This window comes from Oncorhynchus masou, chromosome 16 (genome assembly GCF_036934945.1).
Source record: "Oncorhynchus masou masou isolate Uvic2021 chromosome 16, UVic_Omas_1.1, whole genome shotgun sequence".
Classification (NCBI taxonomy): Eukaryota; Metazoa; Chordata; class Actinopteri; order Salmoniformes; family Salmonidae; genus Oncorhynchus; species Oncorhynchus masou.
In genome coordinates, this window is record NC_088227.1 from 30,495,042 (window position 1) to 30,623,584 (window position 128,543).

Consider the following 128,543-nt stretch of genomic DNA (forward strand, 5'->3'; position numbering starts at 1 on the left):
GGAGTATGGAATTTAATTGGACCCCTGCACCCAAAGAGCACCAGAAATATCCTCCCTGTTTACAAAGTGCACGCAAGCGAGAGAGAGAGAGAGAGAGAGACAGAGAGACACAGAGAGACACAGAGAGACACAGAGACAGAGACAGAGACACGCGGCATAGCGTATCATCATCACCCCCCTTTTGTGTTAGTGGGAGTTTCTTATTTCTGCCCAGCCTTGCATGACAATGTAATACAAATCCAGCTTAAATTTATGACAGTGAAATGGAATTTGAAGTGCTTTGTGTTGTCAGCGCAAATCGCAAACACTAAAGTCTACACAAATGTCTCACAGCAGCTGAATCTTTCCAAATGTAGTTCACTGTGAGCCTCTCAGAATTCCTACAAAACAACTAAAAATCTATTTCTGTTATTTTTCAGAAAGGGGAATAGTGAATGACTGAGCCATTGGAGACATGGGGTGAATCTCAGTAGTCAGAAGAGGCTTACCCTTTCCAAGTGAAGCAGTTCTCATGTGACAGACTGGGTTGTCTGTGTACCACAACACTGTGTTAGCCAGCTGAGAAAAAGCCTAAAGTAGGCATTTACCCTGGTCAGCTAACATGAGTGATCATGTCTCAAGTTAAGTTTACCTTGTATGATACAAGTCTGGTTCATCGTACCATCACCGTTACACTGAAATGGATGACCTCTGTCTGTGTGTACATGTACATGACCTAGTATTTACAGTTCCTCCTTATTGATTGGCCCTGGAGGCAGCATTGGCTCCAGTCTCACTCCAACAGCCCAATCTATATCTCCTCTCCTCATTACCCCAGGGACTCAGCAACACAACATAACAGAGCCCAGCACACAATTAAACATTTACACTCGACTGTGTTTAGCAGACAGCCAATATTAAGACAAGGAAATAGAGAAAGTTGGAGGGAATTAATTGCAGAAGAGTTGGTGGTGGTCTATAGGTCTGACAGATGCAGAGGAGTTGGTGGTATTCTATAGGTCTGACAGATGTAGAGGAGGTGGTGGTGTTCTATAGGTCTGACAGATGTAGAGGAGTTGGTGGTGTTCTATAGGTCTGACAGATGTAGAGGAGTTGGTGGTGGTCTATAGGTCTGACAGATGTAGAGGAGTTGGTGGTGTTCTATAGGTCTGACAGATGTAGAGGAGTTGGTGGTGGTCTATAGGTCTGACAGATGTAGAGGAGTTGGTGGTGTTCTATAGGTCTGACAGATGTAGAGGAGTTGGTGGTGTTCTATAGGTCTGACAGATGTAGAGGAGTTGGTGGTGTTCTATAGGTCTGACAGATGTAGAGGAGTTGGTGGTGGTCTATAGGTCTGACAGATGTAGAGGAGTTGGTGGTGGTCTATAGGTCTGACAGATGTAGAGGAGTTGGTGGTGTTCTATAGGTCTGACAGATGTAGAGGAGTTGGTGGTGGTCTATAGGTCTGACAGATGTAGAGGAGTTGGTGGTGGTCTATAGGTCTGACAGATGTAGAGGAGTTGGTGGTGGTCTATAGGTCTGACAGATGTAGAGGAGTTGGTGGTGTTCTATAGGTCTGACAGATGTAGAGGAGTTGGTGGTGGTCTATAGGTCTGACAGATGTAGAGGAGTTGGTGGTGGTCTATAGGTCTGACAGATGTAGAGGAGTTGGTGGTGGTCTATAGGTCTGACAGATGTAGAGGAGTTGGTGGTGGTCTATAGGTCTGACAGATGTAGAGGAGTTGGTGGTGGTCTATAGGTCTGACAGATGTAGAGGAGTTGGTGGTGTTCTATAGGTCTGACAGATGTAGAGGAGTTGGTGGTGTTCTATAGGTCTGACAGATGTAGAGGACAACACTCTAGTCCCACAACACAACAACACAACATAACACGTCTACATTTCAACACAACGCGTCAACACAACACGTCAACACAACACGTCAACACAACACATCAACACAATACGTCAACACAACACGTCAACACAATACGTCAACACAATACATCAACACAACACGTCAACACTTCAAAACAAGACGTCAACACGTCAACACAACGCGTCAACACAACACGTCAACACAATACATCAACACATCAACACAACAAGTCAACACAACACGTCAACACAACAAAACACGCCAACAACACATCAACACAACAAAACAAGACGTCAACACAACACATCAACAAGTCAACACAACACATCAACACAACACATCAACACAACACATCAACACAACAAAACAAGACGTCAACACAACACATCAACAAGTCAACACAACACATCAACACAACACATCAACACAACAAAACAAGACGTCAACACAATACATCAACAAGTCAACATAACACATCAACACAACACGTCAACACAACAAAACAAGACGTCAACACAACAAAACACGTCAACACAAAACTCGTCAACACAACAAAACGTCAACACAACACATCAACACAACACGTCAACACAATACATCAACACGTCAACACAACACGTCAGCACAACACGTCAACACTTCAAAACAAGACGTCAACACAACACATCAACACAACACATCAACACTTCAAAACAAGACGTCAACACAACACATCAACACAACACGTCAACACAACACATCAACACAACACATCAACACAACACAACACATCAACACGTCAACACACCACATCAACACAACACGTCAACACAACACGTCAACACAACAAAACACGCCAAAACAAAACGTCAACACAACACATCAACACAACAAAACACGCCAACACAAAACGTCAACACAACAAAACACAACACATAAGAATGTTTACCTGTACTGACACCTAGTAAAATAAGAGTAGGGCTCTTATGTTGTGGATACATTGGAGATTTGCAGCGATATGCCATCCCATCTGGTTTGTACTTAGTGGGATTAAAATTAGTTTTTCAACAGGACAATGACCCAAAACACACCTCCAGGCTGTGTAAGGGCTATTTGACCGAGAAGGAGAGTGATGGAGTGCTGCTTCAGATGACCTGGCCTCCACAATCACCAGACATCAACCCAATTGAGATGGTTTGGGGTGAGTTTGACCTCAGAGTGAAGGAAAAACAGCCAACAAGTGCTCAACATATGTGTGAACTACTTCAAGACTTTTGGAAAAGCATTCCAGGTGAAGCTGGTTGAGAGAATGGCAAGAGTGTGCAAAGCTTTCATCAAGGCAAAGCATGGCCACTTTGAAGAATCTCAAATATAAAATAAATGTAGATTTTTAAAGACTTTTTTAGTTACTACATGATTCCATATGTGTTATTTCATAATTGTAATGTCTTCACTATTATTCTACAATGTAGAATAGAGTAAAATAAAGAAAAACCCTTGAATGAGTAGGTGTGTCCAAACGTTTGACTGGTACTGTATATTTCTTTACTATTACCAAGATGATAAGACGATAGAATATTCTGTGTAGGAAAATTGTCAAATTCTTTGACCAACATTCTACCCAAAATGTGTAGAATTGCACAAAATGTACTCTAAAAAGTAAAATATTTCACGTGGGTGCACAGACCCACAATTGGCCCCTCATGATGAGTTCAGATATTTTGTGGCCCCAACCGCTATCAAAGTGTCCCATCCCTGCTGTAGAAGATCGAAGAAAGAAGCAGCAAAACAGCAAAACCTAACCAGGGAAAATCAGAATTTTTCTGGGAACTAACACTGGGACATTTCTCAAATTATTACCAGCCAGCTCACATCGCATCGTGTGAGGATGTGGTGAAATGATATGTGGACACTGACAAACAAAGTTGATTCAGATAGAGGGGCCTTCCCTTAAAACCTCTTTGGGATAGGGGGCAGCATTTTCACTTTTGGATGAATAGGGTGCTCAATTTCAACTTCCTGCTACTCATGCCAAGAATAGAAATGCATATTATAGATATGCATATTATTCGTAGATTTGGATAGAAAACTCTGAAGTTTCTAAAACTGTTTGAATCATGTCTGTGAGTATAACAGAAGTTATGTAGCAGGCAAAACCCCGAGGACTATCCATTCAGAATTATTTATTTTTGAGGTCACTGTCTGTTCAATGATTTCTTATGGGGAAACGATATTTCTTAGGCACTTCTTTGCAGTTCCCACCGCTTCCACTGGATGTCACCAGTCTTTGGAATTTGGTTGAGGTTATTCCTTTGTGCAATGAAGAAGTACGGCCATCTTGGAAGAGAGTAAAGCTGTTGAGAGTTGGGCAAGACGAGCGTTAGTTTCCACTCGTCCTCTACTGAAAACAGATAGACCCGTCTTCAATTTGATCGATTATTAACGTATAAAAATACCTAAAGTTGTATTACAAAAGTATTTTGAAAAGTTTACAGGTAACTTTTGAGATATTTTGTAGTGACTTTGACAAAATTGGAAGCTGTTTTTTTCTGCGTCAAATAAATTGACATTTTGGATATATATAGACGGAATTAATCGATCAAAAAGACCATTTGTGATGTTATGAGACATATTGGAGTGCCAACAAAAGTAAGGTATGATATATATTTTATTTCTGCGTTTTGTGTAGCGCCTGCAGGGTTGAAATATGCTACTCTCATTGTTTACTGTTGTGCTATCATCAGATAGTAGTATCTTATGCTTTCGCAGAAAAGCCTTTTTGGCTGGATTCACAACGAGTGTAGCTTTAATTTAGTATCTTACATTTGTGATTTAATGAAAGTTAGATTTTTATATAATTTAATTTGAATCGGGCGCTCTGCATTCTCCCTGGCTTTTGGCCAAGTGAGACGCGACTGTCCCCCTATCCTAGAGAGGTTTTAACACAGCGCGCATCCAACCCGGAAGCCAGGCGCACCAATGTGTCGGAGGAAAAACTGTGCACCTGGCGACCTGGTTAGCGTGCACTGCGCCCGGCCCGCCACATGAGTCGCTAGTGCGCAATGAGACAAGGATATCCCTACCGGCCAAACCCTCCCTAACCCGGATGACGCCCTAGACCACTGCACCACCCGGGAGGCCCCAACAGTAGGTATTACAGTGAAAAATACCATGCTATTGTTTGAGAGTGCACAACTGCAAAAACTCTATCACAGCAACTGGTTTGATACATTAATCTCTGAAGGTAAATAATGTACTTACATTAGTAATCTTGCTCTCATTTGCCATCCTGAGGGTCCCAGAAATAAAAATGTAGCATAGTTTTGTTTGATGAAATATTTATTTTTATGCTCAAATGTCGGAACTGGGGTTCAAAGTTTGACACCACTGCTGTCTCTGGCTCCACACACACCCTGCCCGGCCATCTAGATGTGTGAAAGTTAGTGTATAAGCTAATGATCCATCGTGTATGACAATCCTGGGAGTGTGTAAATTTTAATTTTGTATTACCATAGCATTTTTGTATATTCTCTACAGTTATGCACTTGAACATGTATCAATTCCCCAATTCAGCACATTTGGGCAATCTCCTGGCAGGCTTGATAGAAATATTGTGCAGTAATGTAATTCTTCACTGGATCAGCCTGAAACTTTGCACACACACTGCTGCCACCAGGTGGCCAAAATCTAAAGTACACCTAGACTCCTGAAAGTATGGCCTTTCTCTTGCATTTCAAAGATGATGGCAACAAAAATTATTTTACCAGATCTAATGTGTTATATTCTCCTAAATTAATTTCACATTTCCACAAACTTCAAAGTTTTTATTTCATATGGTATCAAGAATATGCATATCCTTAGGAGTGTCATTTTAGGCTACAATTGAAGAAAAAGGTACGATCTTTAGGAGGTTTTACGTAACAGGTTTATGAATCTATTCTGATGCTGATACTCTTCTAAAGGAAGCATGTGTGCTTTCCTGCAGAACTCTTCCCCATGTTTCTCCCTTCTGGTTCTAACTGACTCATCTTTGAAGTGAGGAGAGTATGCTGTGCTGTATCCAGTATGCTGTGCTGTATCCATTATGCTGTGCTGTATCCAGTATGCTGTGCTGTATCCATTATGCTGTGCTGTATCCAGTATGCTGTGCTATATCCAGTATGCTGTGCTATATCCAGTATGCTGTGCTATATCCAGTATGCTGTGCTGTATCCAGTATGCTATGCTGTATCCAGTATGCTGTGCTGTATCCAGTATGCTGTGCTGTATCCAGTATGCTGTGCTGTATCCAGTATGCTATGCTGTATCCAGTATGCTGTGCTGTATCCAGTATGCTGTGCTGTATCCAGTATATTTCCTCAAGCGACTCTTTCATCGTTAGATGGAAGTTGCAAGGAAAGTTGAAGTAGTCATTGCTATGATAATTGCGGGGAATTTAAACGCTTCCTTCTCCCCTGCTCTTCTTCCTCAAACAGACAAGAATCCTTTGATTGTTGCGTCAGCTTCAAAGGACACTTGTGTGACAGAGAACAATGAGAGAAGAGAGGAGAAGATTGTCAGAGAGGAGGATGAGAAGGAAATTACCGACTAGTAAATCAGTTTAAGACATCTGTTACCATGGAGTCATGGAGCTAGAAAACAAACAAAGAAAAGCAAAGTCACGTTGATTTGACTAAATCTGAATCCACAGCTCCCTTAATCCCCCCCCTTTCTCCACCCCTCCCTCTCTCCCCCACCCTCTCTCCAGGGTCGGTACAAATTGTATTTTTCAGAGCTCCAACACAATGTTCTAAACTGCTACCAACCTGCAAAGATATATTGAGTCGTTATTTAATGTTTTCATATCTTATAGTTCATGTCCTACCTTAATCTCTTGAAAAGTCAGGAACATACTTTTGGTACACCTTTGGTGTAACAATCACACATACAGTTAAGTGGCCATTCCGACTCTCTGGTAATGGAGCAAGAGTTGCTCACCACCAATGAGATGCTTCATCAAGGGCATTTAAAGTCACTTGTATCCGTCATTACTCAATAAGCGGTGTCACCATCGTCAATAAGACAGGATGGAGAGGAACATGTGAGTGGTTCTTTACAATGTGTAATTAGGACAGGGCTGATCAGAAAAGGTCCTTCAACACTGTGGTGTGAAAGACGAACACTTTAGACATGATATCCGGTGTCATCGCTGTGGGAGCGACCAAGATACTATCCAACTGCCCACAGAACACACACTACTGTATTATCGAGATTAATTTGACAATAAGTTAACCACAGATTCAAGATCAAATTAACAAACTTTCAATTGTAACTTTGTTCATTAAACTGTAGAATACTGTAGAATATGGGTGTAGACTACTCTACCACCAACCACATGAGTCTTCCCTAGTGCTTTTAGGGTTGAACCATAAGAAGCACCTAACTACAGATGTAGGATCAGGTTTCTCTACCACCAATCCTACCCATAACAATTTGATACATCAAACAATATCTGGGACCAAAGTTAGCCTTGCCATCAAGATGTTTGTGGATTGTCTGTGCTACTTTGGCATTGTTGTTTTGCACACTGTTCTAGTGGATGATTTGAAAGTAGGTATGCCTTTTTGACAACTTTTTCTAACCCATTTTAAAACACACATCAGGTGACAGACCAAAACAAATGTCCTGAGGCAACGTGAGCACTAACTCGCCTCAACTAACTCGCCTCAAAGACATTGATGTGTCTAACCTCATCCTTAATCTCCTCAAACCACTCCCAACAGAATATACATGACAAAACCAAACACAAGCTGATTGCTGATGGAAAATAGATCAAAATTGCCCAATAACGAGGTTGCATCAGACAAGATCATCTGGCTGCTGGGCTTGACTGACTTTGACAGACAGCTGGTATGCTGGTACGGCTAAAGATATTGGTTTGACAGATGCAACTAGCCTCCTTCAAAGGGGCATTAGTGGTCCATTAACATTCCATGACATTTTCCCATCCGCCCAGGAAGACAATGGAAGTCATGTAAACAAAGCACTGTCGCGGTGCACGGCAAGGAGAGAGGGGAATGTAATGTAATGTAAAATTGTATGGTTCACTGGGTTGAGATTCCAGGTTTCAATTCTAATGTGGATCTATGGGGGCAGTCTGTCGGCTGGGCTGAAATAGAGGAGAGAGGGAAAGCGGACAGTGAGAAAGAGAAATAAGAGAAAAGGTAATTGAAAGTGCTTAAGGTTTTAAAGGGCAAATGCTAACAGAGGTTATCAGCAGCAGAAACCATCTGAATGTTTTATGGGAATAACTTATCATCTGGACAAAAAAGGGAGTTTGTCATGCTTTATTTAGGGTTAGTGCACACAGGGGATTAAGAAAACATCATAAAGAAGACAACCAAAAACTTTAGAGTAACTTGAAACACTGTGTAAAAGAAAATCGTTTTTTTCTACTTTGAGTGTGCACTGATTGTCACGCCCCGGTCGAAGTATTTTGTGTTTGTCTTAATTTATTTGATCAGGCCAGGGTGTGGCATGGGTTTTTGTATGTGGTGTGTTTGTATTGGGATTGTAGCTTAGTGGGGTGTTCTAGTTAAGTCTATGGCTGTCTGAAGTGGTTCTCAATCAGAGGCAGGTGTTTATCGTTGTCTCTGATTGGGAACCATATTTAGGCAGCCATATTCTTTGAGTGTTTCGTGGGCGATTGTCCTTAGTGTCCTGATGTCCTTGTTCTGTGTTTATTTACACCAGTATAGGCTGTTTCGGTTGTCGTTACGTTCTTTGTTTTGTAGTGTTTGTAATTGATTCGTGTTTTACGTTTGTTTATTAAACATGGATCGCAATCTACACTAGAAAATAATGCTAACCCATAAATGGTGGTAGTATTCAACTGAATTGGATCAACAATGCAAGGCCTTTGCTGGGGCCAGAACCTGCTGGGTTGTTTATACAGATTTGATAGTTATTTATTTATTTAACCTTTATTTAACCAGGAAAAGCCCCCTGAGACCCAGATTCTCTTTTTCAAGGGAGACCTGGCTAAGAGAGCAGCAACAATCAATACATTACAGAATTAAACATACAACAATGCAATTACAATTCAAAAGAACAGCAATCATGGTAGGGATATACAGGTTATTTCTCTCAAGTCTATAATAATAAGGATTTATTAAAACATATAAATGATACAGGAATATAGTTAACTAGTTATATCTAGTTAACTGTGAATCTGGCCAAACATTCATTCTCTCACACACACACACACACACACACGTCCATAGCGGTCTGTATCTTTTGGGGCAGCTCGAGGTTAGCCTGGAGGCAGACGGATGACAATCCCCTGAATCTCATAAAAACAATAAAACACTCTCCCACTGTTTCCCCAGGGCATCACACACAACAACAAAACAATAGACAGGAAGCAATAGCTCTCACAAACAATCTGCCTTATGGGGACATGGCCCAAACCTGCCTTATGGGGACACGGACAATACATATCTTATGGGGACACGGACAATACATAGCTTATGGGGACACGTCCAATACATATATCTTATGGGGACACGGCCAATACATATCTTATGGGGACACGACCAATACATATCTTATGGGGACACGGCCAATACATATCTTATGAGGACACGGCCAATACATATCTTATGAGGACACGGCCAACACATATCTTATGGGGACACGTCCAATACATATCTTATGAGGACACGGCCAATATATATCATATCTTATGGGGACACGTCCATTACATATCTTATGAGGACACGGCCAATACATATCATATCTTATGGGGACACGGAAAATACATATCAAATCTTATGGGGACACGGCCAATACATATCTTATGGGGACACGACCAATATATATCTTATGGGGACACGGCCAATACATATCTTATGGGGACACGACCAATACATATCTTATGGGGACACGGCAAATACATATCTTATGGGGACACGTCCAATACATATCTTATGGGGACACGTCCAATACATATCATATCTTATGGGGACACGGCAAATACATATCAGATCTTATGGGGACACGGCAAATACATATCTTATGGGGACACGGCAAATACATATTTTATGGGGACACGGCCAATACATATCTTATGAGGACACGACCAATACATATCATATCTTATGGGGACACGGCAAATACATATCTTATCGGGACAAGTCCAATACATATCTTATGAGGACACGGCCAATTCATATCATATCTTATGGGGACACGGAAAATACATATCTTATGGGGACACGGCCAATACATATCTTATGGGGACACGGCCAATACATATCATATCTTATGGGGACACGTCAAATACATATCTTATGGGGACACGACCAATACATATCTTATGGGGACACGACCAATACATATCTTATGGGAACACGGCCAATACATATCATATCTTATGGGGACACGGAAAATACATATCATATCTTATGGGGACACGGAAAATACATATCTTATGGGGACACGTCCAATACATATCTTATGGGGACACGGACAATACATATCTTATGGGGACACGGCAAATACATATCTTATGGGGACACGTCCAATACATATCTTATGAGGACACGGCCAATACATATCTTATCGGGACAAGTCCAATACATATCTTATGAGGACACGGCCAATTCATATCATATCTTATGGGGACACGGCAAATACATATCAGATCTTATGGGGACACGGCAAATACATATCTTATGGGGACACGGCAAATACATATTTTATGGGGACACGGCCAATACATATCTTATGAGGACACGACCAATACATATCATATCTTATGGGAACACGGCAAATACATATCTTATGGGGACATGGCCAATACATAACTTATGAGGACACGGCAAATACATATCTTATGGGGACATGGCAAATACATATCTTATGGGGACACGGCAAATACATATCTTATGGGGACACGGCCAATACATATCTTATGGGGACACGGCCAATACATATCTTATGGGGACACGGCCAATACATATCTTATGGGGACACGACCAATACATATCTTATGGGAACACGGCCAATACATATCATATCTTATGGGGACACGGCAAATACATATCTTATGGGGACACGTCCAATACATATCTTATGGGGACACGGCCAATACATATCTTATGGGGACACGGCAAATACATATCTTATCGGGACAAGTCCAATACATATCTTATGAGGACACGGCCAATTCATATCATATCTTATGGGGACACGGAAAATACATATCTTATGGGGACACGGCCAATACATAACTTATGGGGACACGTCCAATACATATCATATCTTATGGGGACACGTCAAATACATATCTTATGGGGACACGACCAATACATATCTTATGGGGACACGACCAATACATATCTTATGGGAACACGGCCAATACATATCATATCTTATGGGGACACGGAAAATACATATCATATCTTATGGGGACACGGAAAATACATATCTTATGGGGACACGTCCAATACATATCTTATGGGGACACGGACAATACATATCTTATGGGGACACGGCAAATACATATCTTATGGGGACACGACCAATACATATCTTATGGGAACACGGCCAATACATATCATATCTTATGGGGACACGGCAAATACATATCTTATGGGGACACGTCCAATACATATCTTATGAGGACACGGCCAATACATATCTTATCGGGACAAGTCCAATACATATCTTATGAGGACACGGCCAATTCATATCATATCTTATGGGGACACGGAAAATACATATCTTATGGGGACACGGCCAATACATATCTTATGGGGACACGGCCAGTACATATCATATCTTATGGGGACATGTCAAATACATATCATATCTTATGGGGACACGTCAAATACATATCTTATGGGGACACGGCCAATACATATCTTATGGGGACACGGCCAATACATATCTTATGGGGACATGGCCAATACATATCTTATGGGGACACGGCAAATACATATCTTATGGGGACACGGCCAATACATATCTTATGGTGTAACGTCCAATACATATCATATGGGGACACGTCCAATACATATCATATCTTATGGGGACACGGCAAATACATATCATATCTTATGGGGACACGGAAAATACATATCTTATGGGGACACGGACAATACATATCTTATGGGGACACGGCCAATACATATCTTATGAGGACACGGCCAATACATATCATATCTTATGGGAACACGGCAAATATATATCTTATGGGGACATGGCCAATACATATCTTATGAGGACACGGCAAATACATATCTTATGAGGACACGACCAATACTAATCTCATGAGGACACGGCCAATACATATCTTATGGGGACACGCCAATACATATCTCATGAGGACACGGCCAATACATATCATATCTTATGGGAACACGGCAAATACATATCTTATGGGGACATGGCCAATACATATCTTATGAGGACACGGCAAATACATATCTTATGGGGACACGGCAAATACATATCTTATGGGGACACGGCAAATACATATCTTATGGGGACACGGACAATACATATCTTATGGGGACACGGCCAATACATATCTTATGGGGACATGGCCAATACATATCTTATGGGGACACGGCCAATACATATCTTATGGGGACACGGCCAATACATATCTTATGAGGACACGGCCAATACATATCTTATGGGGACAAGGCCAATACATATCTTATGAGGAAACGGCAAATACTTATCTTATGGGGACACGGAAAATACATATCTTATGAGGACACGGCCAATACATATCTCATGAGGACACGGCCAATACATATCTTATAAGGACACGGCCAATACATATCATATCTTATGGGAACACGGCAAATACATATCTTATGGGGACATGGCCAATACATATCTTATGGGGACACGGCCAATACATATCTTATGGGGACACGGCAAATACATATCTTATGGGGACACGTCCAATACATATATTATGGGGTAACGTCCAATACATATCATATGGGGACACGTCCAATACATATCATATCTTATGGGGACACGGCAAATACATATCTTATGAGGACACGACCAATACATATCATATCTTATGGGAACACGGCAAATACATATCTTATGAGGACACGGCCAATACATATCTCATGAGGACACGGCCAATACATATCTTATGAGGACACGGCGAATACATATCATATCTTATGGGAACACGGCAAATACATATCATATCTTATGGGGACACGGAAAATACATATCTTATGGGGACATGGCCAATACATATCTTATGAGGACACGGACAATACATATCATATCTTATGGGAACACGGCAAATACATATCTCATGAGGACACGGCCAATACATATCTCATGAGGACACTGCCAATACATATCTTATGAGGACACGGCCAATACATATCATATCTTATGGGAACACGGCAAATACATATCTTATGGGGACATGGCCAATACATATCTTATGAGGACACGGCAAATACATATCTTATGAGGACACGGCCAATACATATCTCATGAGGACACGGCCAATACATATCTTATGAGGACACGGCCAATACATATCATATCTTATGGGAACACGGCAAATACATATCTTATGGGGACATGGCCAATACATATCTTATGAGGACACGGCCAATACATATCATATCTTATGGGAACACGGCAAATACATATCTTATGGGGACATGGCCAATACATATCTTATGAGGACACGGCAAATACATATCTTATGGGGACACGGCAAATACATATCTTATGGGGACACGGCAAATACATATCTTATGGGGACACGGCCAATACATATCTTATGGGGACACGGCCAATACATATCTTATGGGGACACGGCCAATACATATCTTATGAGGACACGGCAAATACATATCTTATGGGGACACGTCCAATACATATCTTATGGGGACACGTCCAATACATATCTTATGGGGACACGTCCAATACATATCTTATGGGGACACGACCAATACATATCTTATGGGGACACGGCCAATACATATCTTATGGGGACATGGCCAATACATATCTTATGAGGACACGGCAAATACATATCTTATGGGGACACGGCCAATACATATCTTATGGGGACACGACCAATACATATCTTATGGGAACACGGCCAATATATATCATATCTTATGGGGACACGGAAAATACATATCTTATGGGGACACGTCCAATACATATCTTATGAGGACACGGCCAATTCATATCATATCTTATGGGGACACGGAAAATAGATATCTTATGAGGACACGGCCAATACATATCTTATGGGGACACGGCCAATACATATCATATCTTATGGGGACACGTCAAATACATATCTTATGGGGACACGGCCAATACATATCTTATGGGGATTCGGCCAATACATATCTTATTGGAACACGGCCAATACATATCTTATGGGGACATGGCCAATACATATCTTATGGGGACACGGCAAATACATATCTTATGGGGACACGTCCAATACATATCGTATGGGGTAACGTCCAATACATATCATATGGGGACACGTCCAATACATATCATACCTTAAGGGAACTTTTTGACAATCACCGTATGGTTAGTGAGAAAGTCCATATTGGAAATGTACGGTCCCTTACTAGACGTCCGAAAACATTTTTAAAATTCGGGGACGGCGTCGGGCCGAGCGGCAGGGCCAGACCTACCGAGAAGTCATCAAATGAACTTTGTCGGACATTCGGTTTTCGTTTTATAAAATAATCAAATTTTGGTCCATTTTTCCGCTATGCCGGAAGATCCCACAAAAGGGCATAAGCAATCATATTGCAATTGGACAAAACATCCCGAATCACGACGGGCCATATCTCGAAAACTGAAAATATTTCAAAGCCGAAACTTGGTGAGCGTAGGTTTGGCATAATGGGCAGATGGCCCCGAACAAGATCGCGTCTAGGCCTCAACGGTTTTTGAGTTATGGCCATTTTTCTGGGATTAAAGGTCCAAAATGAAAATAGAGAAATGATTTTTCACTTCACGTCAAAGTCAAGGAGCCTCCGGTGTCAATAAAAAAAAAATCTGCCATTTATCTATCGTCATTTAAGAGAAATCGTACGATGACCAGATTGTGATGTTCTGATATAGGTGTTTTTTTTCAACGGTTACAGTTCCAGTTGCAGGGTGTTCATACGAATATTTTTAAAGTGTGCTGCGGAGCTCTGCGACATTTCTGTGATTTTCTATGATTTTCTGAAATAACACACACTCACTAAACCCTCCGTAAATAACTCAGTTCTTAACGTAAAGACTTAAAACTCAGGATTCTGTAAAGGCATACCCCAATGAGGATATGAGTTTATTTATAGCTTCCTGTGCCAACAGCAAGTGCCTTAAATGGTGTCATAGTGGCTGTATCCAAGGGTTAAAAAGGTCAGATCTTTTCAAAACTTCATATGTGATTAGGCAACCCTCCTGAACTGTAAAATCACTCATTTCTCCCAACAGATGTCAAAGAAAAGCTCTCACACACACACACACAGCAAGGATGGAGTGACAAAGCGCAGTGTTTAAAGACACAGAGAGCAGGCAATGGCATAAACATAATCCCAAGGCCGTGCCGAGTCCAACGACGCTCGGTCTGAGCGCAGCGACCATGAGAAAAATAGGCCCACAATGTAGCCTGCACCACAATGTCATTTGATTTTGGGTGACAGCGGCGGAACCGTTAGTTTTAGAAGGACAATTCAAACACAGGACTGTTCCTAAGGTCCTCCCGATCTGTGCAAGCCTAACCTTGACCGTGTGACATTAACCCTTCACAGTTAAAGGAAGGTGTTTACATAAAAACAGTGTGCATTGACTTCTCTCCCCATAGGAATACATTGGCTGCTCCACTAAATACAACCTGGAGTCTATATGGGTTATGAATGCTGTATGAACCTGTCTTCTATGACATTCCATCAGACCACTATGAGGTCTACCTGTGTCGATTCTAAGCTTCCTGGAGCAACCGGAAGTGGTTAAATTGACCCAAAAGGTATTTGGATGTACATCACCTCCAAAGGTGGAAATGACTCTGCATTATTCAACCCTGTGTAGATCAGTCAATTCTCAACTTAAAGACTTAAAACTCAGGATTCCGTAGGTTTCTATGTCAGTCAAGACATGTGTGTATTTATAGCTTCCTGTGCCAACCGGAAGTGCCATAATTGGTGTCTCAGGAGCTGTTTGGAAGGGTTAAAAAAATCAGATCTGTCCAAAACTTCATATGTGTGATTAGGCAACCCCCATGAACTGTAAATCAGTCATTTCTCCCAACAGATTTCAAAGAAAAGCTCTCACACACACACACAGCAAGGATGGAGTGACAAAGCGCTGTGTTTAAAGACACAGAGAGCAGGCAATGGCATAAACATAATCCCAAGGCCGTGCCGAGTTCAACGAGATATCCCGCTTGACCGTAGCTCGCTCGGTCTAAGCGCAGCGACCATGAGAAAAATAGGCCCAATATGAAGCCTGCACCACAATGTAATTTGATTTTGGGTGACAGCGGCGGAACCGTTAGGTTTAGAAAGACAATTCAACCACAGGAATGTTCCTAAGGTCCTCCCGATCTGTGCAAGCCTAACCTTGACTGTGTGGCATTAACCTTTCACAGTTAAAAGAAGGTGTTTACATAAAAACAGTGTGCATTGACTTCTCTCCCCATAGGAATACATTGCCTGCTCCCCTAAATACAACCTGGAGTCTATATGGGTTATGAATGCTGTATGAACCTGTCTTCTATGACATTCCATCAGACCACTATGAGGTCTACCTGTGTCGATTCTAAGCTTCCTGGAGCAACCGGAAGTGGTTAAATTGACCCAAAAGGTATTTGGATGTACATCACCTCGAAAGGTGAAAATGACTCTGCATTATTCTACCCTGTGTAGATCAGTCAATTCTCAACTTAACCTCTTGAAACTCCCCATCCCGGATCCGGGATTGTGAATTGACCCAAAAGGTATTTGGATGTACATCACCTCGAAAGGTGAAAATGACTCTGCATTATTCTACCCTGTGTAGATCAGTCAATTCTCAACTTAACCTCTTGAAACTCCCCATCCCGGATCCGGGATTGTGACTAAGCCTCAGGCTCATTAGCATAACGCAACGTTAACGATTTCTGAAAATCGCAAATAAAATTAAAATAATGCGTTTGCTCTCAAGCTTAGCCTTTTCTTAACAACACTGTCATCTCAGATTTTCAAAATATGCTTTTGAACCATAGAAATTGACTAATTTGTGTAAGAGTATGCAAAGCTAGCATAGCATTTTGTGTAGCATGTAGCACGCAACATTTTCACAAAAGCCAGATAACCAAATAAATAAAATCATTTACCTTTGAAGAGCTTCTGATGTTTTCAATGAGGAGACTCCCAGCCACATACCAGATGCGCAGTGTTTCCTGAAAGCGTCTGTGTGTAGGAGAAATCGTTCCGTTTTCTACATTGCGCCTGGCTACCGAAACGAACCGAAAATGCAGTCACCTACAACGTGAAACTTTTTCCGGATTAACTACATAATATCGACCGAAACATGGCAAACGTTGTTTGGAATCAATCCTCAAGGTGTTTTTTCACATATCTCTTCATTGACATGCAGTTCGTGGAAGCTTGCTTTCTCTCTGTGCCCCATGGAAAAATACTGGCAGGTGACTTTTGCGCACCAATTTCGGCGCAGGACACCGGGCGGACACGTGGTAAATGTGGTCTCTTATGGTCAATCTTCCAACGATCTGCCTTCAAATACGTCACAATGCTGCAGACACCTTGGGGAAACGACAGAAAGGGCAGACTCATTCCTCTTGCGTTCACAGCCATATAAGGAGATCATGAAAGACAGAGCCTCAAAAATCCTTGTCATTTCCTGGATGCCAAGTCATCTTGGTTTTGCCTGAAGCTCACGTTAAAGGGCACGCACAGAGAAGATATTTGTATTTCTGGACACATAGTCGAGCATCTTTTTGTGACAAAATATCTTGTTTAAAACGGGAACGTTTTTCTTCCAAAAATGAAATAGCGCCACCATAAGTGTAAGAGGTTAAAGACTTAAAACTCAGGATTCCGTAGGTTTCTATGTCAGTCAAGACGTGTGTATTTATAGCTTCCTGTGCCAACCGGAAGTGCCATAATTGGTGTCTCAGGGGCTGTTTGGAAGGGTTAAAAAAAATCAGATCTGTCCAAAACTTTATATGTGTGATTAGACAACCCCCATGAACTGTAAATCAGTCATTTTTCCCATAAAAATTCAAAGGAAAAATAAATCACACAGATACACAACTTGGATGGAGGGACGTATTGGGGTGTGTAGAGACTGACAGTGCCTCCAATAGTTAGCTTTGTTCGAGCTAAAAAAGAACCGTCAGACCTAGAGTTCCGAAACTTTAGAATCCTGTTCTAGACCTCAGGTCGATAGTGCGTGGTGAGTTACGGCGCTCTAGAAGGTTCTCGGACCGAGAAACAGCCTCGAACATTTGCAATGACTTCAATTCATTTTGACCATTACGAAAATGGCGACATTTAGAAATGTCCCAGAGACACAAGACTAGGTGCATTGTGACCGTCTCGGCCCATAGAGACAGAACCCAACATCTCTGTCCGATAGCTCATTCAAGGACCCCGTAGCAAGGCATGGAAAAAAGTGGATTTTCAGCACCAATTAGGCTTTTACTCGGACACCAAATGACCTATCGAGCCGAAACTCGGGATTCGGGGTCGCCTCACATAGGACTACACATAATGTCCGAACTGGCCCCGTAGCTAGAAAGTAACTATGTGTTTTATGGTTTTTTTGTTTTGTACCGAAGGCCTTGTGAATTTTGGGCCAGCTCTGAAGTATGTGATACTTGGCTCCTAAACGAGTTGGGAAAAGTGGGTTTGGTGTCAGTTTGTATCAGTTTGGTGTCAAAATGATATCAAATTGACTGATGGACGGTGACTTGCAGGTGACTCTTGTCCATTAGCAATATGTTTAAGCGGTGAGGTACCATCACCAAAAGCGACGTTCTGAAATCAACCATAACGAGCAATGGAGAGGTACCAGTATCACTGCCCAGCCATCCGGAGGTCATCGGGCCAGTCAATTTGGCATTCCTGCATGATTTTTATGGCATGACAAATTGGTGATGGTGAATGCCCAGTTAACCATATGGCAAATGCACAGTGACTTTGAAAGAGTGAGAAAACATTACCAAATGGACATTCTGAAATCAACCCTAATGAGCGATGGAGAGGTACCAGAATCACTGCCGAGCCATCCCGAGTTCATCGGGCCAGTCAATTTGGCATTCCTGCACGAATTTTCAGTGACTTTGCAAAAGTGAGAAAACATTTGCAATATGTTTTAACAGTGAGGTACCATCACCAAAGGCGACATTCTGAAATCAACCCAAACGAGCGATGGAGAGGTACCAGAATCACTGCCCAGCCATCCCGAGGTCATCGGGCCAGTCAATTTGGCATTCCTGCATGATTTTTATGGCATGACAAATTGGTGATGGTGAATGCCCAGTTAACCATATGGCAAATGCACAGTGACTTTGAAAGAGTGAGAAAACATTACCAAATGGACATTCTGAAATCAACACAAACAATAGCATCACCATAGTGTCCAGACTGTGCCGAGTCCAACGAGGCGCCCCGCTTGACCGTAGCTCGCTCGGTCTGAGCGCAGCGACCATGAGAAAAATAGGCCCAATATGAAGCCTGCACCAGTACGTCATTTGATTTTGAGTGACAGCGGCGGAACCGTTAGGTTTAGAAGGACAATTCAACCACAGGACTGTTCCTAAGGTCCTCCTGATCTGTCCAAGCCTATCCTTGACCGTGTGACATTAACCCTTCACAGTCAAAAGAAGGTGTTTACATAAAAACAGTGTGCATTGACTTCTCTCCCCATAGGAATACATTGGCTGCTCCACTAAATACAACCTGGAGTCTATATGGGTTATGAATGCTGTATGAACCTGTCTTTGGTACCAGTCCATCAGGCCACTATAAGGTCTACCTGTGTTGATTCTAAGCTTCCTGGACCAACCGGAAGTGGTTCAAATCGCCCTAAAATGTATACCCATAACCTGCCTGCAGTTTGATAGACATAGTGCATTCAACCCTGTGTAAATCAGTCAGTTTTAATGGTAAAGACTTAAAACTCAGGATTCTGTAATGGAATACCCCAATGAGAATGTATGTTGAGTTACAGCTTCCTGTACCAACCGGAAGTGCCATAATTGGTGTCTCATGGGCTGTTTGGAGGGGTTAAAAAAAATCAGATCTTTCCAAAACTTCATATATATGATTAGGCAACCCCCATGAACTGTAAATCAGTCATTTTTCCCATAAAAATTCAAAGGAAAACTAAATCACACAGATACACAACTTGGATGGAGGGACGTATTATTGGGGTGCGTAGAGACTGACAGTGCCTCCAATGGTTAGCTTTGAATGATATCAAATTGACTGATGGACGGTGACTTGCAGGTGACTCTTGTCCATTTGCAATATGTTTAAGTGGTGAGGTACCATCACCAAAAGCGACATTCTGAATTCAACCCAAACGAGCGATGGAGAGGTACCAGTATCACTGCCCAGCCATCCCGAGGTCATCGGGCCAGTCAATTTGGCATTCCTGCATGATTTTTATGGCATGACAAATTGGTGATGGTGACTGCCCAGTTAACCATATGGCAAATGCACAGTGACTTTGCAAAAGTGAGACAACATTTGCAATATGTTTTAACAGTGAGGTACCATCACCAAAAGTGACATTCTGAAATCAACCCAAACGAGCGATGGAGAGGTACCAGAATCACTGCCCAGCCATCCCGAGTTCATCGGGCCAGTCAATTTGGCATTCCTGCATGATTTTTATAGCATGACAAATTGGTGATGGTGAATGCCCAGTTAACCATATTGCAAATGCACAGTGACTTTGCAAAAGTGAGAAAACATAAACAAATGGACATGATGAAATCAACACCACGAGTGATTGAAAGGAACAACAATCACTGCCCGGCCATCCCGAGTTCATCAGGCCAGTCAATTTTGCATTTCTGAAGGATTTTTGAGCATGTCAAATTTCTTATGACATTTGGCCCCCACAAAACATATGCCTTATGCATAAGTAAAAAAAAACAAAACATTATGATAATAAAATATGACTAAAGTATGTTGATACAGTTCTTATACGTGTGTAACTGACACAAAATTCGAAAGAATTTCGAAAAACGGTCCAGAAAGCACTTTTTTAAGGGGTGATAAGTTTTTGACAAAAAATCCATTTTTTCAAAATTTGGCTTTTGGATGTTGACTTGGAGTCCAATATCAATATGAAAAACCATGGTGGAGCGCACACGCCACCTGTTGGATTTTTGAAGTGTTACAACTGGCAATAGCCATATGGCATTTGAAGTAAACTTTGCATGAATCAACGCCGATTTGGGTGGTATTGACCAATGTGTACATGGTTTGTACTATGCCAATAATTTGCCATTCATTTTTGTCCACTACGGGGGTGAATTCCCTTACATATCTTATGGGGACCTGGCAAATACATATCATATCTAATGGGGACACGGCAAATATAATATCTTATGGGGACACGGCCAATACATATCTTATGGGGACACGGCCAATACATATCTTATGAGGACACGACCAATACATATCATATCTTATGGGAACACGGCAAATACATATCTTATGAGGACACGGCCAATACATATCTCATGAGGACACGGCCAATACATATCTTATGAGGACACGGCCAATACATATCATATCTTATGGGAACACGGCAAATACATATCTTATGGGGACATGGCCAATACATATCTTATGAGGACACGACCAATACATATCTCATGAGGACACGGCCAATACATATCTTATGAGGACACGGCCAATACATATCATATCTTATGGGAACACGGCAAATACATATCTTTTGGGGACATGGCCAATACATATCTTATGAGGACATGGCAAATACATATCTTATGGGGACACGGCAAATACATATCTTATGGGGACACGGCCAATACATATCTTATGGGGACATGGCCAATACATATCTCATGAGGACACGGCCAATACATATTATATCTTATGGGAACACGGGAAATACATATCTTATGGGGACATGGCCAATACATATCTCATGAGGACACGGCCAATACATATCTCATGAGGACACGGCCAATACATATCTTATGGGGACATGGCCAATACATATCTTATGAGGACACGGCCAATACATATCTCATGAGGACACGGCCAATACATATCTTATGAGGACACGGCCAATACATATCATATCTTATGGGAACACGGCAAATACATACCTTATGGGGACACGGCAAATACATATCTTATGGGGACATGGCCAATACATATCTTATGAGGACACGGCAAATACATATCTTATGGGGACACGGCAAATACATATCTTATGGGGACACGGCAAATACATATCTTATGGGGACACGGCCAATACATATCTTATGGGGACACGGCCAATACATATCTTATGGGGACATGGCCAATACATATCTTATGGGGACACGGCCAATACATATCTTATGAGGACACGGCCAATACATATCTTATGGGGACACGGCCAATACATATCTTATGAGGACACGGCAAATACATATCTTATGGGGACACGGCCAATACATATCTTATGAGGACACGACCAATACATATCTTATGGGGACACGGCCAATACATATCTTATGAGGACACGGCCAATACATATCTTATGGGGACACGGCCAATACATATCTTATGAGGACACGGCCAATACATATCTTATGGGGACACGGCCAATACATATCTTATGGGGACATGGCCAATACATATCTTATGGGGACACGTCCAATACATATGTTATGGGAACACCTAGGTCTGCCTAGGTATCTACAATTTATTATGGCATCACATTCTATGTTTCACATTATGTACGTACCATGATGTTAACCTGACCCTTTTGGGGACACAACCAGAGACTTTTTTATTAGGACATATACTGTATTCATGATAAGGGTAGTTTCTCTACCCAACAGCAATGCACTATTTTTGCATTCAACCCCCAAACACATCAGTGTAAACTATCTGACAGGAGATGCCTAAAAGGGATTTCTGCAATTATAGAAACATTTTTTTCCCCCTTGCATTAAACGTTAATTAGTTTTTCTGCAAACACAACATTGCGGTGGAGGGTTATACACTGAATACCAAATTCAGGATGTGTGGTATTTTCAACAGTTACTTAATGAAGGACTTAGGATTCCCTTGGGGCACTGTGGCCTAAAAACCTCTGGCTCTCATCCAAGTTCTCAGTTGACAGTAGACTTGTTGTTATTCCTCCATCTATATCTCTCAACTGTCCTTTTTGCCATTATCACTCACTTTCTCCTGTCCCTGAGGGCTGGAGGAAGAGCCGTCTGACTAAACCCCTAACAGCCAGCCACGCTACCCCCAAGCTTATAACTCAACTCAGTGATATGCAGCTCCATAAACACAGCAGGGACATTCGGTGAAACTAACAATTTGCACAGATCACAAAAGCTTTTCGCTTCCATTCCTTTGAGTTGAATACAGGTGATCACAGGATGAACCGCTGGGACATGGTGTCAAGAACAAAACTGTGAATTGTCAAGAGGAGATGAGGTAAAGGGTATAATGGCAACACAAATTGTGCTAATTTAGGAAGTTACATATGTAGCAAATACAAAGGCGTACAAAGAGGCGTGCCCATCTCCCATACCCAGAACAGGACTAATTCAACAACACAAACATAAAATATCTTTTGTCTTTATTTTAGCATTAGTTGCAGGTATGGCACACAAAATGGGTGATAAATCCAAAGAAATACAGTGAAAAAGAAGCCTAATTATATTTAGAGCACAGAACAGAGAATAGTTATTACAAGGTGTTGGCACAGTACAACATAGGCAATGTAATCGTTACACAGCTCTCAGAAACATCCCTACAGAATTTCATCTCTTCGGTACCCTTATGTAGCAATTCAAAAGGGTACCTCTCAGTAGTCTAAAATGGCCTCCTCTCCTTGTCTCTTCTCTTACACCATTCTGCACTGAAATTACAACATGGTAAAATTCCCAAATATCCACCATGTCGCTTCGACTTATCCAAGGGTGTTTTTTAGATCAGAGCAGTTGAAGGAGAGAAGACACAAGAGGAAGAAACAACTTCAGCGTACTGAGATACACCCCAATGTCATAAACCGAGTGTGACAGGGAGTGATGCGGGTAGTAAGGGTTACCACTTCCTGTGATATGTTATATCATTGGGAGATAATATTAAAACCTGGTGAAGAATGGCACAATGTGGTCAAAGCCCTTCTGTTATGATGGACAATAGTGATTTCAGTGAAGTACAGTATGTGTTGAGTTTGCCAAGTATAGTTGTAGGTCTGTGTCCAAGTCAGAAATAATCAATAAACAGGTCTAAATTTGACCTTTTGACAAATATTTTTGTAACAACATGATGCATGGCAAAATTATACGGATCATTTCACAGATAACAGTGTAATATGTGTGAATGTGTCTTTTAAAAAGGGCTTAGGTAAGCTTCAAAGCCTAAATCAATACTCAATTATTATGGCACGCTCATTTTTGATTTACATTCAATATGATCTGGGCATCTTTGTGAAACCAAACAGACTCTACAACATAAACAGTACATGTAAACGTGATAATGTCCTAGGAACTATAACATACGCCTTATGAGAGGATGTTATTAATGCTTTCTAACGACTGCCAATCATTCTGCTCTGTTTAGTTTTATGTATGGTGTGTTTTTCTTTTCCATGTATCTGTTTCTTATCACACTTATTGTACACTGCATATGCTCACACGTGTACACGACCCGCTCGGACCAAACCAGGCATATTTTTCTAGTACTTTGTCTTTGCATCACATAAATGTTTTCTGCGTCAAAAGTCACAATACCAACCAAATTACAACTCAATAACAGCCAAATTCCTTGGCTACAATTGTCTGGTAAGTTTCATTCTTGATGATCTATGACTGTTAGTTTTTCACATAATTTGCATTCGTGTCTTTGGATGGATAAGACTGTATGAATGTCAACGTAACGAGTAAAAATAATACAAGTTATTTATTATCGATGATTGTGTAATATGTTTCTCGGGGTCTATATGCCTGACTTTGTGTGAGCAGGTCACATATAGGTGCATATATACTGCATTTTATATGTTGAGACCTTATATGTTGTGCTTCCAGTTCTCCAACAAAAAACATTGATCATAAAACATTGATCATAAACCTTTATAATAGAGCTTCATCCACATTTACAAGTTATACAATTACCAAATAGGTTTAACGTCTTATGTTTCCACCATCGGTTTTTGATACTTCAGCAATGCAAGGGAGACAACAAGAAGATAAAAAGAAGTTAAAAGTCAGATCATTTTCCCAACAGAAAAATATAAGAAACAAGACCAACAAGTCCTCAAAACGTTTTTGTTTTCTCTTCATAACCAACAATGTACGGAATTTCTCTAATTCTTTTAGTCTTTTTTTTTTACAATATCTTTTTAAAAACCAGCTGGTTAAGGTAATGGAGGGTCTCATGTAGATCTTCCACAGGCAATCTTCACAGTTTGTGTAAAAGCAGAGAAACATTCTCGCTAGAGTAATAAAATATCATTATTATGATCATTATTCCTATTTTTCTCTCCCATTGTTTGATATAAATGGTGGAGGTTTGTGGGGCAGCGAGGCTTACAGTATTCCATCTACCGGCATCTTCAACTCCCTGTACAACACAACATTATATTCATTAATAGTTCGGTTCTTTTCTTTTAAAAAGTCAGTTCGGCTGGAATGGAGACTCTTTCGGAAACAGCGAGGCAATCAATCGACTGTCTTTGTCCTCATACAGTATGTGTTCTCTGACTGTCTTTCTGAGAAACTCCACAGCCCTTCCTCTCTTAGTAGTCCATCGCTTTCAACCCTCCTGCCCATTTATACTAACTCCTTTATTGAAACGGCCACAACTGCCTGGTTTGTGACATCTTGCAATAGTCCTGGGACCTAGCCCCCCCGGTCTGCCTGACTATCCCCCAGCTTGCCCTAAAACACACACACACACACTCACACACAATTTCAACTGAATCCCTTTGAGGAAGCGTGCTTTCCACCAGCACTTGTGGGGCAAAATAAACATGTAGAAAATAGCCCATCAGCGGAAACATCACCATCACTATCATCATCATAGGTGTGTTTGGTCTTACCATCCAGGCTAACAGTTCGGTCTGTTCTGTTGTTTGTGATCTGAAGGCACTTTGTTTCATGGCAGGAAGTGGCTTCTGTTCCTCAGCTGCAGGGTTCGACCGACTGGGGGAGACCAGAGACACCTCTCTTCTCATCTGTCTTCCACCCTTCCTTTTTGCTCTCTGTCCTCTACCCCTACCCTCCACTCCTTTCCCCTCTGCCATCCACCTAGCCCTCAACTGTCTGTTTGTCAGTCTGTCTGTCCATCTCCACCCACCTCTTTCTGACTGCTACAGACCTCCACCTCCCTATACACATCATCTGTCCTAACCCCAAAGCCCTTCCTCCACCTCTCTCCTACCCCACTCCACCCTCTAACCCTCCTCTTCAACTCTCTCTCCTACCCCACCCCTCTCCAACTCTATGCCACACATCTCTCCACCTCTATGCCTCACCCACCTCCACCTCTATGCCCCACCCCTCTCCACCTCTATACCCCACACCTCTCCACCTCTATGGCACACCCCTCTCCACCTCTATGGCACACCCCTCTCCACCTCTATACCCCACACCTCTCCACCTCTATGGCACACCCCTCTTCAACTATCTCTCCTACTCCTCTCGATCTAACCTACAGACCCTGAGTCTGGAGCCTGCCTGGGGTTTGCCTGGAGTCTGCCTGGGGCCTGCTTACTTGGCCTCACATACCCTCTGTTGGCCACTTGGACTGGTAAGGACAGTGTTGTGAAATACTTAGGCAGCTATTGGGCAAGAGGGGAGAGAGAGCTGGAATAGATAACTAAATGTCCAAGTTTCTATTTTCTACTGCACAGCATCAAGTCGAGAGAGAGAGAGAGACATGTCAAGGTGTGAAGGTCAGGGTGGCTGGGCAGAGTGAAAATTGTCCTTGATGTGTATCAGGTGCAACTCCAAAAAGATAAGACAGACAGAGAAAAGCTTCAATTCCATGTGTTTTTTTTAAGCCGGGGAAAAGTCATTTTGTTCTTCGAAAAGTCCCCAATGTCTCAATTCCCACTTACCTTTCAATTTAAGTTTCCTGACTGGCAAAATTGTTCTTGTGCTTTACAAATAGTTTTCCCGCTGCGCTTGTGAACACTCTCACTAAAGTCCAGGCGTCTCAACACCTGGCTTTGCTCCGCTCCCGTAAAAGTGCTCACAATCCTGCGCTTGGGGAGCAATTTTCTGGAAAAGTTGTCTCTTTAAAAAAAATTGCGAATCTTATTTTATTACGTTTTATGTGGTATTTTTTTCCTTTTTTTCGTCTGTTTTAAAGATTTTCGTCCCTCTTGGTGGTCTGTGTTTGGATTCCCTCGATGCCGCCTTCTGAATGCATGAATCTTTGGTGATTGGATGCTGAGGGTACAATAACACAGACACCAGGGCCGAGGTCGGGCCCGAGACCGGTTCGGCCCGTTTGCCTCCGCCAGATGGCGCAGGGCAGGGTCACCTATGACCCCACCGGAAGGTCATCGCCAAGGTGACACTCAGCAGCCATATATGGGCAGATGTAGATGGGGCAGCGGATCTGAGATCTAAAGGGGGCGGAGACAGAGTTAAACATTTGTTCAATAACATTTGGCATCATCATGACCCTGAAATCTGTTTCTTCACAAAAATATCTCCAGTAATAATATCCAGTAATTCTTAGTTAAAATGAGACATTAGAAGAACTTTCATTAAAACACATGCTGTTTCCATGGTGGCAGTCAGGATCATGTAATATTCATGGTGAGAGATGGTAAATCCATAATGCATGGAGAGAGTCTGTCCTCGACCTGGGAGACTAACTCCTTAACTACTAATGAAGTGATTAAACTGATCTGAATGATAATGGAGCCAGATGCACTGCAGACAAACAGTGTCTGAAACCACTGCCAGTAGATTGCTTGGACTTGACATTGTTTAGTTTACTAGTTTACTTTATTAAGATATTACTCCTGGACATTGTAACTGGAAATATTTTGTTTTACATATTTTGTTTTACAAAGTAGATGTTGAAATAGTGACCAGTTATACTCAAAATCTTATTCATAGCGACAGCTCAGTCTGATTGTGTAATTCATTTCTCAGTTTTGATTTTCCAGTTAAGTAACACAGGTATTGTGAGAACAAATAAGTAGGAATGTATTCATTTGACAAAAAAGCAATATCACAATTTGTTCGTTACAATTGTTCACAAGTGATTCCCTTTATTCAATTCCCAGAAAAATCTATCAACACTCCTTCAATCTGTTAACTTAAAATCAAATTCAAACTAAGAAGTTTATTTCCCAGGAGTGTGTGGTGTGTTTGTGTGTGAGAGAGAGTGTGTGTCCATTTAGAAGCTGACTTTAATCAGATTTCCTCTCCCTCCTGCAGTGAGCAACACAGTCCTACTTCTCCTCCTCCTATCTTGTCAATATGGCCGCCTCGTCAATTGCAAGCCATTACCTGTCATGCTTTTCTATTTTTGCTCTCTCTCTCTGTTTGTTCCTCCTTGTCTGCAATTACAGTGATCCCCTCCCCGCGGACTGTCGCTCGTTCCGTCGCTCCGTTTGGTCGAGACGGCTATCATTCATGTGATTACTGCCCTGTTGCTATGGCAACCCCACCCCTCTCTTTCTAGAGAGACACTATAGCTGCCTGTTAGAATTGGCCCTCCTGATACAGCGAGAGCGAACAAGAGAGAGAGAGAGAAAGCACCTCTGCAAGACCCCCTCCTGAAGGACCTGCACCCACACCACAGCATCACCAGCCACACCCCAACCAGCTAAGACGACCCCAAAAAACCTGACCACACCCTATGTAGGCCCCCCCATAAAAAACCTACAGCATTCCCTCCCCCATATGCCCCCCTAGACACAACTACGACAACATAACCAACAAAAACGGGCCACAACTCCTGCAGCTCTGTCGGATGCTGGGTATGTAAAGAGTCAATGGTAGGCTTTGAGAGGAGTCCTATGGTAGGTACACCTATAGCTCATCTCTTGACAGTAGTACTGTAGACTACTGACCTAAACCCAGATTCCCTTAGAGTGTTCACAGTCAGTCCACTGACACCACTATCAGATCACAGCAAATTCACGCTCTACTTGAACGGTGCTATGCTCAATCATAAGGCACTCAACGTCAACAAAACACTCAACGTCAACAAAACTAAGGAGATGATTGTGGACTTCAGGAAACAGCAGAGGGAACACCCCCCTATCCACATCGATGGAACAGTAGTAGAGAGGGTAGCAAGTTTTAAGTTCCTCGGCATACACATCACAGACAAACTGAATTGGTCCACTCACACAGACAGCATCGTGAAGAAGGCGCAGCAGCGCCTCTTCAACCTCAGGAGGCTGAAGAAATTTGGCTTGTCACCAAAAGCACTCACAAACTTCTACAGATGCACAATCGAGAGCATCCTGGCGGGCTGTATCACCGCCTGGTACGGCAACTGCTCCGCCCTCAACCATAAGGCTCTCCAGAGGGTAGTGAGGTCTGCACAACGCATCACCGGGGGCAAACTACCTGCCCTCCAGGACACCTACACCACCCGATGTTACAGGAAGGCCATAAAGATCATCAAGGACATCAACCACCCGAGCCACTGCCTGTTCACCCCGCTATCATCCAGAAGGCGAGGTCAGTACAGGTGCATCAAAGCTGGGACTGAGAGACTGAAAAACAGCTTCTATCTCAAGGCCATCAGACTGTTAAACAGCCACCACTAACATTGAGTGGCTGCTGCCAACACACTGACTCAACTCCAGCCACTTTAATAATGGGAATTGATGGGAAATGATGTAAATATATCACTAGCCACTTTAAACAATGCTACCTTATATAATGTTACTTACCCTACATTATTCATCTCATATGCATACGGATATACTGTACTCTATATCATCGACTGCATCCTTATGTAATACATGTATCACTAGTCACTTTAACTATGCCACTTTGTTTACATACTAATCTCATATGTATATACTGTACTCGATACCATCTACTGTATCTTGCCTATGCTGCTCTGTACCATCACTCATTCATATATCCTTTTGTACATATTCTTTATCCCCTTACACTGTGTATAAGACAGTAGTTTAGGAATTGTTAGTTAGATTACTTGTTGGTTATTACTGCATTGTCGGAACTGGAAGCACAAGCATTTCGCTACACTCGCATTAACATCTGCTAACCATGTGTATGTGACAAATAAATTTGATTTGATTTGAAAGCCAAAGGAACTGAATAATATCAACAAATGGTATAGATGGAAGGAAAATAGTGTGGAAATCTACCAAAAAAAAACAATTAGGATACAACAAATTCTATCCCTTCTCGACAATTTCCCGGACAAAAGGTTTCACTGTAATAGTGAAGGTATAAACTTGGCAGTAGAAAACCTAAACAGTATTTTTGACCTCTCAGCTTCCCTATCAAATAAAAAAAGTTCAAGCTGACAACCTAAGAAAATGAACAACATTGACAAATGTTTTGATAAAGAATGCAAAAACCTAAGAAAGAAACTGAGAAACCTATCCAACCAAAAACATAGAGACCCAGAAAACCTGAGTCTACGCCTTCACTATGGTGAATCACTAAAACAATACAGAAATACACTACGGAAAAAGAAGGAACAGCACATCAGAAATCAGCTCAATGTAATTGAAGAATTGAAGAATCCATAGAATCGAACCAATTCTTGGAAAATTGGAAACAAACAACAACACGAAGAGTTCTCTATCCAAAATGGAGATGTATGGATAAATCACTTCTCCAATCTTTTTGGCTCTATAACAAACAGCAAAAACATATACAAGATCAAATACAAATCTTAAAATAAACTATTAAAGATTACCAGAACCCACTGAATTCTCCAATTACATTACAGGACAAAATATAAACCCTCCAACCCAAAAAGGCCTGTGGGGTTGATGGTATCCTCAATTAAATTATAAAATATACAGACCACAAATTCCAATTGGCCGTACTTAAAACTTCTTAAGGTATAGGGGGCAGCATTTTCACTTTTGGATAAATAGCGTGCCGAATTTCAACTTCCTGCTACTCATGCCAAGAATATGAGATATGCATATTATTAATAGATTTGGATAGAAAACATTCTGAAGTTTCTAAAACGGTTTGAAACATGTTTGAGTATAACAGAACTTATGGAGCAGACAAAACCCCGAAGACTAACCGTTCAGAATTGTTTTTTTTAGGTCTCTGTTGGCAAATTATATTTCTTGTTTTCAGTTCCTACCACGTCCACTGGATATCACCAGTCTTTGGAATTTGGTTGAGGTTATTCATTTGTGCAATGAAGAAGTATGCCATCTAGGAACTGCGTAACACTGTTGAGAGTTGGCCAAGACATGAAACGTAGTGTTAGTTTCCTCTCGTCCTCTATTGAAAACAGATAGACCCGTATTCAATTTTATCGATTATTAACGTTTAAAAATACTTAAAGTTGTATTACAAAAGTAGTTTGAAATATTTTGGCAAAGTTTATAGGCAACTTTTAAAATATTTTGTAGTGACGTTGCGTATTTTTGAAGCTGTTTTTTTCTGGATCAAACGCGTCAAATAAATTGACATTTTGGATATATATGGACGGAATTAATCAAACAAAAGGACCAATTGTGATGTTTATGGGACATATTGGAGTGCCAACAAAAGAAGCTCGTCAAAGGTAAGGCATGTTTTATATTTTATTTCTGTGTTTTGTGTAGCGCCTGCAGAGTTGAAATATGCTACCCTCTTTGTTTACTATTGTGATATCATCAGATAATAGCTTCTTATGCTTTCGCCGAAAAGCCTTTTTAAAATCTGACATGTTGGCTGGATTCACAACGAGTGTAGCTTTAATTGAGTATCTTACATGTGTGATTTAATGAATTTATTTGAATGGCCAAGTAGCCAGGTGGGACGCGAGCGTCCCCTATCCTAGAGAGGTTCAACTCTTTAACATCATCCTCAGCTCTAGAGTATTCTCCAATATTTGGAACCAAGGTTTGATCATCCCAATCCACAAAAGTGACCCCAATAACTACCGGGGGATATGCGTCAACAGCAACCCTGGGAAAATCCTCTGCATTATCATTAACAGTAGAATCGTACATTTCCTCAGCTAAAACAATGTACTGAGCAAATGTCAAATTGGCTTTTACCAAATTATCGTATGACAGACCACATATTCACAAACAAACTAAAATAAAGGCAAAGTCTTCTTATTCTTTGTTGATTTCAAAAAACGTTCGACTCAATTTGGCATGAGGGTCGCTATAGAACTTGATGGAAAGTTGCAAAATCCATGTACACAAACAACAAGTGTGTAGTTAAAATTGTCAAAAAACACACACATTTCTTTCCACAGGGCTGGGGGTGAGACAAGGATGCATCTTAAGCCCAAACCTCTTCACCACACTGTATATATCAATGAATTGGCGAGGGCACGAGAACAGTTTGCAGTACCCGTTTTCACCATACTAGAATCTGAAGTCAAATGTTTACTGTTTGCTGATGATCTGGTGCTTCTGTCACCAACCAAGTAGGGCCTACAGCAGCATCTAGATATACAAATTCCATCTAGCCACCATTGCCCTAGAGCATACAAAAAACTATACATACCTCGGCCTAAACATCAGTGCCACATGTAACTTCCACAAAGCTGTGAACGATGTGAGGGACAAGGCAAGAAGGGTCTACTATGCCATCAAAAGGAAAATAAAATTCAACGTTCAATTATGATCTGGCTAAAAATAATTGAATCAGTTAAAGATCCCATTGCCCTTTATGGTTGTGAGGTCTGGGGTCCACTCACCAACCAAGAATTCACAAAATGGGACAAACACCAAATTGAGACTCCGTATGTAGAATTCCGCAAAAATGTTCTCTGTGTACAACGTAAAAGACCAAATAATGTATGCAGAGCAGAATTCGGCCGATACCCTCTAATGATCAAAATCATGAAAAGAGCCGTTAAATTCTACAACCCCCTAGGAAGAGATTCCCAGACCTTCCATAACAAAGCCATCACCTACAGAGAGGTGAACCTGGAGAAGAGAAAGCTGGTCCTGGGGCTCTGTTCACAAACACAAACAGACCCCACAGAGCCCCAGGACAGCAACAAAATTAAACTCAACCAGTTCATGATAAAACAAAAAGATAATTACTTGACACATTGGAAAGAATTTACAAAAAAACAGAGTAAACTAGAATTATATTTGGCCCAGAACAGAGAATACATTGTGGCAGAATACTTGATCACTGTGACTGACCCAAAATTAAGAACATTTTTGACTATGTACAGACTATAGTGAAATACCACAGTGTGCAATGACAGGAGAAGATTTGTGATCTGCTGCCACAAGAAAATGGCAACCAGTGAAGAACAAACACCATTGTAAATACAATCTATATTTATGATTATTTATTCCCCTTTTGTACTATTGGCACATCATTACAACATTACAACATATAGACATAATAATCTTTTGGAACTTTTGTGAGTGTAATGTTTACTGTTGTTTTCTTCACTTTTGTTTATTATCTATTTTGCTTGCTTTAGCAATGTAAGCATATGTTCCCGTGCAAATAAAGCCTCTTAAAATGAATTGAGAGACAGAAAAGATCTACAACCAGCTTACTATGTCTTCCCCAAAATCTTAACTGACTTGAGAACTGACCTTAGATAATCATCTGAAATCAAATCAAAGTATACTGGTCGAATACACCGTTTTGCTATTGTTATCGCAGGTGCAGCCAAAAGCAGCTCTAGGCACACTTGTAAGATGATCTTACCCTCTCTCAAAGCCTTATCTTATCCATCAGGGTGTTAAACATACAACCATCTTCAGATGAGCAACTAGGGATAAACTCCTCTTATGCTTCTGTACTCACTAACGGCCGGTAGATCTCTACACTCCCCCTCCTCCAGGGTGACATCATCAATTGCGATATCCCCCTCAATACCAGGACCTCGGATACCCTCCAGCACCACCTGAGGTGGGAGAAAAATAGAGAGATGTAGAGAGATAGCTGTTATAGACATAGACTTTAAGTTGGGATTCTTCCCGAATCATCACACAAGGTTTTACTCACCTGGAAAGAGGCAATTGGGTGGATGCTAACTTTGGCCTGTTTCCAGTGGTCGCCTTGGTTACCGCTCAGTGACCAGGTGGGCCCCTCTGTCGCTGCCTGACCCTTCTGTCTCAGGAGCGCATTCAGGGTCCCTGCAGATAAGAGAGACCACACGGTCACACACGGTCAAACTCAGCCAGAGACTGTGACACGCAGTCAGAGCCGCCTCAAGTGTTGCCAATAATCATCTCCATAATGTGATATTGCAGCAAGCTTTTCAGGGTCCCTGCAGAGGAAAGATACCACACGGTTAGATATGGCCAGACACGGTCAGAGAGGTTCAGAAAGTCAAATGCTTAAGGGCTTTGAGTGATTCCATATCACAGTATGAATCAGGATATGTATTTTTCAACAAATTCTTAGGCCAGGAGTTCCCAAACTATTTTGGCCTGCGACCCCATTTTTATATAACTTTTTTTTGTGACCCCACCATGTAAAGAAAATTATGCAATCAACAGCCAATGTTAACTTTTTAATTTGGGATATGACAGTCTATTTGAAATCGGTCTGACAGTACTTTGGACAGCATTTAAATCTGAAGATGGTTTGAAGTGACTGAAATGCATCAGAAAGGTATTGGGTTCAGAAGATCACCAGGCAATAAAGTTGTATGATCTTCTGTGTAGAAAATAATTTAATCCCCCCCCATGTGATTTAGTGCTTGGTCTTGTCCACTCGGTTCTAATGGCTTGTGGACATAATAGAGGGAAACAGTACTTACGTACAGTTGAAGTCGGGAGTTGACATACACTTAGGTTAGAGTCATAAAAACTTTTTTTTCAACCACTTCACACATTTCTTGTTAACAAACTATAGTTTTGGCAAATAGGTTAGGACATCTACTTTGTGCATGACAGAAGACATTTTTCCAACAATTGTTAACAAATTATTTCACAAATAACTCACTGTATCACATTTGTAGTGGGTCAGAAGTTTAAATACACTAAGTTGACTGTGCCTTTAAACATCTTGGAACATTCCAGAAAATGATGTCATGGCTTTAGAAGCTTCTGATAGGCTGATTGACATAATCTGAGTCAATTGGAGGTGTACCTGTGGATGTATTTCAAGGCCAACCTTCAAACTCAGTGCCTCTTTGCTTGACATCATGAGAAGATCTAAAGAAATCAGCCAAGATCTCAGAAAAAAAACATGGTAGACCTCCACAAGTCTGGTTCATCCTTGGGAGTAATTTCCAAACACTTGAAAGTACCACGTTCATCTGAACAAACAATATTACACAAGTTTAAACACCATGGGACCACTCAGACATCATACCACTCAGGAAGGATACGTGTTCTGTTTCCTAGAGATGAACATATTTTGGTGCGAAAAGTGAAATAAATCCCAGAACAACAGCAAAGGACTTGGGAATATGCTGGATGAAACAGGTACAAAAGTATCTATATCCACAGTAAAACGAGTCCTATATTGATATAACCCGAAAGGCCGCTCACCAAGGAAGAAGCCACTGTTCCAAAACAGCCATAAAAAAGCCAGCCTACGTTTTGCAACTGCACATGGGGACAAAGATCATACTTTTTGGAGCAATGTCCTCTGGTCTGATGAAACAAAAATAGAATTGTTTGGCCATAATGACCATTGTTATGTTTGGAGGAAAAAGGGGGAGGCTTGCAAGCTGAAAAACACCATCTCAACCATGAAGCACGGGGTAGGCAGCATCATGCTGTGGGGGTGCTTTGCTGCAGGATGGACAGGTGCACTTCACGAAATTGATGGCATCATAAGAAAGGAAAATGATGAAGCAACATCTCAAGACATCAGTCAGGAAGTTAAAGCTTTGTCACAATGGGTCTTTCAAATTGACAATGACCTTAAGCATACTTCCAAAGGTGTGGCAAAATGGCTTCAGGACAACAAAGTCAAGGTATTGGAGTGGCCATCACAAATCCCTGACTCCAATCCTATAGAAAATGTGTGGGCAGAACGGAAAAAGCGTGTGCGAGCAAAGAGGCCTACAAACCTGACTCAATTTCACCAGCTCTGTCAGGAGGAATAGGCCAAAATTCACCCAACTTATTGTGGGAAGCTTGTGGTAGGCTACCCAAAACATTTGACCCAATTTAAACAATTTAAAGGCAGTGCTACCAAATACTTATTGAGTGTATGTAAACTTCTGACCCACTGGGAATGTGATGAAAGAAATACAAGCAGAAATAAATAATTCTCTCTGCTATTATTCTGACATTTTACATTCTTAAAAAAAAGTGGTGATCCTAACTTACCTAAGACAGGGAATTTTTACTAGGATTAAATGTCAGGAATTGTGAAAAACTGAGTTTACATGTATTTGGCTAAGGTGTATGTAAACTTCCGACTTCAACTGTACGTGTTCCTGAGAGTCTTATATTTCAGTGATGGGGTCATAATATTTTGTAGCTTAAAGCATTCAAAAGATTGAGCCACATCTGTAGGAATAAAACAGAATCTGCTTTGATTAGAACAACCACATCTAGTGGCTACTGGAGGTCACTGACTTAACCCCGGGTTCTATGAACCAACCGCAAATCAAATCAGGCGACCCTGCGTGGAGTTTCGTCCCCTAGTTTGGAATACCCTGCCTTAGGCCAACTCTTAACAAAAGCAGCTTCTACCGCCTGATATTCAATATAATATGGTCATTTAGCAGATAGTTTTATCTGTGACTTACAGCTAACACATGAAGGCACACAAAGGAATCGAACCCACAACCCTTTTGTGATTGGAGACATTGCCCTGTGTAAGGTGCCGTCTTTCTGAAGGGATGTTAAACAGGTGCCCTGACTCTCTGTGGTCACGAAAGATCCCATGGCACTTATCATAAGAGTAGTGGTTTTAACCTCAGTGTCCTGGCTAAATTCCCAATCTGACCCTCATACCATCATGGCCACCTAATCATTCCTGCTCCAAATGGCTCATTCTGTAAATTAGAATGTGTTCTCAGTCAACTTAGCTGGTAAAATAAGGATAAAATAAAATATCGCTAGTTCCATGCTTCAACCAATTGAGACATAATCTACGCCACAATTTAACCTACATCATGAGTTGCTAGGGGCAGAATTTTCACTTTTGGATAAATAGCATGCCCAATTTCAACTTCCTGCTACTCATGCCAAGAATATAAGATATGCATAGCATTCATAGATTTGGATGGAAAACACTCTGACGTTTCTAAAACTGTTTGAATCATGTCTGTGAGTATAACAGAACTTATGTAGCAGGCAAAACCCCGAGGACTAACTGTTCAGAATTTTTAATTTTTTCCCCCTCTCTGTTCCCTGCATTGTCTTTGCCGAGGGATATTTCATAGGAACCTGTTTTCAGTTCCTACCGCTTCCACTGGATGTCACCAGTCTTTGGAATTTGGATGAGGTTATTCCTTTGTGCAATGAAGAAGTAGGCCAACTCGGGAACTGGGGACACTTTTGTGAGTTGCGCAAGACGTGAAAAGCAGCGCTGGTTTGTTTTCTTTCCTGTATTGAATACAGATTTCCCCGTCTACAATTTGATCAATTATTAACGTTTAAAAATATGTAAAGTTGTTTTGCAAAAGTAGTTTGAAATATTTTGGCAAATTTCATAGGCAAGTTTTGAAATATTTTGTAAGCTGTTTTTTTCTGGATCAAACGCGCTTTATAAATGGACATTTTAGATATATATGGACGGAATTAATCGAACAAAAGGACCAATTGTGATGTTTATGGGACATATTGGAGTGCCAACAAAAGAAGCTCGTCAAAGGTAATGCATGTTTAATATTTTATTTCAGCGTTTTGTGTAGCGCCTGCAGGGTTGAAATATGCTAACTCCTTTGTTCACTGCTGGTGCAGATGGTGCAGGCTATCAGATTATAGCTTCTTATGCTTTCGCCGAAAAGCATTTTTAAAACCTGACATGTTGGCTGGATTCACAACGAGTGTAGCTTTAATTGAGTATCTTACATGTGTGATTTAATGAAAGTTTGAATTTTATAGCATTTTATTTGAATCTGGTGCTCTGCATTTTCCCTGGCAATTGGTCAGTTGAGACATTTGCGTCCCACCTATCCCTAAGAGGTTTTAAAAGGCCAAATGCAGATGTTTTTATCTCAATATCAAATAATTTCTGGGTAACAATTTGGTATATTCCTTTAATTACTGTAATAGCAAGAAGCAGCAAGCTGCACTGGATAGGATACAGAAAAAGGGCAAGCAAGAAACAGACATCAAATCAAATTGTATTAGTCACATGTTCCGAATGCAACAGGTGTAGTAGACCTTACAGTGAAATTCTTATTTACGAGCACCTAACCAACAACGCAGTAAAAAAATAATGAATAATAATAAAAGTAACAAGTAATTAAGGAGCAGCGGTAAAATAACAATAGCAAGGCTATATACATGGGGGTACCAGTACAGAGTCAATGTGCGGGGGCACCGGTTAGTCGAGGTAATTGAGGTAATATGTACATGTTGGTTGAGTTATTAAAATGACTATGCATAGATGATAACAACAGAGAGTAGCAGCAGTGTAAAAGAGGGGGGGAGGGGAAATGCATATAGTCTGGGTAGCCATTTGATTAGAAATCCAAGAGTCTTTTGGCTTGGTGGTGGAAGCCCTCTTCGACCTAGACTTGGCGCTCCGGTACAGTCTATGACTAGGGTGGCTGGAGTCTTTGACAATTTTTAGGGCCTTCCTCTGGCACCGCCTGGTATAGAGGTCCTGGATGGCAGGAATCTTGGCCCCAGTGATGTACTGGGCCGTACGCACTATCCTAGTAGTGCCTTGCATTCGGAGGCCGAGAAGTTGCCATACCAGGCAGTGATGCAACCAGTCAGGATGCTCTCAATGGTGCAGCTGTATCCATGCCAAATCTTTTCAGTCTCCTGAAGGGGAATAGGTTTTGTTGTGCCCTCTTCACGACTGTCTTGGTGTGCTTGGACCATGTTAGTTTGTTGGTGATGTGGACACCAAGGAACTTGAAGCTCTCAACCTGCTCTACTGCAGCCCGGTCGATGAGAATGGGGGCGTGCTCGGTCCTCTTTTTTCTGTAGTCCACAATCATCTCCTTTGTCTTGATCACTTTGAGGGAGAGGTTGTTGTCCTGGCACAACATGGCCAGGACTCTGACCTCCTCCCTATTGGCTGCCTCTTCGTTGTCAAACTTAATGATGGTGTTGGAGTCGTGCCTGGCCGTGCAGTCATGAGTAAACAGGGAGTACAGGAGGGGACTGAGCACACACCCCAAGAGGGGCCACTGTATTGAGGATCAGCGTGGCGGATGTGTTGTTGTTGTTACCGGCCCTCACCACCTGGGGGCGGCCCGTCAGGAAGTCCAGGAACCAGTTGCAGAGGGAGGTGTTTAGTCCCAGGTTCCTTGGTTTATTGATGAGCTTTGAGGGCACTATGGTGTTGATCACTGAGCTGTAGTCAATTAAATAGCATTCTCACATAGGTGTTCTTTTTGTCCAGGTGGGAAAGGGCAGTTTGGAGTGCAATAGAGATTACATCATCTGTGGATTTGTCGTGGCGGTATGAAATCCTAGTGGTTCTAGAGTTTCAGGGATAATGATAATCCCACTGACCCTTCCACCACTACCGTCACGAAGGGAAAGGGAAAGGAAAGTCAGTTGTACAACTGAATGCATTCATTGTATTCCGCCTTTAACCCAACCCCTCTGAATCAGAGAGGTGCGGGGGGGCTGCCATTATCAATATCCCCGATCACGACATGACGCACCAAACTCAACCGATTGTCTGTGAGTGGTCTGAGTGATGAACCTAATTTGATGGGCCTAATGGGAGGGATGTAAGCTGAAAACTAGCTGCTATTGGCAGAGAGGTTTGGAACTCTCTTTGTTATTGGTCTATTAACTTTTACCACCTGGTGATTACACCAGGCAAGCTCCACCCATGCAAAAACATCTATCAGCATCTATCAGGAAATAACACTGATCACATTTTTCACACTTTTACAGTGTTAGTTTCATCAGCTGTTGTACAATATGATTCAAAACACAGGAAAAATAGTATTTTGACTTCAATGGGTATTTAAATGGGTAACACTTTATTTGGATAGTCCATCTGTAGATGTTCTATAGACTAGTAACATTTCAACTAACTATATACTAACCCTAACCCTAACCCCAACCTTAATCCTTATCCTAAACCTAGCCCTAACCCCAACCTTAATCCTTATCTTAAACCTAGCCCTAACCATTATACTAAACCTAGCCCTAACCCTTATTCTAAATCTAGCCCTAATCCTTATACTAAACCTAGCCCTAGCCCTAACCCCAACCTTAATCCTTATCCTAAACCTAGCCCTAATCCTTATACTAAACCTAGACCTAACCCCTATTCTAAACCTAGCACTAACCCTTATACTAAACTTTGCCCTAACCCCAACCTTAATCCTTATCCTAAACCTAGCTCTAACCCTTATACTAAACCGATATCAACAGATAGTTTGTTAATAGTATGACCATCTGTAGAGCATCTACAGATGGTCTATCTGGACGATCCAAATAAAGTGTGACCTTTAAATGCTGCATAAACTCCCAACGTCAATATTGAGCACTTAACGGAACACATTACTTGATCTTAATGTCAGTTTAACAGTGGAGGTTCTAACTGGTGTCTTGAGGGGGATTTTATTGGAGAATTTTAAAAATTCACTTAAAATTCATCTCTGCCTTCTGCATTTTAAATTCCAAATCCACCTCAGCATTCTGAGCAGAAGCTTGGCGGTGAGTGGTGGCAAAGGTTAACTGGGGGTCGTATGAATTGATACATGTATTAATTCCAAAGTTCTGCCAAGTGACAATGAATTATTCTCAAAACGTAATAATAAAGTTGAATTATAACTAAAGGCCGATAAGTGAAGAGATCTTGTTTAACAAACCAACAACTTTAAGTCAATACTTTTCAATGACTCATATGCATTGAGAACGGTTTGGAATTCAAATGAGCAGCACCAGCTGAAAGTTGACATATTCCTAACTTACAATTCAAATGAACATTCCAGCTCCTCTGCAGACTATTCCCTCCTATATGGTGTAAAACGCCTGCCATTCACAGGTCCAATGTGTAGGATCAGTTACACTACTATTCTGGACGAGCAACTTTGATGGTCCGTGATATGGTGAGATAATGACACTGAATGCAACAGAAACTTGTGTGTTGAAGTGATTGTGTGTTGAAGTGATTTACATTGGAGGAGAGCGAGAAAGATCTTTCTGAGGATGGACGGGGAGGAGGGAGGGAGGGAGGGAAGGTGGAGGGAGAGGAGAGGAGAGTGTGCTGAATTATTTTACATGACAGAGTCTAGGGATCTGGCTGAGCAAGCCATACATAGTCCGGGCTGACAATTTCTTTGAACTTATTGGACTGTACTGTACAGTAGATAGTGTAGTGATGTCTAGTGTACTGTAGATAGTGGAGTGATGTCTAGTGTACTGTAGATAGTGGAGTGATGTCTACTGTACTGTAGATAGTGGAGTGATGTCTACTGTACTGTAGATAGTGTAGTGGTGTCTACTCTAGATAGTGTGGTGGTGTCTACTGTAGATAGTGTAGTGGTGTCTACTGTAGATAGTGTAGTGATGTCCACTGTACTGTAGATAGTGTAGAGATGTCTACTGTAGATAGTGTAGTGATGTCTACTGTAGACGGTGTGGAGACGTGTAGATGTCTAATGTAGATATAAAATATATATATATAAATATATATATAAAATAACGGATCAATTAAAAAATAAATAAATATATTGTAGAGGTGTCTACTGTACTGTATGACAGATGGTGAAGCAATGTGTACAGTAATACTGTACCGTAGAGATGTCTACTGTTCTGTAGATAGTGTAGAGATGTCTACTGTGCTGTAAACAGTGTAGTGATGTGTACTGTAGATAATGTAGTGATGTCAACTGTACTGTAGATAGCGTAGTGATGTCTACTGTACTGTATATAGTGTAGCAATATGTACTGTAGAGAGTGTAGAGATGTCTACTGTACTGTAGAGAGTGTAGAGATGTCTACTGTACTGTAGACAGTGTAGTGATGTGTACTGTAGATAATGTAGTGATGTCTACTGTACTGTAGATAGTGTAGAGATGTCTACTGTACTGTAGATAGTGTAGAGATGTCTACTGTACTGTAGACAGTGTAGCGATGTGTACTGTAGATAATGTAGTGATGTCTACTGTACTGTAGATAGTGTAGAGATGTCTACTGTACTGTAGATAGTGTAGAGATGTCTACTGTAGTGTAGATAGTGTAGTGATGTCTACTGTACTGCAGATAGTGTAGTGATGTCTACTGTAGATAGTTTAGAGATGTTCATTGAACTGTAGACAGTGTAGCGATGTTCACTGAACTGTAGACATTGTAGGGATGTCTACTTTACTTTAGGTAGTGTAGAGATGCCAAGTGTACTGTAGGTAGTGGAGTAATGTCTACTGTACTGTAGATCATTTAGATAGTGTAGAGATGTCTACTGTAGTGTAGATAGTGTAGAGATGTCTACTGTAGTGTAGATAGTGTAGAGATGTCAACTGTACTGTAGATAGTGTAGAGATGTCTACTTTAGTGTAGATAGTGTAGAGATGTCTACTGTAGTGTAGATAGTGTAATGATGTCTACTGTACTGCAGGTAGTGTTGAGTTGTCTACTGCACTGTGGGTAGCATAATGATGTGTACTGCACTGTAGATAGTGTAGAGATGTCTACTGTACTGTAAATAGTGTAGAGATGTCTACTGTAGATAGTGTAGTGATGTCTACTGTACTGTAGACAGTGTAGATATGTCTACTGTACTGTAGATAGTGTAGATATGTATACTGTAGACAGTGTAGTGAAGTCTACAGTACTGTAGATAGTGTAGATATGTCTACTGTACTGTAAATAGTGTAGAGATGTGTAATGTACTGTACTCTAGATAGTGTAGAGTTGTCTACTGTACTGCAGATAGTGTAGTGATGTCTACCGTACTGTAGATAGTGTAGATATGTCTAATGTACTGTAGACAATGTAGTGATGTCTACTGTAGATAGTGTAGATATGTCTACCGTACTGTAGATAGTGTCGTGATGTCTACTGTATTGTAGATGTGGTCGTAATGACGACTGTACTAAAGATAGGTTAGTGATGTCTACTGTACTGTAGGCAGTGTAGAGATGTCTACTGTACTGTAGATAGGGATGTCAGTGTCATAGTGCTCAAACAGGGGTTTTGATGGTGTCGAGTCCAGTTGTACATTTTTATTGGGCTACTCACAGCGATAGGATGTGGGAATGAATGTGTGTGTGTGTGTGTGTGTTTTTTGATTATTAATGAATATCTCCAGCCAACTCCTGCATTCGCTACAGGCATGCTTTGTAATATGTGTATGTGGAGCTATTGCAGACTAATCTTGAAGAAACTTTGAAGTAACATTTGTATCCTATTTCTTTAAGTGGAGCCTATATAAAACAGATGAGCAATGTGCCGCAATATTCCTTACTGATGTCACAGAGCTGAATGTAGTGTAGAAGGCTTTTAATTAGTTATTCTGAAGCAGAGGAGGAAAATGTTCCATCCCTCCACTCCTAATAATTTTATTTGGGAGAATCCCTTTTCCATAGTCTCACAAGAGTAAACCCCAAAGGGATAATCAGTTTAATACAGGATAGGATTATTTCCCCTATAACCACCAGACACTTCCCATTTTATTTGCCTAGAAAGAGGAATTACAGCGCTTTAGAGAGCTAGACAGAGCACAAATAGCATTAGCACTCCTAGCTAATGAAATAGGCCTGATCCTCTGGCCACTTCGCAGAGCTCTAAATAAAACATACTCTTTGGTGTGTGTGTGTTTGTCTGCTCTGACTTCATCCTGTAAACAAACGTGACACCAGCTCCAAAGGCAATCTTTGTAGTGTGCTTCAGAAAACTTGTTTAGACCCTGGCCCAGGTAGCTAACGCCGCCCGCTAGATACATTTGGAAAGTCTCTCTCTCTCTCTCTCTCAGTGCATGCTGGGAGTTTTTTGGAGTTTGAGTGTTTGGTGTGGAGGGCTCTTTCCTAACTCATTTTCTTGATTCTTTCCTTTCTTTTCTTAAAATGTTTATTTTCTAAGATGGAGGGTTGATGCACTGTTTGTTTTAGCGGTACCCACTGTTTTTTTTAGGTTAGGGAGGAAAAGGACAGAGTTTTAGTTTCCTGGGGTTTGAAAGGCTTGGTGTGCGTGATGGCTTCGCAGCCTAGTGCGGAGAAGACACTGCCGTTATGGCATGGATTCAGGTGTGTTCCTTAAGGTGGAGGAGGTTCTGCTAGTGGAATATTTGTAAGGGGTGTGTTGGTGCCAATTTCTCCTCTTTCTAACCCCTCGACCAGGGTCGTAGTTGCAAATTTGCCTCTGCTTATTACGGATGATCAAATCAGGAAAGAGCTGAGTCGTTTTGGTAAGTTTGCTCGTGGTTTTCGTGTACTGCTGCAGGTTTTCAGGCAGATGCTGTCAAGCATGTTGTTTCATTCCGGAGGCAAGTATTCATGTTTCTGAATAACAATGAGCAACAGCTGAACGTGCATTTTAAAGTGAGGCATGGGGAGGGGCTCTACGCAGGGTTTGCCAGCACAAATAGTCTACGGTGCTTTGAGTGTGGGGATTTGGGGCATAAGAGCTTTGTGTGCCCACATAAAGGCTATAGACAAGATGAGGGTACAAGCGCTAGTGGGGGAAATCGAGGTCAACGTGCCAGGGGCCATGAGACGCAGGCAGCAGAGGCTGGGCCTAGTCATTCTGCAGAGAGTGGGGTAGATGAGGCTGGGTCTTGTCAGGCTATAGATGGTGGGGTAGTTGAGGCTGGGTCTAGTCATGTTATAGATGATGGGGTAGATGAGGCTGGGCCTAGTCAGGTTATGCTAGTGGATGAGTAGTGTATTGTGGGGAAGGGGAAGCAACAAGGGGGGTTGGAGGACTGTGTCATGTGGAAGAGGAAAAAGGGGGAGAAGAAAGGAACCTTTGCCTGGTGCTGGTGGGGAGGCCCCGACTAGAGAGAAAGGGCAGGTGGTCAGGATGGGAGATGGAGATGAGGAGGAGGAAGGTGAGTCTGAGGAAGAGGACGATGAGGAGGATTTATTTTAAGACTCTTCCTCAATGGGTTCAGAGCTGACAGCCAGTCAGGCAGAGGGGTCAAAGTATACGGTGAGGGAACTGTCAAGGTTCCTGAATGAGAAGAAGGGGGAAAAAGTTAATCTTGAGGATTTTCTTTGCGATCTGGTAAAGTTTTTGATAGAAAAATTACATACTTACCTGATTTGTTGGATATTTAACAATTACTGTATTTACTTAACAAGCAGTAAGATATTAATGTGCTGGTAATGCTGTGTTTTATGGTCTCCACTCTAGCATGCTGCAGCTAATCCGGGCGTATGGTTTTACTAGAGGTAGCTTGAGATGGATATCTTAGTGATAAAAACCAATAGCCACCTTCCATTCTATAATTAGTGGTGCATGTGAGACATACGTCTCCGGTCTGATTGAGCCTGCATTCCATAGACAAGATAAGGTGTATGTTTAGCCGGGGAAGAGAGAGCCTGGAGGAGCAGAACAAAGGCCTCAGTATTCCTAATTATCCTGCCATGTGGGAAAACAACACCAGAGGCAGATGACCAGGAGATGAACCCAGAGTGTCTTATGATGGACCTTAGTCTGCATGGGAAGGGTGGAGACAGCCACGACAGAATTTTTAGGTCTACTATATATACACACAAATCTGCATTTCTGTAAAAGTTAAGCACTCGGTTCGACAGTCAAGACTGTTGGATTGACGGCTTCATTATTGCAATTATTAATCAATATTAAATAAAGATGATTGTTTGAAGAAATGACCAAGTCTCTCTCAGTACTGAATTTCCACGACAGTTTGTAAGGGCATGGTGTCCTCTCACCCAGGAAACGGTTTAGGTTGAGTAAGTGGGTCACAAAAGTGCGTAAAGGTCTACCTTCAGACACTGTTTAGATGTATAGTTTCTTTCTGGCACTGGGGCTTCTTGAGCTTTGCTATTGGTCTCTTTCTTTGATGGCTTTTCTCCCACTTCTTATGGAGACTCTGTGGGTAGGATCTCTCAATATAAATGGTGCCAGAGATGCGGGGAAGAGGAGTGTGTTGGGTGAATAATGTAAAACAAAAGAAAGTACAGGTGCTGTTTCTGCAGGAGACGCATAGTGATGTGGTGAATTAAGTCAATTGGAGGCTCTGGTGGAAAGGGGCAAGTGTGCTGAGCCATGGGACAACTGTTAGTGAAGGGGTGGTAGTCCTTTTTGTATCTGGTCTGTCTGTAAAAATGTGCTCCTCAAAGGAGGTGTGTAGGGGTTGTCGTGGCAGAATCAGAATTATTTAGGCAACATTGATAAATAAGATGTTTTATCAATTTTCATAAGTATGCTTATGTAGGAAAGTTACTTGGGCCCCAGAGAGGGGTGAGGTCAGGCTTGTCTTCTTATTGGAATGTATCTGTAACTATTGTCCTCTCTGAGGTTGCCCTTATCTTGATTTAGTATGTGGCCTAGGAGGCTCACTGTCTTTTCTGATCTTGTCCAGGAGGGAGTGTATTTGAGATGGGGGTATCTAGAATTGACAATTGATATATGCCATTGGATGAGGTAATGTTTTCGTCCTAAGTGGTACCAAGAACGAGATAAGAACTTCGTTTAGGAGACCAAACTGAACAATAATTTATAGCTAACGCTATCTAGCTATGGGATACTCCTCTTTCAAGTAAAAGGTTATTTGTGTAATGTTCCTAAGATCTGTTATTCGTCATGTGAGTTGAGATGGGTGTGTCTTGGATATAAATGATACTAAGAACTGTTTTGTAAGCACTCTGAGAGAATTCATTATAGACACTGAATTGATCTGAGAGTCACTGGGTTATGGTGAAGCTCATAAATAATTAAATATGGACTTTATAATATACTCTGACTTGTCTGTGGTTTGCTCTCTCAATATTTGGTAATACATTACATTTCCACAACAGGGGAGACTGCTTATAGTACCGCTTGCCATGTGGTAGTAGAGAGAACAGTCTATGACTGGGGTGGCTGTGGTCTTTTACAATTTTTAGGGCCTTCCTCTGACACCGCCTGGTGTAGAGGTCCTGGATAGCAGGCAGCTTAGCCCCAGTGATGTACTGGGCCGTACACACTACCCTCTGTAGTGCCTTGCAGTCGGAGGCCGAGCAATTGCCGTATCAGGCAGTGATGCTCTCAATGTTGCAGCTGTAGAACCTTTGAGGATCTGAAGACCCATGCCAAATCTTTTTAGTTTCCTGAGGGGGGAAAGGCTTTGTCGTGCTCTCTTCACGACTGTCTTGGTGTGTTTGGACCATTCTAGTTTGTTGGTGATGTGGACCAAGGAACATGAAGATCTCAACCTTCTTCACTACAGCCCCATCAATGAGAATGGGGGTGTGCTCAGGTCCTCCTTTCCTGTAGTCCACAATCATCACCTTAGTCTTGCTTATGTTGAGGGATAGGTTGTTATTCTGGCACCGCCAGGTCTCTGACCTCCTCCCTATAGGCTGTCTCGTCGTTGTAGGTGATCAGGCTTACCACTGTTGTGTCATCTGAAAACTTAATGATGGTGTTGGAGTTGTGCCTGGGTGAACAGGGAGTACAGGAGGGGATGGAGCACTCACCCCTGGGGGGATCCAGTTTTGAGAATCAGCGTGGCAGATGTGTTGCAGCCTACCCTCACCACCTGGTGGCGGCCAGTCAGGAAGTCCAGGATCCAGTTGCAGAGGGAGGTGTTTAGTCCCAGGATCCTTAGCTTAGTGATGAGCTTTGAGGGCACTATGGTGTTGAACGCTGAGCTGTAGTCAATGAATAGCATTCTCACACAGGTGTTCCTTTTGTCCAGGTGGGATAGGACCGTGTGGAGTGCAATAGAAATGGCATCATCTGTGGATCTGTTTGGGCAGTATGCAAATTGGAGTGGGTCTAGGGTTTCTGGGATAATAGTATTGATGTGATTCATTACCAGCCTTTCAAAGCACTTCATGGCTACAGACGTGAGTGCTACGGGTCTGTAGTCATTTAAGCAGGTTGCCTTCGTGTTCTTGGGCACAGGGACAGTGGGGGTCTGTTTGAAACTTGTTGGTATTACAGACTCAATCAGGGACATGTTGAAAATGTCAGTGAAGACACGTGCCAGTTGGTCAGCACATGCCCGGAGCACACCTCCTGGTAATCCGTCTGGCCCCGAAGCCTTGTGAATGTTGACCTGTTTAAAGGTCTTACTCACGTCAGCTACGGAGAGCGTGATCACACAGTTGTCCGGAACAGCTAATGCTCTCATGCATGCCTCAGTGTTGCTTGCCTCGAAGCAAGCATAGAAGTGATTTAGCTTGTCTGGTAGGCTCGTGTCACTGGGCAGCTTGCGGCTGTGCTTCCCTTTGTAGTCTGTAATAGTTTACAAGTCCTTCCACAGAAGATGAGCATCAGAGCTGGTGTGGTACAATTCGATCTTAGCCCTGTATTGACGCTTTGCCTATTTGATGGTTCTTTGCAAGGCATAGCAGGATTTCTTATTAGCTTCAAGGTTAGAGTCCCGCACTTGAAAGTGTCAGTTCTACCCTTTAGCTCAGTGCGAATGTTGCCTGTAATCCACGGCTTCTGGTTGGGGTATGTACGTACAGTCACTGTGGGGATGACGTCCTCGATGCACTTATTGATAAAGCCAGTGACTGATGTGGTGTACTCCTCAATGCCATCGGAAGATTCCCGGAACAGTATACAGCGCTCTCATCCTCAGAGGCTAGGAGAGTTTTAGGGGAACTATAACGTAGTATTAGTGAGATGGAGGTAGAGCTGATGGGGCAAGGCAATGTAGGCCTCCAGGCTAATTTAGCTGAATTACGTAGAGACCTGGGCAGTTTTTTTCAGGTTAAAGCAAAAGGAGCACTTGTAAGAGCTAGGTTTTCCATGCTCAAGGAGATGGATGCTCCTAGCTACTTGTTCTTTGGTTTGGAAAGAGAGTGGGGAAGCCAAGGGTATGCATTGTCTACGTCTTTCGGATGGGTGGGTGACCTCTGTGGTGGGGTAGATGCGGGAGCGGACTGTGGGGAGTTCTATACGGAGTTGTATAGGGCAGAACTGTGTGATCCTATGTGTGCTCAGGTTTTGTTTGCAGAACTCCCTAAGCTCTCTCTGGCACAGAGGGATGAAATGGGCATTCCCTGTTGTCCCATGAACTGGCAGAGGCCTTAACCCAGATGCCCCCTGGCTGTGCACCGGGGGTTGATGGTCTCACAGTGGAGTTTTGTAAAACAATCAGGGGAATAATTGGACTGGATATCTTTTGCGTGTTGTGTGAGTGCATCGGGGTAGGAGATGTCAGCTGGAGGGAACCAACATGCGCCCTGCTGAGGAGAGCTGGTGGATTAGGGTTGGACCGGCAGCCGTTCCTCATGAAGCTGCAGAGTCTGAGTACAGCAGGTCTCTCAGACTTTTACTCTGCAGGGCTGAGGCCCTGGCAGCTGCTAAGGCCCACACGAGAAGGGGATGTGGAGCCTGGGCTGTGGGTGTGGGAGGAGCCTATCTTCCTCAACCCAGCCATCCCTTTGAAATCGGTTCAGTGGCTACGCTGCAGAGGCAACTGATGGCAATGGGTTTACTAAGGCCGGGTGACCTACAACTGCTGGGAGAAGAGGGGTGGAAAACCCTGGAAATCCTGGCACAACAAACAGGACTACATCTCTTCCTGGAGAGATTCCTGGAGGAGGTCCAGGAGGCACTGTCTGGGGGATGGAGGGAGGCAGGGAGGTAAGGAGGGAGGGGGGGGGGTGCAGGGAGAGAAGGAGGGATGAAGGGGATGGAGGGAGAGGGGGACTCGGCTGGCGATCAATCTGAGCAAATTGGAAATGTCAAGGCCTGCTCAACCTCAGCTGAGCTCTGGAACTGCTCCAATCTCCCCACTGACCCCCCTCACCCACGTCCTTTCCTTCCTCAGTCCCCCTTCCTCCCTCTCTCCCCCCTTCACACATTCCAGATGTTCGGAACCAACCGCACCTGGCAACTCCCACATTCCACTAGGGTAGGCTAAGCATACTAGTCTCCACAGTGTAGGTGTGTGTGTATGTGAGCATGAATGTCTGCTTGTGTGTGTGTGTATATGCACACGTGTGCGTAGCTAACTCAACAATATCCCTCATCTTGATGCTAACTCTAGCTCAGCGCTTTGTCAAGATGGATGATACAGTAGCTAGCTCCCTCCGTGTCAGTTCGCTCTCTTGTTTGGTGCAGGACAATGATGTTTCAATAGCAGTTGTCTCATACAGCAAAGGGACTCACTTTAGAGCTCTTCACAGCAAACCCTTTCTCTGCAGGCTTCATTGGGGACACTAAGAGACAATGAGAAGGTAATGTAAGAGGTGAAGTAATACCCCATTATCAGTAGAGAGGAGACCAGAGACCACACAATTATCAGTAGAGAGGAGACCAGACTATTATCAGTAAAAAGGAGACCAGACTATTATCAGTAAAGAGGAGACCAAACTATTATCAGTAAAGAGGAGACCAAACTATTATCAGTAGAGAGTAGACCAGACTATAATCAGTAAAGAGACCAAACTATTATCAGTAAAGAGGAGACCAGACTATTATCAGTAAAGAGGAGACCAGACTATAATCAGTAAAGAGACCAGACTATAATCAGTAAAGAGACCAGACTATTATCAGTAAAGAGACCAGACTATTATCAGTAAAGAGACCAGACTAGTATCAGTAAAGAGACCAGGCTATTATCAGTAAAGAGACCAGGCTATTATCAGTAAAGAGGAGGCCAGGCTATTATCAGTAGAGAGTAGACCAGACTATAATCAGTAAAGAGACCAAACTATTATCAGTAAAGAGGAGACCAGACTATTATCAGTAAAGAGGAGACCAGACTATAATCAGTAAAGAGACCAGACTATAATCAGTAAAGAGACCAGACTATAATCAGTAAAGAGACCAGACTATTATCAGTAAAGAGACCAGACTATTATCAGTAAAGAGACCAGACTATTATCAGTAAAGAGACCAGGCTATTATCAGTAAAGAGACCAGGCTATTATCAGTAAAGAGACCAGGCTATTATCAGTAAAGAGGAGGCCAGGCTATTATCAGTAAAGAGACCAGACTAGTATCAGTAAAGAGACCAGACTAGTATCAGTAAAGAGACCAGACTATTATCAGTAAAGAGACCAGGCTATTATCAGTAAAGAGGAGGCCAGACTATTATCAGTAAAGAGGAGGCCAGACTATTATCAGTAAAGATGAGACCAGAGACTATTACGTCCTACTCCCTCCCTCTCTACCCTGATGTAGTCTACTACTACCCCCCTGTTAGACTGATAGGCTTCACTGTGGAGACTTGAGTTGTATATACACACACACACACACGTGGACACACGCACACACACACTGGAGAGTACAAGCCCAGTAGAGGACATAGCTGGTACTGCTTCACTGCCAGAGGTCCAATCTTACTTCCCCCTTGCACACGCACACACACACACACACACACACACACACACACACACACACACACACACACACACACACACACACACACACACACACACACACACACACACACACACACACACACACACACACACACACACAGAGAGAGAGAGTCTGGGAGCAGAGCATTAGTAGCAGAGTACCTCTTCACTGGGAGACAGGAAATGGTTGTAGACGTGGATATGTTCAGATAAACTTCTCCTCTCTGAAACTACATCAAAAAGATGTCATCAAGGCAAATGGTGGCTACTTTGAAGAATCTCAAATATAACATCTATTTTGATTTGTTTAACACTTTTTTGGTTACTATATGATTCCATATGTGTTATTTCATAGTTTTGATGTCTTCACTATAATTCTACAATGTAGAAAATAGTAAAAATAAAGAAAAAACATTGAATGAGTTTGACTGGTACTGTGCACTGGACAAAATAAAGGTTCTTAAATGGTTCCTCGTTAGCTCTTAAGGTGCCTTGGAGATCTCTTGCCTGATAAAGAACCTTTGAGTCTACGGTTCTTCCGAATTCTATAAGGTTCTTGAAGTGTATGGATGCCTGCAAATAAGTCCCTTTCATAGCACACAGGACATTGGTCAGTGTTTTAACTAGTGTTGATTTTTCAGTGTAACATTTCTATTGTTGATTCAATAGTTAAATTCATACTGTAAAGAGTTATATTATCACTCAGTGGTGTAAAAGAACCCCAGTGTTAATAACCAGAGTTGAACCAAAACCATGCATATCAGTAGCATATTTCCCAGCATGCTCTATTGCAGGTTGATTTTTAGAATTGTTTGTTTCAACGCCTATGTTTTGCATGTACATTGATTGATTAATTAATCTTATGCACCTCAAATTTAAATAACATACAGTTTTCTAAACTAATCTAATCTGTTACTTGGACTTGAAACCCATTACTGTATGGGTTGTTTAAGTTTAGATGTTTAAGGTACTCTAATATCTTAGTCTTCTCAACCCTGGCAGTCATTTTGAGTGCAGGTTGTGGGAGAATAACATTTCTAAATATCCACAATAGGAAATAAACATCACTTTGCAAACCAGCATAATGTGACTTGCAGGCAAATTATGAGTTGCATGTCATTGTATTAGGGTAAAACTAGGCCTTATAAAATATGTATTGTATTGTCTTAAATAATACAAGTGTTATGACAACATTCACTTTGGATCTCACTTGGTGAAGGCCACAGGACTGCAACAACTGTGTCTCTGTCACTAGCAAACACAGTCATGGGTGACAATAGTAACTCACTTCAAGGGCACCCTGCGAACTATGCAAATGAGGCTTAAATCCCTACAGAAGGGCTATTCAATTTCGGTCTTGGAGGGACCAAACATTTCTGATTTTGGATTTTTGTATGGTTTTTCAAAGAACAATCCCATTTATGGCTCTTTCAGGTTATGTAGATATAGGACTCCTTTTACTGTGGATATAGATACTTTTGTACCTGTTTCCCCCAGCATCTTCTACATTTTAGAATAATAGCGAATACATCACAACTATGAAATAAAACATATTGAATCAGTTGACAAATTCTTATTTACAAGGACAGTCTACTCCTTCCTCCCTGTTGGGGAATTGAGCCGAGGTCTGCCACGTGTCCGCACGACACAGGGATTCTTTAGCTAAATAGTCCAGCACTGTAGCCTATTCTCGACCATCACGTTGTACAGAGCCATATTTTCCGTTCCATCCATACCGTTTTTCTTGAAATAGAAACATCATAATATTAATCAAATTAATTAAGTGACATTTCTTAAAATCAGTCCCATATACTTACAAAAAAAGGTTTTCAATTCTCTAGTACAGCCACTAATGAAAGCTATCAAATGCTCCTCAAAGATGTCCTCTGGTGGTCAAACTAGCACTAACTGGCATTAATGGTACCAGTGGTTGGCACTTAAATAAGTGCCATAGAATTCTGCGGCACCACGCAAGCAGTGCTGCAGTACACTGCAACTTTTAAAGGATGAACCACTGTAGATGCCCAATGAGCTCTTTGTGTTTTTGGCGCCCCCTTGAGTACAAAGTCAGAAATACTGTATATCCCGGGATGAAAGGAGGATGGTATGATGATATGAAAATCTGAATAACACCAAACCCTATTTGTGAATCACAACCTGGATTCAGGTCTTATGTAGCAAAATGTGAAATGGTGCTTTTTTGCAGATGTTTACCGACACCAGCCATATTGTTGTACACACGTTACGTAATGTTAGCTAACGAGACATCCAGCTAACATGAGCTAATTAAACAACAATGAACAAAGTGCCAACAATGCCTAACATTAAGCTCTAACTAGTAAAGCAAACAGCTCTGGGAAATGAACAATAACCTCTGCTAGAGAGCCAGCCAGCTAACATTAGCTAGCTAGCTAACAGTACACTTTAGCTTAAGACATATAGCTAGCTAGCTAGGTAAACAATCAACCTAGCTAGGTAAACAACATTTAAGATCACACATGTCACGTAACGTTAGCTAACGAGTCAGCCATCTAATGTTAGCTAGTTAAACAACAATGAACAGCTTGCCAACAATGCCACAGTGCTGGGAACTAACCAACCAGGTCCAATGTTAGCGAGCTAAAATTAGGCTCTAAATAGAAAAGCAAATGTCTCTGGGAAACAAATAATAACGTTAGCTAGAGAGCCAGACAGCTAACGTTAGCTAGCTAGCTAACAGTACAGTTTAGTTTGAAATGAAACCACTTTCAGTCAAAATTAGAAATGTGTAATATCTGAAAATGTAGCTAGCTAATGCTAGACTATTTGTCCTGTATACATCATCATGTATGATGCTGGACGCATCTCCCTGTCAGGAATGCCATACCACGGTTGCCCTTAGCTTGAAGATGCAATCTGGAGACAGGTGTTTTCACCATCTCTTTAGCTATTATACTCTAGTTCCACTGATATCAAAACTTGATCCTCCAGAAAATGGGGAGCAACACTTTTGCAGTTGCACAACACATACATATACATAAAAAATGCCGCGTTCAACACGATTACCGACATAGACTGACGAGCTCAAATAGACAGAAGCCTTGAATATTGCAGACCAATCCTAACTCCTCTCTCGGCATGTCCAGCCCACTCATTATCTCAGCCAATCATGGCTAGTGGGAAGGTTGTTCCCTTTTTCTGTGGCTTAACCAACAATTGAATTCGTATTTACAGATGGCATACAAGTTTGCTATTAAGGCACATGAAAGTTCACATGTTCGAGAAGGCATTCCTGTCAATTCATTTTATTTTGATCCCCAAAATATTTTTTACATTCAAACAGCTCTCCTGTGAAGTCGTGACTTGCGACATACGCCCAGTTTCCTGAATCAGGTCACATTTGGTTCCAACTTGTGCTTTGATTTTTAAGAGTGTACATCTTCTTAAGGGAAAAACGTAAAGCCATCAATCAAAAATTATGGATCTTATAATGGATCCAATGTACAGAATAATGGATCTAATATGGATGATTACGACATGAAGCTATGAGATTAGAAAAATAGTCACTGGAGAGAAGCCTCTGACTCAATCATGTATTGATGAGAGAATACAGAGAATACAAGGAACATGTCCTTTGTTTGTGACTTGCTGTTATGTGTTGGAGGGAAAAAGACTGACATGTTCTTCTTACCGATGTGTTTTCCGTACATGTGGAAGAAGAAGCCGAAGCAGTATGCCGGGGGATTTGTGATGCCGTACGGGTTCTTGGGCGCCACGTTGAAGAAAGGACTGACCAGCCTTGCTACCTCACCCTCCTTCCGAGGCCGGGATGTCTCGATGTACATGTAGAAACCTGTAGGGTAGGGAGAACACAACACCAAATAACAAGGTTATACCTGTGGGTAGAGAGATCAACACCAGAGGGCCAGGCTGTATTTAGGACCCAATGAGAGCTCTGTTGTTTGTAGACATGACTCTTAACAAAACCTTTTGGGGCTAGGGGGGCACAAGAAGTTCCCTGAAGGGAACACTCCCTCCCATTCAGCTGATAAAAATATTCTTTAGAAATATTTAACTTTCACACATTAACAAGTCCAATACAGCAAATGAAAGACAAACATCTTGTTAATCTACCCATCGTGTCCGATTTTTAAAATGTTTTACAGCGAAAACACAACATATATTTATGTTAGATGACCACCAAATTCAAAAACACACAGAGAGATATTTCACAGTCATAAAAGCATAAATATAGATAAAATGAATCACTAACCTTTGATTATCTCCATCATGTTATACATGTATTGTGTGTTTTGTTCGATAATGTGCATATATATATATATAAAAAATCTCAGTTTACATTGGCGCGTTACGTGCAGTAATGTTTTGATTCCAAAACATCCGGTGATTTTGCAGAAATACTCACAATAAACATTGATAAAAGATTCAAGTGTTATTCACAGAATTAAAGATAAACGTATCCTCTATGCAACCGCTGTGTCAAATTGAATTTATTTTTTTTACGGAAAAAGAATAATCTGAGAACGACACTCAGAACCCAAAGAAATAGCCTCCATATTGGCGTCAACAGAAGCTACAAAAAACACTAAATATTCACTTACCTTTGAATATCTTCATCAGAAGGCAGTTCCAGGAATCCCAGTTCGACAATAAATGACTGAAAATAAATGTGTTCCATAAAGTTCCAAAAAGCCTATAATTTAGCCACTTGTTGTTAGCTTGTTCAGCCCAGCATTCAATCCTCAAAAAGCATGAGCAATTCCTCCAGACAAAAACTCAAAAAGTTCCGTTACAGGTCGTAGAAACAAGTCAAATGATGTATGCAATCCATATTTAGGATGTTTTAAACATTAATCAGCAATAAGGTTCCAACCGGAGAATTCCTCATTTATAGTAGAATCATACAACCAGAATCTAAAGACGGTGACATCTTGTGGAAGCCCTAGGAAGTGCATTCTCATCCATATCTAAGGTGGACATCCAATGGCACTGTTTTCTATATTGAGTTCTCACTTCCTGTTTGGATTTCTTCTCAGGTTTTTGTCTGCCATATGAGTTCTGTTATACTCACAGACATAATTCAAACAGTTTTAGAAACGTCAGAGTGTTTTCTATCCACTAGTAATAATACTATGCATATATTCCCATCTGGGACAGAGTAGGAGGCCGTTTACTCTGGGCACGCCTTTCATCCAAAAGTGAAAATACTGCCCCCTAGCCTCAACAGGTTCAGCCACAAGTTGCCGTTAAATCACATAAAAGAAACCCTTTGTTGTGCTCTTTGTATTCCGGAAAAAAAAATCTGTAACAATCACATGGAATATTGCTTTGGATATTGGATGGACTATTGTTTATTAGAATCCCCCAAAGGGAACGTGATATAGAGGATGTATGGGCACATGATATAGAGGATGTATGGGCACATGATATAGAGGATGTATGGGCACATGATATAGAGGATGTATGGGCACATGGTATAGAGGATGTATGGGCACATGGTATAGAGGATGTATGGGCACATGATATAGAGGATGTATGGGCACATGATATAGAGGATGTATGGGCACATGATATAGAGGATGTATGGGCACATGATATAGAGGATGTATGGGCACATGATATAGAGGATGTATGGGCACATGATATAGAGATGCATGGGCACATGATATAGAGGATGCATGGGCACATGATATAGAGGATGTATGGGCACATGATATAGACAATGTATGGAACAAGCCCTCAATATCTTAGAATCGTTTGGGATGAAAATGGCATCTCCATCCAGCTACGAGTGAAACAGTGGAAGTCAATTTCCACTAAAGACCTCTCCTCTAACCAGACACTAACCAGAGGGCAGAGGGGACAGAATAGATGGCCATATCTCAGATCTGATACCTTCATGGGAGAAGCAGCAGTGAAACGAACCTTCCCCGCACATGGCCCGAGTCTCATTCCAGACTCAAACTAGAGTCCCACTTTGGGGCGGGGGAAGGTAGCTAGGATGGTTAAAAACCTCCATACCCTCCAGCTAAAATCAAATAGATCAAATAGATTTCTTCTCTTTGCTGAATTTGATATCAGATAATTGCAGCCCCTTAGGACTGGTGGCTGGTAATGAAATGCTGGACAGTTTCAACTAATTACAGTGATTAAAGCCAGTATATTATTTACTACTTCAGCTGCTGGTGCTACTAGAGCTGTCCATTCCTGTAAAGACCAGATCAATGCTCACTCTCCCTCGGGACTGACACACAGGCCAACTGCCACCGTTTCTTGCAGAGGGTGTGTGTCAGACTATGAAACGAATTTGCCTGTGTTTACACTGTATCAATCTCTCATATTGAATACGAGCAGGCAACTCTGTCAGGCACTGTCCCCATGGAAACCAGAGAGAGAGAGGATGGGATATTTATATATATATATACATATATATATATACACATACATACATACATACACACATACATATACACACATACATATATACACACATACATACACACACACACACACACACACACACACACACACACACACACACACACACACACACACACACACACACACACACACACACACACACACACACACACACACACACACACACACACACACACACACACACACACACACACACGAGTGGAGGACAGAGGAGCCTCTTAAAGAAGAAGTTACAGGTGTGTGAGAGCCAGAAATCCTGCTTGTTTGTAGGTGACCAAATACTTAATTTCCACCATAATTTGCAAATAAATTAATAAAAAATCCTACAATGTGATTTTCTGGATTTTTAAAATGTATTTTGTCTGTCATAGTTGAAGTGTACCTATGATGAAAATGACAGGCCTCTCTCATCTTTTTAAGTGGGAGAACTTGCACAATTGGCTGACTAAATACTTTTTTGCCCCACCGTGTGTGTGTGTGTGTGTGTGTGTGTGTGTGTGTGTGTGTGTGTATATATATAAATATATATATATAGAGAGAGAGAGAGAGAGAGAGAGAGAGAGAGGATACACAGAGAGAGAGAGAGAGAGATGACTACCATGAAAGTGAGAGTGCTTGATTCTTGGCGCTACCCATCCCGTTAGCGGGATCATTTTTGTCAGCAACCGCTGAATAGCATAGCGCAACAGTCAAATAATATTACTAAAAAATATTCATATGAAATCACAAGTGCAATATTGCAAAACACACCTGAGCCTTTTGTTAATCCACCTGTCATCTCAGATTTTGAAATGATGCTTTACAGCAAAAGCAATCCAAGCGTTTATGTAAGTTTATCGATAGCATAGCATAACATCATGTACAGTTAGCATCAGGAAGCTTGGTCACAAAAATCAGAAAAGCAATCAAATTCATCGTTTACCTTTGTTGATCTTTGGATGTTTTCACTCACGAGACTCCCAGTTACACAACAAATGTTCCTTTTGTTCCATAAAGATTATTTTTTACCCAAAATACCTCTATTTGTTTGTTGCGTTATGTTCAGAAATCCACAAGAAAGAGCGGTCACGACAATGCAGACGTATATTCCAAATAATATCCATAATGTCCACAGAAACATGTCAAAGTTTTTTTTATAATCAATTCTCATGTTGTTTTTAAAATATATATTCGTTAATATATCAACCGAGTGTGTAGGTTTTTCAATAACAGTGGGAGAAACAATGGCGGCTTTACCCAGTTGCACAAAAACTCACACTGACAGCTCCCACCTATCCACTTACGCAATGTGATCCTTCACGCTCATTTTTCAAAATAAAAGCCTGAAACTATGTCTAAAGACTGTTGACACCTTAGGGAAGCCATAGAAAAAGGAATCTGGTTGATGTCCCTTTAAATGGAGGATAGGCATGCATAGGAACAGAAAGGTTTCAAAATAAGAGGCACTTCCTGATTGGATTTTCCTCAGGCTTTCACATTCAATATCAGTTATGTTATACGCACAGACAATATTTTTACAGGTTTGGAAACCTTAGAGTATTTTCTATCCTAATCTGACAATTATATGCATATTCTGAGAAATAGGCAGTTTCAAATGGGTACGGTTTTTAGCTAAAAACAAAAATACTGCCCCCTACACGCAAAAGGTTAATTGTTTGTTGCATGTTCCATTGTGTTGTATTTACAAGTGTTATTGATTGGCCGCGTGTAGTGTGTGTTGTTTATACAGTACTGAGTTGTACTGAGTTGACTACCAGGGTCAAGACTAAAATATTACTCAGAAAGACCTGGAAGTTAACCGTACCAATACGCTGTGAAAGAACATGCGTCACAAACAGATACATGTAACATAGCTGAAGCCACCTGGAGTTGTAGCCAAACGCTTGCAAATAAGTGTCCAAAAATATTCTAACTAGTTAACCTGGCTAACATACTTAACTGTGGGCAAAACAATTCCCATATGACCTTCTTTGTCGTATTGAAGATTCCCAAACACAGTGCACCTGAAATACTAATAACATCACAATAAAACATACAGTACAGTAGCTTTGTTTTCTTTCCTGGGTTTGCTCACCCTGTTTGGATCCGCTGCGGTCACCGCTAGGCCCTGTGTTGGGCGTGTACTTGGTGTCACGGGTGGCGGCGCTGTGTCTCGTCCAATCGAAGTCGTCGTTCTTGTCCTGTGTGAACATGCAGATGGGCTCCTCCTCGAAGCTGCAGTGGAACTCTCCTGAAGGGCGGATCAGAAATCCACTGTTACAGTCGTCATTGGAATATAAACACGAGAACCTCATCATGTAATGTCTACAGTAGTAGATGAAAGCTGCAGTAACTTTCATGGAGCACTGGTCGAGAAATGCTCTTATAATCATGTCCAAATGTAGGTACAAATCAGATGAGGCTATAGAAGGATGGGCTTATTGTAATGGCTGGAATGGAATGAAAGGAACGGTATCAAACACATCAAATATATGGAAACCACGTTTGACTCTGTTCCATTCCAGATATTACAATGAGCCCGTCCTCCTATAGCTCCTCCCACCAGCCTCCTCTGGTACAGATGGAAATACTTGATAGAACCTTTTCATGGTGTTCACCATGACATTGGCTACTGAACCATGAATGAATGGCAGCGGTGCATTCTATATTCTTATGTTGATCATGTGAATAAACACATCAGTCAATGGATACTGCTATGCATGTCTACCAATGGTTGCACGACTAAGTCTCTGAGTCTGAGTTCACCCAATGAATGGCTTCAGATAGCTGACCATGAATCTAGTGGATCATGAATTACTGCTGTGCAATGCATTCTATAAGAGGACATACTGTTGAAGTTATTCATTGCTTTAACTAATTCAAACAAATGTTAAGAAAATATTGAGCAATGTAATAAAGAAGTAATTACTCTTCAAATAAGTTACATGACACGTTATGTTGGCTGACAATTTGATAGCTACGCTAGCCTTACGAACCACATAGCATTACAGCAGTTGCTTGTATGTATTTATTTTATTTAACTAGGCAAGTCAGTTAAGAACAAATTCTTATTTACAATGATGGCCTACTGGGGAACAGTGGGTTAACTGCCTTGTTCGGGGGCAAAACAACATTTTTTTTTTTACCTTGTCAGCTAGAGGATTCAATCCAACAACCTTTTGGTTACTGGCCCAACACTCTAACCAGTAGGCTACTTGCTTCCCCAATGTACTGGTATGTTAGCTAGCTACCTAATGTTAGTTTGCTACTAATACATCAAACTTTCCAGTATATTAACTATTCATAGTTGTGTGTGGTATGTCTGTCTCGAGCCGCATACAATGTATCTCGTGCAGAGTTGAGCCATATAGGGTTTAACATAGGAATGGACACAAATAATGAAACATCAAATACAGATGGAGATGGAGGAAAACATTTATTGACTTGATTATTCATGTCATTCTTAGCTTAGCTAAGTGGTATAGTTGTTGTGTGTTCTCAATGGACAATGTTAATGAACTCGTAAGATTTTTAGCTGGTTATTTGTTATGCTAACAAGCTAGCAAGAAGTTGCATAGCAACAGCATCAATTTTCGGTAGACCGGCAAAGCGCTAGTACACTGAAAGAATACACTTTGTTTACAGTATATTAAAATGAACAAATAGTATATAGTATGTAGTGTATATACTCATTAAGAATGTAGTATACAGTATGTTAGTATGGGTATTCGAACACAACTCTTTGCAGACATTCTACAAGTGTCTGGAACTCTACTGGAGGGGTATTTTGTGGATGGTGGTGAAAAACGCTGTCTCAGGAGCCGCTCTAGAATCTCCCATAAGTTTTCAATTGGGTTGAGATCTGGTGACTGAGACATGCGCACACACACACACACTTGATTTCCCCTTATGAATTATGTATTAACTCCCACAAAAATGTCCATTAATTATAAATTAAGATTCTACATCTGTAGGCCCTGTAGGTCTGTATCGACGGTTCTCTTAAAGAGATATGGTTGTCAAACTGTAATATAAAATAATATAATACGAAAACAACACGATATAACCAGGAGACATTTAGAAACAGAAGTGTCCTCAAAGAGTTGGTAAAAAGCAGCATTTAGATTCAGGACGTGGGGCCGTGTGATAAATATTCATTGATTTATTAAAAGGTAGCTGGAAGCAGTTTGAAGTGGCGACCTTGGTGGAGGCAGGAACTAGAGGCTTTACACAGGTAGTGGAGAAGCAGGCGTGGAAAGGAGGGGAGGAGGAGAGGGGGGAGAGAGAGAGATGAGAGAGGCACACACACACACACACACACACACACACACACACACACACACACACACACACACACACACACACACACACACACACACACACACACACACACACACACACACACACACACACACACACACACACACACACACACACAGAGGAGAGTGGCCCAGCTAAGACAGCCAGAGACAGAGAGAGGGGCCTCAGCTCTTGACTCCTCTCCCCCCCAGTGTCCAGATTTGCAGATCTAAATGGGGGTCTGGCCCCCAGCATCTCTCTGCTAATGTCAATCCACTGTGAGCTAAACTACATGGACCTGAGCCTTAGTGGAGATGGACGGGGGATTGGGAGGGGAGGAGTGGAGTGGAGTGTAGGAGGACATAGAGGAGTAGGAGAAGGAAAAGTGGAAGGAGGAGGAGGAGGAGTAGGAGGAAGGGGGGGTTGTAGGGGAGTAGTGAAGAGGTGTGCAGATTAGATCTATTGTTTAGATAAGATTGGCTGCCATCTATAATCTATAGGGGGTTTGATAATGATGCTGGTAATAAATGATTATATTTGTATGTGCTAACTACTAACCCAACACAATTACACAATACGCTTTAGCAAGCGAGTGTTTGTGAAGTAGGGAGATGTTAATGTGGAGGTTTTCCGTAAGCTACATGGGACCTGATTAATGTGAGAACGTTGGAGAGAACACATAGTATGCATTAATGAGCACTATGCACACACACACACACACACACACACACACACACACACACACACACACACACACACACACACACACACACACACACACACACACACACACACACACACACACACACATTCCACTGATATCCCCCATCCCCCAGTTATAAAGTATATTACAGGAAAACTACTCAGCAGGATTCTGGCAGAGCTGGGTGGGAATGTCCTCATCATACTCTGAGACATGCTAAGTGATGTGAGAAACAAAAAAAAACAGTTACTTACTCAGGTGAGGGTTGACGGGAGCTGAAAATCAAAAGCGAGGTAGTCATTAGTAAACAATACAATAGTCTTCCATCATTTAAACAGCAGTTTGCTTACTCATATAGAAGGGTTTGGGTGTTGCCCTTGAGGTGTGTGGAGTAATGGGACATAATGTCACAGAACGTCAAAAGGTACCATTACACCCAAAACAGCACACAAACAGTGTGTAATGCAACCTTCTAACCTGACATTTGTAATGATTGAACATTAGCAGCTGGTAAACTTTGAATTCTGTTTCCTGGTGGCCATAATCTCAACTTCTAATGACACATTCTCACAGAGTACAATTATAGAGTTTAATTGGAAATGGAAATGTTTAATCAACTTTTAAATGGCATAACTGATAGAGAAATCATCTCCAGTGCAGCAGAGACAATCATTATCCGAGTAAAGATAGGAATGGATCCAAGAACAAATGAGACATTTGAAATAAAAGAGGATACAAATCTGTCCACACGGATGAGTGCACACACACACACACACACACACACACACACACACACACACACACACACACACACACACACACACACACACACACACACACACACACACACACACACACACACACACACACACACACACACACACACACACACACACACACACACACTTCCCCCTCTGTGCTATCTATTATGTGAGAGTGGGACTACTAAGAACAGCCTGACCATGTTAATAATCTTAGATAAAACAGATGACCACTATTCCGTTAATTTGCCTTACTGATGTCCGTACCAAAGGCAACTTCCACTCACAAGCACCTTACATAAACATTGAGGAATGAAATATTGTATTGCTAGTAGGGCTGTTAGGTGACCATATTTGTAACGGTTTTCTTCTTCCTCTGACGAGGAGTATGAAATATCGGACCAATATGCAGCGTGGTAAGTGTTCGTCATATTTATTACACTGAACACAGAAAACAAACGAATAAGAGAATAAAAGAAAACCGAAACAGTCCCGTATGGTGAAAACACTGAAACGGAAAATAATCACCCACAACTCAAAATGAGAAAACAGGCTACCTAAGTATGGCTCTCAATCAGAGACAACGATAGACAGCTGCCTCTGATTGAGAACCATACCAGGCCAAACACATAGAAAAAGAAAACCTACACCTACAACATAGAATACCCATCCACATTACACCCTGACCAAACTAAAAATAGAAACATACAAAGCAATCTACAGTCAGGGCGTGACAATATTTCCGCCACACCACGGTCACGAGTCATGACCGCATTCTAATTCCAAGTGACCATTTAGTCCCGGTAACTAGGCTTCTCAAGGCTTTGATGCTGCTGATGGTCATTAGTAGTCTACCAAACTTGCTAACTCCCTGGTACTCAGCGCTCTATTGTCCCTCTAATCACTCTGACATCAATGCAAATGAATTTTAAAATCAAATCAAACTTTTCAAGGGTACCCATGAACTCATGTTGCACACATATTTTTTCCCTGTCCGAGACATGTGCATGATAATAGTCCATTATAAATCAAAAAACACATTTCACAACATATAATAAATAATATGTAAAGACAAGATTAAATCAAGAAGAGTCTGAAGGGTGACAATATTAGCCTATCACTTGTGAATGATTATAATGATGCCCAGCTTGCGTGCACTAAGGCAAGAAACTTAGCATTACTTTTTTTGCCGACTTTTTCAAATCATAGTCGCACCACTCCTTAGCCTAGCCCACAGGCCTATATGCTTTTATAAGGTTTGTATCACAACTAAAGTGGCCAAATAACTTCTTAAAATGCTGCAAATTAATCAGCTTTACAACTGGTGTAGAGCCTAACTGGCATACATAGGCAGAGCTTGAGTTCCAAGTTTGAGCAAAATAATTTTCACCATAAAAAAGCATTACATTCACAATCGCATTCGCGGTTAATTATAAGTATGGTGTTTTCCCGCTAATTCACAGCATTTTGGAACATTCATGCTTATAGTCTACTGTCGTGTGCGTATTTCTGTGCTTATAATGTGAAGAAATAGCCTAATAGTATATCAACATTTTAAGCTAAACATTCTGATCTGTTCATCATTCGCAATGCTTTTAAGATATTTTGTGATGCTCACGGCTGTATTAATTTGGGATCTATCGCATAACACAACTGTCCCAGAGTATGTTTGGAGTATTCCTTTTTTAACACAGAAGGACAAGTTGACCAATACAATAGGTTAACTTTCATACTATGTGGGGTAGTAGATTGACATAGGCCAGTCCTTTTGCTGTTTGTTTGGCCTACTCATCTTGTTGGCTGGCGAAACAGTTCTTCCAACATTTTTAATATGCGCCTCGGAATTTGATAGGAAGGATGCGCGCAGTTGCGTCCACGATGTGTCCATCTTCATTTGTAGCATACTCCAGAGCTAAGGTTTGAGAAGGGCCCAATCACTGACAGGCATTGGCTAATAAGAATTGAGATATCTGAGAAAGCCATGTGAGTGAGAGGTGCTTCGGGGCACGCAGCTGGGAGAAGGGAATTATAATGATTATATTCAGCCCAAGGGCACAATGGCCACTGTCTGCAAAAGGCATGGATTTCCTTCGGTGGTATTACGGCCACACAAGGGTGATGCTGCTGGGAAGTTCGAGGCATTATCAAGTGCTTGTCAAATTGTGAATGAGAGACTGATGAAGTGTGCGCAGCCTGCGCAAAAAAACTAAGCAGAGCTCATGCCTTTCATGCAACTTAAAAAAAAACATCATTAGAGTTGCATCATGCAGCTTTAGAATGTATTAAAAATCAAAACATACAGCCTATCATTTTAATTACAACTAAAGTTGCATTAATAACTCTAAATGCATATAGGAGGACCTGTTTCCTGTTAAATGCTCAACACAGAATAGCCACATGTGCGCACTCCCTCAGAAATTGTATGGAGAAAACATCCTTTCTATTTTATTCAATTGTATTCTTCACACTATCAAATAAAATAAAATAATGACACGGAATTCTACGCAAATATTGTCTGCTAAATGAACTAGTGTAGCCCACAGCCATATTACATAGCCAGATCAGGGCCTAACATAAGGACAACTCATAGTACGCTATTATGTTCTTCTGAAATCCATATATTTTTTCACATCATATTTCTTTAGACCTATCTAAAATAAATAATGTATTTATTGTGATGGTGTAGGCTACATTAAATTGATTTATTAGACTTTTTAAAATGTAGATGTCCCAAAGGTCTGCACCAGTGGCTTGTAGGCTATGCATGGAAGCCAGGACATGCTAAATGTATTTAAGTTAATTAACTGTCAATTACCGTGAGACTGGCAGTTAATTGCTTGGCAATAACCCGCTGTCAGAATGTAAAGCCCACAACAGCCATAATTGCAAGCTGGCAAGTTTGTATTTTGTGCAAATGGGGGCTATGATGAAAAGCTTAATCCTAAAAAACTATGGAATCATCTAAAATAATTTGATAATAACCATTGCAGAATATATTCCTCACCTTTTTTGGCCATGATGGGTTCATATTCCCAAAGGAGCCATACAACAAATGACCATGTGAATCTCTAATTTAATTGGACCTAGAAGCCCTGTATATAGATTTTAACAGCTGATCTTTTACATTGAAGTTGGCCTATGTATCAAGTTTCAAGTTTGTATTGTCATGTGCACAATTACAGTGAAATGCCTTTCTTGCTTGCTCTTTCCCAACAATGCAGTGATGAATATGAGTAGTACTATGAAAAATACATTAAAACATCTAACTACTGTAAGTATTGTAATTGCATCTTTTTTTTGTAGCCTGCCCTACCATTTTTCAGAATTCACCAGCCAGTCCATAATATTTAGGTTGGGGGGAAAGTCGATATAAAACTTTGTTAAATTCAAACATTTTGTAGACAGGTCCACGACAATTTACTATTGTTTTCTTGTTCAGAAACTGACACTGTCCTTTTCCAGAAACAGTATAAATGACAGCTAAATATGAAAAACATTCTGTCAACACAATAAATAGACCGGTAGCTTATGCAAAATATTTGACTGAATGTGTATAGAGGTGTTTTCCAGGTGGAGTTTTAATGCTTGTTCACGTGCACAGTTATACCACAGGAAACATGAGTATGTATGGCATGTGCCAAGTTTATAAATCTCAATATTTGTGTACATGCTCAGACTTATCAGAAATGGCGTGCTCAAAATGTTTGTGTGCAACGGTTATAAATGAGGCCCCAGGAGATTTCCCTGAACACGTGGGGTGATGAGGAAAAATGAAGGGCCTGGATAACTAACTATACTAGGGCCCAGCGTTTTCCCTGGTCAGGTAGTCTGGAAAGGTCATCCCTGTAAATGATATCAGGCAACCCACCGGTCTTTCAGGAGTGTGTCGTTTTGGTTTCTGCGCTGATGGTGGCCTGTAATGAGTTCTCTGGAGAGAGCCTAAATGAATGAGTTGGGAAACAGTCTGACCTACCTTTCTACTCATTATTACTTGTTAAAAAAACAAACGTATGCTTGATTTTAATAACTATAATTATAATATTCTAGAGCTACACTGGTGACCTGTCTATCATATCACTACAGTTACATAAACATGAGAAGAATACTTTAATATTCTAGAGCAACACTGGTGACCTGTCTATCATATCACTACAGTTACATAAACATGAGAAGAATACTTTAATATTCTAGAGCAACACTGGTGACATGTCTATCATATCACTACAGTTACATAAACATGAGAAGAATACTTTAATATTCTAGAGCAACACTGGTGACCTGTCTATCACATCACTACAGTTACATAAACATGAGAAGAATACTTTAATATTCTAGAGCAACACTGGTGACCTGTCTATCATATCACTACAGTTACATAAACATGAGAAGAATACTTTAATATTCTAGAGCAACACTGGTGACATTCCACTAAAAGATGGCTGTGCCAGTTACAGAAATAGAATTCACAGAATAGGATCCAGTAGATTGTCCCTTTTATTAAAATACCTGTCAGGGTCGTTGTGCATTCTACCTGCCACTCCTCTGCCTGGCTTCATCCTTATTCTTCATTGATAATTTTACGATGGTTTAGCTAGGTGGCGAATACAGAAAGGTCAAGGGTAAAAAACACTGTTTCTTCCCCTTGATCTTTCTGTGTTAGCCACCTAGCTATTTGACTGTATGTGTATGGAGGTGTTTTCCCCTCAATTTAAGCCAGTTAGCCCCGCGGCTCATTTTTTTGTGTGGAGTAAATACAATTTAAGCTGTCAGGAAGATGTATGGGCTTTTTAATGTTAGATTCCTGTCCCCTTGAATAGATGTGCAACTTCAGCTTAACCGCAGAACTGTGTTACAGCTACCGGCAATGATTTATGGAACGCAGCAACTCATGGAAGGAATAGATTTTAATCCACTCGATTAAATTTGATTTGAAGTATTAACAAATCATTCCCAAAACGAAAACATTGGTTAAGAACTGAAGGGCCAGCCAGGTCTCCTATACACTGAGGCAAACTGAAATAGAGGCGATTCATGGAGATAAAAGAAAGGAGAGCCATTTTTCAGACTTACTGTTGTGAGGTGGTCCTTAACTATAAACACAGCTGTTTCTCAATCCATGACAAGAAAAGGAAGGAGGAGGACAGCAAATAAGAGACAGTGGAAAGATAAGAGGAAAGAAGAGGAAAGGAGAGAAGAAGAGAAGAGATGAAAGGAAGAGAAGAGAGCAGAGGAGAGAAAAAAAAAGATAGGAGAGGAATTGGGAGAGGAGAGGAGATGAGAGAACGAAAGCAAGAGGGACATTTTTGTCCTTTATGGAAAGTTTCACACATCATCTTGCTAGTGTGTAATGGATATTACTCTTCTTCTATATACTCTTTGTTGTAGTCCAAGGGTTGTTTGACCAAGGCCCTCTTTACAGTGGTTTGTTATGAAGTTATACTGTGAATGAGCATGACTGTAGCAAGACAAGACACTTCTGCAACTTCCCCTCATGATGAAGGACAAGAGCCCTGAACCTACGCTGCCTATTGGCTACTTCCTATACAGTACACACTCAATGTACTCTTTCTACAGATAGAGGAGACACTGCAGTAACCAAATAAGCCTCTTTTGTTAATAATACTGCTGTTGGCTAAATCAGAGTCACAAAGTGATTATTGGTAAGTCTTAAACAAATCTACTTTGAAACTAAAGTATACACATCACACACATGGTTATGGTCTTAAAACAAAGAAGACAGCTGAGACATCATAACGTTTAAATGTATTACATTTCGAATTTTCCTCCCAATATTACACTTTCTATACATCACAGAAGACTGAAATATAACAGAATCGTTTGACATAAACACCAGATGATTATTAATTATGGAATTATGATTTTATTTTTAATAATATTCTACCCTTCAGGCCACTAGAGGGCGACTTAGTCAATTGACTGCAGGACAGGATTAAACAGTCCACCCAGAGACAGGAAAACAATATTTTGTGCTGCAACTGCCGGGATCACCACAATATTTGGACAGCCCCTTTCTAAAGGAACCACTTCTAGGTGAGTCACTGTGGGTGTGTCTGTTTGCAGGTGCTGCCGGCCAATAGCAGAAGCTTGAAAATTGGTGTCTTTCTGCTTGTGTATTGAGAAATCCAACAGTCAACCATGATGTATTTGCTATAACGAGGACAGACACAAATCAATTCTAACGGTACAATAACTGTTGCAGCCTTGTAGCAGTCCCACTCATTCAAACACATTGACTTGAGAGGTTGAATAGTTTGAAGCATACAGCAGGGTTCTCCAACTGGCGGCCTGCAGGTCCCCCCCACCACAAGTTTTCTGAGCAAAGTAACAATAATAATACAATAAATGTAATGTCATTGTTGGACATAAAGTAAAAACATCAGGAAATCAGTGCCAAGTGATTTTAATTTACGATATCTGTTCCAAAGTATTCCGACACATAATAATAGAAGATAATAACAATATTGGTCAATTTGCAGTCTACAAATGATTTGTTATTATGTTACGGCGCCCCGACCATCTGCTCAAGAAGTAAATCAGCTCACGGCTGAATCTAGTTGATGATCCCTGGCATACTGTATGCCTACAGTTTGGAGTAAAAGATTAAGGAGATGTTGCTATAGGCTCTTTTATATTTCCAAGCATATCGATGAGACTGAATCCCATGTCCAAACAGTGTAGTTCCATAGTGCAGCAGAGAAATTAAAGGCTCCACAGAGGGGAATCAACCATTCTGGTTTAGAGAATAGTTTTATGCTTTAGCCGCAGGCCTGGAAACAGATGCTGCTGATTTTTCTGACAGTTCTATTCTTTTATTCTCTAGTGAGCACTCCCAAGCCGAATCTCTCTCCTCCCTTCTTCTCTTTCCTCTCCCAATTTCTCCCTTTCTCTCTCCTGTTTCCCCTCCTCTATCGCTCTCTCCTCTGATTCTCCCTCTTTCCACATTTCTCTCTCTCTACCATTTTTTGAGGCCTTGCTTATGAAAATATTTCATTTGACTGATATTTTACCTGCAGCCTCTGAGTCACACAGCCTTAGTCTAAATGAATGTGCCAGTCATATCTTCAGTTATATCTTCCCCCCTCTACCCTCTCCACGACACAACCACCCACACCCACTTCATGCCAGGCAGTGCCATTACAAATATATTTTCATTTCTACTTTGTGTAGTAATTGTGTTTTACGACTGAACTTGACAGTAAGTATTGTCACAGCATGCTTAAACATTATTTGGTCTGATTGTCCAGGTGCAGTAGCAGTTACTGAACAACAAGTTATGACTGGCCCATCAAAGATATTGCGTTCACTATAGGGTGCAGACATTTGAGGTGCCTACTGAATATATTATAAACTGGAAATTGCGTCATACTGTGTCAACTGTGGGCGCTAAAGAGCTCCCAGGCAAGCTGTGAAGACTTAAAACGATCCTCCATTTCTCCATTGTTCCCACACAAATGGTTCAATTAACGAAAGAGGATGAGAGATAGAGTAATTGTAACAGTTAGGACTAGGCTAGAGTATATGAGTGTACTCTCTGCTTGTACGCTTGTAGGTACACTTCTAAGTAATGCCTTCTTCAAACGTGAACTTTACAGAGTCAGTAGACACATTATTCAACCTCAATTCTCTTGAACACTATTATATACTCCAAAGCATCTGCCAGGGTGACTAGATGTGTCTGACGGGGAGACTAGATGTTTACTAGATGTGCCTGCTAGGGAGACTAGATGTTTACTAGATGTGTCTGCCAGGGAGCCTAGATGTTTACTAGATTTGTCTGACAGGGAGACTAGGTCTCTACTGGATGTGTCTGCCAGGGAGACTAGGTTTCTACTAGATGTGTCTGCCAGGTAGACTAGATGTCTACTAGATGGGTTTGCCAGTGCATCTTGTTTCAAATCCACCATGTTGACTGTGATACGGAGAGCTCATTATCAGCCACACACACACTAGGGTCCGGCTAACACACACACACACACACACACACACACACACACACACACACACACACACACACACACACACACACACACACACACACACACACACACACACACACACACACACACACACACACACACACACACACACACACACACACACACAGAGACAGTGACTTCATCTTGGCAGGCTTCCATGTCCACTGGTCCGCTACTGTATTACAAAGCAAAGCGTTTAATGGCAAGGCTCAAGGTGCCAATAGGCCAGAACAACCCGACCGTTCATAAACCCCATAACCTACAATCCCTGGCCACCGTTGCTCTCCAAGATTCATATCAATCACGTTGAAAGGGTCTGGTCTTGGTGAGGGGCCATCTCTTAAAGACTGTGATGGCGTGTTCACGGCTCAAACCTGCCAACCGGAATAATCACTGTGAATTCCAGAAACACTGCTTGAATCTCGAGGACGGAAATAACTTTGGGATCAGATCCCTGTGTCCTTCATTTGAAATGTTTTCTCTTTCTCTCTCTCTTTTCTTCTGTCTTTCACTCTGTTTTTCTCTCTCATTCTATCTGTGTAGCATTACAGGCTATTACGGTGCTTCAATTTCCAGCTTGTCTCCTGCATCGAGAGAGGCAAGGAAAAGCGAGGAGAGGAGAGAAGAGGACAGAAGAGGAAAAGAGAAGAGAGAAGAGTACAGAAAAGGAAAAGAGAAGAGGACAGAAGATGAAAAAAGAAGTGAAGAGAGGAGAGAAGAGGAAAGAAGAGACGAGAGGAGAGGAAAGAAGAGGAAAAGAAAAGAGAGGAGAGAAGTGAGTAGAGGAAAGTGGACAGAAGATGAAAAGAGAGGAGAGGACAGGAGAAGAGAAGAGAGGAGAAAAGACAAGAGGAGTGAACAGAAGAGGAAAAGAGAAGAGGAGAGAAAAAGAGGAGGAGAAAAGAAGAGAGGAGAGAAGAGAAGAGGACAGAAGAGGAGAAAAGAGGAGAGAAAAGAACAGAAGAGAAGAGAGGAGAGAAGAGGATAGAAGAGTACAAGAGGAAAGAGAAGAAAGTAGAGTAGAGGACAGAAGAGGAGAGAAGAGGAGAAATTAAAAAGACGACAAAGTAAGAGGAAGAGATAACAAATTGGTGAGTGTGTCTATAATCCCATCACTCTGAGCTTCTGAATGGATGAGTTTAACAGCAGCATTGTAAACTGCAGGGCATGTCTCAGCCCAGTCTCTGAACGCAGTGACACAGACAGGAGAGGAATGAGTCACACAACTAGCTTACCAGTGACCCCCTCACCTGTGCTAGAGGGATATAGACAGGTCACACAGCAGTGCTGAATATACTCACAGTCAGATTTAGTGAGGGTTTGATCATGCCAGGGAGACAGAATGCTCACACACTTTTGGCTGGTATTCTGACCAGGTACTGCAGTTTCTGCCAGGGCAGACATGATATTTAATTATTTCAGGACAAAAGGATTGTGTAATAGAGAGTCTTTGCTACACTGTCAATGTGTGTGGGACAGGTAGGGGGCCACCTACACATTAAGTCCGGTTCCGGGTTGGAGCGAGCGGTCGCATCTACACTTCGGTCCGCAGGTAGTATAACTTTTCATTACATTTCATTATAGTACAACGGTTTGATTTGTCTAATCTTAGCAATTTCTTCTTAGCTAGCTACATAGCCGTCTTTGTATCAAAGATAATTGCGTAATTATCGTATTTCGTCGTCCTAACGTAGTCTACACTGCTTTCTGCCCAGCAGCTAGCTAACGTCCACTAGCACAGCAGCTAGCTAACGTCCACTAGCACTGTAGAAACTATTACACTCAACGACTCGATTAGTGTAGTGTTAGCTAGCTACATAGTTGTCTTTGCTGTCTTCGTATCCAAGCTAATTGTGTAGTTTAGAGTGTGTAGACTTAGAGTGATTATCTTAATTTACCGAGGTTAGCTAGCCAGCTATTTGTCGTCCTTAACGTAGGAGTCACTGCTAGCTAGCTAGCCAACAGCTAGCCAACGTCTTCCGAATTGAACTTCAACAACCCGGTCAACATTCCGCCTTGCTCCACAGGTAGTATCACATTTTCATTTCACTTCATTACAGTACAACGGTTTGATTTGTTTGATCGTAGCTAGCTAGCTACATAGCCGTCTTTGTATCTAAGACAATTGTGTAGTCTGGAGCGATTTTCTAGGTTAGCTAGCCAGCTATTGTCGTTCTTTTAACGTAACGTTACGTAATCAACACTGCTAGCTAGCCAGCTAGCCCCCGAATAGCAGCACTGTAGAAACTATTACACTCGATGGAACGACTTGATTAGTGTAGTGTCAACAACGTAGCCACTGCCAGCTAGCCTACTCCAGCAGTACTGTATCATTTCAATCATTTTAGTCAATAAGATTCTTGCTACGTAAGCTTAACGTTCTGAACATTCGATAAGTGTAGTCCACTTGTCATTCCAATCTCCTTTGCATTAGCGTAGCCTCTTCTGTAGCCTGTCAACTATGTGTCTATCTATCCCTGTTCTCTCCTCTCTGCACAGACCATACAAACGCTCCACACCGCGTGGCCGCGGCCACCCTAATCTGGTGGTCCCAGCGCGCACGACCCACGTGGAGTTCCAGGTCTCCGGTAGCCTCTGGAACTGCCGATCTGCGGCCAACAAGGCAGAGTTCATCTCAGCCTATGCCTCCCTCCAGTCCCTCGACTTCTTGGCACTGACGGAAACATGGATCACCACAGACAACACTGCTACTCCTACTGCTCTCTCTTCGTCCGCCCACGTGTTCTCGCACACCCCGAGAGCTTCTGGTCAGCGGGGTGGTGGCACCGGGATCCTCATCTCTCCCAAGTGGTCATTCTCTCTTTCTCCCCTTACCCATCTGTCTATCGCCTCCTTTGAATTCCATGCTGTCACAGTTACCAGCCCTTTCAAGCTTAACATCCTTATCATTTATCGCCCTCCAGGTTCCCTCGGAGAGTTCATCAATGAGCTTGATGCCTTGATAAGCTCCTTTCCTGAGGACGGCTCACCTCTCACAGTCCTGGGCGACTTTAACCTCCCCACGTCTACCTTTGACTCATTCCTCTCTGCCTCCTTCTTTCCACTCCTCTCCTCTTTTGACCTCACCCTCTCACCTTCCCCCCCTACTCACAAGGCAGGCAATACGCTCGACCTCATTTTTACTAGATGCTGTTCTTCCACTAACCTCATTGCAACTCCCCTCCAAGTCTCCGACCACTACCTTGTATCCTTTTCCCTCTCGCTCTCATCCAACACTTCCCACACTGCCCCTACTCGGATGGTATCGCGCCGTCCCAACCTTCTCTCTCTCTCCCCCGCTACTCTCTCCTCTTCCATCCAATCATCTCTTCCCTCTGCTCATACCTTCTCCAACCTATCTCCTGATTCTGCCTCCTCAACCCTCCTCTCTTCCCTTTCTGCATCCTTTGACTCTCTATGTCCCCTATCCTCCAGGCCGGCTCGGTCCTCCCCTCCCGCTCCGTGGCTCGACGACTCATTGCGAGCTCACAGAACAGTGCTCCGGGCAGCCGAGCGGAAATGGAGGAAAACTCGCCTCCCTGCGGACCTGGCATCCTTTCACTCCCTCCTCTCTACATTTTCCTCCTCTGTCTCTGCTGCTAAAGCCACTTTCTTCCACTCTAAATTCCAAGCATCTGCCTCTAACCCTAGGAAGCTCTTTGCCACCTTCTCCTCCCTCCTGAATCCTCCTCCCTCCTGAATCCTCCTCCCCCTCCCCCCCTCCTCCCTCTCTGCAGATGACTTCGTCAACCATTTTGAAAAGAAGGTCGACGACATCCGATCCTCGTTTGCTAAGTCAAACGACACCGCTGGTTCTGCTCACTCTGCCCTACCCTGTGCTCTGACCTCTTTCTCCCCTCTCTCTCCAGATGAAATCTCGCTTCTTGTGACGGCCGGCCGCCCAACAACCTGCCCGCTTGACCCTATCCCCTCCTCTCTTCTCCAGACCATTTCCGGAGACCTTCTCCCTTACCTCACCTCGCTCATCAACTCATCCCTGACCGCTGGCTACGTCCCTTCCGTCTTCAAGAGAGCGAGAGTTGCACCCCTTCTGAAAAAACCTACACTCGATCCCTCTGATGTCAACAACTACAGACCAGTATCCCTTCTTTCTTTTCTCTCCAAAACTCTTGAACGTGCCGTCCTTGGCCAGCTCTCCCGCTATCTCTCTCAGAATGACCTTCTTGATCCAAATCAGTCAGGTTTCAAGACTAGTCATTCAACTGAGACTGCTCTTCTCTGTATCACGGAGGCGCTCCGCACTGCTAAAGCTAACTCTCTCTCCTCTGCTCTCATCCTTCTAGACCTATCGGCTGCCTTCGACACTGTGAACCATCAGATCCTCCTCTCCACCCTCTCCGAGTTGGGCATCTCCGGTGCGGCCCACGCTTGGATTGCGTCCTACCTGACAGGTCGCTCCTACCAGGTGGCGTGGCGAGAATCTGTCTCCTCGCCACGCGCTGTCACCACTGGTGTCCCCCAGGGCTCTGTTCTAGGCCCTCTCCTATTCTCGCTATACACCAAGTCACTTGGCTCTGTCATAACCTCACATGGTCTCTCCTATCATTGCTATGCAGACGACACACAATTAATCTTCTCCTTTCCCCCTTCTGATGACCAGGTGGCGAATCGCATCTCTGCATGTCTGGCAGACATATCAGTGTGGATGACGGATCACCACCTCAAGCTGAACCTCGGCAAGACGGAGCTGCTCTTCCTCCCGGGGAAGGACTGCCCGTTCCATGATCTCGCCATCACGGTTGACAACTCCATTGTTTCCTCCTCCCAGAGCGCTAAGAACCTTGGCGTGATCCTGGACAACACCCTGTCGTTCTCAACTAACATCAAGGCGGTGGCCCGTTCCTGTAGGTTCATGCTCTACAACATCCGCAGAGTACGCCCCTGCCTCACACAGGAAGCGGCGCAGGTCCTAATCCAGGCACTTGTCATCTCCCGTCTGGATTACTGCAACTCGCTGTTGGCTGGGCTCCCTGCCTGTGCCATTAAACCCCTACAACTCATCCAGAACGCCGCAGCCCGTCTGGTGTTCAACCTTCCCAAGTTCTCTCACGTCACCCCGCTCCTCCGCTCTCTCCACTGGCTTCCAGTTGAAGCTCGCATCCGCTACAAGACCATGGTGCTTGCCTACGGAGCTGTGAGGGGAACGGCACCGCAGTACCTCCAGGCTCTGATCAGGCCCTACACCCAAACAAGGGCACTGCGTTCATCCACCTCTGGCCTGCTCGCCTCCCTACCACTGAGGAAGTACAGTTCCCGCTCAGCCCAGTCAAAACTGTTCGCTGCTCTGGCCCCCCAATGGAGGAACAAACTCCCTCACGACGCCAGGACAGCGGAGTCAATCACCACCTTCCGGAGACACCTGAAACCCCACCTCTTCAAGGAATACCTAGGATAGGATAAAGCAATCCTTCTCACCCCCCTTAAATGATTTAGATGCACTATTGTAAAGTGGCTGTTCCACTGATGTCAGAAGGTGAATTCACCAATTTGTAAGTCGCTCTGGATAAGAGCGTCTGCTAAATGACTTAAATGTAATGTAAATGTAAAGTCTGTTTTGGAGGGGCTGTTGGGAAGCAAAGACTGAATTTGGATCAGCAAACAGCTGCTGACTTTGTCACAACAGTAGAATCCCTGAGTGTGTCTGTGGGAGATTGGTGACACAGCCATTCTTCATACCACAGCCAGCTTGGGACACTAAGCAGTTTTCACTAACAAACTCAGCAAACCTGCTATCCTATGCTGTTCGCCCGCAAAGGAGGAATTGCTCATCCTGCCATTCTGTCAGACCTAAAAAGCTATGTAAGCCTACATCATCATCACAGAACCCAATGATGAGTTAACTTAATGGTCTACAGGAAATTGATCTAATGTTGCTCCATAGTCATTATGTTACTTTCCTGCAAACTCAAAAACACTATGAAACATATGGGCTAATTATATTTCCTATCAACTAGTGAACCTCAGGTGGTATAATAACACTGTAATTAACACTAACATAATGACATCTTTTTTAATCAGATTCTTGTGCATGTCTCCTCGCTGATGACATGATGTGATGCACTAGGGCAGGGATCATTAACTAGATTCAGCCGCGGGCAAATTTGTTCTTGAGCGCATGGTCGGGAGTCCAGAACATAATTACACCTCATTTGTAGATTGCAAATTGACCGCAAGAAGCCCGAACAGATATAATTTTACTAAAACATAATCATTTGAAACCTCCCTTACAATGGTATATGATCACATGTCTCTATTATGTGTGAGAATACTTGGGAACAGATTTCCTAAATTAAAATCACTTGGCGCTGATTCCCTGATTCCCTGATGTTTTAACAGTCTTTTATGTCCAACAATGACAATTCAACCCCATATAATATATATTATTATTTTTTGCTCTGAAAACCTGTGGTTGGGGGCCTCCCGAGTGGAGCAACAGTCTAAGGCACGCTTGAGGCATCACTACAGACCCTGGTTTGATCCCGGGCTGTGTCGCAGCCGGCCGCGACTGGGAGACCCATGAGGCGATGCACAATTGGCCCAGAGTCATCTGGATTAGGGGAGGGTTTGGCCGACCAGGATGGCCTTGCCCCATCTCGCTCTAGCAACCCCTTGTGGCGGGCCGGGTGCATGCACGCTGACACAGTTGCCAGTTGTACGGTGTTTCCTCCAACACATTGGTGCGGCTGGCTTCTGGGTTAAGTGGGAAGTGTGTCAAGAAGCAGTGCGGCTTGGCAGGGTTGTGTTTCGGAGGACCCATGGCTCTCAACCTTTGCCTCTCCCGAGTCTGTACGGGAGTTGCAGCAATGGGACAAGACTGTAACTACTAATTTGATATCACAAAATTGGGGAGAAAAAAAGGGGGGGGGGGGGGGAAATAAAACCACCTGTGGCCCAAATTCGGCCAGCGTGCCACCAGTTGGGGAACCCTGCACTAGGTACATCATATGTAATTACATCACTCAGTTTCTATATTTATTCATTTGGAGAATGCTATACAGTATGAGAGTGATAATGACAGTAGAATGGTAATTACAAATTTTTTCCGATGCTAGTCTCACAGTCACGTGAGACATCCCTAGCATACAGACTATCCACTGGTTTGCTAGCATGTGGGCGTGTAGTAGTGGGAGCTGGTGCCGTCCCTGGCCCATTTCCAGGCCTACACTACTGTAATTAGCAATTAGTATAGTCACATGCACACGCATGTACGCACACAGACAGACACATACACACAAACACGCACGCACACACACACCAGGGAAAGGAGCTGCTCAGAGCTGCAGAGGCAGCCTCTCACAGCTCTAATGAGCTGCAGTAAAACTGAATAATTCAAAACTGCAGAAGTCGGGCAGCAGCTCATCTCAGGGTGCAGCACGCAGGCAGGCACACGGTGTGTCTGACAGCTAACAGCACAGTCAGTGTCAGAGTGCTTCTCAATCACAGGTCCTATAGCCTAGCTTAGCTAAAAGATATCTGCTATAACTATATAACTATATAACTATAGCCTGAGCATCACTTAACCAGTAGTCATTCAGATACATACAGCATTTACTTACACTGTCTTGTCATTCTGACAAAGCTTGCAGATGTAATCTTGAATTTACTGGCAGATGTTATGATGCTTTGTGTCTTATGCTTTCTGGGTTAGCATGATAGCCAAGCTAGCTCCGGTATCTCACTGTCAATAATGGGTTTGCTGTGGGTTAGTTAGCATAGCCAAGCTAGCTCCTGAAAAAGTCTACATGATGTGACTCTAATGATGATTTGAAAAACGTCGCTTGAAAGGCATGAGCTCTGCTTTGTTATTTTGTGCAGACTGTACACACTTCGTCAGTCTCTCATTCACAATTTGAGAAGTACTTGATAACGCCTCAAATTTCCTGGCGGCATCATCTTTGTGTGGCCATAATGCACCATCTTCCTGGGTGCTGCCTGCTTGGGGACGCAAGTGAGCATCCTTATCCAATTCCGAGGTGGTTATTGGAGATATTGGAAGAACTGTCCATATTTATCAACCAACAAGATGAGTAGACCTAACGAACAGCAAAAGCACTAGACTTTTTTATTTAACTAGGCAATTCAGTTAAGAACAAATTCATATTTATAATGACGGCCTACCGGGGTGGGTGAACTGCTTTGTTGAGGGGTAGAACGACAGATTTTTACCAGCTATGGGATTCGATCCAGCAACAGGCCCAACACTCTAACCACTAGGCTACCTGCCACCTATGTCAATCTAATATCCCTTATAGTACAAAAGTTGACCTATTCTGTGCGAGAAAAATAAATATTCCGCAACTGTTGTGGGATACGATAGATCACAAATTAATTATACACATTATAAGTGCAGCAATGTGCACACGGCAGTAGGCTAAAAGCGCAAATCTTCCATTAGCGGGAAAACACCATTATGACCACAAATGCGATTATGCATGTATTTTAAATAAAGGTACATTTAAATCTTCCCCAAACTTGAAACTCACGTGCTGTTTATGTACGCCAGTTAGGCTCTACACCCGCTGTAAAGCAGAATCATGTGCTTCATTTTAACAAGTTATTTGGCCACTTTAGTTGTGATACAAACCTTATCAGAACATATGTCTATGTGACTATGATTCGAAAAAGTCACAAAAAAAGGCATTGTTTCTTGCCTTAAGCTGGGCATCATTCACAGGTGATAATATATAATTCACAAGTGACAGGCTAATATTGTCACGGATCAGACTATTCTTGATTTAATCTTGTCTTTACAGATAGTAAATTATACATGTGAGAAATTTGTTTGAACTTAGAGTGGACTATTATCATGCACCTGTCTCGAAACAGGGGAAAATACATGTTATCTCTACACTTAATAGAGACAATTTTCCTGTGGTTCATTTTCCAGCCAGCCAGTTATGCTATACTCCGGTTGTAAAGATTAGCATTGTGCTAAATATTAGTAAAGTTTAGAAATAAATAGGGTAGGCCTAGCCTATAGAAAGCTGATGGGATCCTCCTTTTTAAGAGGCATACACTCTGTTTTCTCACACAATTGCATAGCCTATAGAAATGTTGCGCAACGTGAGCTTATGTTTGATTAGATTTTCGATTACATTTGCGTTGATGTCAAAGTGATTAGAGGGACAATAGAGTGCTGAGTACCAGGCAGCAAGTTTGCTAGGCTACTAATGACTATCAGCAGCATCAGAGCTTAATTACTGTGACTAAATGGTCACGTGGAATTTGACTGCCTCCATGACCACCGGTGTGGCGGTAATATGGTCACCGCAACAGCCCTAATAATATATGCCTGATGTTATTACATCCACAATCAAAAAGAACAACTAGATATACAGTAGGGTTCCCAAAATATCTAGGTTTTCCAGAAATCCCGGTTGGAAGATTCCCAGAATCAGGAGGGAATGAGCAGGAAAACAGGAATCCTCAACAAGGATTTCTGGAAAACTTGGGAATTTTCTGAAATTTATCAGAATTGTGAAACCTTAGACATACAGTACATAGACTGATCCAATGGTCTACTCACCACTGTAGGTGATGATCCTGATCGTGGAGTCCCCCTCTCCGAAGCGTGTGATTGGGGTGAGGCGCACCTCATAGGCCTCTGGCTTGATAAGCTCTGTCAGGTTGTGTGTGATCAGCTCTCCCTTGGTGATGGTTCCTTCCACAGTGATCTCCTGCTCCCACCACCGCTGTTGTCCCATCTGGACAGGAGGACACATTACAACAGAGTTAGAATTCGTGAAACTAACACACGCATGAATTCAGGGGCATGCAGGCACGGACACACACGGACACACACACGGGAAGTAAATAACACTATAATAAGACTCCCACATTTCGGTGTTTCAAACTAGTGTTGCCTTTGTGAATGGAGAAGAAGAGTAAGTCCTGATTGAATAATTGAATAGGAATGAGACTCATGTCATGAATGTAGTTTAGAAACCTTTACAAGACACGACAGGGGGCATGACCAGTAGTGATGCTAACCAATCTATAGTAGATTCTCAACACTTGCCTTTCCCTTCTCATCCTGATCAACATCCTTTCACCAAACATGGTCATCTTTGAAGTGTCCCTCTAATCACAGTCCACAACGTTTCTCTATACACCACACCACACAGACCGGGCACGTGCCTTAAAAGAGACTCCAACTGTAAAGAGAATTTTACATCACATCTTTTTGTGTTGCTCTCCCGTGAACCTGCCTTCAGGTGATGATCTAATCTGAATCGCCATCATGCGGCTCCTACTAGTCAGACAATGGCAACGTGACTTTGAACCAGTATGGAATACAAAGAAGCAAAGAGATGGGATCCTGCATTCAATAGGAAGGTATTTAACATTAGAGAGAACAAGAGTGTGAGAGCGGGAGAGAGAGATATACGTATAAACAGTGGGAGAACAAGTATTTGATAAACTGCAGATTTTGCAGGTTTTCCTACTTACAAAGCATGTCGAGGTCTGTAATTTTTATCATAGGTACACTTCAACTGTGAGAGACGGAATCTAAAACAAAAATCCAGAAAATCACATTGCATGATTTTTAAGTAATTCATTTGCATTTTATTGCATGACATAAGTAAGCCTAAACTCTTTAACATCATCCCCAATATTTGGAACCAAGGGCTGATCACCCCGATCCACAAAAGTGTAGACAAATCTGACCTCTATAACTACTGTGGGATATGCGTCAACAGCAATCTTGGGAATATCCTCTGCATTATCATTAACAGCAGACTCGTACATTTCCTCAGTGAAAACAAAGTACTGAGCAAATGTCGAATTGGCTTTTTACCAAATTATTGTACGACAGACCATGTATTCACCCTGCACACTCTAATTGACAAACAAACAAACCAAAACAAAGGCAAACACTTATCATGCTTTGTTGATTTAAAAAAAGCTTTTGACTCAATTTGGCATGTCAGGTCTGCTATACAAATTGATAGAAACCTTCAGAAAACAAACAACATTATAAAATCCATGTACACAAACAACAAGTGTGCAGTTAAAATTGTCACAAACAAACATTTCTTTCCACGGGGCTGTGGGGTGAAACAGGGATGCAGCTTAAGCCCCACCCTCTGCAACATATATATCAACTAATTGGCAAGGGCACTAGAACAGTCTGCAGCATCCGGCTTCACCCTACTAGAATCTGAAGTCAGATGTCTACTGTTTGCTGATGATCTGGTGCTTCTGTCCCCATCCAAGGAGGGCCTACAGCAGGACCTAGATATTCTGCACAGATTCTGTCAGACCTGGGCCCTGAGAGTAAATCGCAGTAAAACAAAAATAATGGTGTTCCAAAAAAGGTCCAGTTGCCAGGACCACAAATACAAATTCCATCTAAATACCGCTGCCCTAGAGCACACAAAAAATGACACATACCTCAGCTTAAACATCCACATGTAACTTCCACAAAGCAGTGAACGATCTGAGAGACAAGGGAAGAAGGGCCTTCTATGCCATCAAAAGGAACATAAAGTTTGACATACCAATTATGATCTGGCTTAAAATACTTGAATCAGTTTTAGAACCCATTGCCCTTTATGGTTGTGAGGTCTGGGGTCCGCTCACCAACCAAGAAATCACAAAATGCGACAAACACCAAATTGAGACTGCATGCAGAATTCTGCAAAAATATCCTGTGTACAACGTAAAACACCAAATAATGCATGCAGAGCAGAATTAGTCTGATACCCACGATTTACCAAAATCCAGAAAAGAGCTGTTAAATTCTACAACCACCCAAAAGGAAGCAATTCTCAAACCTCCCATAACAAAGCTATCGCCTACAGAGAGGTGAACCTAAGCAAGCTGGTCCTGGGGCTCTGTTCACAAACACACATATACCCCACAGAGCCCCAGGACAGCAACAGCAACACAATTAGATCCAACTAAATCATGAGAAAACAAAAAGATAATTACTTGACACATTGGAAAGAATTTACCAAAAAACAAAGAAAACTGGAATGCGTTTTGGCCCGAAAAACAGAGAGTACACAGTGGCAGAATACCTGACCACTGTGACTGACCTGAAAGAGAGACGGGAAGAGAGAGAGTGATATAAAGACAAGGAGAGAGAGGGAGAGAGAGAGAGAGAGAGAGAGAGAGAGACTCATAGGATTTCATGTTACACAATACATGTATGTTTTGTTCGATAAAGTTCATATTTATATCCAAAAATCTCAGTTTACATTGGCACGTTATGTTCAGTAATGTTGTGCCTCGAAAACCTCCGTAGAATTTGCAGAGAGCCACATCAATTAACAGAAATACTCATCATAAACGTTGATAATCAGATACAAGTGTTATGCACAGAATTAAAGATAGACTTCTCCTTAATGTCAGATTTCAAAAACACTTTATCGAAAAAGCACACCATGCAATAATCTGAGTACAGCTCTCAGACACAAAAACAAGCCATACAGATACCCGCCAAGTTGTGGAGTCAGTAAAAGTCAGAAATAGCGTTATACATATTCACTTACCTTTGATGATCCTCATCAGAATGCACTCCCAGGAATCCCAGTTCCACAGTAAATGTTTGTTTTGTTCGATAAAGTCCATCATTTATGTCCAAATACCTCCTTTTTGTTAGCGCGTTTAGTTCACAAATCAAAACTCACGAGGCGCGGGCAAGACCAGGCAGTCTGATCACGGGGGCATGCGTGATCAGCTCACAGCACTCTGCCAGACACCTGGTTGAAACAGCTCTCATTCTCTCTCCCTTCACTGTAGAAGCCTGAAATAAGGTTCTAAAGACTGTTGACATCTAGTGGAAGGCTTAGGAAGTGCAATATTACCCCATTTACACTGTATATTAGAAAGGCAATGAGTTGAAAAACTACAAACCTCAGATTTCCCACTTCCTGGTGTGATTTCTCCTCAGTAGTTTGCCTGCCATATGAGTTATGTTATACTCACAGACATCATTCAAACAGTTTTAGAAATGTCAGAGTGTTTTCTATCCAAATCTACCAATTATATGCACTTTCTTGCTTTTGGGCCTGAGTAGCAGGCAGTTTACTCTGGGCACCTTTTATTTCCAAGCTACTCAATACTGCCCCCCAGTCCCAAAGAAGATAACTACATCATCAGCATAGGCTGAGAGATGAATGGAAGGAATATCCTCTGAAAGGTACACCCCTTCAATGCGACTTCTAATGCTATTTAGTTGTGGCTCTATAGCGATGGCATATAACATTCCCGACAATGAAGACCCCTGCCTAATACCTCCACACACACTTAAAAGGAGCACTCAAGCCACAGGTAACTTTCGATACACTTTCAATGTCCCCATATATCCCCCAGAGCTGAAACTAAATGCCTCAAAAGCGTGCCATAAGTATTGATGTTCAACTCAGTCAAATACCTTTTCCTGATAAATTGAAATTAGACCAGCATCCAACCCAATAGCCCTAGAGGTGTCCAGAAAATCCAGAATCGGGGAAAAGTTATCCCCTATCTGCCTGCCGGGAACACAGTAGGACGGGTTTGTGTGTATAATTTGCTCAATCACCTCCCTCAGCCTGTTGTACAAAGCCTTGGACAGGATCTTATAATCAGTGCACTATAAGGCAACCAGCCTCAAGTTTTTCACCCCACTAGGGTCACCCTTTTTTGGCAGTAGGGTGAGGACAGCCCTCCTGCAGCTTATCGGTAGTAACCCTCCGGTCAAAATATCATTAACTACTGCTAGCCAATCCTTCACCAACATAGCCCAAAAATACTTAAGTAAATGGGAAGCCCATCATTGCCCAGTGCCCTACTATTTTCCATGCCTTTTACTGCAGTGTATAGGTCCTGCAAAGACAATGGTTGTTCTAGCTCAACCTGAACTTCTCCAGCCACTTGTGGGAGCCCTTCAAATAACTGTTGTGTCACTGTTTTATCCTCTTTGCACTCACACTTGTGTAGCTCAGCATAGAACTCTACTGCCCTCTTTCTAATTTCACTAGGGCTCGTGAGCTCCTGTCCAACAGCTGATTTGAGGCAATGAATAATTCTTCTCTGTCCATTCTTTTTCTCTAAACCAAAGAAAATTTGGATGTTGCATCCATTTCAGAGATTCCCTGAAACGTACTTCTCAACAGTGGCCCATGTGCTCGGATACCCAGCAGGTCTGCCAATGCAGCTTTTTTTCTCTTGAGGGCCTGAGTATGGCCTCGAACTCCTGTGGTCTCAACAAATGTCAGGAGTTCCACTATCTCAGACTCTAGGGCGTTCATTGATCTGGTGATATCTCTGGTGACGTTCATTGTGCACTGATTAAAGAATTGTTGAATCTGGATTTTCCCTATATCCCAGCAATGTTGAAGGGATACAAAACTGTCCTCTTGAGACCTCCACCTCTCCCAGAACAAACTACAACATTTCCTGAAGTCACTCAATAACATTATATTAAAATGCCAGTATGCGCTTTTGGGTTTTACTGCATTACAGTTTCTCAATTGCTAAAACACAATTTCTGAAGCCTTGCTCCATTTCCTGAAAACATTAAACACAAAACCTCATCTTCAAGCACTATAACTTCTGACTCCTCTTGCAAAATGAATAATTCGCCTTAAAACAGTTTTACCTGTGTTCAAAAACACTGCTCTCAAATCATAAACACAGTGATCAGAATAATATACACTCTCAAGCAGTCAGTAAACAATACAGCGAAAAATAGAAAACACAAAACATACAATTCTCAGGGAGAAATACATTTTTAATCTAAATAAATATTCATTTTTTTCCGTCATTGTCTTTTGATGAATGAAAACATGTTCTATCATAGTAGCTCAAAATGTATCAGAAATTACTACTCTGCTTTGCTCTTTGCAATTTGTTTTTTTTTGTTCTTCCTCCTCCTTGTACCCCTATTTTTACAGTACTGTACCCTGCATCTCACAAACTTGTTCTTTGTCTCTGATACTGTAATTCTTGTTCTTTGTTGATATGAACCTGCAACCAGTCAAAATCTATTGAGCAGTCAATACTGTTAATAAATGGAAAGCACAATGTTCAGGGCCATACAATTCATCCATTGTACAGTATACAGTCTACAATGCACTGTACTACAGTATCCATTCTCAGACTTTCTCCTTCCCACCTTCAACAACCGGTTTGCTCTCTGAACTGGCTTATATTGGTTGTGTCGCACCATTTGAAACAGGTTAAATCAATTTTGAGTGGTTGTGTTCAATCAATGACATATGTTCTCTATTTGTATTTGATTGTTGACACTTGTGTTTACCAGTATGGATGACATGTGCATTAGAGTGCAGAAAGTGTTTTGAGAATGAGAATGTGTTTAGAGTTTTGCTGAAAAGTCTAAGTGAGATCTGCAAATTGTGTTTTACCATGTGAAATGGTTTAAGGTATTGACAACAGACTGTGTTTTACCATGTGAAATGGTTTAAGGTATTGACAACAGACTGCATAATTAGCTAAATGAGTCCAGGCAACTGACAACGTTGTTCAGCCAATGGGTTTTAGTGTTTTAGCAATTGAGAAAAACTGTAATATACACTACCTCTGTTATTAAACAATGATCAGAAAATCCCACTGGGGTTATCACACTTGGTTTACAGATCTGAGATTGATGCTCAAAACAAGAAAATCTATCTAACCTGGCCAGAGAGATGGTGTTCTCTCTCACTTGGGCCCATGTGTACTGTCTCGTGCCTCCATGTTGACTCCTCCAAATATCACACTGTTCATGTTTCACAATAAGGCTTTATGAGGTTCTTTGTGATTTCTGTCTAAATCATTGACTGTTTAGTTAAAGTCCCCAGCAATAAATAAATAATCCTCAGTATTACATTTCTCAATGGTATTTGATAATGTCTCTAAAAAACAAACCTTCTCAACATTTACTACTGGCATATACATTTATCAGGCACATAGTGATGCTTTCATATCTGGCTCTAACTTTTAATAACCTCCCCTCAACCTCATATGATAAAAACCCTCTTGAGAACAGGATGGCCACACCCCCACTTTTTGAGTTTTTGTGACAACACACCACTGCCCCCCCACTCCTGTTGACACATAACTTCATTTTCCATATTACTATGCTTTACTTGTAGAAAACTTACTTCACTTCCCTTTCCCTTTATGAACTCATACACTACGGCTCTTTTTTACGTCTCTCGCCCCTTTTACGTTTAAAACATCTTAAAACTGCTCATGGCTGAAAGAAAATGCAGAGTAAGCGACAGAAAACACATTTCTTTACAGAGTTAAGGCTGCGACTGAACTCTTTCATTTCCTTTAGAATTTAAATCACTTGTCACTCTCGTGACCACTTTCTTGAGTCTAGAGATTTCAAGGCTTGTCAAACCTCCCACCGTTATTTTTGACATCAGAAATGTTGCGGATTCAATAAACAATTAACATTCAGGAAAATAATCTGTTACATTATAATCCTGCATATATTTCTTCCTTTTGTCAAATTAAAAAAATTACGTACCTTCTCAATCCCATACCTCCCTTCCACCACATTTCTCTCACTTTTTTGTTGTGGCTCATCAGATGCCTCACTATCACTATCATCCCCCGAAGAAAATTCCACCTCTCCAACCTGTTTATCCTAAACTGATTTATCAATCTCTACCTTATTCTTGGAATTAGAACCTTTGCCACCCCTTAAATTATTCCTCTTACTCCTCGGTACTTTAAAAACAGCTACTTAATTTTCCATTGTTGCACTCTCCTCTTGAACTCCCATTTAATATTCCAGCACCCCCCCAGCAACCTCAATTGCAGACTGTTTCACCCTATTCTTTTTTCCTGGCCTACCACAATTGCCCCCATTGCCACACTGCTTCCCTTTCCTACTTTCCCCACCACATCTACCCACCTTCTCCCTTCCCCTGAACCTGGCTTAGCTTGTTCATCCCTTCTCAGTGGTGCTTTAGCTATACCAGCGCTACAGCTGCTACCGGGCTCTGCGCTCGTTCTCTGGGCAATAACATAACAAATGCCACTCTCTTCCACAACCAAAGCATTTGGTTCAGTAGAAGCGTAGAGCACATAATCAAATCCATAAATCTTAAAACTGAACGCTAATTTCAGTTCGTCAGTATCCTTCTTTAAAATAATGAGACACGACATGTTCCAGCAAAGGAGATTTGCATCCAAAAATAACCTTCTTTATTGTAGATATCTAACAATAAAGTATAACTTTATTCGTTGGATTCATAAGAGGAAATACCAACGTCTGTGCCTCCCGCAACACAACACCACTCTCAACTATCATATTCACTTTTTCAATGGAATCTAAGAATATCAGTAGAGCGCTATTCATCCTTGAGGCTGATTTTATGCTATAATACCCAATGATAGTAGCCACTGCTAAACTACACTCTTCCGCGGAACACCCTGCCCCAGCAGGAATCTTTACCCAATGCCGCTGACTAAGTTTTTCAAACTCCAAACCTCCAGAAGTGGCCATTGCAACCAGCACCTCCTGCTGGTTGCTCCCTCGAGAAAACCAACCTCAACTGTCCCACCACCCTTATACGTGCTTAGTTATATTGAGACAGTATAACCTTACAACAACTAAATCACTCAATATACACTACTGTTCAAATTTTTAGAGTTTGAAATGCCCTTGGTTTTGAAAGAAAAACGTTTTTTTGTCCATTAAAATAACATCAAATTGATCAGAAATACAGTGTGGACATTGTTAATGTAGTAAATGACTATTGTAGCTGGAAACGGGCTGATTTTCTATGGAATATCTGGAATAGGCCCATTATCAGCAACCATCACTCCTGTGTTCCAATGGCACGTTGTGTTACAGTAGCTAATTCAAGTTTATCATTTTAAAAGGCTAATTGATCACACTATATTTCTGATTAATGTGATGTTATTTTAATGGACCAAAAATGTTGCTTTTCTTTCAAAAACAAGGACATTTCTAAGTGACCCCAAACCTTTGAACCGAAACCCAATAGAGTGAAAATAATTCCAGTCGCTCCCACAATCACTTCTGCTTCCCAACTTACTCCCAGCATGCACACCAACGACAGAGAGATTGAGAGAGAGAGAGAGAGAGGGAGAGGTAGAAGGAAAGAGAGTAGAAGGAAAGAGAGAGAGTAGAAGGAAAGAGAGAGAGTAGAAGGAAAGAGAGAGGGGCAAGAAAGGGAAAGACAGAGAGGAAAGAGGGTTGTATTTTCTCCTAGAGGATCAGTTGTAGGATAGCAGAGACCTGGAAAAGAGGATTGTAACAGCTTCTGCATCACAATTAGTCACCATATGTCTGTGTGAATGTTTGAAGCCAAGCTAGAGAGGGAGAGGGAGGAGAGAGGGAAAGAGAGAAGCGATAGATGAGTTTGTAATGATGCAATGTGTGTGTGTGTGTGTGTGTGTATACGTGCGTGTGTGTTTGTTAGGCCAGAGACAATTAAGTAATTAACTAGAGTGTGTCTGCTCTGTAATTACCGACTGAGAGTTGTCATTAAGTTAGGTTCACAGGTAAATCTGCTTTTGTCTGTTATTGATAATTGTACACAGGCTGTAACTGCTTGCGCCAACCCTTTTAATTTACACTCTACCACAAAAGGCACCTCTGCTAATTGGCATGAATTGGAAGGGTTCGGGATGAGAGTTGAGGAAGTGTGTGTGTGTGTGTGTGTGTATATGAGTGCCCAGGAGCGTTCGTGTGTGAGTGTGCATGCATGTGTGTGTGTGTGCGTGCATGTGTGTGTGTGTGTGCGTGTGTGAGGAAGTAGTAACTGTTGTTAACGGCAGATGGAGGCCTTAAATGCCAATCTTGGCTTCAGAACCACTCTGCCTCAAACTGACTGAGCAAATGGAAGCTGATGAATCCATCTTTCCACCATCAGGGAACAGAATTGTCTTTTAAATAATTAAATCGAACTACAATTGCTCATTACAGAACCCGTTCACTATTTGAACGTGATTTCCAACAATGGGTCTCTATTCGACTTCCTTAAGTTTGGTGTTTCTGTTTTATTTCCCCATTATTGTTTGTTTGACTCGTCGCCACTTGACGCAATTATTATTTTCTGCGTTTGCCATTACCTTTCACTCAAAGTGCTTGTTAAAAGGGAGTCAGACAGAGGCAGAGTGCCTTATCACATGTAAGTTCACTTGACTGCAGCAACAATTTGTGGGATTTGCACGGGAACTTTAGGAATCAGAGGAGTTGCTCAAAGAGACGAGCTGGAGTAGAGTGAAACGTAGGACGAATCAAAGTGGCTTCGCAATATTACGAGAGAGAGGGAGAAAGAGAGAGGGAGAGCGATAGGTAGAAAGAGAGGGGGCAGTGAGAGAGAGAGGAAGGGGGACGGAGAGAGAGAGATTGGCTGCATGTAATTAGTCTGCTGCTATTGATCTGTGTTGCTCCTCACCCTGCGTACTGATCCAACACTGACTGACAGATCAATTGACTGTGGAGGAGGAGAAAGAGAGAGACAGAGCAGAGTAAGAAGGAAAAGACTGTCAGTGCCTCATTGCAATGAACGAGAGAAGGAAGGACAGAGAGAGAGAGAGAGAGAGAGAGAGAGAGAGAGAGAGAGAGTCAAAAGGAAAAGGCTTCCTTGCCTTGAAGTAGTGAGTGTACAGAAGCAGGGCCAGAAGGGAACAGACAGACAGACAGACAGACAGACAGACAGACAGACAGACAGACAGACAGACAGACAGACAGACAGACACACAGACAGACAGACAGACAGACAGACAAGGTGATCTGTGATCCTGCATTGTACTTCTCCTCACTCCTACGTTCCTTCCTTTCAACTACGGTTTCACACTGTCTCTCCTCAGCCCGACCGGCCTAGCTTGCCCGTCTGCCTGTCTGTCCAGGCCCCAGCCGATAACAGAGAGCCATTCATTACAGAGGCATAAAGCCCACCAGCCCTCAGTATTAATTCAAAGGCAGCAGTGAGGGGGACTGATAATGATTCTGTGGGAATGGAAGAGGAACAGAACAGAACAGGTGTAGTATTCGCTGGTCTGCTCTGGCTATAAATAGCAGGTAGAGGAGAGGAGGACTGGTATGTAGGAAGAGTGTGTCACGCCCTGACCTATTTTGGTTTGGTCAGGGTGTGATTTGGGTGGGAATTCTATGTTCCTTTTTCTATGTTTTTGTATTTCTTTGTTTTGGCCTGGTATCGTTCTCAATCAGGGATAGCTGTCTATCGTTGTCTCTGATTGGGAACCATACTTAGGTAGCTTTTTCCCACATGGTTTTTGTGGGTACTTACTTTCTGTTTAGTGTTTTCACCTTACAGGACTGTTTCGGGTATTCTCTTGTTTATTTTTGTTATAGTGTTCAGTTTTAATAAAACAAGCATGAACCCTTACCAAGCTGCACTTTGGTCCGATGATTCCTCTTCTTCCAACGACGAATACCGTTACAGAGTGGTCCACGTGCCAACGATTTCATTACTGCACCACTGTCTCAGCGTGCCCCACTCAGTGTCCTACCAGGGTTATCTAAGCATTTATTTATTTATGAAGGGGCCTCTTCTCCTACATCCCTTCCTCTCACTCTCCCTCTCCTGCTCTTCTATGCTCCCTCTCTTCTCCTTACTCGTTCATGTTCCATCGATTTCACAATCGCCAAGAGGGATGAAATCAGAACGCTCATCGCAAAGGAAGAAAATTGGAAAAGTAAAAAATGGTCAAGATCATTTCTTGGCAGACGAAACATGAAGGAGAGCATCACCCAGATGAAAGGAGAGGCTCACCCAGATGAAATATTAAAGAGAGGCTCACCCAGATGAAACATGAAAGAGAGGCTCACCCAGAAGAAACATGAAAGAGAGAGAGGCTCACCCAGAAGAAACATGGAGAGGCTCACCCAGATGAAACATGGAGAGGCTCACCCAGATGAAACATGAAAGAGAGGCTCACCCAGATGAAACATGAAAGAGAGGCTCACCCAGATGAAACATGGAGAGGCTCACCCAGATGAAACATGGAGAGGCTCACCCAGAAGGAGAAGTAAATGTTACCGATAAACTCATTCTTAACCTCTTCTCAGTGTATGCCTCCTGTATCTAAGAACACAGCAGGTAGGGAGGCCTAGGATACCCAGCCTAGTTGAGATGAGGGGGGGAGTGGAAAGGAAATATATTCTCGCAAACAACGATTTTCTGCTTGCAAGGTAGGAGATAAAAACCACAAAAGCAAAAGAGTGCAGACAGGAAGACCTATTTCCTTATTTCTTTCTCTCTCCAAACAACAGCAAAACAGATTAGAATGTTAATGTGATTGCTGAATTACTGTGGGCCCATTTTAGCACCGGCACAGAATTAATCTGTGAAATTGTGAAAAGGACCAGTTGAATGCCAGCGAAGGAAGAGTGAATGTATCTTCCTGGCAAGGGCTCAAACAACAGCCTGCCTGGCAAGCAGGAATCCGGGTATCGTTGGCTCCCACGACGGATGAACGAGTCACGCGAGCGCATCCTCATTTATTACCAAACAGGCAGATCGAGATCTTTGACAGAAAAAAAAAATGCGGTACACAAACAAGCTCGGTTTTAATGTGTTTTTCAAGCGTAAATTCCTGACGGGGTGTAGAAGGAAACAAATCTATAATTATACTAACAGATTAGAACGGCAGGTATAGGACTCACTCAGTTTGGGCAGAGATGTGAGGACACCAGTTCAGAAGGCTTTACTGTCGCCTGTAATACAGTGGTTCTGAATAAGAGCTTCTTCTGATCCGGTAAAGGCCAACAGAAACTACAACATACAGACCTTAAAGCAATGTCTGAATACAGTATCTTCCTTGAATGGTGGTGGTTATTGTGATCAAGCCTGACACGATCAACAGTTTCTCAGCCCATCAACAGACTGTGTAGAGACCTAGCCCACATTACTATATGTTGTGAAAGTCAATGCCTGCTGTGACCATAAGGAGGGAGCCACTTTGTCACAGCAGGGGATTATTATTGGTCAAATGAAAGAGACCACATATAGTGGCATCAAGCCTCAGTTTAACCACGCGACCAACATGCTAATGTTGTGAAACTTTGAGGCAAAGACACATAGAAGCTAGGCACAATAGTGTTCACATGGCTATGTAGCTGAACCTTTTACCTAACAACACAATAGACTACTACAACCAATACAACTAGCAATACCATAAAGTACAATACAACACTACTATAATCCACTCTGGGACAATTCAGAAGGCATCACCGCAAGCACACTACAAACGCCCACTAGACTGGATGGATGCATAATTGGGTGATACAACAGTTGCTGTAGAAAACGCTTCTTGACATGGGACTGTTGTTTTTCACCACAATGTAGGAAGTGTGAGACTGAGAGAAAGAGAAATCAGACAAGGAGAGAGAAAAAGAGAAACAGAGAGAGAGAGGATGAGAGAATAAGAAATTGTAAGAGAGTGAGGAAAGAGAGAAAGATTGACATTCTTAAAGTAGCCTGGGCCGACCACCAATCAATGCTGACTGTTTTCTGAAGCCTTTCCTCTATCTGAAGGTAAAAAGGTCCAACGGCTCCCACTCCTTTCTCCACAGGGTGCTCTCTCTCCACAGGGTGCTCTCTCTCCACAGGGTGCTCTCTCTCCACAGGGTGATCTCTCTCCACAGGGTGATCTCTCTCCACAGGGTGCTCTCTCACCACAGGGTGCTCTCTCTCCACAGGGTGCTCTCTCTCCACAGGGTGCTCTCTCTCCACAGGGTGCTCTCTCTCCACAGGGTGCTCTCTCCCCACAGGGTGCTCTCTCCCCACAGGGTGCTCTCTCTCCACAGGGTGCTCTCTCTCCACAGGGTGCTCTCTCCACAGGGTGCTCTCTCCACAGGGTGCTCTCTCCACAGGGTGCTCTCTCCACAGGGTGCTCTCTCTCCACAGGGTGCTCTCTCTCCACAGGGTGCTCTCTCTCCACAGGGTGCTCTCTCTCCATAGGGTGCTCTCTCTCCACAGGGTGCTCTCTCTCCACAGGGTGCTCTCTCTCCACAGGGTGCTCTCTCTCCACAGGGTGCTCTCTCTCCACAGGGTGCTCTCTCTCCACAGGGCCGATGGAGCCGTCCAAGGAGAACACAACGACTTGAGAATATCCAGAGAGCCTCTATGTCCATGACGTTTATTCCTGCTATTTTCTCTATCATGTCATTCTTCTGTCATCTGTAAAGGTCTTTTTACGTCCAGGGTTGGGGTTAGGTTCAACAAACACCCACACACACACACACAGACATACAGACACACAGACACACAGACACACACACACACAGACACACAGACACACAGACACACAGACAAACACACACACAAACTTCTACCTGACGTATGCCGAGGCGGTAGGCCACGATGCGATCCACAGAGTTGGGGTTCATCTGGGTCCACTGCAGTTTGAAGCCATAGACTCTAGGCCGGTTCTGCCACAGCGGACTGTACGTGTCGTAGTAGAACTCTGGAGGATACGCTTTCCCTGTAAACACAAACAAACATTTACAACTAATTAAATATTATTGTATTTCAACTTCCACTGTTCCGCTTTATCTGTGGCATCAAGGGAGTAAGGAACCCAAGCCATATGTGACCGACCATATGTGGCCATACGCCCTGTTTCCTGAAACAGGTCACATGTACCAGAGATACTGAATGAAGCTAAATAAGAGAGCCATGTGAATTGCTGTAAAAAAGTAAGTAGACCATTGTAAAAAAAACAAAAAAAACAACAACTGCACATTGTCGTTCTTCTTTCAGGTTGCCAAAATGAAAACAGGTCATGTTGACTATTACTCCACAAAATTGCTGCAATGCATCAACCATGAGAGTTGCCTCCAATAACCAGTATTTTTTTAAACTGCACTGTTGGTTAGGGGCTCGAAAGTAAGCATTTCACTGTAAGGTCTACACCTGTTGTATTCGGCGCATGTTCAAACTTTGATTTGGCCTGTTTGATAAGGAGTCAGTGGTGTTCGTTCTTTTGTACTGACAGAAACTTGTTTTCACAGAAGTGTGTCCATCTTTCTCAGACATTTTGTCAATAAAGCTGTTTCCTTTGATGGAAGCCACAAGGTCAGCTGTGTTATTGTCAGAACAGAAAAAAGTGCTGTAGGGAAGAGTGGGGTAAATTGAGCCAAAGGTTTAGTTTAGTCACCCTTGTTTCTAGGAAACCATACGCAAAATGAATAATATCTACTATCTGAGCAGCTAACCGATCACTGCAGCTGTACATAGTCCATCTGTAAATAGCCCACCCAATCTACCTACCTCATCCCCATACTGTTTTTATTTGATTTACTTTTCTGCTCTTTTGTACACCGGTATCATCATCTGCTCATTTATCACTCCAGTGTTAATCTGCTAAATTGTAATTTTTCACTCCTATGGCCTATTTATTGCCTACCTCATGCCTTTTGCACACACTGTATATAGACTTTCTTTTCTCTACGGTGTCATTGACTTGTTTGTGTTATTGGCTTGTTTATTGTTAACTCCATGTGTAACTCTGTGTTGTTGTCTGTGTCACACTGCTTTGCTTTATCTTGGCCAGGTCATAATTTCATGTGAGTCTGTGAAGGAAGAAACCACATGTAAAAATGGTAAGCAAGTTAGGTCCAAGAAACTGTAAAATAAATGTATTGTGTTATTAAGAGGTTTCATGATTCTTGTATATTAACCCAAGTGTACATCAGCTATGGTCTCTATAAGTTTCAGTACTAGGTCCTATATCTAGCAAACTTAGCATGAAAGTGCATCGTTGCAGCTGTGTGGTTTAATATAGTCAAAATGTTTTCCATGGGGTAAGTTGAGCCAATGGCCACCATATCTGTTATAAATGATGATTACATTGTCATTTTTATGCATAATGTGCATAGTATGTGTGCAATGTATCATGAATATGAACTCAAGATCTGTATTGTTACAGAGCAGACATCATCATGTCATGTCTTGTTATGTCTGTTCCTGTCCTTTCTCTTCATTCTCTCTCTCTGCTGGTCTTTTTAGGTTACCTTCTCTGTCTCTCATCCCTCAGCTGTTCTACATTTCCCCTAACTAGCTCATTCTCTCTTTCCCCACCTGTTCTCTCTTCCCCCTCTGATTAGGTCTCTATTTCTTTCTCTGTTCCTGTTACTTTCAGTGTCTGATTCTTGTTTGTGTTTTTTGATGCCAGAAGCAAGCTGTCGTCTCGTTTGCTTCCACCTTGTCCTGTCCTGTCGGAGTCTGCATGGCAGGTGCAACCTGCATTATACTACGTTCTTTTGTTCCATTGACTACGTTGGAAGAGGATTTATGCCATTCCTGTTTTTTATTAAAGAACTCTGTTTTCTGTTAAAACCGCGTTTGGGTCTTCACTCAAGTTCATAACAGAAGAATCAGACCAAGAATGGACCCAGCGGCTCCGGACCCTTTTCACTCCGCCGTCGAGATCCAGGGAGCGATGCTAGGCAGACACGAGGAGGAATTGTCTGCTGCTCAACATGCCGTTGAGACCCTGGCCGTCCAAGTCTCCGACCTCACAAGACGGGTTCACCAACTCCACCTCGATCCACCGCCCACTTCCAGGGTTTCCGAGTCTCCGGAGCCCAGGATCAACAACCCGCCGTGTTACTCTGGGGAGCCCACTGAGTGCCGCTCATTCCTCACTCAGTGTGATGTGGTGTTCTCTCTCCAGCCCAACACTTACTCCAGGAGCGCAGCCCGCATCGCCTACGTCATTTCTCTCCTTACCGGACGGGCGCGTGAGTGGGGCACGGCAGTCTGGGAGGCGAGGGCTGAGTGTATTAACCAGTATCAGGACTTTAAGGAGGAGATGATACGGGTTTTTGACCGTTCTGTTTTTGGCGAGGAGGCTTCCAGGGCCCTGTCTTCCCTATGTCAGGGGAATAGATCCATAACGGATTATTCTATTGAGTTTCGCACTCTCGCTGCCTCTAGTGACTGGAACGAGCCGGCTTTGCTCGCTCGTTTTCTGGAGGGTCTCCACGTCGAGGTTAAGGATGAGATCCTCTCCCGGGAGGTTCCTTCCAGTCTGGACTCCTTAATAGCTCTCGCTATTCGCATAGAGCGACGGTTTGATCTTCGTCGCCGAGCTCGTGGAAAGGAGCTCACGTTCTCCGTTGCTCCCCTCTCCACATCACTGCCACCTGCCGCATCACTGCCACCCTCCCCCGCCGGCTCGGATGCTGAGCCTATGCAGCTGGGGGTATTCGCATCTCGGCCAAGGAGAGGGAACGGAGAATCACCAATCGCCTCTGTCTCTACTGCGGCTCCGCTGGTCATTTTGTCACCTCATGTCCAGTAAAAGCCAGAGCTCATCAGTAAGAGGAGGGCTACTGGTGAGCGCAACTACTCAGGCCTCTCCTTCTGGATCACGCACTACCTTTCCGGTCCATCTCCGCTGGCCCGGTTCATCTGCTTCCTGCAGTGCCTTGATAGACTCTGGGGCGGAGGGCTGTTTTATGGACGAGACCTGGGCTCGGGAACATGACATTCCTCTCAGACAGTTAGGGAGCCCAGGGCCTTGTTCGCTTTAGATGGTAGTTCTCTCCCCAAGATTCAGCGTGAGACGCTGCCTTTAACCCTCACTGTCTCTGGTAATCATAGCGAAACCATTTCTTTTTTAATTTTTCGTTCACCTTTTACACCTGTTGTTTTGGGTCATCCCTGGCTAGTGCGCCATAACCCTTCTATTAATTGGTCTAGTAATACTATCCTATCCTGGAATGTTTCTTGTCATGTAACCTGTTTAATGTCTGCTATCCCTCCTGTTTCCTCTGTCTCTTCTTCACAGGAGGAGCCTGGCGATTTGACAGGGGTGCCGGAGGAGTATCACGATCTGCGCACGGTGTTCAGTCGTTCCAAGGCCACTTCTCTCCCTCCACACCGGTCGTATGACTGTAGTATTGATCTCCTTCCGGGAACTACTCCCCCGGGGTAGATTATACTCTCTGTCGGCTCCCGAACGTAAGGCTCTCGAGGATTATTTGTCGGTTTCGCTCGACGCCGGTACCATAGTCTCCTCCTCCTCCCCCGCCGGCGCGGGGTTCTTTTTTGTTCAGAAGAAGGACGGGTCCCTGCGCCCATGCGTGGATTATCGAGGGCTGAATGACATAACAGTTAAGAATCGTTATCCGCTTCCTCTTATGTCTTCAGCCTTCGAGATCCTGCAGGGAGCCAGGTTTTTCACCAAATTGGACCTTCGTAACGCCTACCATCTCGTGCGCATCAGGGAGGGGGACGAGTGGAAGACGGCGTTTAACACTCCGTTAGGGCACTTTGAATACCGGGTTCTTCCTTTCGGCCTCGTTAACGCTCCAGCTGTCTTTCAGGCACTAGTTAACGACGTCCTGAGAGACATGCTGAACATTTTTGTTTTCGTTTACATGGATGATATCCTGATTTTTTCACCGTCTCTCTCGATTCATGTTCAGCACGTGCGACGCGTCCTCCAGCGCCTTTTGGAGAACTGTCTTTATGTGAAGGCTGAGAAGTGCACTTTTCATGCCGCCTCTGTCCCTTTTCTCGGTTCCGTTATTTCCGCTGAGGGCATTAAGATGGATCCCGCTAAGGTCCAGGCTGTCATTGATTGGCCCGTTCCTAAGTCACGCGTCGAGCTGCAGCGCTTTCTGGGCTTCGCTAATTTCTATCGTCGTTTCATCCGTAATTTCGGTCAGGTGGCAGCTCCTCTCACAGCCCTTACTTCTGTTAAGACGTGCTTTAAGTGGTCCGTTTCCGCCCAGGGAGCTTTTGATCTTCTTAAGAATCGTTTTACATCCGCACCTATTCTTGTTACACCTGACATCTCTAGACAGTTTGTTGTTGAGGTTGACGCGTCAGAGGTGGGCGTGGGAGCCATTCTTTCTCAGCGCTCTCTCTCTGACGGCAAGGTCCATCCTTGCGCGTTTTTCTCTCATCGCTTATCGCCGTCAGAACGTAACTATGATGTTGGTAATCGCGAACTGCTCGCCATCCGCTTAGCCCTAGGCGAATGGCGACAGTGGTTGGAGGGGCGACCGTTCCTTTTGTCGTTTGGACTGACCATAGGAACCTTGAGTACATCCGTTCAGCCAAACGACTTAATGCGCGTCAGGCTCGTTGGGCTCTGTTTTTCGCTCGTTTCGAGTTTGTTATTTCTTATCGTCCGGGCTCAAAAACACCAAACCTGATGCTTTATCTCGTCTCTTCAGTTCTTCTGAGGTCTCCACCGACCCCGATGGGATTCTCCCTGAGGGGCGTGTTGTCGGGTTGACTGTCTGGGGAATTGAGAGGCAGGTAAAGCAAGCACTCGCTCACACTCCGTCGCCGCGAGCTTGTCCTAGGAACCTTCTGTTCGTTCCCGTTCCTACTCGTCCGGCCGTTCTTCAGTGGGCCCACTCTGCCAAGTTAGCCGGCCACCCCGGCCTTCGGGGTACGCTCGCTTCCATTCGCCAGCGTTTCTGGTGGCCCACTCGGGAACGTGACGCGCGTCGATTTGTCGCCGCTTGTTCGGTCTGCGCGCAGACTAAATCTGGGAACTCTCCTCCTGCCGGCCGTCTCAGACCGCTTCCCATTCCCTCTCGACCGTGGTCTCACATCGCTTTAGATTTTATCACCGGACTGCCTTCATCAGCGGGGAAGACAGTTATTCTTACGGTTGTCGATCGATTCTCTAAGGCGGCTCATTTCATTCCTCTCGATAAGCTCCCTTCTGCTAAGGAGACGGCTCAGATCATTATCGAGAATGTTTTCCGAATTCATGGCCTTCCGTCTGACGTCGTTTCCGACAGAGGCCCGCAGTTCACGTCTCAATTTTGGAGGGAGTTTTGCCGTTTGATTGGGGCTTCCGTCAGTCTCTCGTCCGGCTTTCATCCCCAGTCTAACGGTCAAGCCGAACGGGCCAATCAGACTGTTGGTCGCATTTACGCAGTCTTTCTTTTCGTAACCCTGCGTCTTGGTCAGAACAGCTCCCTGGGCAGAGTACGCCCACAACTCGCTTCCCTCGTCTGCTACCGGTCTATCCCCTTTTCAGTGTAGCCTCGGGTACCAGCCTCCGCTGTTCTCATCTCAGCTCGCCGAGTCCTGCGTCCCCTCCGCTCAGGCTTTTGTCCAGCGTTGCGAGCGCACCTGGAAGGGGGTCAGGTCGGCACTTTGCCGTAATAGGGCGCAGACTGTGAGGGCCGCTAATAAGCGTAGGACCAAGAGTCCTAGATATTGTTGCGGTCAGAGAGTATGGCTCTCCACTCAGAACCTTCCCCTTAAGACAGCTTCTCGCAAGTTGGCCCCGCGGTTCATTGGTCCGTTCCGTATTTCCCAGGTCATTAATCCTGTCGCAGTGCGACTTCTTCTCCCGCGCTATCTTCGTCGCGTTCACCCGGTCTTCCATGTCTCCTGTGTTAAGCCCGTTCTTCGCGCCCCCGCTCGTCCCTCCCCCCCCATCCTTGTCGAGGGCGCACCCATCTACAGGGTTCGTAAGATTTTGGACATGCGCCCTCGGGGCCGTGGTCATCAGTACCTAGTGGATTGGGAGGGGTACGGTCCTGAGGAGAGGAGTTGGGTTCCCTCTCGGGACGTGCTGGACCGTTCGCTGATCGATGATTTCCTCCGTTGCCGCCAGGTTTCCTCCTCGAGTGCGCCAGGAGGCGCTCGGTGAGTGGGGGGGGGGTACTGTCATGTCTTGTTATGTCTGTTCCTGTCCTTTCTCTTCATTCTCTCTCTCTGCTGGTCTTTTCAGGTTACCTTCTCTGTCTCTCATCCCTCAGCTGTTCTACATTTCCCCTAACTAGCTCATTCTCTCTTTCCCCACCTGTTCTCTCTTCCCCCTCTGATTAGGTCTCTATTTCTTTCTCTGTTCCTGTTACTTTCAGTGTCTGATTCTTGTTTGTGTTTTTTGATGCCAGAAGCAAGCTGTCGTCTCGTTTGCTTCCACCTTGTCCTGTCCTGTCGGAGTCTGCATGGCAGGTGCAACCTGCATTATACTACGTTCTTTTGTTCCATTGACTACGTTGGAAGAGGATTTATGCCATTCCTGTTTTTTATTAAAGAACTCTGTTTTCTGTTAAAACCGCGTTTGGGTCTTCACTCAAGTTCATAACAATCATATCCTGTGTAAAGAAACATAAAACAAGCAGGGGTCTGGCCCCCCTTGAGGTTCTTAAAAGAGCAGCCAAGGAGGTGAGAGAAGGGAAGAAGTCCATTCAAGCAGCAGCAAGGGATGATAAATAGACTGATCGACTCTGAGGAAATACATTGACAATAAAAGAAAATGAACACGTACCTGTGTGAATGAGAGGTAGCGATAGAGCAGCTGAGGCACACGAGCTGTGTTAGAATACTCCTACTTTTTTGTTTATTTGACCTTTATTTAACCAGGTAAGCAAGTTGAGAACAAGTTCTACAACTGCGACCTGGCCAAGATAAAGCAAAGCAGTTCGACACATACAACAACAGAGTTACACATGGAATAAAACAAATATACAGTCAATAATACAGTAGAAAAATAAGTCTATATACAATGTGAGCAAATGAAGTGAGATAAGGGAGGTAAAGGCAAAAAAAGGCCATGGTGGCGAAGTAAATACAATATAGCAAGTAAAATACTCGAATGGTAGATTTGCAGTGGAAGAATGTGCAAGGTAGAGATAGAAATAATGGGATGCAAAGGAGCAAAATAAATAAATAAATAAATACAGTAGGGGAGAGGTAGTTTTTTGGGCTAAATTATAGATGGGCTATGTACAGGTGCAGTAATCTGTGAGCTGCTCTGACAGCTGGTGCTTAAAGCTAGTGAGGGAGATAAGTGTTTCCAGTTTCAGAGATTTTCGCAGTTCGTTCCAATCATTGGCAGCAGAGAACCGGAAGGAGAGGCGGCCAAAGGAAGAATTGGTTTTGGGTGCTACAAGTGGGTGCTGCTATGGTGAACAGTGAGCTGAGATAAGGGGGGACTTTACCTAGCAGGGTCTTGTAGATGACCTGGAGCCAGTGGGTTTGGCGACGAGTATGAAGCGAGGGCCAGCCAACGAGAGAGTACAGGTCGTAGTGGTGGGTAGTATATGGGGCTTTGGTTACAAAACAGATGGCACTGTGATAGACTGCATCCAATTTATTGAGTAGGGTGTTGGAGGCTATTTTGTAAATGACATCGCCGAAGTCGAAGATCGGTAGGATGGTCAGTTTTACAAGGGTATGTTTGGCAGCATGAGTGAAGGATGCTTTTGTTGCAAAATAGGAAACCAATTCTAGATTTAACTTTGGATTGGAGATGTTTTGATGTGAGTCTGGAAGGAGAGTTTACAGTCTAACCAGACACGTAGGTATTTGTAGTTGTCCACATATTCTAAGTCAGAACCGTCCAGAGTAGTGATGTTGGACGGGAGGGCAGGTGCAGGCAGCGATCGGTTGAAAAGCATGCATTTAGTTTTACTTGTATTTAAGAGCAACTGGAGGCCACGGAAGGAGAGTTGTATGGCATTGAAGATCGTCTGGAGGGTTGTTAACTTCTTGGATATAGGGGGCGCTATTTTAATTTTTGGATGAAAAACGTTCCCATTTTAAACAAGATATTTTGTCAGAAAAAGATGCTCGACTATGCATATAATTGACAGCTTTGGAAAGAAAACACTCTGACGTTTCCAAAACTGCAAAGATATTGTCTGTGAGTGCCACAGAACTGATGTTACAGAAAAAAAACAGATAAAAATCCAATCAGGAAGTGCCGCATTTTTTGAAACCGCCTCATGCCAATGACTCCTTATATGGCTGTGAAGGAGCTAGGAGTCAGTTTACGTTTTCCACGTTTTCCCCAAGGTGTCTGCAGCATTGTGACGTATTTGTAGGCATATCATTGGAAGATTGACCATAAGAGACTACAACTACCAGGTGGTCGCTTGGTGTCCTCCGTCGCAATTATTGCGTAATCTCCAGCTGCAGTATTTTTCCGTTTGCTTCTGATGAGAAGCCAACTGCCACCACTGATAGATTATCGAATAGATATGTGAAAAACACCTTGAGGATTGATTCTAAACAACGTTTGCCATGTTTCTGTCGATATTATGGAGCTAATTTGGAAAAAAGTTTGTTGTTTGGCGTTGTAAGTGACTGCATTTTCCGTTTTTTTTCTTAGCCAAACATGATGAACAAAACGGAGCTATTTTGTCTACACAAATAATCTTTTTGGAAAAATTGAACATTTGCTATCTAACTAAGAGTCTCGTCATTGAAAACATTCAATGTTCTTCAAAGGTAAATGATATTATTTGAATGCTTTTCTTGTTTTTGTGAAAATGTTGCCTGCTGAATGCTAGGCTTAATGCTATGCTAGGCTATCAATACTCTTACACAAATGCTTGTGTAACTTTGGTTGAAAAGCGTATTTTGAAAATCTGAGATGACAGTGTTGTTAACAAAAGGCTAAGCTTGTGTTTGAATATATTTATTTCATTTCATTTGCGATTTTCATGAATAGGAAACGTTGCGCTATGGTAATGAGCTTGAGGCTATGATTATGCTCCTGGATACGGGATTGCTCGACGCTAGAGGTTAACACAGTGTACAAAGAAGGGCCAGAAGTACACAGAATGGTGTTGTCTGTGTAGAGATGGATCAGAGACTTACCAGCAGCAAGAGCGACATCATTGATGTGTACAGAGAAGAGAGTTGGTCCAAGAATTGAACCCTGTGGCACCCCCATAGAGACTGACAGAGGCCCGGACAACAGGCCCTCCGATTTGACACACCGAACTCTATCAGAGAAGTAGTTGGTGAACCAGGCGAGGCAATCATTTGAGAAACCAAGGCTAACGAGTCCGCCGATGATGATGTGGTGATTGACAGAGTCGAAAGCCTTGGCCAGATCAATGAATACGGCTGCACAGTAATGTTTCTTATAGATGGCGGTTAAGATATCATTTAGGACCTTGAGCGTGGCTGAGGTGCACCCATGACCAGCTCTGAAACCAGATTGCATAGTGGAGAAGGTATGGTGGGATTCAAAATGGTCGGTAATCTGTTTGTTGACTTGGCTTTCGAAGACCTTAGAAAGGCAGGGTAGGATAGATATAGGTCTGTAGAAGTTTGGGTCAAGAGTGTGTCCCCCTTTGAAGAGGGGGATGACCGCAGCTGCTTTCCAATCTTTGGGAATCTCAGACGATATGAAAGAGAGGTTGAAGGCTAGTAATAGGGGTTGCAACAATTTTGGCAGATCATTTTAGAAAGAAAGGGTCCAGATTGTCTAGCCCGGCATTTTGTAGGGGTCCAGATTTTGCAGCTCTTTCAGAACATCAGCTGACTGGATTTGGGAGAAGGAGAAATGGGGAAGGCTTGGGCGAGTTGCTGTGGGGGATGCAGTGCTGTTGACCGGGTTAGGGGTAGCCAAGTGGAAAGTATGGCCAGCCGTAGAAAAATGCTTTTTGAAATTCACAATTATAGTGGATTTATCGGTGGTGTTTCCTATCCTCAGTGTCTCCGTGGACTTTGGGTGACCCAGAACTTTTTTGAGTTTGTGTTGCAGGAAGCAAATTTCTGCTTGAAAAAGCTAGCCTTGGCTTTTCTAACTGCCTGTGTATATTGGTTTCTAGCTTCCCTGAAAATGTGCATATCAAGGGGGCTGTTCGATGCTAATGCAGAACGCCATAGGATGTTTTATTGTTGGTTAAGGGCAGTCAGGTCTGGAGAGAACCAAGGGCTATATCTGTTCTTGGTTCTAAATTTCTTGAATGGGGCATGCTTATTTAACCTCTTACACTTATGGTGGCGCTATTTCATTTTTGGAAAAAAACGTTCCCGTTTTAAACAAGATATTTTGTCACAAAAAGATGCTCGACTATGCATATAATTGCTACTGTTCGAAAGAAAACACTCTGACGTGTCCAGAAATACAAATATCTTCTCTGTGCGTGCCCTTTAACGTGAGCTTCAGGCAAAACCAAGATGACTTGGCATCCAGGAAATGACAAGGATTTTTGAGGCTCTGTCTTTCATGATCTCCTTATATGGCTGTGAACGCAAGAGGAATGAGTCTGCCCTTTCTGTCGTTTCCCCAAGGTGTCTGCAGCATTGTGACGTATTTGTAGGCAGATCGTTGGAAGATTGACCATAAGAGACCACATTTACCACGTGTCCGCCCGGTGTCCTGCGCCGAAATTGGTGCGCAAAAGTCACCTGCCAGTATTTTTCCATGGGGCACAGAGAGAGAAGCAAGCTTCCATGAACTGCATGTCAATGAAGAGATATGTGAAAAAACACCTTGAGGATTGATTCCAAACAACGTTTGCCATGTTTCGGTCGATATTATGTAGTTAATCCGGAAAAAGTTTCACGTTGTAGGTGACTGCATTTTCGGTTCGTTTCGGTAGCCAGGCGCAATGTAGAAAACGGAACGATTTCTCCTACACACAGACGCTTTCAGGAAACACTGCGCATTTGGTATGTGGCTGGGAGTCTCCTCATTGAAAACATCAGAAGCTCTTCAAAGGTAAATGATTTTATTTATTTGGTTATCTGGCTTTTGTGAAAATGTTGCGTGCTACATGCTACACAAAATGCTATGCTAGCTTTGCATACTCTTACACAAATTAGTCAATTTCTATGGTTCAAAAGCATATTTTGAAAATCTGAGATGACAGTGTTGTTAAGAAAAGGCTAAGCTTGAGAGCAAACGCAATATTTTAATTTTATTTGCGATTTTCAGAAATCATTAACGTTGCGTTATGCTAATGAGCCTGAGGCTTAGTCACAATCCCGGATCCGGGATGGGGAGTTTCAAGAGGTTAAAATGGTGAGGAAAGCATTTCAAAAAATAACCAGGCATCCTCTACTGACGGGATGAGATCAATATCCTTCCAGGATACCCTGTCCAGGTCGATTAGAAAGGCCTGCATGCTGAAGTGTTTCAGGGAGCGTTTGACAGTGATGAGTGGAGGTCATTTGACTGCTGACCCATTACGGATGCAGGCAATGAGGCAGTGATCGCTGAGTTCTTGGTTGAAAACAACAGAAGTGTATTTACAGTTGGTTAGGATGATATCTATGAGGGTGCCCGTGTTTACGGCTTTGGGGTGGTACCTGGTAGGTTCATTGATCATTTGTGTGAGATTGAGGGCATCAATCTTAGATTGTAGGATGGCTGAGGTGTTAAGCATGTTCCAGTTTAGGTCGCCTAGCAGCACGAGCTCTGGAGATAGATGGGGGCAATCAGTTCACATATGGTGTCCAGAGCACAGCTGGAGGCAGAGGGTGGTCTATAGCAGGCGGCAACGGTGAGAGACTTGTTTTTAGAGAGGTGGATTTTTAAAAGTAGTTCAAATTGTTCAAAAGTTCAAATTGTTTGGGTACAGACCTGGATAGTAGGGCAGAACTCTGTAGGCTATCTTTGCAGTAGATTGCAAAACCGCCCCCTTTGGACATTCTGTCTTGTCTGAAAATGTTGTAGTTAGGGATGAAGATTTCAGAATTGTTGGTACTAAGCCCACTAACTGCACTATTTGTGACGTAAATTGAGTATGCAGTACGCTTATTTGTCATAGCATGGATAGAGTTAGTATGCTAAAAGTTCCCAGATGTCGTACTACATTTGCCAAAATACGAAGTCTACACGCAGTGCACACTATTTCCGTACTTTTAGGACTGCAATTCCTGCAATTCTTCAGGAAATGGCCGTGGCTTCACAACGTTTTAAGATTTGAAGAAAATGGCAGAAAATATGCAGCGGAAGTCCGACGAGAGCGGAAACAATTATTTATGACAAATGTTAAGAAAATGTTGAGCAATGTAATAAAGTAATGACTTTCCAAATTATTTACGCTACACGTTATGTTGGCTGACTGTGTTGGTTACGTTATCCTTACAAACCGCATAATAATACATTGAACTTGCCAGTATATTAACGATATGCTATCTAACTACCCAGCATTTATTAACTTGATTATTCACGTCATTCTTAGCTTAGTGGTATAGTCGTTGTGCGTTCTCAATGGAAATAAATTAGCTCTGGCTATCTACTCAGAATAGTCTCGTCTGAGAGCACCAGCCATTAACATGAGCCCGTCCTCCCTAATTAAAGTGCACCAACCTCCTGTGCTATGTATGGTGGGCTGAAGTGGGCTGCTTGATATACAGTATTCAATATTTAAAGAAGAGACAGAGAGCCAACATGAATACATTTCTCACAGGTCAAAGAAAACACATTAATACTTAGAAACCAGCATTCAAGAGGAGATTATCTAATGTAACATTATTCTCCCTGTGACCACCCATAAATTTGAAACTGTTCAAACAGCTACACTGGGGCAAAAAAGTATTTAGTCATAATTTGATGATGACAGACAAAATGACAGACAATTGTAGGATTTTTAATTAATTTATTTGCAAATTATGTTCTTGGTCACCTAAAAACAAGCAACCTCAAACAGTCACACTCCAAACTCCACTATGGCCAAGACCAAAGAGCTGTCAAAGGACACCAGAAACAAAATTGTAGACCTGCACCAGGTTGGGAAGACTGAATCTGCAATAGGTAAGCAGCTTGATTTGAAGGAATCAACTGTGGGAGCAATTATTAGGAAATGGAAGACAAACAAAGACCACTGATAATCTCCCTCGATCTGGGGCTCCACGCAAGATCTCACCCCGTGGGGTCAAAATGATCAAAAGAACGGTGAGCAAAAATCCAAGAACCACAAGGAGGGACCTAGTGAATGACCTGCAGAGAGCTGGGACCAAAGTAACAAAGCCTACCATCAGTAACACACTACGCCGCCAGGGACTCAAATCCTGCAGTGCCAGACGTGTCCCCCTGCTCAAGCCAGTACATGTCCAGGCCCATCTGAAGGTTGCTAGAGAGCATTTGGATGATCCAGAAGAAGATTGGGAGAATGTCATATGGTCAGATGAAACCAAAATATAACTTTTAGGTAAAAACTCAACTCGTCTCGTTTGGGGGACAAAGAATGCTGAGTTGCATCCAAAGAACACCATACCTACTGTGAAGCATGGGGGTGGAAACATCATGCTTTGGGCTGTTTTTCTGCAAAGGGACCAGGACGACTAATCCATGTAAAGGAAAGAATGAATGGGGCCATGTACCGTGAGACTTTGAGTGAAAACCTCCTTCCTTCAGCAAGGGCATTGAAGATGAAACGTGGCTGGGTCTTTCAGCATGACAATGATCCCAAACACACCGCCCGGGCAATGAAGGAGTGGCTTCATAAGAAGCATTTCAAGGTCCTGGAGTGGCCTAGCCAGTCTCCAGATCTCAACCCCATAGGGAGTTGGGAGTTGAAAGTCTGTGTTGCCCAGCAACAGCCCCAAAACATCACTGCTCTAGAGGAGATCTGCATGGAGGAATGGGCCAAAATACCAGCAACAGTGTGTGAAAACCCTGTGAAGACTTACAGAAAACGTTTGACCTCTGTCATTGGGTATATAACAAAGTATTGAGATAAACTTTTGTTATTGACCAGATACTTATTTTCCACCATAATTTGCAAATAAATTCACTAAAAATCCTACAACGTGATTTTCTAGATTTTTGTTTTCTCATTTTGTCTGTCATAGTTGAAGTGTACCTATGATGAAAATTACAGGCCTCTCATCTTTTTAAGTGGGAGAACTTGCACAATTGGTGGCTGACTAAATACTTTTTTGCCCCTATGTATATCTGTTGATTTCTAATAGCGATAGTCGAGACTGAGGCTAATGCTAACTGAAATGAAGCGATGCAGTGATCTGACAATATGAAGTTGAGACAACATGTGTTAGAGCTGTCATGACTAATAAAGACTCAATGCAGTCTCCCAGACACATTTAATGTTCCCCAGAGTTGAGAGTTTAGCCCCACAGGCTGGGGAGGGTCAACCTACCAGTATTCCGTCTGAAGAGTGTGAACCAATCAGCAGAGTTTATCCCACAGGCTGGGAAGTGTGAACCAATCAGACCGCAGGCTGGTAGGAGTGTAAATCAATCAGAGGTCCATCAAATGTCTGTCATATTGGAAACAACTAACTTTTTTTGACACATCACATATGCTGCTGCCACTGTTTATTATCTATGCTGTTGCCTAGTCACTTTATTCCTAGTTATATGTACAGTAGCAGTCAAAAGTTTGGACACACCTACTCATTCAAGAGTTTTTCTTTATTTTTCTAGAGTAATAGTGATGTAACGGCGTTCTTGTTTAGTTGAAGGAGAGTCGGACCGAAATGCAGCGTGTAAGTTACTCATGTTTATTAAGTGAAGACAAAACGAACTAACTAACACGAAATAACTAATAAATACAAAGAAAACAACAAACAGAACGAAACCTAATACAGCCTGACTGGTGAAACTAACACAGAGACAGGAACAATCACCCACGAAATGCAAAGCGAAAAACAGGCTACCTAAATACGGTTCCCAATCAGCGACAACGAGAAGCACCTGACTCTGATTGAGAACCGCCTCAGGCAGCCAACCTAATTAACACACACACACACCCCTAACCAGCTACAATCCCAACTACTACAAAACCCCAATATGAAAATACAATACAAAATAACCCCATGTCACACCCTGGTCTGACTAACTAATAAACTAAAACACACAATACTAAGACCAAGGCTGTCAGGATTTGGCCAGGGTTGTTCCGGGTTTTGGTCACTAGATGCCCCCATTGTGCTTTTTGACCTTATGTTTTTTCCCTTGTTCCCCATTATTATTTGCACCTGTGCCTCGTTTCCCCTGATTGTATTTAAACCCTTAGTTTCCCTCAGTTCTGTGCTCTGTGTTTGTATGTTAGCACCCAGCCCTAGTGTTCTGTGTTTTCTTGTCGATTCCGGTGGATGCTCTTGTGGAATTCTGTTTTTGTTTTTGAGTATCTCTTGAGGCTTTTTTGTGCTATTCCTACCACCTTTTGGATTTGCCATTTTTGTATTGAAGGACTTCTCCTTTTTACTTTATTAAATACACCGTCTTAAGTACTGCTGTGTCTGCCTCATCTTCTGGGTTCTGCTGACTATTCGTGGCTCAGTTGGTTAAGTGACTGTTTCTCACTCCGGAGACCCAGGTTCGTAACCGGGTCCTGACAAAGGCGTGACAGAACCCCCCCCTAAGGTGCGGACTCCCGAACGCACCTCAAAACCATAGGGAGGGTCCGGGTGGGCGTCTGTCCATGGTGGCGGTTCCGGCTCCGGACGTGGACCCCACTTCATAAATGTCAATGTTCCTCCCCTTCGCGTCCATAGATAATCCACCCTAACTGCCGACCATGGCCGAATAGTCCTCACCCAGAACCCTACATAATAGAAGGGCAGCTCGGGACTGAGGGGCAGCTCAGCACTGAGAGGCAGCCCATCACTGAGAAAAAGCCCAGTACTGAGATGAAGCCCAGCCAGGAAGTTGAATCCGGCAGATCCAGGCTGACTGGCGGATCCTGGCTGACTGGCGGATCCTGGCTGACTGGCAGATCTGGAAGGGTCTGGTTGACTGGCAGATCTGGAAGAGTCTGGATGACTGGCATATCTGGAAGAGTCTGGATGACTGGCATATCTGGAAGAGTCTGGCTGACTGGCAGATCTGGAAGAGTCTGGCTGACTGGCAGATCTGGAAGAGTCTGGCTGACTGGCAGATCTGGAAGAGTCTGGCTGACTGGAATGGTCTGGCTGACTGGCAGATCTGGAAGAGTCTGGCTGACTGGCAGATCTGGCTGCTTCATGCTGACTGACGGCTCAGGCTGCTCCATGCAGATTGACAGCTCTGGCGGCTTCCTGCAGATTGGCAGCTCCATGCAGACTGGCAACTCCATGCAGACTAGCAGATCTGGAAGAGTCTGGTTGACTGGCAGATCTGGAAGAGTCTGGTTGACTGGCAGATCTGGAAGAGTCTGGCTGACTGGCAGATCTGGAAGAGTCTGGCTGACTGGAATGGTCTGGCTGACTGACAGATCTGGAAGAGTCTGGCTGACTGGCAGATCTGGCTGCTTCATGCTGACTGACGGCTCAGGCTGCTCCATGCAGATTGACAGCTCTGGCGGCTTCTTGCAGATTGGCAGCTCCATGCAGACTGGCAACTCCATGCAGACTGGCAGCTCTTTGCAGACTGGCAGCTCTGGCTGCTCCATGCAGACTAGCTGCTCCATGCAGACTAGCAGCTCAGGCTGATCTATGCAAACTGACAGCTCTGACTGCTCAAGGTAGACTGGCAGCTCAGGCTGCTCTATGCAAACTGACAGCTCTGGCTGCTCAATGTAGACTGACAGCTCAGGCTGCTCTATACAAACTGACAGCTCTGGCTGCTTAATGTAGACTGGCAGCTCAGGCTGCTCTATACAAACAGGAGGCTCCGGCAGCGCTGTAGAGGAGGAAGGCTCTAGAACCGCTGAACAGACGGGAGACTCCGACAGCGCAGGAGAGGGAGAAAGCGCTGGCTGCGCTGAACAGACAGGAGACTCCAGCAGCGCTGTAGAGGAGGAAGGCTCTAGAACCGCTGAACAGACGGGAGACTCCGACAGCGCAGGAGAGGGAGAAAGCGCTGGCTGCGCTGAACAGACAGGAGACTCCAGCAGCGCTGTAGAGAAGGAAGGCTCTAGAACCGCTGAATAAACGGGAGACTCCGACAGCGCAGGAGAGGGAGAAAGCGCTGAACAGGCGAGGCGCACTGAAGGCCTGATGCGTGGTTCTGGCACTGGTGATATTTGGCCGAGGACACGCACAGGAAGCCTAGTGCGGGGAGCTGCTACTGGAGGGCTGGGGTGTGGAGGTGGTTCTGGATAAAGGACAGGCACAGGAAGCCTGGTGTGAGGAGCTACTACCGGAGGACTGGTGTGTGAAGGTGGCACAGGATGGACTGGACCGTGAAGGAGTACTGAAGAGCCTGAATGCAGGACTGGCACAGGACGTGCAAGGCTAGGCTGGTACTCAGGAGGCTTAGTGCGTGAGGCTGGCACACTTTCCACCAGCCGACTAACACGCACCTCAGGACTAGTATGGAGTGCTGACCCAGGTGCCATCAAATCCCCGACACGCTCCGTCGGCCGAATATTATATCTAAAGCACCAAACTAGCAACTCCCTCATTAGACTCTCCTCCAATTTTCCCATTAACTCCTTCACAGTCTCTGCTTCGCTCACCTCCAACACTGGTTCTGACCTCCTCCTTGGCTCTTCACAATAAACAGGGAGAGTTGACTCAGGTCTGTCTCCTGACTCAGCCACTCCCCCTGATAGCCCCCCCCCCAAAAAAATTTGGGGCTGCTTTTCGGGCTTCCATCCACATCGCCGTGCTGCCTCCTCATATTTGCGCCTCTCCGCTTTAGCCGCTTCTAATTCTTCCTTGGGGAGGCGATAATCACCAGGCTGAGCCCAGGGTCCTTTTCCGTCCAGTTCCTCCTCCCATGTCCAATTCTCCAAATGGTGTAGCCTCTCCCACTGAAGCTGCTTCTGTTGTTTCTCGTGTAGCTCCCGTTTGCGCTGCTCCTGCCTGTTGACACGCTGCTCCTGTTTACTCTTCGCCTGCTGCGCTTTAGGGCGGCTACACTCTTCTGGTTTAGCCCAGGGTCCTCTTCCGTCCAGGATTTCCTCCCATGTCCAGAAATCATTATAACGAGGCTCCTCTTTGCGCTGCTCCTGCCTGTTGACACGCTGCTCGGTCCGAGTTTGGTGGGTGATTCTGTAACAGCGTTCTTGTTTAGTTGAAGGAGAGTCGGACCGAAATGCAGCGTGTAAGTTACTCATGTTTATTAAGTGAAGACAAAACAAACGAACTAACACGAAATAACTAATAAATACAAAGAAAACAACAAACAGAACGAAACCTAATACAGCCTGACTGGTGAAACTAACACAGAGACAGGAACAATCACCCACGAAATGCAAAGCGAAAAACAGGCTACCTAAATACGGTTCCCAATCAGCGACAACGAGAAGCACCTGACTCTGATTGAGAAACGCCTCAGGCAGCCAACCTAATTAACACACACACACACACACCCCTAACCAGCTACAATCCCAACTACTACAAAACCCCAATATGAAAATACAATACAAAATAACCCCATGTCACACCCTGGTCTGACTAACTAATAAACTAAAACACACAATACTAAGACCAAGGCGTGAAAAGTGAAGACATCAAAACTATGAAATAACACATACAGAATCATGTAGTAACCAAAAAAGTGTTCAATCTAAATATATTTTGGAATTTAGATTCTGCAAAGTTGTACTGTACATATTTACCTGAATTACCTCGTACCCCTGCACATCGACTCGGTACTGGTATCCTGTGTATATAGCCAAGTTATCATTACTCATTGCATATTTATTATTACTTTTATTATTACGTGTTTTGGATTCTATTATTTCTCTGTTTTTGTTCTCTCTGCATTGTTAGGAAGGGACCGTAAGTAAGCATTTCACTGTTAGTCCACACCTGTTGTCTACGAATCATGTGACAAATAACATTTGATTTGATTTATTTAAAGAACTGGATAACCTATTTATACAGAACATCAGGGTCAAAGTTCACTGGGCTAAATGTCTAGGCCCTCATTTATCAATGTTGCATACGAACAGAAATGTTTGAAAACCATGCGTGCGATCATTTCTTAGCAAAGTGTGGGATTTATCAATTTGTACATTTGTACAGCTGAAAATGGTTGTTCTGATTAAAGAAGCAATCAGTCTTTAGACTAGTTGAGTATCTGGAGCATCAGCATTTCTGGGTTCAATTACAGGCTCAAAATGGCCAGAAACAAATAACTTTCTTTGGAAATTCGTCAGTCTATTCTTGTTCTGAGAAATGAAGGCTATTGCATGCGAGAAATTGCCAAGTAACTAGCCTTCATTTCTCAGAACAAGAATAGACTGATGAGTTTCAGGAGAAAAGTATTTGTTTCTGGACATTTTGATCCTGTAAACGAACCCACAAAAGCTGATGTTCCAGATATTCAACTGGTCTCAAGATGTATTGCTTCTTTAATCAGAAAAACCCTTTTCAGCGGGGCATCATAATTGCAAAAGGGTTTTCTAATGATCAATTAGCCTTTTAAAATTATAAACTTGGATTAGCTAACACAACATGCCATTGGAACACAGGAGTGCTGGTTGCTGATAATGTGCCTCCGTAGGCCTATGTAGATATTCCATAACAAAATGTTTTTTTAAATCAGCAGTTTCCAGCTTCAATAGTCATTTACAACATTAACAAAGTCTAAACTGTATTTCTGATCAATTTGATGTTATTTTATAGGGCAGAAAAAGTGATTTTCTTTAAAAAACAAGGACATTTCTAAGGGACCCCAAACTTTTGAACCGAAATGTATATTTGTTATATTTATTGTCAAGAAAAAATATTTAGATGCGGTCCATATGGTTGCGAATATAAAGCTTGACTTACCATCAGATGGTGTGTCCGGTATTCCTTCAGGGTCTGGGAGAGGGTCCTCAGTATCACCATCACAAATAATGCCAGACACTGAGGTCTCTCCAATTATGCTGCCAATGCGCTGGTCCATAGCTGACAGTGAAGATTCACTCTGCCCTCCTCCTGTTACATTTATAGCCATATTGTGGATCATCTAAAAAAAATTGCATGTTTTCAAATCAAACCATTTCTTTTTAATTTCATTAACTTTTCTGCACTCAGATGAGGCAGAATTTACCACAGCTCTAACCTGCTACCAAACAATATTTTTTCTCTATTTGTCAAGCCATTGTTGAGGGCTCCAAAAAGTATGGCTTGGTTTTCTTCCACTTCAGTGATCAAAAGTTATATTTCTGCATCCGCACAGTTTTTTCTTTGTCTTCTTTCATTTCTCCATGTTGGCAAACAGAAATTAGTGACATTTCTTGCAGATTCAAAGTGAAGGTTTGTGATCATAGATTATCCTTTAGGGCGGTTCTTTATGTAAATGAGACTTCACCTGCACTAGCACAGTGTTTTAGAACATGTCTGATTTATCAAGGCAAAATACTTACAGGTGTGTGTGTAAATAAAGAGTACGCGCAATTGATAAATACCAACTTTTTTGTACTTGCAAACATTCTACATTTTCTTCGTAAGAGTTAATTTAGAAGCTTTTCTATGCAACATTGATAAATGAGGGGCCCTGGTTCACAAAATCATGGCTTTAAGGCTAGTTTGTTGTTTTTCTTCTGCATTTAACCCTTCCTCTTCTTTGAAGTAAGTGGTTTAAAAGTACATAAAGTCTGAATATTAATAATTTAACTATTTACATGTTTAATTGCAAAACGCCCAATGCTAATTCCTGTGAAAAGTACAGTGAATGAGACAAAAGGTAAATGATGTGAAGCTTGAACTCAATGACTGCATATGGTACTGTACTTTCCCAACACAAAGACAATGTTGACTGTCCAATCAATCACTTCTGAGGTTAAGCCTTTCACTTTTACAATCAATCACTTCAGTTTCTGAAGATAGGTCTTCTAAACCAATCAACAAAATAATGATAAAAATGGTAGTATACTGCTTTTGGCGGAAATCAAGATTGACTGTTTCTCTCAACCTCTCACTAGTTTGATAAATTATCATAATGACCTGAGATAATAAGTCACAATCTCTTCTAAACATGTTTCATCCTGAATCCTGTGACGATAAATCAGGTTAATGATGCTTTGCATTTGTTTGGACAGCCGATTGGAGATCACAAGCCTACATGGATAAAGCTGTTGAAAATACAATATTCTATTTCACACAAAAAAGACTAGCTCATTCATCAACTATATAAAATATTTCCGGAGAACAAGAGAAAGAAATCTAATGGGGCTAGAGCAGAACAATATTTGGGGAAATGTGTTTGGTATCATTTCCATAAAAACCTGTTCAGATACAGGAAGTGTATACTAATGGACTGAAATGTGCTATTTATCACACACAGTTTAGAATTATGTTATTTTTGTGGCATTGTGAAAATATGGTTGATTGGACTTTTTTCAAAAGTCATGAGTTACAAAAACAATTCAATATCTAACCATCTCTTCTGTTCAGAACAGTATAAACCATTTTGAGAATGTATTCCCCAAATTTGCTCTGCAATTGAGATTACTACTGTAGAATGAAGTTATGCGATTGTTAGTTATCTTTCTAGTGAACACAATTGTAGAGAAAATATGAAGAACTGAATACAATAAGATTATACCTGGCAGTTGTGAGCTTAGTCCATGCTGGGAAATGTTGCAGAAACTCCCAGGGATAAGTATCTCTTTCTATCCCTCTCACCAATTTCATTCCTCTGTTATTTATTCCATGTTTTGTAGACATGTGGCTTTGAAAGGTCATACACCCATCATAGAAAAGCGCTCATAAAAGGACATCCTGTATATTAATGCAATATAAAAAGTCAGCTTTGATCTAGGGGTGGATAAACCTGTTCGTCCGTCCGTCCGCCCGCCCGTCCGTCCGCCCGCCTCGCCCGCCCGCCTGCCTGCCTCTCCAGTTCAACAAGCTATGAACCGTTTCTACTCCTCCTATTGTACCTACCCACCACTACTACCCATTTGATTTCAGTAGTTTATGAACATAATTCAATTTATAATCAAATCAACAACAAAAAATCACAATCACATGGTTAGCAGACGTTAATGCGAGTGTAGCGAAATGCTTGTGCTTCTAGTTCCGACAGTGCAGAAATATCGAACAAGTAATCTAACAATTCCACAACAACTACCTAATACACACATGTAAAGGGGTGAATGAGAATATGGACATGTAAGTATGTGGATGAGCGATGGCTGAGAAGCATAGGCAAGGTGCAATAGATGGTAAAACATACATGTGATATGAGTAATGTAAGACATGTAAACATTAAAAAAGTGGCATAATTTAGAGTGCATTGTTTAAAGTGACTAGTGATCCATTTATTAAAGTGGCCAGTGATTGGGTCTCAATGTAGGCAGCAGCCTCTCTGAGTTAGTAATTGCTGTTTAGCAGTCTGATGGCCTTGAGATACAAGATGTTTCTCAATCTCTGGGTCCCAGCTCTGATGCACCTGTACTGACCTCACCTTCTGTATGGTAGCGGTGTGAACATTCAGTGGCTCGGGTGGTTGATGTCCTTGATGATCTTTTTGGCCTTCTTGCTGTAGGTGTCATGAAGGGCAGGTAGTTTGCCCCCGGTGATCCGTTATTCAGACCGCATCACCCTCTGGAGAGCTTTGCAGTTGAGGGCGGTGCAGTTGCCGTACCAGGCTGGGATACAGTTCGAATGGATGCTCAAGATTGTGCATCTGTAAAAGTTTGTCAGGGTTTTGGGTGACAAGCCAAATTTCTTCAGCCTCCTGAGGTTGAAGAGGCACTATTGCGTCTTCATCTCAACACTTTCTGTGTGACCATTTCAGTTTGTCTGTGATGTGACACAGAGGAACTTAAAACGTTCCACCTTCTCCACTGCTGTCCCTTCGATGCTGTTTCCTGAAGTCCACGATCATCTCCTTTGTTATGTTGATGTTGAGTGAGAGGCTGTTTTCCTGACACCACACTCCGAGTGCCCTCACCTCCTCCCTGTAGGCTGTCTTGTCATTGTTGGTAATCAAGCCCACTACTATTATGTTGTCTGCAAACTTGATGATTGATTTGGAGGCGTGCATAGCCATGCAGTCGTGGGTGAACAGGGAGTACAGGAGGGGGCTGAGCACACACCTTTGTCTGGCACCATTGTTGAGGGTCAGCAAAGTGTAGATGTTTCCTACCTTCACCACCTGGGGGCGGCCCGTCAGAAAGTCCAGGACCCAATTGCACAGGGCGGGGTTGAGACCCAGGGCCTCCAGCTTGATGATGAGCTAGGAGGGTACTATGGTGTTGAATGCTGAGCTGTAGTCAATGAACAGCATTCTTACATAGGTATTCCTTTTGTCCAGATGGGATAGGGCAGTGTGCAGTCTGATAGCGATTGTGTAGTCTGTGGACCTGTTGTGGCAGTATGCAAACTGAAGTGGGTCTAGGCTGCCTGGTAAGGTGGAGGTGATATGATCCTTGACTAGTCTCTCAAAGCACTTCATGATGACATAAGTGAGTGCTACGGGGGTGGTAGTCATTTAGTTCAGTTATCTTTGCCTTCTTGGGTACAGGAACAATGGTAGCCATCTTGAAGCATGTGGGGACAACAGGATAGGGATAGGGAGCGATTGAATATGTCCGTAAACACACCAGCCAGCTGGTCTGTGCATGCTCTAAGGATGCGGCTAGGGATGCCGTCTGGGCCAGCAGCCTTGCGAGGGGTAACACTTTTAAATGTTTTACTCACGTCAGCCACAGAGGAGAGGGGGGTGGGGTGCAGTCCTTGTTACCGGGCCGCAACGGTGGCACTTTATTATCCTCAAAGCGGGCAAATAAGGTGTTTAGTTTGTCTGTAAGCGTGACGTCGGTGTCCGTCGGTGGCTGGATTTCTTTTTGTAGTCTGTGATTTCCTATAGACCCTACCACATTTTGCTTGTTTGATTGCCTTACGGAGGGAATAGCTACACTGTTTATATTCAGACATATTTCCAGACCTCTTTACATGGTTAAATGCGGTGGATCACGCTTTCAGTTTTGCGCAAATGCCGCCATCCATCCACGGTTTCTTGCTCGGGTAGGTTCTAATAGTCACAGTGAGTACAACATCTCCAATGCACTTCTTTATAAACGCACTCACCGAGTCAGCGTATCGAACAATGTCGTTCTCTGAGGCTGACTGGAACATATTCCAGTCCGCGTGATCAAAACAATCTTGAAGCATGGCTTCTGATTGGTCGGACCAGCGTTTAATGGTTCTCATCACTGGTACATCCTGTTTGAGTTTCTGCCTATAAGACGGAAGGAGCAAGATGGCGTCGTGGTCGGATTTGTCGAAGGGAGGGCTGGGGAGGGCTTTGTATGCATCGTGGAAGTTAGAGTAGCAGTGGTCGAGGGTATTGCGCATGCGCGTAGCGCAATCAATATGCTGGAAGAATTTAGGTAGACCTGTTCTCAAATTTGCTTTGTTAAAATCCCCAGCTGCAATCAATGCAGACTCAGGATGTATGGTCTCCAGTTTGCAATAGCCCAGTGAAGTTCCTTGATGGCTGTCTTGGTGTCTGCTTGAGGGGGAATGTACACAGCTGTGACTATAACTGACAATAATTCTCTTGGTAGGTAAAATGGCCGGCACTTGATTGTAAGGAATTCTAGATCGGGTGAGCAGAAGGACTTGAGTTCCTGTATGTTGTTATGATTACACCATGAGTTGTTAATCATAAAGCATACACCCCCACCCTTTCTTTTCCCAGAGAGGTGTTTTTCTCTGTCGGCGCGATGCATGGAGAAGCCCGGTGGCCGAACCGATTCCGACAACATATCCCGAGAGAGCCATGTCTCCATGAAACAGAGAATGTTGCAATCTCTGACGTCTCTCTGGAAAGCAACCCATGCTCGAATTTTGTCTACCATGTTGTCAAGAGACTGGACATTGTCTAGTAGTATACTCGGGAGCGGTGTGCGATGTGCACGTCTATGGAGCCTGACCACGTGGCCGCTTCGTCTGCCCCTTCTGCGGTGTTGTTGTTTTGGATGGCCTACTGGAATTAGCTCCAATATCCTGGGTGGTGGTCCGAACAGAGGATCCGCTCCGGGAAAGTCATATTCCTGGTCGTAATGTTGGTAAGTTGACGTTGCTCTTATATCCAATAGTTCTTCCCGGCTGTATGTAATAAAACTTAAGACTTCCTGGGGTAACAATCTAAGAAATAATAAAAAACAAAATACTGCATTGTTTCCTAAGAACCCAAAGCGAGGCGACCATCTCTGCCGGCGCCATGCTGTCCAGCAGTGATATGCTAGTCTGTCTTTACCTTCCTCCCATTAACATAGATGTAGGATGTGGATCCTTATGAACACAACGCTGATCCAGTCACAAGTCGTATAGCAGCTAGACGTATGCTACTGACCATGCCAAATGAATAATCATTTGTATTTATGAGTAAAACAAACTGGAATAAAATATGTTAATACCCATTGAAACCAAAACAAAACTAAATGATGTGTAACCCAAACTCCAGCAATGAATCAAAAAACAAAAGTGTTTCGGAGTGAAATATCCAAGTGTTTGAAATGGTGGCAACAAATAGACAATGACAGATTTGTTTTCCAGTGGCTTAACTGTACCCTAGACTCAGTTTGGAGAGTGGTTCAAAGAACACAGTTGTTCAAAGAAACACATACAAATCTGTTTCCCCTCATGAGGATCAAACTCTGCTTCCCAAACATCACAGTGCCTTTGTCCAACAAATTTGTCTAGACATAGAACATGACAATGTTCCAGTCTGGATTCTGAATGCCAAGGGAAATGTGTTCTATAGAGGAGGGATGTATTATTCATATTAACTGAGCTACAGTTACAATTTTACTATTGTTGTAATAACAGTTGGCTGGGTTTGGATTAAAGACATATTTAACTTAAAGTGGCAATTAGCAGTTGGAATAAGAATAAAGCGTCTCCCCCCTGTTACGGTAAGACCTTGAGGGATGGGGCTGAAGAAATGTACCTATTCTCTAATTCGTAGACGTATGTATTCAAGGACTGACCATCCATGATATCAAAAATATAGTCGTAACCATGATTTGAGGCTATATAGTGTTTGTTTACATTTACTTTGTTTACAAACACAGTTTGACAAAAAAAACTTCTATTTTGGGTTCTGAAGGGGTTCGACATTTCTAAGTTACAGTATATTGCTCAAGAATCATTGGGTTCATATCAATCATTTCAAAGTCCAAAAATGTATGTAACAACTCCAGATTGCCCCAGTAAATGTCACAATTTCTTACATATGGTAATGACACTATGCTGCGTATACAGATACTTATTGGGCTTTTTATCAAAAAGGATTGCACGTCACGTGACTATATATAACCTGTACATTATGCCCCTGTCCTTATAGAGGAGTCTGGGCTGACAGACTCCTCTACAACAGATAGATGACACTATTCTTAAGCTCCCTGTTGGTTTCTAAAGCACATCATGTCAGTCGTCATTGGCTATCCATCACTGTCACACTGCTAGTCTGAGCAGGGAGAATATGCTCTGCGTTTCCAGGTACACAGTGTACAGGTGCAGACTACTAGAGTATATGATCTATGATGTGATGAAAAAGAAGAACACGACACGCCGTTCGTACGCTTCCAGAATTTGAATGGAGAAACAGTTTGACTGCGGTGGTGTAAATCTCTGGGGGGCATCTGAACAGTGAGTGCAGGTATTCTCTTCTCTCGTAAATATTCACAATATGCTCTGAGCGCTAATCCTACAGAACTGTTCTAATCTATATTGATTTAAGAAACAACTCTTTATTATACGCACAGGGAGTGCAGGCATTTGTTTCCACCCAATACTAACAAGCCTGATTTAACTGATCATTAAACCTTTAACTAACAGAATCAGATGTGTTAGTGTTGGGCTGTAACAAAATCCTTCACACTCTTTTCAGGACCAAAGGACCCCAGGACCAGGGTTGAAGAACACTATCCTATCCTGCCAATAAGGCTCAGTGGTGCAGATGAAACCCTTTGATGTTGAGGAGTATTTCTGTCTGTAGTTTTTCCCCTTTTGAAGGGAAAAGCTCTGGGTGGGCCTATGCCCTCCCAGGCCCACCCGCGACTGTGCTCTTTCCCAGTCATGTGAAATCCACAGATTAGGGCCTAATGAATTAATTTAAATTGACTAATATGAACTGTAACTGTAACTCAGTAAAATCTTAGAAATTGTTGCATGAGGAATGTATGCCACCCTGAGATGAAGACCTGCAGGGATCATCCTGCCCTGTCGTGCCAGGTTCCTGCCAGAGCTCAGTGGTGCAGATTAAACCCTCTGAAGACGCTGCCTGCCACTCTGCTCTGGCAGTATTGAAGGGCCATCTCATCTCACTAAAGCCACTGCTACCACAGATGTCCCCCGCAGCCTGGCACACACATAATTCTCACACACACACACACACACACACACACACACACACACACACACACACACACACACACACACACACACACACACACACACACACACACACACACACACACCCCCCCCCCTGGCATGGCCTGGCTCCTGACCAGCAGTGTGATAAAGTGTGTGTGTGTTTGCCCCTGAGCATGGCCTGCTGTCTGGCTCTGGGGTGTGTGTGCCCCCTGGCATGAAGTCTGAGACCCTGGGTTTAATCGACCCACCCTGGCTTTCAGCCAATGGCTTTGACTGATATATTTTCACTGAACACAGACCTGATCCCCTCCCTCCCCCTCCCTCCCTCCCTCCCTCCCTCCCTCCCTCCCTCCCTCCCTCCCTCCCTCCCTCCCTCCCTCCCTCCCTCCCTCCCTCCCTCCCTCCCTCCCTCCCTCCCTCCCTCCCTCCCTCCATCACAGCCCCATCTCTCTGTCTCTCTCTCTCTCTCTCTGGGGAGAACACGTATTTGATACACTGTCGATTTTGCAGGTTTTCCTACTTACAAAGCATGTAGAGGTCGGTCATTTTTTTTATAGGTACACTTCAACTGTGAGAGACGGAAATGTAAATCAAAAATCCAGAAAATCACATTGTATGATTTTTAAGTAATTCCTTTGCATTTTATTGTATGGCATAAGTATTTGATCACCTACCAACCAGTAAGACTTCCAGCTCTCACAGACCTGTTTGTTTTTCTTTAAGAATTCCTCCTGTTCTCCACTCATTACCTGTATTAAATGCACCTTTTTGACTCCTTACCTGTATAAAAGACACCTGTCCACACACTCAATCAAACAGACTCCAACCTCTCCACAATAGCCAAGACCAGAGAGCTGTGTAAGGACATCAGGGCTAAATTGTAGACCTGCACAAGGCTGGGATGGGATACAGGACAATAGGCAAGCATCTTGGTGAGAAGACAACAACTTGGCTCAATTATTAGAACATGGAAGAAGTTCAAGATGACGGTCAATCACTCTCGGTCTGGGGCTCCATGCAAGATCTCACCTCGTGGGGCATCAATGATCATGAGGAAGGTGAGGGATCAGCCCAGAACTACACGGCAGGACCTGGTCAATGGCCTGAAGAGAGCTGGGACCACAGTCTCAAAGAAAACCATTAGTAACACACTACGCCATCATGGATTAAAATCCTGCAGCGCAAGCAAGGTCCCCCTGCTCAAGCCAGCGCATGTCCAGGCCCGTCTGAAGTTTGCTGATGGCCATCTGGATGATCCAGAGGAGGAGTGGGCGAAGGTCATGTGGTCTGATGAGACAAAAATAGAGCTTTTTGGTCTAAACTCCACTCGCCGTGTTTGGAGGAAGAAGAAGGATTACAGAGTAAGAGTACAACCCCAAGAACACCATACCAACCGTGAAGCATGGAGGTGGAAACATCATTCTTTGGGGATGCTTTTCTGCAAAGGGAACAGGACGACTGCACCGCATTGAGGGGAGGATGGATGGGGCCATGTATCGCGAGATCTCCTTCCCTCAGTAAGAGCATTGAAGATGGGTCGTGGCTGGGTCTTCCAGCATGACAACGACCCGAAACACACAGCCAGGGCAACTAAGGAGTGGCTCCGTAAGAAGCATCTCAAGGTCCTGGAGTGTCCTAGCCAGTCTCCAGACCTGAACCCAATAGAACATCTTTGGAGGGAGCTGAAAGTCCGTATTGTCCAGTGACAGCCCCGAAACCTGAAGGATCTGGAGAAGGTCTGTATGGAGGAGTGGGCCAAAATCCCTGCTGCAGTGTGTGCAAACCTGGTCAAGAACGAAGGGAAACATATGATCTCTGCAATAAAATGTTAATGAATTACTTAAAAATCATACAATGTGATTTTCTGGATTTTTGTTTTAGATTCTGTCTCTCACAGTTGAAGTGTACCTATGATAAAAATTACAGACCTCTACATGCTTTGTAAGTAGGAAAACCTGCAAAATCGGCAATGTATCAAATACTTGTTCTCCCCACTGTATATATCTATAGCCCTCCCTCATTCTCTCCTCTATCACAGCCCCCCCCTCTCTCTGCAGTTTGTTGCTGTAGTTTGGAAGGCATAGCATTGCCTCAGAGTCTACCATATCAGACAGAGCTTAAAAGTAACACTGCAGAAATACCTCCACATTGAGTGATTAACATCCATTGAAGCTTTGTTGTTCACAGCATACTATACCCATTCTCATTTTCTCCACAAACTGCTACACAAACCTGTCACACCTCTTTCCTCAGCCATCATACATATTGTTATACGGGCCTGCATGCCAAAATGTAAGGATCCACATGAGTGCTGGTCCTTGAAGAGTGAGTCTATGCCAGGGAATTAAGGCTGATCTTAGGGCAACAAACAACACAGAACCGAAACAAACTTAGCTTGAGGCAAATTGGTAAATCTTTGGATTATCTTCCCATGTGATTACTTTCTCCTCGACTGGTCTACTTGAGATCTAATACACTGATCCAGAGACTTGGCATTCAGACTGTTATGTCTGACTTGTCTTAAACAGGTCAGCTACTTAACACACTGTCTAACAGTAAACCCCAGCCGGTGGCGAGTCTGACCAACATGCTATTAATCAGGACATTATGACATTATGTCTGGCCATAGCTGCAGACACGGACAGGGATCGGACTAGCCCCAGATGGTAGTGGGGATTAGGTGAGGCAGGATACATTGGAAGAGCTCATGTTTTAGGATAGAAGGAGGAGGAGGAGGGGGTAGTTATGAAAGGGAGTATGGGGTGGCACAGGGTACATTTCTTTACCATTCGGCCATCAGATTTGCCACCAATGCTCCTTATAGGACACATCACTGCACTCTATAATCCTCTGTAAACTGGTCATCTCTTAATACCTGTCGCAAGACCCACTGGTTGATTCTCATTTATAAAATCCTCTTAGGTCTCACTTCCCCCTATCGGAGATATCTACTGCAGCCCTCATCCTCCACATACAACACCCGCTCTGCCAGTCACATTCTATTAAAGCACACACATCCCTGGGTCGCTCCTCTTTTCAGTTCGCTGCTGCTAGCGACTGGAACGAGCTGCAACAAACACTGGGCAGTTTTATCTCAATCTCTTCGTTCAAAGACTCAATCATGGACACTCTTACTGACAGATGTGGCTGCTTTGTATGATGTATTGTTGTCTCGATCTTCTTAACCTTTGTGCTGTTGACTTTGCCCAATAATGTTTGTATGTGTTTGTTTTGTGCTGCAACCATGTTTTTATGTTGTGTTGCTACCATGTTGTTGTTATGTTGTGTTGCTACAATGTTGTTGTCATGTTGTGTTGCTACCATGTTGTTGTCATGTGTTGCTGCCTTGCTATGTTGTTGTCTTAGGTCTCTCTTTATGTGGCATTGTGGTGTCTCTCTTGTTGTGATGTGTGTTTTGTCCCATATTTGTATTTAATTTCCTTATATTTTTAATCCCAGCCCCCGTCCCTGCAGGAGGCCTTTTGGTAGGCCGTCATTGTAAATAAGAATTTGTTCTTAATTGACTTTAAAGGTAAAAAGGTAAAGACTTAAAGGTAAAAAATAATAAAAAGACTTGCCTAGTTAAATAAAGGTTAAATAAAACATATCTAACTAATGGAGATGCCTTAGCTTTGGCAGCAGCCACATCCAGATGGTAGGAATCTTGAGCACTGGGATGGAGGGAGGGCTGGAAGGATAGAGGGATGGAGGGAGGGAGAGAGAGGGAGGGAGGGTTGGAGGGATGGATAGAGTGAGGAGGGAGAGATAGAGGGAATGACCTGGGGATGTATAGATGGATCAAGGGAAGGGGGGATGAAGGGAGGCATGGATGGATAGAGAGGATGGATGGAGGGAGGGAGGGCTAGAGAAAAGGATGGGTGATGGATGGTAGGAATCTGTGAGAACTGGGATGGAGAGAAGGCTGTAGAGATGATAGAGGGAGGGATGGAAGTAGAGAACAATGGAAGGAAGGAAGGAGGTGAGTTATAGCACGCGAGCCCCGCTGAGAAAAGCAAACGTCCGGAGGTGATTATCTCCTCTCCTCCCCCACTCTACCTGGTCTTCAGGGGCTGGACTGATATATGACACAAAGACCACTGACACTACCAAAGAGAGGGAGGCAGAGAGAGAGAGAGAGACGCAGGACCCAGGCGAAGGTTTCCATCTCCCAGACCTCCCATTAGGAATGGAGAGGTTCGGGACTGAAGAGTATTTGTCACTTTGATCCTCAGCCACTTAAGCCACTGTCCCCTGGCACTGTCTATTTCACTCTCTCTCCTTTTCTCAATCTGTCTTTCTCTCTTTCTCTCTCCTTCCCTCTCTCTCCATCACACTCTTTCTCTCTCTCTTTCTCTCTCTCTCTGCCACTCCAAACTAATCTGTCCCTGTCATAAAACACAAGCGCTCTGTGTGAGTGATGACACGGCCACTGACTGCTCCTCCTGCTATTTTCAGGTGCTACACAACGAACACTGCAGCATGGCAATCTGACAATAAATAGCCAGAAGGGAATAACCATGCATTACCCAACAGATCTGTGTCCTGTCTGAAGGATCAGGTCCTTCCCGTATAGTTCGAGCTGTCATTAGTAATCTAGAGGCCTACGTCCCAAATTGCTCCCTATCCCCTATTTAGTACATTTTTTTTTTACCAGGACCCATAGAAGTGCACTTTATAGGGAATAGGATGCCAATTGGGACACACACTAGGGGATGTGTAAAGGTAGGCGTTATGACTGACATTGATCTTATAGAAGACGTCTCTCGCATTCAAATTGGCAATCTGTATTATGCCCTGTCTCACCCACTCCTTCTCAATCAATTACCTCACGACACACGTACTGTAGCTACCTAGCCTTCTGACAGGCAAGTTTCAATTTGCTGCAGACATCATTCACATCATTCAGCCATCAAGAATACATCACTGGGAAGTTTAATTACCGTGATGGGGATGGGAAAATCTCACCCTGCTTCAGAACTCTGTTACAGAGAGGACGCACAGCAGATGGGACACAAAATGGCTGCTCTGCTGCTTGTCAATCCAAGTGGGTGGGTTTAATTAACACATTGTGAGGGTGAAGATGATGTGAGTTATACCTCATAAAATGTGAAGTGCTTTGAGACCTAGAGAAAGAGCCAATATAAATTCTGTTCAGTCTAATTAGCATTCTTATACTGGACAAGTAAAGCCAGAATACAACGCTATAAACGACATCAAGTGATTTCAGCAACGGGGAACAGAAAGTATCAAATCAAAATGTATTTTAATGCATTTTAAAAACATCAAGTGTTCCTTACCTGTTACCAAGAAGGTGCAGCGCCCGGCACCGGCCTCATTGATGATATCACAGGTGTACTCCCCCCAGCCCTCGCGGTTGAGGCTTTTGACGGTGTACTCCGTCTCATCGCTCTGGTCGAAGTGTCCAGCGTGTAGCAGGCGGTTCCCCAGCCGCCACTCGTAGCGCAGCACCCGGGAGGGGTGGGCACGCAGGACCCGGCAGTTCATGGCCACCGGCCGGCCAAGGCCCTGACGCATCTCCAACGAAACAGGCTCCACCGTTGGAGGGTCTGGGCGGGGAGGGGGAGGAAGCAGTTAGACTAGGATAGAGTTAAGGTGACCCAGGAAGAAGCAGAGTCTCACAGAAAGAACAAGAGTTAGCGAAACAGAGCGAAATAAAGAGCGAGGTATTCTTATAAAAAAAAATATTTCACTGTGGGAGGGTCTTTGA

At 42.9% G+C, this 128,543-nt stretch overlaps 2 protein-coding genes and 1 long non-coding RNA gene across 3 annotated transcripts in view; all 3 read right to left on the reverse strand.

Annotated features, from left to right (window-relative positions):
* Nucleotides 1–26,719: 26,719 nt before the first annotated feature.
* LOC135557823 (uncharacterized) lies at nt 26,720–35,061 on the reverse strand. Its single transcript, XR_010458265.1, has 3 exons — nt 34,234–35,061; nt 34,033–34,132; nt 26,720–27,686 (listed from the first exon to the last, which is right to left on the reverse strand). It is a non-coding gene; the product is annotated as an uncharacterized LOC135557823 (long non-coding RNA).
* Nucleotides 35,062–50,561: 15,500 nt separating this feature from the next.
* LOC135557303 (MAM domain-containing glycosylphosphatidylinositol anchor protein 2-like) lies at nt 50,562–119,788 on the reverse strand. The gene is made up of 8 exons (XM_064990488.1): nt 119,522–119,788; nt 95,523–95,547; nt 95,258–95,406; nt 81,506–81,683; nt 63,455–63,475; nt 60,294–60,449; nt 55,449–55,610; nt 50,562–50,632 (listed from the first exon to the last, which is right to left on the reverse strand). Exons 1-8 carry the CDS (start codon nt 119,786–119,788, stop codon nt 50,562–50,564), a joined length of 1,029 nt encoding a protein of 342 aa, XP_064846560.1.
* Nucleotides 119,789–127,786: 7,998 nt separating this feature from the next.
* Nucleotides 127,787–128,543, reverse strand: part of LOC135557304 (MAM domain-containing glycosylphosphatidylinositol anchor protein 2-like) — a 111,486-nt gene continuing 110,729 nt past the window's right edge. The window contains exons 13-14 of the mRNA XM_064990489.1: nt 128,113–128,382; nt 127,787–127,794 (exon numbers count right to left, since the gene is read on the reverse strand). Of these exons, the coding sequence (XP_064846561.1) occupies nt 127,787–127,794; nt 128,113–128,382 (278 nt within the window). The remainder of the gene's footprint in view (nt 127,795–128,112; nt 128,383–128,543) is intronic.

Bases quoted from the DNA above. Each gene is read 5' to 3' on its own strand.
- LOC135557303 (XM_064990488.1), bottom strand. From the start codon at position 119,788: ATGCGCAATACCCTCGACCACTGCTACTCTAACTTCCACGATGCATAC. The intron at 95,548-119,521 runs GTGAGTGCGTTT...GACCTGTTTCAG, and splicing joins TTGTTCGATACGCTGACTCG to GAAACAGGGCGTATGGCCAC. The intron at 50,633-55,448 runs GTAAGAAGAACA...ATTGTCTCTTAG, and splicing joins CATGTACGGAAAACACATCG to TGTCCCCAATGAAGCCTGCA.